This window comes from Xenopus laevis, chromosome 1S, assembly GCF_017654675.1.
Source record: "Xenopus laevis strain J_2021 chromosome 1S, Xenopus_laevis_v10.1, whole genome shotgun sequence".
NCBI classification, from domain to species: domain Eukaryota; kingdom Metazoa; phylum Chordata; class Amphibia; order Anura; family Pipidae; genus Xenopus; species Xenopus laevis.
In genome coordinates this window covers 141,379,902-141,524,080 of record NC_054372.1, presented here as the reverse complement: position 1 = coordinate 141,524,080, position 144,179 = coordinate 141,379,902, and the positions used below count along the sequence as shown (strand labels likewise).

General features: G+C 40.2%; 2 protein-coding genes across 3 annotated transcripts in view; both read right to left on the bottom strand.

Moving 5' to 3' along the window:
- Positions 1–33,472: 33,472 nt before the first annotated feature.
- Positions 33,473–107,527, bottom strand: gnaz.S (guanine nucleotide binding protein (G protein), alpha z polypeptide S homeolog). 2 transcript variants are annotated; one of them, XM_018244086.2, is made up of 3 exons: positions 106,784–107,489; positions 79,498–80,839; positions 33,473–36,893 (listed from the first exon to the last, which is right to left on the bottom strand). In XM_018244086.2, exons 2-3 carry the CDS (start codon positions 80,218–80,220, stop codon positions 36,549–36,551), a joined length of 1,068 nt encoding a protein of 355 aa, XP_018099575.1. In that variant the 5' UTR covers positions 80,221–80,839; positions 106,784–107,489; the 3' UTR covers positions 33,473–36,548. The 2 variants fall into 2 exon arrangements, with proteins under 2 accessions (XP_018099575.1, XP_041436222.1); XM_041580288.1 differs by lacking the exon at positions 33,473–36,893 and adding an exon at positions 47,606–49,544 and having other exon boundaries at positions 106,784–107,527.
- A 24,896-nt stretch (positions 107,528–132,423) lies between these two features.
- The window catches only part of slc5a1.2.S (solute carrier family 5 (sodium/glucose cotransporter), member 1, gene 2 S homeolog), a 17,254-nt gene continuing 5,498 nt past the window's right edge, over positions 132,424–144,179 (bottom strand). Inside the window, exons 2-13 of the mRNA XM_018244085.2 lie at positions 140,493–140,552; positions 139,490–139,594; positions 139,196–139,301; positions 136,697–136,777; positions 136,265–136,485; positions 136,024–136,159; positions 135,814–135,921; positions 135,445–135,595; positions 135,142–135,310; positions 134,131–134,346; positions 133,534–133,642; positions 132,424–133,220 (exon numbers count right to left, since the gene is read on the bottom strand). Coding sequence (XP_018099574.2) covers positions 133,012–133,220; positions 133,534–133,642; positions 134,131–134,346; positions 135,142–135,310; positions 135,445–135,595; positions 135,814–135,921; positions 136,024–136,159; positions 136,265–136,485; positions 136,697–136,777; positions 139,196–139,301; positions 139,490–139,594; positions 140,493–140,552 — 1,671 coding nt within the window. The 3' untranslated portion in view covers positions 132,424–133,011. The remainder of the gene's footprint in view (positions 133,221–133,533; positions 133,643–134,130; positions 134,347–135,141; positions 135,311–135,444; positions 135,596–135,813; positions 135,922–136,023; positions 136,160–136,264; positions 136,486–136,696; positions 136,778–139,195; positions 139,302–139,489; positions 139,595–140,492; positions 140,553–144,179) is intronic.

Genomic DNA, 144,179 nt, shown 5'->3' with positions numbered 1-144,179 from the left:
GACCTCATCAGAAATATCAAAAGGGACTTAGCTCAGCTCCGTTTCATTTTTCCAGACAGTTGTATTATTTGGTCGGAAGTGATTCCTAGATTAATTTGGCTACAAGATGCCAATGTACGCCCATTGGAGCGTTGCAGGAAGAAATTAAATTTTTGTTTAGCCAAATTTGCTAAAAGCGTGAACATTTTGGTTCATCGCCATTTTGAATTGGAGTCAGGTGGAGAAGGCCTTTATTGGCATGATAGGGTACATTTATCAAATATTGGCAATGACATCTTTAATATGGGCATTCAAGATGCCATTGAAAAAGCAATCAAGTTGTGGGGTTGGCCAAGTCCAAGCTAAGGTTTTAGCTGGTCTTGGCATGGCGGGACTAAAGTCTATACAAAGCGAGGCAGCCGGCTGGTGTTTGAGCAGTGGTTGGCTGGGGATAACACATTTTGAACTGCTCTAAGAGTTATTAAAAGGAATGTTTTAATGAAAATTAAATAAAGTTTACAGCTGCGGCCTTTCTCCACCTACAATTTCTGTGTGGTTTCTAATTTTTTTAAAGTTTATATCATGCGTGTTACTCATCCCATGCAATATGGGGGCTTTAATTAGCCCTCAGGTTCATGGGATAGTGCACGCTGTAATAGGAAAATAGTCATTGTTAATGGCCTCTGCTGAGGCAGCCCCTGTTAAGCTGGCAGGGCCTATACCGCAAGGGATTGTGGGATTGAGTTACAGAAGTTTCTAGTACATGGGCATAGCATTGATTGGTTCTACAAGTTAACATGTGTCTGCCAGTGATTGGTGGGCAGAGGTTTTTACCCAGCAACAACGTGTTGGCACCAGCTGTTGGGCCTATAAAAGGGGGAGCATCAGGGCACGGGTACCAGTCAAGTCACAGACCTGTAAGACGACATGTCTCCCACCCACCCACCCAATGTATGTTATTATGTATGTTAATAAATAATAATAAAAAAAAAAAAAAAATTGAGTAAATATTGATATTGTCGCAGCTGTTTTGAAGTATAATTTCAGTTATTGTTGGCGGGACTAAAGTCTATACAAAGCGAGGCAGCCGGCTGGTGTTTGAGCAGTGGTTGGCTGGGGATAACACATTTTGAACTGCTCTAAGAGTTATTAAAAGGAATGTTTTAATGAAAATTAAATAAAGTTTACAGCTGCGGCCTTTCTCCACCTACAATTTCTGTGTGGTTTCTAATTTTTTTAAAGTTTATATCATGCGTGTTACTCATCCCATGTGGTATTTAGAAGCAGAATCTTAGTTAGGGAAATGAAACGAGCACACTTGCAGCTAGTGTGAAAAAAAAACAATACTTCAAGTGGTTGCAGTGTACTAAAATGCAAGCTGTAACTCACTGACAAAAAATTGCCAAATTATCTATTTGAAATGTATTGTTACACATATAGTACATACAGCCATCGCTGCACCAGCATGTGCAATGTAAATACAGTGGATGGTGATTTACACTCTCTCTGCGGACCCTGACTGATCAAGTGTTCTGCTGCCCCTATAGCCTCTGCATCCACCCTCTCTAAACAACATTTCTCCAAAATAATTAGCACATAATAATTAAGGCCTACACATTTTTGATTAAGCCATTAATTTTCAGACTGTGAGTCGTGCTTGCATATGTGGGGGGAGTGACTTGCACCAAGAACTAACTGAAGTCAATAGAAACAGTCAATACATTACATTGCTGTGGTTCTGGTTATCATTAAGTTGGTGAGACTGACGATGATAATAATAATGTAAAGTCTTCATTAAAAGTGTTGAGAACAGCTGTTTTAGCTGTACAATTACTTACCAATGTGTCTTTTTTGGTCCCAACCAGGAAGATAGAACAAGTGTCTGGCTCGTTCTCTTTAAGAGCATCTTGCACCCATGGCTTGTGATGATCAGAGTATGAATGTTGAAATTTTCTCAGGCAGCTTCCATCTCTCTGGGTCACATTCCATTCATTTCATTCATACTCCTGAATGCACTCTCAGCACTCACCTGGTGTTTTCCAGGGTGTTGATGTCACCGAGATCAAATGCAGTCATAATCACTACAAAAGATGCTGAACAGAGTCATTACACATTCACAATGATGACACAGAGTTGTCAAACATATCACAAAGCAAACTGTGTGATCTAAACTCCCAACAAAATGTATGTGAACTTGTGTGACACATCATTATCCCACCAGGACCACAGCAATTTAAGTATGCCCTCTAGGATATTTTTTATGACAGAACAACACAAAGCTTTCATACTTTTCAATCTATTTACGGGAATGTATTTACTGGAAAATAACTTTACTGGAAAATAACACCTTCAATATAAACTAAGCAGGTTGGGCTTTTAAATGAGATATCAGTGCTTTTTATTTATTAAGCACAAATTCACAGCAGTATACAGAGTAAGGACTGCATACAATGTGTGGTGTTTATACAAATGGCCTGTAGATGTCACTGTGCTCAGACTTATACTGTGCATACTCCCTGACAGCTTAAAAGTGAAAGTAAAAGTTCCTGTTGTGTAATGGCTGCATGAGTCTGCTAATAAAGCACTGTTATACTCTACTCATCCTCGGCTACCCAAAACATAACACAATGCATTATAACAACTACAACTCATCAGTGCAAATAATAAAAATAATTACAAATTCAGACAAGGCCCAGCACTCTTTGCCAGCAAATCTGCAAGCTCCAGCAAACCCCATACATCCACTGCATATCAACCAGACATGGTCAAGCAGTTTGTATCTAATGTTGTGAGCTCTGATTAAGAGCAAGCTAAATCAGCGACAGAGATTATTATTATTATCCTATATTTATGTTGTCAGCTAACTCCATGTTATTAGTGATAAGGATGCAGTCCTGAATTTAAAACCTTATTCCTCTTTAATCTAAATGTCTGGAGCACATCATTGTTATTTTAATAACATAGGGATAGCGATAATTTAATTTTGCTTGGTTCAAGCAGCTATAGAGACAGACCAAATGTATATATATTCCAGAAGAAGTATATATAGGGAGATCAGCGCCTGTGGCAACAGAGACAGCTATAGAGACAGGCTCGGGGTGGAAGGTTTCAGCACATTGTCGATTGCTATGATTATTTATTTAGCACTTATTGGTTAACATAAGAATATGCGCCTGTATAATAACCCACTGTAGGTAATCACATTTTTAATGGAACTTTTACTGTATTGGAGATAAGTGTTAGTAAATGGATCTGCATGTTAATATGGTTGAATGGAAGAATATCAACTTTTTGACTAGCAATGTATCTCCTCCTAGACCCACTCCAAAAGGTAAGCACGGGGATGGAATCGGGAAGGCTGCCTCAGGGTAGCCAGGGGCACAGAATCGCTCCTGCTTAGGTATCATCTTTATAGGTGACATATTATTCTTTAACCCACTTATTCATAGTTTTCTTTTTCATAAGGAGTGCTTATACATTACTTATCAGAGCTGTCCACCAGGAGGCCCAAGAAATAGACAGCATACACTTTTGTGTAGAACAACATCCTTTTTAATACACTCCAGGCCACACACATGCATTATTTAATAAACTAGCTCATTTAATAGTAAGTGTTACCTTAACTGATGCATGTCCTGCCTTTATAGCCCAAGTTTTCTAGGGCTTAGTTTACCTCATGAAAAGGTTACAAATATATTAACAATTATATGAACACAATTATCCTGCTATAAACGTTTGCCCAAAATTTCACCCTCACTGGCAATCAAATTGAACATGCAGGAAATGATCAGTTCAAAAAACTAAGCATGCTTTGGTATGGACTCTAGTATCAACTGCTCTCAGCATCTGGGTGTCCAGCCAACCTTTGGCAAATTTAAATGGGAAGTAAAGTCTAAAATAGAATAATGCTAGAAATACTAAACATAAACACAAACTTACTGCACACAAGCCTAAACAAACAAATGATTTATGCCACAGGGTGGTCACCATCTTGTAACTTTGTTAAACATCTTTGCAAGACCAAGACTGTGCACATGCTCATTGTGGTCTGGGCTGCTTAGGGATCATCATAAATGATCAAAACAGCACAAGTCAAATAAGATCTGCCAGAAGCTGATACAGCAAGACTGATTAATAATCTGAATATACAGACTGCACTGGGTCCTGAGCATAGGCGGAGGGTGATTTTTATTTTTGGGAAGGCTAAAGTTGGCCATACATGGGAAGCCTTCAAATAGTTGTTCACCTTTAAATTAGTATCATGCAGATATTAATATTCCAAGATCATTTGCAATTAGTCTTCATTTTTTATTTTGTGTGTTTTTTTAGTTATTTAGAGTTTTGCTCAACATCTCCCCAATTTGGTATTTCAGCAACAATCGTGTTGTTAAAGTCTTATTTGCAGCCACTAGTATAAGAGGGACTAAAAAGAAAGATATGTAATAAAAGTAACAATCGCACTAGGGCCATCCCCTGGGCCCCCCCAGCCACAAAACACCCTCTGCGCCCCCATCCCAGCCGCAAACCGGGGTAAGCCCCAGCTCTTTTGGGCCCCGACGACCCAGACCCGCTCCCTGCACTGCCGCTTACCTCCATGCACGCGTACCTTTTTCTACATATCGTTACCCAGGTCATGGAGGTAAGCGGCAGTACAGGGAGCGGGTCTGGGCTGATGGGACCCAAAAGAGCTGGGGCTTACAGGGTTTTTTCCAGGTGTCCCACCAGCCCATTCCGACCCTAAATCTGAACCTCACAGAACAATAATTTTTAGATGCTGGGGTCATTGACCCCCATTCAAAAACTGGAAAGAGCAGGAAGAGGAAGGCATATCATTGAAAAAAACTAAATTATTAATGAAGAACAAATGCAAAGTTGCTATGAAAGGGACATTCTATAACATACTAAAAGTTAACTTTAAGGTGAACCAACCCCTTTAAATTTAATATCGGATGTAGCTGAAAAAATTAACACCCCCACCTCCTGTTTCTCTTTCTGATTTCACAATGCAGAAGTGCAGGTACAACAGCTGTTCCACATCAAAATATTAAGGGTGTAAAAACACTCAAAACTGTGCATTGTTCAACATGAAAAGACATGATATTTATGTTTACAATGGCCCAAAAAAAGACAGGGTAAAATTAAAACACAAAATATAGCAGAATAAATTGAATGCTAATTTTACATACAGTAGAGTCACCTCACACACCAGTTTCATGTACCTGACACATAAATGGTCACTAATCTACAACTTAGGTATTTTTTCCAACAACAATGTTCACATATATTCCTCTTTCCTTTTTTGTTGTATTTTGACCCTACTCCCTTCACTTCCCTTTCCTTATAAGCCTCTTTGATTTAGAATTCTGTTATTCCTCCAATTCTGTCACTCTCCACTCTCATCTCATTCACTTCTTTCATGTTGTTCCCTTATAGCCTGCTTTTTCCTCTCACTCCACTTGTTTCTGCACTGTTTTTCCCCTTCAGCCCCATGTTAACACTTTTAGCTATATATGTTTCCCAGCCATAGTGTCATAAATGCTTCCCCTGAACACGTTCAGATTCAGGGAGATTAGTCGCCCAGCGCCCAGTGACAAATCTCCTCTTCTTCGGGGCAACTAATCTCCCCGAACTGCCTCCCCTGCCTTCCCGACGGCTAGAATGTACATCGCCGGTGAGATGGCACTCCGAGCATTTCATCTTCCGCAGTCGCCCAAAGTTTCCTCGTGAGGCAACTTCGGGCGACTTCGGAAAACGATGGCAGGGGAAGGCAGTTTGTGGAGATTATTTGCCCCGCAGAAGAGGAGATTTGTCGCTGGGCAACTAATCTCCCCAAATCTGAGCGTGTGTCTCTGCCCTAAAGACAGTCCACAGCAGACATAGGATCAGGACAGCAGTCATATATTTAGTCAAAATTGCAAATATTGATAAAGACAAAAACAGCTAATGAAACACAGGAAGCCTGTCATTGAGATGTAGCACTGTATTACACAATGGGATAGAGTAACACCACTATCTTAGTACAGACTCACAATGCTCTTATACAAGAACCTTCCAACTTATATCAAATAGCAATACACACTTTCACACTGACTAAAGGTGCTAACTGTAAGGCCCAAAGGCCTCAGAGGTAGTGAGGACCAAGGGAGGAGATAACAATGTCCAAGTTCGCGGTACAGATAAGGATGAGACGAAAGAATGGTCAAACAGGCAACAAGATCAGTCCAGGCAGAAGAGGTTCAAGGTCGAGGAATTCAGGCAAAGGTCGGTACATGGATAACAAGGATTTCACAAGATCACACCCAGGAGTAGCAAGCTAAAACCTATAATTGGGCACAGGTGAATTCCCAGAGCTCCTTAATATAGTCCCAGATTTGGCGCCAATTTGGACGCATCGGCGTCATAACGTGTGCGCGGACGCGCTGGCGTCAGCGACCGACGCGCTGATGTGTGCGACTGACGCCGGCGCCAATTATTGACGCCGACGTCCATTCCGTCGCCGGCGACCAATCAGAGTGCGGGAAGAGGTCGTCATCATCCGGCTGCGTCCGTGAGGAACCAGGGAGCCGCCATCTTGGACGCCATCTTGGCCACCATTTTGTAAACCGATTTCGGACTCCATTACAGTACCCCCCTCCCTAGGGGGGGCCTCAGGACCACCTGGGTTAGAAGGAAACTGCCGATGAAATTTTCGGACCAGGAGAGGAGCATGGACATCCGAACTTCTTACCCAGGAGCACTCCTCAGGGCCGAACCCCTTCCACTCAATGAGGTATTGTAGGGTACCCCTCGAAACCCGGGAGTCAAGGATTCTTTTCACCTCAAATTTCTGATGACCGTCCACCAAGACAGGAGCTGAGGAGGAAGAAGAAGAAGAAGTACCTGCAGGTTTGAGCAAGGAGACATGGAAGGCGTTCGGAATCCGCATTTCCGGGGGAAGTTGTAAACGGACTGCCACCGGATTGATGATCTCAGAGATGGAGAAGGGACTAGTGATGGGCGAATTTGCGCCGTTTCGCTTCGCCGAAAAATTCGCGAAATTCGCGAAACGGCGAAAAATTCGCGAAACGCCGCCGGCGTCTCGTTTTTGACGCCGGCGCCCGTTTTTTCGACGCCGGCGCCCGTTTTTGACGCCGGCGCCCGTTTTTCGGGAAAAAAATTTTGACGCCGGCGAATTTTTTCGGCGAATTTTCGCGGGCGTTTCGCGAATTTATTCGCTGGACGCGAATCGCGCAAATTCGCCGCGAATTCGCGCCTGGCGAATAAATTCGCCCATCACTAGAAGGGACCAATAAACTTGGGACCAAGTTTAGGAGAGGGGACTTTGAGACGAATGTTCCGTGTAGACAGCCAAACCTTGTCACCGGGTGCATACGGAGGGGAAGGAATTCTTCTCTGATCGGCGAATTTCTTCTGGACCAAGGAACTTTTCTCCAGATTGACGACAGTGGCGTGCCAGATGGCCGACATGTGGGCAGCTTGGTCATTGGCGGCAGGGACATTGGTGAGTAATAAGTCCTGAGGAAAAGCCAAAGGATTAAGACCATACATACAGAAAAACAGAGATTTTCCAGAAGAAACATGTAAGGCATTATTATGTGCGAATTCAGCCCACGGAAGCAGATCAGCCCAATCGTCCTGGCACAAGGATACATGGCATCGGAGGAATTGTTCAAGGGCCTGATTAACCCTCTCTGCCGCTCCATTAGACTGTGGGTGATAAGAAGAGGAAAACTGAAGAGAAACACCAAGGGCTTTACACAGGGACCTCCAAAACTTGGAAAAGAATTGCGATCCACGGTCAGAGACAATTTCGGCAGGGAAACCGTGGAGGCGAAAAATGTGTTTAATAAACAGTGAGGAAAGTTCAGGAGCAGAGGGGAGTTTCCGAAGAGGAGTAAAATGTGCCACTTTGCTGAATCTATCAATCACCACCCAAATAACTGTGTAACCAGAGGAATTAGGGAGATCCACAATGAAGTCCATAGATAGATGAGTCCATGGGCGGGAAGGAATAGGTAGTGGTAGGAGTAACCCCTTAGGAGGGGAATGTCCAGACTTGGATACAGCACACACAGAGCAAGAAAAAACAAAGTCTTTGACATCTTTTCTTAGAGAAGGCCACCATACAAGACGAGACAGGAGTTCAGTGGTATTTCTGATTCCCGGATGACCGGCCTGCTTGGAGCTGTGGGACTGAACCAAAATGGAATGACGAAGTTCAGGAGGGACAAAGGCAACACCAACAGGAGTTCCAACAGGAGCAGAAGATTGAACAGACAATAATTGAGAGGCCAAAGAGGGAAATAGAGCAGCGATGATCTTTGTAGGAGGCACAACGGATTCCGGTTCTGCAGAATTGAGATCTTCGAGAAGAAAGCTTCTGGAAAGAGCGTCCGCCTTCTTGTTCCTAGCACCAGGCCGAAAGGTTAAAATGAAATTAAAGCGAGAGAAGAATAGTGCCCATCTAGCTTGACGAGGATTGAGGCGTTTGAGTGTCTGAATATACTCTAGATTTTTATGGTCTGTATAGATGGTCACAGGAACAGAAGAACCTTCCAGCAAATGTCTCCATTCTTCTAAAGCAAGCTTGACGGCCAGTAACTCACGATTTCCCACATCATAATTTTGTTCAGAAGAGGTGAATTTTTTCGAAAAGAAGGCACAGGGATGTAGTTTTCCATCAGAAGACGCTCTTTGAGACAAAATTGCTCCAGCACCGACATCTGAAGCATCCACTTCAATGAAGAATGGTTGGAGAGGTTCTGGGTGTCTGAGAATGGGAGCGGAAGAAAAAGAAGTTTTAAGAGTCTTGAATGCCTCCAAAGCTAAAGGTGGCCAATGCTGAGGCTTACCCCCTTTTCGGATGAGGGAAAGAATGGGAGCAACCTTGGATGAAAACCCCTTAATGAATTGTCTATAATAGTTGGCGAAGCCAATGAATCTTTGGATAGCTTTAACACTGGTGGGGAGAGGCCAGTCCTGGATAGCGGAAATTTTAGCAGGATCCATTCTGAAGCCCTGTTGAGAAATGATGTAACCAAGGAAGGAGATGGACGAAACCTCAAAGGAACACTTCTCCAACTTGGCGAATAAATTATTTCTCCGTAGACGGGAAAGGACTTCTTGGACTTTAAAGGACAAGGAAAGGCAAAAAAGTAAAATCCAATTTTTACTTTCTTTAATGAAAAAGAAACCTATCTCCAATATACTTTAAATTAAAAATGTGTACCGTTTTTTAAAAAAACCTGACTGTATGCAGTGACATTCTCCCTTAATTTACTGCTGCAGGGAAACAATCAAACTTATGAACAGCAGGGGGAGCCCCCGCCTTACTTTCCAGCCATGCAGAACACAAGCAGCTTTGTTTATGACGATCCCTAAGCAGCCCAGACCACACTGAGCATGTGCATTGCCTTTGTCAGACAAAGATGTATAACAAAGTTACAAGATGGTGACCCCCTGTGGCCAACTTTGAAAGCATAAATCATTTGTTTGATTAGGCTTGTGGTGCAGTAAGTTCATGTTTATGTTTAGTATACAAAATACAGCATTTCTAGCCTTATTCTATTTTACACTTTCCTTCTCCTTTAAGACGGTGCTCAGCAAGGTTCTTGGAAAAAATAAGAATATCGTCCAAGTACACCACCACGTATTGGCCCAACAAATCTCTGAAAATGTCATTTACAAATTCTTGAAAGACCGCGGGGGCGTTACAGAGGCCGAATGGCATCACAAGATACTCGTAATGCCCGTCACGAGTGTTAAATGCGGTCTTCCACTCGTCTACTTCTCTGACCCGGATTAAATTGTAAGCCCCACGAAGATCTAACTTGGTGAAAAGACAAGCCCCCTTGAGTTGGTCAAACAGTTCAGAGATGAGGGGAAGGGGATAACGGTTTTTAATTGTAATTTTGTTTAAACCCCTATAGTCAATGCAGGGCCGCAAACCTCCATCTTTTTTTTCTACAAAGAAGAAGCCGGCTCCAGCCGGGGAAGAAGAAGGACGAATAAAACCTCTTTGCAGATTCTCTTGGATGTATTCCTTCATGGCACGGGTTTCAGAAGGGGAAAGCGGATAGGTGCGGCCCCTGGGAGGCATGGTCCCAGGAAGAAGTTCGACGGGGCAATCATAGGGGCGATGGGGAGGCAGAACTTCGGCCGACTTTTTATTGAAGACATCAGAAAAGGCTTGATAAAAAGAGGGCAGAGAAGAATTTGGAGACACAGATGAAACTTTAATGATGGATTTGGTGGGTAAACAATTTTGTTGGCAGAAAGGACTCCAACGGGAGATTTGAGACGAAGCCCAGTCTATTACTGGGTTGTGGGTATTCAACCAGGGCAAACCAAGCACAATGGGAGTGGAAGGACAGTCAATTAAAAAAAAAGACAATCTTTCAAGATGCATGGTTCCCACAATAACAGAAAGTTCAACGGTGGAGTGAGAAATAATAGCAGAAGTCAACGGTCGATCATCAATCGCCAATGCACGAAGGGGAACAGCCAGAGATTGCAGGGGAATGGAGTGACTTTCAGCGAAGACTTTATCCATGAAATTCCCAGCTGCGCCGGAATCAAGGAAGGCTTCGGAAGAAATCGTCTGGGTTCCAAAACGAATCTGCACAGGAAGGAGGAAGCGTTGAGCAGAAGAATGGGGAGAAGGACCAATTCCACCCAGGTAAGTCTCCCCAGTCTTACCTAGGTGTTGGCGTTTCCCGGCTTCACTGGGCACTCATAGGCGAAGTGGGATTTTCCACCACAGTAGAGGCAAAGTCCAGCAGCCCTTCGAAGCTTTTCCTGTTCGGTAAGACGGGCCCGTCCGATCTGCATAGGTTCTTCCGTAGGCAGGGAAGAAGAAGCAGAAGCCGCAGAAGTTGGAGAAGGCAAAGTGGAAGCCGGATTGGGAAGGAAGGGTCTTTGAAAACGAGGAGCCAGAGTAGGTTGGAACCTGTGGAATCTCTTGGTCGGGGAGCGCTCTCTGTCGAGCTCAGCTTCAAAACTCCCTCTGCCGAGTATCGACCTTTATGGCCAAGGCGACTAGATCTTCCCAGCGGATGGAATTTCCCTGGACACCAGATCATTCTTTATACGTATCGCCAGACCGTTGTAAAAGGCAGCGTGATACCCGTCATTATTCCATGAAGTTTCTGCAACCAGGGTGCGAAATTCAATGGCGTACTCCGAGACAGGGCGAGTTCCCTGTTGAAGATGGAACAGGCGTGCGGAAGCAGCTGTGGCACGACCCGGAGCATCAAACACAACACGAAGTTCGCGAACAAAGGACCTGGCATTGTCAATAATAGGATCTTCCTTCTCCCATAGCGGTGAAGCCCACTCCAATGCCTTCCCTTGCAGGCGGGAGAATATGAAGCCCACCTTGGCACGTTCGGAGACGAATTGGCTGGGTGAGAGTGCAAAGTGGACCTCGCACTGGTTGATAAACCCGCGGCAAGCTTCGGGGTCACCACTGTAGAGTGGGGGAGCCGGAATGCGGGGCTCGGAGACCTGGAGTGGAGCCACGGGTACAGGTACAGGAACAGGATCAGCAGGTGTTAGGGCCGACAACTTTGCCAGTACTGTTTCCAGGGCCTGACAAAAATGAGACTGCTGTACCTCATAGGACTGCATCCGAGAAGCCAGACCACGAAGCGCTCCACCGACATCAGGTGGCGCTGGGTGTTCCTCCGAAGGGTCCATGGCCCAATTATAATGTAAGGCCCAAAGGCCTCAGAGGTAGTGAGGACCAAGGGAGGAGATAACAATGTCCAAGTTCGCGGTACAGATAAGGATGAGACGAAAGAATGGTCAAACAGGCAACAAGATCAGTCCAGGCAGAAGAGGTTCAAGGTCGAGGAATTCAGGCAAAGGTCGGTACACGGATAACAAGGATTTCACAAGATCACACCCAGGAGTAGCAAGCTAAAACCTATAATTGGGCACAGGTGAATTCCCAGAGCTCCTTAATATAGTCCCAGATTTGGCGCCAATTTGGACGCATCGGCGTCATAACGTGTGCGCGGACGCGCTGGCGTCAGCGACCGACGCGCTGACGTGTGCGAATTATTGACGCCGACGTCCATTCCGTCGCCGGCGACCAATCAGAGTGCGGGAAGAGGTCGTCATCATCCGGCTGCGTCCGTGAGGAACCAGGGAGCCGCCATCTTGGACGCCATCTTGGCCACCATTTTGTAAACCGATTTCGGACTCCATTACACTAACTACATTCTTAGCTTGAATTAATTCCATAAGGATAGCACTCTACATGTCCAATTCTACATTTGTTATGATAAATGCAATGTTACAGTGGTTTTCAATTACAGGTTTCTAAGGTTGAAGAACTATAGAAAGAAAATTAACATATAGGCCTCTGTATATCACTTCCTTCACTTTGATATAGTAATCAGCACCTTTATCTTTGGGTATTACATCAGAGGAGAAACATTTTATCAGAGATGTGGGAACATAGACTCTCAAACTAGAACTCTTGGCAATAAGTATAATGAGGGTTGCAAGGGACAATGTGCTTATATTAGACCCTGTTTCAACAGAAGTCATCATGGCTTAAAATTACTTGTATTTGCTCCATTAAACACCATGAAAGCCAGTTCAGGCTTAAGAAAGATTCACCAGTAGCAACAAAAAACATTTCCTTACTTGCTAAACATCCTCATGTTGAGTAGTCTTTATCACTGCATCTGCCTTCTCTTCTACCGTTCCTTCAGTTCCTAATGTGTACACAGGCCCGCCCTCTTCTTTGTGCTGATTGGTCTATTTTGCAGTCTGTTCTGAGAGGTGTGCTCTGATTGGAGAAGTTTCAAGGGGAAAGCTCCAATCGGAGTGTAACTGATTTTCTACAGCAGGCACGCAGGGCAGGAGTTTTCCCCGTGTTTAAACAGTGGCATTCAGTAAGGGAGATTATTTTTTCCCTTTTCTTTGAGGTGTCAGCCAGGTTTGGGGAGGCTTAGCCTCCCCAAGCCTTAATGAAAATCCGCCCATGGTCCTGAGTTGACATGTAATCTATAGTTTTTGTATTGTTTAATACAAGCTTTCTACAACTCTGCAGAACCAGTGGCTGCAGAAAATAATCCTCCAAATAGAATCCCAGTTTATCTGTTTAAATCTGATGATCTTTGTCCTTGCGGCTGGAGTAAAGTCAAAAAAAGTAAAGGCAAAAATAAAATCCATTACAAATCAGTCGCCGACTGCTTTACAGGGAAACAAACAAAGCTGCTTGAGTTCTGCATGGCTGGGAAGTAAGGTGGGGGCTCCCCCTGCTGTTCATAAGTATGATTGTTTCCCTGCAGAACAGTTAGGGACCATCTGACATATCCTATCTACAGCAGTAAATGAAGGGAGAATTTCACTGCATACAGTCTGGTTTCTTATAAAAACAATACACATTTTTTAATTAAAGTATATTGGAGATAGGTTTCTTTTTCATTAAAGAAAGTAAAAATGGGATTTTATTTTTTTGCCTTTACATGCCCTTTAATAGTGTAAAATTACAGGGGAAAAAACTATATTCTCAAGTGCTTTGCCTGTGGCAATACCCATGGTTTGCAATGAAACCATTCTTTTGTGCCGTGTGTCTCGTGGGGAGGACAATTTCCTGCAAATGACACAGTTTTGCATATGTCATTACCTTAAAGGGTAGGTGAACCTTAAAAAAACATGAATGTAAGATTGCTAAGGATGCTTCTCTAAGCACGTTTGTAATTTAAATAATTTATTTTTTCCTTTGTTCCAAAGCTATTACTCTGTTAATACATCCCCATGTTTTATTATTTATTTCCTGTTAATTATATAGTGCTGATACATTTCTGCATTACATTATTGCTCCAGTGGAGCTTGCAATCTAAGGTCTCTGTCACATTCAGACATTCACATCCAAATGTACCATCACCCATGTGCAAAAAGGTGCAAAACATACAAGTCCAACAAGGATTCAATCATTTAGCATTAAAAAATCCAAAAATGTAAGAGGCTATAGACAATCTATATCCCTGCTTAATATCACTCAGAGACAGAATGATTCAATTTAAAATGATTCACCAAATTTATATCACCCCACTGAGGCTCAAAGCCATGGGTAGACTAGACGGAGCCAACTGTGTAAAATGTGGCAGGGATGAAGCTGGTTTCCTTCATTTGATATGGGACTGCCCTCAGGTATCAGCATACTGGGCAGAAGTCCTACAATATATCAATGTATTTCTCTCCTTTCCAAGAATCAAGTCCCCGGAGTTTTGCCTATTAGGTATCATAGATGAAGTAGTGCCGTTACAGAAATTCAGAACACTTCTAAGGTCAATCCTTTTCTATGCAAAAAAACTAGTAATTATGTAATGGATGAGCCCTATTCCTCCCTCACTACAGCAATGGATTGACTTAATCAATGGTACATTACCATTAATCAAACTGACATACAATGCTAGGGGAACACCTGGGAAATTTGGGAAAATCTGGGACCCTTGGATAGACGTCAACCCCCATGCATCCCCTTCAGATGATTGATTTATAAGAAGCACTCTGAAATAATTGAGGTTATTTGCTAATTGTTTCGTCAAACCGTCGCTATACATAAAATACTTGTAAACGTGGCTGAATAAGTGTAAAGCATATATGTGCTGTTTATTGTTTTTGTTTAAAATGCAAAATAAAAACCTTTAAAAAAAAAAATCCAAAAATGTCTGGGATCACCTGGCCAAATGGCACAAAATGGTCCTGAAGTCTTCAATATCGCTTTTGCTTGAAGGCTAGCGTGAGCCCCTTTATCCCAGACATCCTCCCGCAAAAGAGCTGCAGCAATCAAAGGTCTTCTGTCCCCCTTTGCTGCAAGGCTAGGGGGGCCCGTTGTTTTTCCTCCTCCAGCCTGAAGGAATATTAGGGGTCAGGGTAACAAATGGCCCTGAAGAGGAATCAACTTGTGCCCCTAGATCCGTGCTTTAACCCAGAGGTTTATTGCACCAAATTCTAAAGTGTTTAAAAGCAAAAGAGCCGAGGTGTATGACTGGAGTAAGATGAATAAATAGTTACAAATTCTAGAAGTGTGGTTGTGCTTAGCCCCAGTCTATCAGATTTTTTTTAAAAAAATTTGCTAATTGGCAATGCCCAACAGACTGGGGTATAAGTGTAAACATTGCAAATGAAAAGTGTGCTAAAGTGCCAGTGCCTATAATGTCCTTCTCACCATTGTTTATCTGGCAGCCCAGGTTTGTTAAGGCCTGGGGTGCAATTTCAGGCTCCATCAAGTGATATCAGCAATTAGATTTCAACAGCAAAGATTTAATTGCTTGTTATGAGCAACATCAATGGTACAACATTACATTTAAATCCCCCCCAGTGATGTCCTATTCAAAGGCAGAAACAATAGGAGCTAAACTAGTAAGGCAGATCTGGGTCCATCCTCAAAGTATGTAAAAATCCATCTAAAAACTCCAAAAAATGGGACTTTCCCATGTTGTGGATGCAGTCATTGTAGTAATGTATTGAAAGGAAAATTGGTATATCATCCCTTAAAAGGTACCGGTATTCCCATCAGTGGCTTTTTTACTTGTGCATCCACATATGTGGTGTACAGTATTAAATGCCCATGTGGGAAAACATATGTGGGGAAAACTATTCGGTGCATGAGGGATAGACTTACTGAACACAAGTCAGCAATTAGGAATACATTGAACCAGCCTGTTGCTAAACATTTTAATGAAAGTGGTCACACTATTAGTCAGTTACGCTTTCAAGTACTAGAAGGAGACGTGGGGGAAATCGGTAGTCGATAAGGAACTAGGAACTATTGTGCAGAGAGGCACAATGGATCAGGAGGTTAGGTACTTTCTCCCCACACGGACTGAATCTTGAGTATGATCTGAACCCATTTTTATTAAAATAGTTTTTTTAATATTAGGTTGATCTTATTTGTTTATAGGTTATTACATGGACATTTGTATTCCTCTCCAGGGAGCGGGCAGTAACTACAATAATCTCGAGTGACTTTGTGATATGATACTTGATGGATACATTTAAAGATAAGTATCTCAGGAAGTTATATGGATACATATGAAAATTTGAGGATTCTTAATTCTATTGTTTGTAGACATGTAGTGACACCAGGGGGCACTGTGCCACATGTTATTTAAGGTCAGGTGGTGATGTGTTTTTCATGCTTGACAAAGAGTGGAGTGCCACTCGAAACGTTGTTTTATGCTGCTGTCTCACATACAATAAAGACAGTTTTATCAAAGCAGGAGTGCTGTCTACTGGGTGAGAATTGTATGCAACAGTGGAGCCCCTGTGAACAGGCCACATGACGTGCACCCGACGATAGATTGGCCAAATCAGTAAGTGCGGTCTAATTGGAATTGTGTGCAACATCAATGGTAATGCTTCACTCCACTTTTTACACAGCATGACCCCCCTTGATCTTAGTCAAAAGGCAGAGAAGTGTTTTACTATGGTCCCTTTAGCCAATTGGCCTGCCTGCATGTTTTTGAAGTATGGGAGGTAACCCTTACTTGACTATCAAGGATGCATACACTTCCTGGCTGATTCAGAAACCAAATAGTATCCAGGGACTTTGTATGGAAGGAGCACACCTATGGCGAATGCCTTTTCAATCCATTCATTGCAGCAGAAAAAAACAGCACTTTTTAAATTTTTTTTTTTTTTTGCCTTTTCAATCCATTTATTGCAGCAGAAAAAAATAGCACTTTTTAAATTATTTCTTTTGCTTTTTCAATCCATTTATTGCAGTAGAAAAAACAGCACAATCTTTCCAAGGATACCCCTCCACACTCAATGAAACCATATATTTAAATACATTCCTTAATATGTGACACTATTATGTGATCCATTAACCCCTTAGTATTTTAAATAGCATAACACAATGATATTTAACACATAGTCCATAGTTCAGTCCATATCCAAACTTCATGGTATATCCAGTAGATTATACATTTTAGTTCATTGCCTAGAAAAATACAAAAATAATAAGTGATCTAAAACACTGCTTAATTAATTTTACATAAGAAGTCCATTCCCCTAAAATTCCTAAAAAACATTGCAACATTGCTTCTCTCTTTAATAGTTGTTTTTGGATATTGCCTCCTCTAGGCAAATTCATCTTTTCTAATACCATCCATTTGACTTGGGCCACTGAATGTTTATTGTGATAAAAATGTTTTGCAACTGATAATTCCGTTTCAAAATTTTCTTCTGATGTTTTACTTTTTTCCCTTCCACTTCTGGTGTATATCTGCGTATATTGCTTTTATATTCATTTAAACGTACCTGTACTGCTCAAAATGTTTGTCTCACATGCACATATCCACATATACTGTCCCCAGTAATGATGCCATTGCAGTGTGAGCAATCACCACAGCCAAAAGTACCCAATTTCAATGGTAACATTAAACCAGTTTTCTTTTCCTTTTGCAACAACTTTTTTTGATGCCATTTGTCCTATTGATTTCCCCTGTCTATAGGAAAACAAAGGAATCTCTTTAAATACTTTTCCAAACTCATGATCCCTTTGGAGTACTTTCCAATGTTTTAATATTACACGTTTCACAGTAGGAGTTAGATTACCAAAAGTTGTTACACAAGGAATTCTCTGTGTTTTATGTTCTTTGTTCTTTCTTGTTCTCTTAAGCATTTCCTTCCGTTCTACCATTTTCAATTCTTCTTGGACCTGATCTAATTCATCTTTATTATAGCCCCTTTGTGTACATTTTTTTTAATCATTGCATCAGCTTCCTGTTCATATAGGTTATTCTTTGACGAAATACGTCTTACTCTACTCTATATGGCAGGCTCTACGGTGGGTAGCAACTATTTGGTGATGGTATGGTATTACAGTCTGTTGGTTTATAATGTATTGAGGTCTGCAAAGTCCTCTCCACAATTTTTACATTTACATTTAAAAATGCTAATTCATATTTCAAGTATGGACCTGATTTAGTTGTTGTACCATTCGTTCAAACTCGGCAGCAGTACTATCCCACAGGAGGAAGATATCATCCATATAGCGTCAATAATATAATATATGTTCTTTCCAATCACTGTTATTTAAAATGTATCTACATTCAAAATCGTGCATAAATATATTTGCATATATAGGAGCCATATTAGCTTCCATGTTTTTTCTGCTGCGAGAAATGGATTGAAAAGACATTGGCCATAGGTGTGCTCCTTCCATACAAAGTCCTATTAAACTCAAGACCCCAGCACTGCAAGGCAGAAGTACTATCCACTAATAAAACACAGGGCCACAGAATGTATCAATCCCCCTTTTTATGTAAGTCTGAAACTTTAGATATCCAGATACTTAATAGATTAACCTTAAATCATATTTTGGGTTACAAAAATGTGTTACAAATAAAGTAGAAGCTCTGAGCTCTACCATTATTACATTTCACAATGTAATTTATGTTTTTTACCACTAGAGGGTAGTAATAACATAGACATTCAGACAATGTTGGCATCCCTAGCCTTTCCCATCCTCCTGCATACTACATCCCTGACGTTCCTTATGTCTTCCCTGTCCTCACAGAGAAAAGGTGACTGGTTACCAAGGTAACTAAAAAAAAAAGGCAGAAACACAGAACAGTGCAACGTCAGTATGTGCAAATGACTTGCAATGTGCACACTATTTAAAAGTAACTACTAGCAAAGCTGCATTTTAAAGGCCACATCGCAAAATATCTCAATTGAACCACCCATTTTGTGAATGGCTTTATAACAGAAGCTTAATAGCTTTTTCATTACTTGCACCATTTTAGCAGATTTCGCGTTTAATAGACCAGCCTCATATATATGTAAGTGTTTCCAATAACAACCTTGTCTCTATGTGGGTAGCATGCAGCTAAGTCAATTTGCTGTTTAATCTTTTTTTCAGTTGGATATAACACATTTAGCACAACAACTTCCGTGTGTAAAACTCAGGTAGACTGACTCATTTACAATATTACGTTCTGTTCATGTTTAGCATACCTACACATAAAAAGACTTGTCCTTTTGTCTCTCTGCTACAGTAGTAGCTACAGTTTTGCACCTTCCTATAGCTTATGCATATTGGCATTGTATTTTACAGTGTGCCATCCATTTCCCATGTTGATGTCACTCCTCTGTCCTGATTGCTGTGGCCAGGGACATTATAACAAGAAACTCTCAGATATAGTCGTGAGGGAAAGCTTTTTGTATCTGGGATTCACATTGGCTTAGCTAATTCACGTTCAGCTGATCCATACAAGTCTGACTGTCACGGTTGTAATGAATCTTTGTGCCACTCTTCCTTATCAGATAAGTTCTGAAGAATCCCATTGTATACTACAGCTCTTATTATGTTATCTGCTATGTGTCCTGTGCCTTTTCACCTTTTTCAGCTTTGAATGGCTGCCCCCATGGTTACAGAGCAGCTTGTTTATATAAACCATTGAAGCGTTTCAGAAGCAAACCCACCACAAGTGCTACATTATATTTTTCTTACTTTAAAGCAGTTACATATTTTGGTGTTACTGTTCCTTTCAGTATTGCTACTGTCCACTACATGAGCATGTAAACCATATACATTGAATGGGGATTAATTGCTGAAATCAACTGGATGCTTATATCCAGGACCGCCATCAGAAATCACAGGGCCCCATACGACAAAATTTCCTGGGCCCCCTGAGCTGCGCCCACCGCAAGCCCCACCTACAGGTCTGCCCTCCCCACCCCACAGGTCCGCCCCCCACCACACAGTAAAAAAAAAAAAAATATTGGTGGTTAAGGTTTCCACATGTTAAAAAAAAATTAAGATAGCGGTGGTCAGGGCCCCCCATAAAAAAACATTTGTGGCCAGGGCCCCCCCCCATTAAAAAATATTGGTGGCTAGGACCCTACATGAGAAAAAAACAATTGGTGGCCAAAATTGGTGGCCAGGCCCCCCCCCCACATTATAAGAAAATTGGTAGCCAGGGCCCCTTAAACGTCCATGCCTTCCCGAAGTCAGCAGCTTTCAGAAAGATGGGGGGCCCGGCTAATCAAGTAAGTGTGGCCGGCCCCCCCTTACCCTCGGGCCCCCTACAACTCTCCCCCCTGTCCCCCCCCCGATGGCTGCCCTGCTTACATCTGACTACTGTTTCTTTAGTTACTCTTAGGGGTCCGTTTACTAAAGTGCGTTAAAAATATTCGCACAATATATAGACAGAATTTTCGCCAAATATGTTATCGCCAGTTTACTAACCTGCGGTAAATATAAATTTGCGAATTTTCTTGCGCAAGAATAATTGTTCGCCAGTTATCGCATTTTGCTGAAAATAACGCTACGTACACATTAACGCATGGTTTACTAAACAGCGAAATGTGCTAAAGACAAAATTAACGCCAGAATATTCGCAAACTTTTACCGCCACATATGAAGTGGCGTAAAAGTATTTTTCTGCCAGAAAATTCTCAAGGGGCAGGAAATATCCCATAATAATGTTTTTTTTTTACCCATCATTCTTTGCTGACAGGAGAGAGATCTGTAGCTATTGCTGACAGGATGTTTTGGCTTCTGCTTCTATCTGGTGCAACAGCAGCAGTTTCAGCTCAGAGTCGTATTATTGGCAGTGGCATCACAGTCCAAGGATTCGTCAGCCTCTACACTTTTTGGTTTCATTGGGATTGGCTACATTAAACTGTGCATTTCTATGAAGCAAAGAGATTGACTGGTATCATTTCCTATGATTCTATTGGCAGAAGAGTTTATATGATGCAGACATGTTTGATTGGTATTACTCTGGTGATGTTGTTGGATGGTATAATCATCAGTCAATAAAGTTTATAAGTTTTGAAGATGCATTTCTGGCCATAAATGTCACAGTAAAAATTGCCATAATAACCGCAAAAACGTAATTTTTCGCCAGAAAATTCGCAACTCGCTAAAATTACCGCTAACGTAAGCTGGTTCCTTAACGTAGTTACCGCAAGTGATCGCAATGACTTCTGAGCGCATCGCTGTTTAGTAAACTTAGTCGCTGCGAATATTCTGGCGTAAAAATATTCTCAGCGATAACATGCGGAAACTTAAAGTCAGATTTACCGCACTTTAGTAAACGGACCCCTTAATGCTTGAATCTATGTATATATGGGAGTAGTGTTTGCTACCTGTGGTTCAAGTACAATACATATACCAAATGTATTACCTGAAACTGGATAAAATGTGAGCATGACAGAGCAAATGTTACTTAGTACTATATTTGGCAAAAAGTGATTTTTTTTTTTAGTTCGAAAAACTTGACATTTGAAGGCAAATCTTAATTTGGGTGTAAATTATTGCTACTTCACCTCGTACAGTGATTTATCATGCTCACAAGAAGCTGCCACAATAAATATTAAGTTACTATATTCCCTTACACCTTAGGCAGTGACAACATTAAAAGCTGTATGGCTCGCTGTATTCCCTTAGTATATAATACTTTTTTAATCTTTATGTTTAAAGACATAAATTATTATGAGATGACCAAAATGGATAATAGCAAAACACTCATCCCTAAAAAAGAGGTGCCACAATAGGAGTTGAATTTGTGCATTGATGAAAATATTAAGGATAATTTGGTGATGCAGGGCACTTTGGGAAAGAAATGTTCTGTTATCTCAGGCAGGATCAGATGCTCAGTCTCCCTTGCTCTAGGCAATAGTTCACAATAGAGGAATTGTTCAGCTAATAAACAAACATCTCATCTATAAGGTCTGGCGATCACACTTTATTCTGTCTTTAATTACCAGAGCAGAATCATTTTCATGGCATATAAATCCATTTAGTCTGTGTGTTAGTCACATTGTATAATTGCTTTAACCCCTGGTTGACATGTTGTGCTTGGCATAATTAACATTGCTAGTCCTTTCAGTACTGTAAATACACTAAGCAATGTTTAAGATTGTAGTTTCCAAGTAGGCTAACATAATGTAGTGACTGGCCTGCTTGAGAAAACTTGCTCAAATTTTCAAGAGACCAAACTGTTAGTTGGACATTGACACTGTCCAAATAACATAGAAAATTTAACACAATAATAAGTCAATGTTTTCCTGCTATGGGATAAGAAGTTGTAATATCACCTTAGGAAGCTAAACTCACTTGGGTTTGTTTACTAATAAGGCCCCACCTGTAACAACCAATCAGATATTCACTTTAATTCATATAGTGCAGTAAGATTTGTGTTTAAATGTTAATAATTGCTTATGTGTAACATTATCTTGGCCAGTCTACACTTATATACAGATTTGTTGAGCATGAGCACAATAAATAGGACTAGTACTGAAAATGTATTCTTCCTATAAAATCAACATTTTCTAAAACTATTCTATTATTTATTATATGATAAATCTCTAATGAATCATTGGTTTAGTTTTCACCTTATAACCTTGCTCATTGTCTCCATTACTCTGGAGAGTTGGTTTAAAAAGAGATCACAAGCTCTGTAACAAACATGTTTTCCTCCAGCTGTGGCCTGTGTGGTTACAGATAAGGGATACATTGTCCTCCAGCAAGTGCTTCAAAGAATCCTAGAGCTGCAAAATGAAAGTGCTGTTATTAGTACTGTTTTTTTTTTCCTGTTACGTTTTGCATTATAGTTGGTAGGAAGAAAACAAGGGACACTTTATCACCTGCATTAGCCAAGATTGATTGCAGGAGAGATTTTCTCACCTTCAGGAAATCTGCACTACATTCAGTGATCTAATGCCCTTTCCACAGTTTTCAGTGAATACACCAGAATGCTGCAAGATATTCTCCCTCTATGCCAAAGTCCGAAAGGTAATAGCACATAGTACATTTTGTTGTCTGCGCTGGAGAGATTAAACGCTGGTGACAAAAGCTAGTGTAATGCGTTTGGTGTAGTTATATGTGTTCCACTGCATGGCAACACAAATATTAATTGATTGCATTCTGCCAGGCTGGTCTGTAACCACAGGAGTGGACAGACAGATCAATATTTTGTTTGATTTTAGCACTGGTGTCCACTCCTGTGGGTACAGATTCATAGTGCAGAATGAAATCAATTAATGCTGTGCGGTGGAAATGTACAGTAAGCAGGGCCGGACTGGGAATCAAAATAGTCCCTGGATTTCCAAGTACAAAGAGGCCCAAGCAGCCCCCCACCAGCCCAATAAATAGTGATTGTCTATGGAAATTTACAGCAGCCCCTCTAGCATTTGCCAGAACCCACAGATTGCCAGTCCGGGCCTGCCAGTAAGATTGCATTGCAATTGACACCTAAATGTAATAAAGTCACCAATGTTTGCCCAGGGGCAGTAAAGGTGGCTATAGATGTTATAATTATGATCTTTCCTGCAACACTGGTCGCAGGAAAGATCGTTAGATGTGTAGAGCTGAATTGCCAGATATACAAATAGGAACAATAGAATTCTACCTTTATCTAAGGATTCAGCAGTTATGGACGAGCCGACTCATATCCTTGCTGATTTCGGTCGGCTCTACTCCTACCATACGTGCACTGAATACTGTTCATACAAGATTATCTGTGTGTCTATGGCCACCTTAACCTGCAGCAACCAGTAAAATGTTTGCCTTTAAACAGGTGTGGGAAGATTTGCTATTACACACGGCCGTTTTTGCCTGTGCTCCCCTGCGTTGCGTTTTCTTCTGTTCAGCCGCAGGGGAGCGAAGGAATAGACACAGTCAATTATTTTGAGGGGGGCTGTACTCACACAGATGTATGTAATTGCAAAACGCAGGTTGGGACGCAGCATGTTGCATTTCACCTGTGTTCAGCACATACATGCGTCTGTGTGAGTACAGCCCCCTTTAAAATAATTGACTGCGTCCACTCCTGCGCTCCCCTGCGGCTGAATGGAAGAAAGTGCAATGCAGGGGAGCCCAGCCAAAAGCGGCCGTATGTAAGAGCCCTTAGTGTATTTGAAACACAGGTTTGAGCACACCTAAATGCATCAGCTAATTGATTCCATTATATTCTGCCTGGTTGTATCTATGAGTTTTCAGAGATGCATTGCATTGCTTTCGATTTGATTTTTAAAAATGAAATACGATGAATTTTCTTGTGCTTATCGGGTATTCAAAAGACAATAAAATGAAAGGTTGCATTTAAAACTCACAGAAATACACCTAGGGGCACATTTACTAATGGTCGAATATCGAGGGTTAAAGGAGAAGGAAACCTAGTCGGCGCAAAAACCCTCCCCCCCTCCCCTGTGTTGCTTCCTCTCCCTCCTCCCCCCTGGCCTACCTGTCTCGCTGAACAAATGCCCCTAACTTGTTACTTACCCTTCTGCGCAGGTCCAGTCTACGGAGTTCACCGACGCCAAGCAATCTTCTTCCTGCTTTGACCGACGCATGCGCAGTAGGAGCATTTCGCCGGTATGATCTACTGCGCATGGGCGAAAAGTCAGGAAGTGAAATCGGAAAACTTTGTGACTTTTGGCGCATGTGCAGTAGATCCGTACCGGCGAAATGCTCCTACTGCGCATGTGCCAAAACGCCGGTCAAAGCAGGAAGAAGATCGCGTGGAAGAAGATGGCGCCTGTGAACTCCCTGGACTGGACCTGCGCAGAAGGGTAAGTAACAAGTTAGGGGCATTTGCCCAGCGGGACAGGTAGGCCAGGGGGGAGGGTGGGCAACACACGGGAGGGGGGAGGGTTTTTGCGTCGACTGGGTTTCCTTTAATTAACCCTCGATATTCGACCGTCAAAGTAAAATCCTTTGACTTTCGAATATCGAAGTCAAAGGATTTACCGCAAATACTTTGATCGATCGAAGGATTTTAATCCATCGATCGAACGATTTTCCTTCGATCAGAAAATTGTTAGAAAGCCTATGGGGACCTTCCCCATAGGCTAACATTGATGTTCGGTAGGTTTTAGTTGGCGAAGTAGGGGGTCAAGTTTTTTTAAAGAGACAGTACTTCGACTATCGAATGGTCGAATAGTCAAACGATTTTTAGTTCGAATCGTTCGATTCGAAGTCGAAGTCGTGGTCGAAGTAGCCAATTCGATGGTTGAAGTAGCCAAAAAAAACGTTCGAAATTCAACGTTTTTTTTCTTCTATTCCTTTACTCGAGCTAAGTAAATGTGCCCCCTAGTTGTATTTCTTTGTGCTGAGCATATGTTTGAAAGCCCTTAAAACCCCTTAAAACTGCTAATGGTAGGCAAGCAGATTTATTGTGCAGAGAAGACACAGTTACAGGTAGAAAGCTGTAAAATGTAACATTGCCCTTATTACATTACCCTTTACATTACGTTTGGACAGGGTGCTGTTGCTTTACAAAGCAACACAAAAAAATATATATAACAGTAACACAAATTATATTGTAGTCTTCCTGACAATTCCAAGATGGTTCCCAGACCCTTTTACCATTTCCAAAATAAGCACACAGCTCTTAAATCAGATACCTGTAACTATAAAGGTGGCTCAGTACTAATTTATACTTGTAGATACTGTGTGTAAGATTATGGGAAAATTGTCAGAGCTCCGTCCTTCTAAGCATACAAAAAGTTTCCCTATAGTATTCAGTAATATTGTGTATGATTTCTATAGAAACTATAAATAACACTGGATTGCACTTTCTGTGGGAACTCTATAGGGCTCATTTAAAACACACAAGTGCGGTGTGGAAAGTGCAATTACAGATCCAGTTTGGCCATGTGTTTTATCCATAATGCAGCGTTTCTTCCTACAATGTTACCACCTAAGTCCAAGTTTGGGTTTGTGTTTGGCATAGGCCCGGACTGGCAATCTGTGGGTTCTGGCAAATGCCAGAGGGGCTGCTATAAAATGCCATATAAAGTCAGTATTTAGTGGGCTGGTAGGAGCTGTTTGGGCCTCTGTGTACCTGAAATGTCAGGGCCTATTTTAATTCTCAGTCCGGACCTGGTTTGGCACTATTGCATCTAATGCATTAAGTTTGCATGTTATTGTGTTTATGAATGGTTCTTTAGATGTAAGTCTGCTGAGACAATTGATGGAGCCCTGGAATTACATGAACGTTCAAGAGCATGTTTCTCTGCAAATACCTTTAATGAATGGTGTCAGTGCATGCAATGGGGCAGATTTACTAAAGGGCGCAGTGGTAAACCCGCATGGACATCGCCGATTTACTAATGGGCACAGGTGCCAATTCGCTAGAAAAAGAGACAGGCGCTAGCGGTCATTCATACTCTAATGCCAGGCGACAATTGACTCTGGCAAATGGACTTTACCCCGCAAATTCACTAAAGACCTTTAGCGAATTTGCGCTAGGCAGAAATGAACGCTAGCACATCTTGGCTTTAAATTGCTCGCATTGCCAAAGTAACGCCAGTGAAAAGTTGCCAGCATTGGGCACCAACGTCAAAACTCTGCATTTCAGTGAATTAGCGTTGTCTGAGCAAATTTTCACCTAGCAAAGTGTAGCGATGTGTTCGAAATGGTCGCTGGCGACTTTTTGCCGGTTAGTGAATCTGCCCCATAGGTTGTGGTCATTTTTTTGCAACCTTAATTGCAGCTCTGTAATGTAAATTTGCTCTTTGATTATTCTTCTTCAGTTTCCTTGTTGTGAAACTTTATTGGATATGGATTTGATAACTAGGGATGTCGCGGACTGTTCTGCGGCGAACTTGTCCGCCGCAAGTTCGCGAACGTCGCGCGACGTTCGCCAATAGGCGTTCGCGTCAAAATCGTTCGACCATTCGACCATTCGGTCGCTAAAATCGAACGATTTTCGTTCGATTCGAACGAAAATCGTTCGATCGAACGATTAAAATCCTTCGATCGTTCGAATCGAACGATTTTCGGATGTTCGAAGTTCGCGAACTGTTCGCGAACTGTTCGCATTTTTTGCCGGTGTTTGCGAACGGCGTTCGCGAACACATTATCGGCGGTTCGCTACATCCCTATTGATAACGTCTTATTTTATTTGATATCTGTGCTAGCTATGCTCGTATATATATTGTCTATTACATTTATTCCTGCATTTAGCAGGGTGTTAATGGAAGTTTGGAAAGCAGGTGTTAATGTGACTCAAGAATATTTCCTGTGGTCTGAAATAATGGAAAGCACAGCCTATGCAACCTGGTCTTTATAGCATACTGTTAATACATAATAATATCTGCTCGCTTGGTAACATTGCCAAATGAGTGTATCTTTGCCTGATTGGCCTACATTCTGGGCCAATGTTTGGCCCCTGGGCACAATAATTGGATCATAATAAGACCCTATGCACAGTGGCAGAACTACCAGAGGTGCAAGAGATGCAACTGCACCAGGGACCACACCCCCTTGGGGCCCACTTACGGGTTGCATGGGGGGTAGTTATGTTACTGCCTATGCAGGCTGTTGGAAGGGGACCACCATATATGTATATCTATATATAAGAGATATATATCTCTTTAAAGGCAAGCTATACCCTCAAACATTGTAGGCCTAAAAATACATTGCATAAAACAACTGCAGTGGGGGGTAGTTATGTTACTGCCTATGCAGGCTGTTGGGAGGGGACCACCATATATCTATGGGATAGGCCAAAGGGGAAGCCCCATACAAGGGCAGAAACATCTGCAGGGGATTATTTAGCATCTTAAAGTTGCCCATGTATGGCCAGCTTTAATGTGTTACTGGCAAGAATACAACCAACACTGTACTTTACTGGGGGAAAGAAAGCTATCCTCTGGCAAAGAGTGTTCAGATTTAAAAAAATCTTTACGATGTTTTGCCTTTGATACATTAACATGGGAAATTTCCCATTGAAGAAGGATTATGGTGGCTTGTTATCAGTTCCAACTGATCGTTTTTGCTTCTTTGTGGTCTTTTGTGCAATTTAAAAAGTCATCTTTTAATTCTAAGGAATGTCTTTTATTCATAGGTTTCTTGGAAAGTCTGAAATCTTTGCTGCATGACCAAGACAGCACTGTCCGAGAGCAACAGAGGTGTTTTACACTATGGGAGCTCACAGTGTAGGGAGGTGAGTATAATCTGGCGCAAAAAAATTAATCAGAATTATTTTGGTGCTACTAGAGTTCTGCCTTGGATTAGTATCCATGGGATACCTGCAAAGCAGACAGGGTTTGAAAAGCAATGATATCCTGACCATCTGGCCTCTTAGTGATGTTATATCCGGTTCCCAGTGTCTGTCCTGCCCCACTACTAGTACAGTATATTCGGTTTTAGAGAATTCTAGCTGGGAGCATGTCAGCTATAAGAGAACTGGGTGGATTTGGGGAGGATTTCAGGATAATGCAAGTACACAGATCCAGGTTGGTTTCAGGTCTCCTAAAACACACCTGCAACACTAGAATTGCACTATGGTTGCCTCTGTCATATTACCTCTCTCAAACCATCTTGGATTTTGTTAGGAGTATCTGCGACACGCACATGCTCAGTATGAATTGAGAAGCACAACTCGTTACGCAGAGAATGTGGTTCACCTGTCATATACGTAAAAGGGCTGATTATTAAATCCTGATGCTAATTGTGCTGGTTTCTGAGCTACCATGTACCAATATTCTGAATTATTTACTGATCAGTCTTATCTTGTGAAATGTATATGATATATATTCAGTATATTGTGAGTGGGTCCCTAAGCTCAGTAAGTGACAGCAGCACAGAGCATGTGCAGTGAATCAGCAAAAAACAAGATGAGGAGCTACAGGGGCATCTTTCGAGGCACTGATCGTTACAGCTACTGCTTAAGTTTAGTTTTAGTTTTTCTTTAAAGAAGAAAAAAAGTTTTTGAGAGGAAATGGTTTGAGGTTTTTTTTGGCATTACTGATGGTAGTATCTTTTACAAGGGTGTTCAGCCCACTTTATGAGGACATTGAATAACTCTTTAAAGGCAAGCTATACCCTCAAACAATGTAGGCCTAAAAATACATTGCATAAAACAACTGCAGTGCAGTGAATCAGCAGAAAGGAAGACGGGGAGCTGCTAGGGGCATCTTCAGAGGCACATAATCTTTCTTTCTGTTGGTCTGTGGTTGCCTTGGGCTAATACAGAACCCAAAAACATAGTGTGCAGCACTTCTTTATTTAACTTTAGTTCCCCATTTATTTCCACTGCTTTGACAAGCTATCTGACTCTTGGCAACAGTGTTACGAGTTTTAGATGGATTTAATTTACCGAGTTAAATCCTTTTATTTTCCATGGTAGGCCCTTGCATAGCAGTGTATCACTCAATACAATATCTTTGGACAAAATACAATTGCACCCGTGGGATTGTGCTGAAATTAGAATAATTTGTTTGCTTTTATAGCCTGCTCAGTTGCTGCAGCTTTGAACACTCATTGAAGAGGAAAACAGGTATTAAACAAAGCCATACAAATAGAAAAGGATAAATGGTAGTTCCCAGTTAATTGCGTCATTGCAAGCTATTTTTCCAGACAAAAGGTTAAAATGAGTGTTTTAACCCACAACACATACATTAATTTATAGTTGAATGCATTTTAATACAGAGAGATCACATCTTAGTCTTTTCTGTACAATGCGACGAGCATGCATATAGACACAAGAAACATTTTTCTCAAAATAATCAATGGTAACAATAATACTTGCAAAGTAAGAGTTTAAAGGAAGTGAAACAGAAGGAGGAGTAGGCAGAGGTAGGGGGAACAAAATGAGTGAAGCAGAAGGAAAAAAGTATTGATGGCAACTGAGCAGATCTAATTGTTTGCAATGGGTGCTGAAAGAAATAAGATTGCAATTGGCCAGGGAAAGGGAGGACTAGAAAAGGAATGTGTGGGGAAAGGCAGAATTACTGTTAATAATAATATTATTATTTATATTTTTATTATATTCCTTAGAATTTGGAATCATAAACCAGAATAAGGTGCCTGGCCCTGTAACCCGTAACAACGTTTCAGCACATAATGTAGCCATTATAGCAAACCATGCAGTTAGAATAATTACAGCAAACATCTTATTGGCTGCTGTAGAATTTCTTTACTTCCATAGGATTATTTGGACATAGAGCTGTGATTTTCATTTGCAGTGACAGTGTGCTTTAGGGATTTTGTGTCTTAGGGGGTGGTGGTGCTGTATCCCCTGCCGTCAGAGAGCTGCAGACTTCGGAAGGGAGGACAGAGCTCACGTGTAGCATCATCTTTACTGTAACAACTTCCCGAATTTTCAATGGTGACTGAAGTTTAAGTCCCGGGAAAGCTGCATGGGGATTGGATAGGCTGGAGAGGAAGTTCATACTTGACCTATCTAATCCCTATGTAGCTGTACTTAGGGGCATTTTTACTAACATTGGAGATAAATATCTGGAGAGATTTCTGGAGATGTTGCCCATGGCATCCAATCAGCAATTAGATTTAAACAGCCACCTATAAGTTAGAAAACAAAAGCAAAGATCTGATTGGTTGCTATGGGCAACATCTCCAGAAATCTCTCCAGATATTTATCTCCAATGTTTTTTGTTTTTTTTTACTCCTGGGGGGGGCTGCCACCAATAGTGTTTTAAAAAACTTTTGTGTGGGGGGGAGGGGCTGGCCATTAATGTTTTTTTTTTAACTTGCCGGGGGGGGAGGCTGGCCACCAATGGGTCTGGCCTGGAATGGATGGAGCCAATGAGGCCCAGAAAATTTTGACGTATGGGGCCCAGCGATTTCTGGTGGTGGCCCTGCTTGAAACCAGCGGGATCCACAGCTCAAGTGGATTTGGGCCAGCATTCACACTGGATTTGTGGATCACAGGTACATTCCAGCTGAGCTCTCCCTTCTGCCTTCCCTGCTTGTGGACTTACTTTGCCAGCCTATATTTATAAGAGCGTGCCTGTCTGCTCCTCCCCCTTTTTTGACTATAGCAAACAAGGGAAAGTTCTGCTCACCACTGGTTTTAAAAAATAGTGGTGAGCACAACTTTCCCTTGTTTGTTATAGTTTATACAGGAGCAGTGACCAGCTCCATGTTGTAGCTCCCGCCCTTCCCAGCTATAGTCAGGTGATCCCACTGGTGTCTAATAAAAGGGCAGCCAAGTTTGGGAGTTTTACTTTGCAAGCAGCTAGTAAGTTGCAGGTAAAACTTAGTCCCTTTGTAAAATGTATAATGAAGCAATAGAATTCTTAATGAATCAGATGAAAATTAAGCGTAGGACTGGCCAGATATGGGATGACTGACATAGTTGGCCAGCTTAAATATATTGCAATATATGGACAAACAATCCCTGTTTTGTTTAAAGGGTAAGGAATTTTTCAGTAGCAGTATGCACAAAATGTCTCTGTCTTAAATATATTGATAATGGGTTGAGTGCAGAGGACTCTTGTATTTGTCTATATGTATATTGTGGTCACAGCCTCATTGCACCCCCCGCCTAATGGTTTTAAAAAATAGTGGTGAGCACAACTTTCCCTTGTTTGTTATTGTGTAAAATAAAACACATTTATTTCTGGAAATTCAGATTAAGGGGCCTATTCATTAAGTTCGAGTGAAGGAATAGAAGAAAAAATACTTTGAATTTCGAAGTGTTTTTTTGGCTACTTCGACCATCGGGTGGACTACTTCGACCTTCGACTTCGAATCGAATGATTCGAACTAAAAATCGTTCGACTATTCGACCATTCGATAGTCGAAGTACTGTCTCTTTAAGAAAAAACTTCGACCCCCTAGTTCGCCACCTAAAAGCTACCGAAGTCAATGTTAGCCTATGGGGAAGGTCCCCATAGGCTTGGCTATCTTTTTTTGGTCGAAGGATAATCCTTCGATTGATGGATTAAAATCCTTCGAATCGTTCGATTCGAAGGATTTAATCGTTCGATCGAACGATTATTCCTTTGATCGTTCGATCAAATGAATTGCGCAAAATCCTTCGACTTCGATATCGAAGTCGAAGAATTTTAATTTGCCAGTCGAATATTGAGGATTAATTAACCCTCGATATTCGACCCTTAATACATCTGCCCCTTAGTGTATGCACCTTTTCTACAGAAACTATGGTAGTTCCCTCCCTGGCCAATTTTTCCCCTTTAACTTGGCCCTTTGCCACAAACAGGCAGGCAGACGAGTGGTTGATTAAAATACAAATTTGGGTGCATCACAAAGATTTTAGATGAGAACATCTGGTCAACGTACTTTGGTTAATGGAATATCACACCTTCTTTTAGATTTTGAGGTTGGTAAGAAAACCAGCAACTTGTGTGTAACTGATGTCTTTTCTGGTGCACTGCATCTCATTGTGTTCATTGTATTGAATGCACTTCCTTGCCCTGTATATCTCTGTGACAGGCTATTTTTTGGCATATTACAGCTGGCTGGATTTAATGCTAGCATCCTAGTTGTCCTGTGTTTCATTTCATTGTCCTGTGAGACATTTTACCAGGTGAAATATTTGCTTAACATCTCACCTTGTTCTTATTAAATTCTCATGGGAAAATAGCTGTTTGGTGCGATTTTTCTTGTTTAAGAAAAATGTTGCTAATGTTTTATTGTATTTATTATTATTAATAATAATAATAATAATAATAATAATAATTAATAATAAAAACTGGGTAAATAGGCTTTGAAAAATAAAAAATGTTTCTAATATAGTTAGTTAGCCAAAATGTAATGTATAAAGGCTGGAGTGACTGGATAATAGCCAGAACACTACTTCCTGCTTTTCAGCTCTCTAACTCTGAGTTAGTCAGTGACTTGAAGGGGATTCATGACCCATGTGCCCCCCCCTCAAGTGACTGATCAGTGGAAAATCAGTGGAAACCAAGAGAACTGCAAAGCAGTAAGTAGTGTTCTGTCCTGTTATTCATCCAGTCACTCTAGTCTTTATACATTACATTTTTGGCTACTAACTAAATTGAAATTTTTTTTATATTTACCCAGTTTTTATTTTTATACTGAACAATTCCTTTAAAGGAAAATTCGACCCTTAATTAACAAAAATCCCTACCCCCAACCCTACATAGACTCCCCTCCCTGCTCCCCCAGCCTAGTTGCTACCCCTGGGTAAATGCCCCTAACTCTTTACCTACCCCTCGGTGCAGATTAAGGGCATCAGAGTTCACGGACGCCATCTTCTTCTCTTCGGTAATCTTCAGAATGAGATCGGTGTATCAGCACATGCGCAGTTGGAGCATGCGCCGAAAGTCACGGAAATTGCCGAAATGAAAGAAGAAGACCTGAAGTGCCGGAAGATGGCGTCTGCACAGAGGGGTAAGTAAAGAGTTAGGGGCATTTACCAGGGGTAGCAGCTAGGCTGGGGGCGAGCAGGGAGGCGGTCAATGTAGGGTAGGGAGTAGGGGTTTTTTTCATTAAGGGTTTAGTTCTCCTTTAAGGTCCAGACTTGTAATTTTTAGTACATTTGCTTGTGGTTCTCTGCGTCATTTATTATTGCCTAAGGCTTATCTTCAGGAAAAGAAGCAGGGGGGAGAAATTAAATTGCCACAGAAATGAAATGGTTTTGTTATTAGATGTTGGATACCATACAGTTATACGTAGGTTTCCCAGCAAATAATGGAGCATTGAAATAGTAACACATTGCAAGCGTGAGGCCCACATTGCCTTTAGGCACCAGTAAGATGAAAAAAAACCACCAAGTCAGATCATTCAGAACCTTTATTTCCCTTTCGCCAGTGGAGTTTTCATTACAAAATGATTTGTAGTGTCATCAAGCTTCAGGGCTGAAGGAGCCTGCAAGGCACTGTGAGTAGAACCATAAAACGGGAACACAGTGCTGCAGACCCCTGAGCCCGAAGGTTTAAGCCCTTGGCAGAGGAATCTTACACTTATTTTCAGGTGGTTGTGTTTGAAGGAGGGAACTGTGTGGCTAGAGTTACACATGAAGCTGGAAAGGGGTACATAATACATACCAAGTGGATGTGCTTTACACTGACTCAGTTAATTTACACACAGACTTCACTCAGGCATCCAGAACTTGCTGCTCTTCTTCCAGGAAAGAATATAAATAAAAGATCCCCCACCCCCCCCCGCTTCCTTACAGAATAGGCAAATGAAAGGCTCACGGCTTAGCTGATGTTACCCTTTACTCAGAACCTTAATTTTATCATTTATAAAGCAAAATGGGAGGTTGTTCATATTGCTCCCTGTTTAGTACACTGCTTCAGTCTAAAGAATAAAAAAATCTCATAGGCCTCACCATAAAGTCAGTAAGTCTCAGTTTAAATATTTAAGAGGCTGAAAGTTCCTCCTGTTTTTCTTTTTTTTTTTTGCAAAATAAATAGCCAGTGTTATATTTTTCCAGTGTTAACAAACCAAAATACTTGATCACATTTGTAAAATGTTTTGAAAAGGTCCTGCTTTTTCTTTGTATGGAAAACATCAGAGGAATTGGCAACTGAAGTTTGTCAGCACCTCTCCTATTTCATTACTATTACAGAGAAACCCATTGCATTCGAATCGTTGTTACAGAAGAGGCCAGAAGGGGGCATGTCCCCTCGGGTAAACCATGAATTCTTTTTGGAACTGCTTATAAATGTTGCGTGCAGAATCAGAGAATGCAAACGAATGAGATTATTGTTCAGTTTTAGTTAAAACTTGCTGCACAACACAAGTCTGCTGAGTTCTTGGTAATTATTTGGTCCTAAGCTGATCAACATGCCATTTTGTCACCACAGGGTTCCTTTTTTTTTCAGGAAAAAAAACTATTAAAGATTGATTCCCACTGAGAACTGTGTCCTAAACATACGTCAGTCTTATTTTTTAAGCAGTAGTTGTGCCTTAAAGGGTAAGTAACCCTTTAAAATAAGTGAATGTAACATTGATGAGGTGGCTATTCTAATCACTTTTGCAATGTACCTTCATTATTTATTCTAGTACATTCCAGTACTGTTAATATGAATGAAATTTGTTACAACAGCGCCACCTGCTGGTCATTTTCAGACCAGTCTGACAACCAATTAGTCAAGGAAGTTTTCAGGAGAAAGAAAGAGGCTGCTCTGATGTTCTTCTGCTAAGGAAACAATTAGAAACCTTTCTTAAATCTTTCCTAAGAACATCAGAGCAGCCTCTTTCTTTCTCCTGAAAACTTCCATGACTATTTGGTGATCAGACTGGTCAAAAACTGACCGGCATGTGGCACTGTTGGAATAAAAATCATTCATATTAACAGTACTGTACTGTAGTGATGTGTGAGTCAGATTTTCCTGCACCCACCCGCCCTCCCTCAGCTCAAACCCGACTTCTGCGTTCCTTTTATAGACCCACGCCTACCCGCCGATGATGTCACAAAAGGGGCGGGGTGTGCGCCTATAAAAGTTCAACCCGGAAGTCGGCATTTGTAAGGTTGGAGAGGGGGGTGCGAGGTCGGCCTGAACCCAACCGACCTGCGGGTATTGGGCCAGACGGCACATCACTAATAGACTGGAATAAAAAAAAATTATGAATGTACATTGCAAAAGTGCTTAGAATAGTACCCTCATCAATTTTACATTCACTTATTTTAAAGGGTTACTTATCCTTAAATTTACATCCATCCCTTAATTATTGTTGCACTTTTTTTTCTCTTTTGGATAAAATTCATGTTGACAAACCCCCACATATGACATACTCCTAAACTGGTTGTGATACCTTTCTTTGCAAACATGGACAGGAAAAAATATATAGATTCTGTCTAAATATAGACATAAATTAGTGTGTTGGTACCCTGCAGCTTGGTAGCACCTTTATTAGCGGGGGGGGGGGCATTTTGGCATAAAAGGCGGATTCTGCATTATATCCAGGTTTTACCACTATCTGGGTACCACAGGGGAAAGTTTTAATTAGTGTATATATATATATAAGCAAGAGCAGTCATATATTTGCAGTCACAATACATATGTTATCAGGGCTGCTGCAGAATTTTAGAACTCCAGATATTGGAAAAATAGGTCTCTGGCAGACAAACTATCAAACACTGCTTTAATTCGAGACGTGGCATTTCCATGATGTTGCACAATTGTGTAAAGCGTGCATAACAGTTAATGACAGCACTGCTTTGCATATGATAGGAGACTGGTAAAACATTGGCACTCTTGGCAAGTAGACACTGGCTTCAAACGCTTTTCGTTTGCCCTGCAAGACCATATTTGTTCCTATTTTCAACCACAGTTGCAAATGCATAACATAGTCAATGCAAAATTTAAAGCACACGAACCCTGTATAATTTATACTTATGGCACGTACAGAAATGCCAAAAGTGAATGGAACAATCCTTTTTCTTGTTTGTTCATGTTGGCTTAAAAGTATTTGCCATCCCCGGTCAACAAAAATGAGCTAGCTAACAGCCAGTTTCTTTCCTGGTTTAGTTCAATCACCCTGAATATAAAATAAAATAAAAACACACAGGGAATCATAGATTAACACTCCAGACACCAATCAGTCACAAATAGACGCATACATAAACACACACATACAAGACGCAGGGAGAAGAGAAATGGCATCTTTCTGGTAAGAGACCAGAATTTTATATCGTCCAAACAGACTAACAACGCCTTCCCCTGTTTATTATTGGAAAGTTTGTGCAGGTGAAGAGGTGAGGGATTTATACTGGATTCTCAGTGCAGTATGTGGGGAAGTCCTGAGTGCAGCCCTCTGCCTCTGTATTTGCTCTATCCCATGACAAATGGCCAGGGCTATAAGCATACCACTTTCCCTGTGCGGGCCACAAGAGGAACACTTAGCACAGGCCAATGTATTTTAGATTGTTCTGGATAATGACATCTGTCACTGCATCAAATACAAACTGAATGTTGCTTGTGTCCGTAGCACAGGTGAAGTGGGAGTAAATCTCCTTGGTCTCCTTGTTGCGGTTTAAGTCCTCAAACTGACGTTGGATATAGACAGCTCCTTCCTCATATGTGTTCTGACCCTTGTAATCAGGGAAGCAGATCGTTAGCGGGATGCGTTGTATCTTCTCAGCTAGGAGGTCCTTCTTGTTGAGGAAAAGAATGAGAGAGGTGTTTATGAACCAGTTGTTGTTGCAAATGGAATCAAATAGGCGAAGACTCTCTGCCATACGGCTCTATAGAAACAGAGAGAAGTTGTTAGGGGAAAAAAAAGAAACATGGTATCCAAAATTAATGAAGAATATTTAAGTGTGCCTCATGAGGAAACTTCAGGTGACTTCTAAAATCCAAAGCGATTCATATTCGTATTCATGCCGGCGTGAATGCATTTCAGGGAGATTAGACGCCCACAGTGAAAAAGATTTCTTGCTGGACGATTAATCTTCCCATCTGCCACCACCCTAAGGGCAGAGACACACACTGCTATTTTGGGAGATTAGTCGCCCTGCAACAAATCTCTTCTTCTTCGGGTGACTAGTCTCCCAGAACTGCCTTCCTGCCAGCTAGAATGTAAATTGCTCGGCTTTCCAAAGTCGCCCGAAGTTTTACCTTACAAACACTTTTTTCACTTTTATACTGTTTCCCAAAATTCAAGTTTAAAAGTTCAATGTTCCTGTCTCTAGTGTCTCAGTCTGGCAGCTCAGTGATCCATGAACATAATAAATCCTATGTGGTGCTTGTTTTACTTTTGGCTGTAAATTAATATTGACTTCAAAAATTGCTCCTTTATTGGAGCTCCCCATAGAAATGAGGGGTAGGCGTGTCCTAACGGTTCCTGCTAGAAGCACAGAAGGAGGGGATAGCCAATCACAGCTCTGTAGTCACACAAGGAAGACAGACTTCAGTTCCCTCTCAGTTCAGCCTAGCTGCTGATTGGTTCCTGTTTTACTTACAAAATGTCTCCTTTATTTCTGATAATTACTTCGTCAGCTCAGAACCCAGTGCAATTAGCATCCACATTTAATAACTAACATTGTAGCATCAGCTTATATCACAGGCAAACCCAATTTTTTGCTTAGCTTCTCAACAGCTGCTCGGATCCCACTGAGTATGTGAGTGTCACAGACACTTTCCAAGATGGTGACTCCCAGTGACAAGTTTGAAGTCCTGGATCATTGCTGCTATTGAGAACCTAAAACTTTAGGCGGGTGCAATACATTCATTATATAAAATATGGCATTTTTTTTATCATATTCAGTTTTAGGGTTTAGTTCTCATTTAAAGGAGATGTCTATTCAAAACAGTTTTTGCCAAATGAAAGAAATTTTAAATCCAAGCAGCTTTTCAATATACATATTATTTATTATTATTATTATTATTACAATAATTAAACAATTGCTTTAAGTTTTAAAGATATTTGTAAATATATTTGCAAAATTGCAATCAAATTAATACTTGTTTTATCCCTTTATGTTGGCTGGTTCTGAATCTTTATCCATTGTAGATGGTCAGTGCCCACGTGTTTTTTTTTCTGCTACATTGTTTCAGGTATGCAGAGAATATAAAAAAGCTTTTTTTCAAAAGCAATTACATTTACAAATGATAAAACCATTGACAATTCTGAACTAATGCATGTTTTAAAGTTGCTTGGAATTGCACTATGCAAAATGTTTTTTGGGTGGAGTTTCTACTTTAAGAGCTCAACTAGACAAGCTGTTATAATGAGCTCATTAAAGGGAAATAAGCTTCGCACTAATTCTAGTAATCTTATTCTTACTTGCACATAGATTAAATGGATGGATCTATCCTCTGATCAGCTTTGTATGAAGCAGTGACAAACCTGTTTTAGAACTCGGCATAATTTACTCTATCCTTTAAAGGGGTTGCTCAACTTCAAACGCTCTTTTCAATTCAATTAGTTTTAGATCGTTCAACAGAAATAAAGAATTATTTCCAATTACTTTCTTTCTATTTCTATTTGTGACTGTTTTTCTAATATTGAAGTGTAAAGTTTCATTTTTTCTAAAGCAGCTCTGGGGGGGTGGGGGGTCTCTGACTGTTAATCTGTTTTAAATTGATACATTTCTTATCTTTGGCCCTGCTGAGCAGAATCTCTTGAGTTTCATTAAAGGGGAACTCCGGCTTCCAAACCAAAATTTGATAAAGAGGCCCACAATGCATTGCACTGTGATGTTCTATTCCTTATTGAAATCACGTGTGCAGGGAATTGTGGGGTTTGGAGGATGCAGGCTGAGGACAGATTGCTGTTGATACAAAGTAACAGTAGTCAGTTAGCTCAGAAGAGCAGGGGGCTAGGCTTAGGGAACTGTCAGAAACCAATAACAATCATGAAAACACTGCATATTTTTTTAATTGATGTATATTGCAAAGCTGCTTGAAATTATGTTTACTTTTCAAAAAGCTTAAGTTATGTTTTTGTGTAGTTCCCCTTTCAAGGCAGCTGTTAGAATTGATACTATAGTTGCCAATATGCCAAAGATATGGCTGAGAAATGTATCAACTAATGTAGCAAATTATAACAGAATCTGCTCCCGGATCACTGAGATGCCAGACTGCAACCCCACAGACAGGACCATTATACTTTAAACTTCAATTTTGGAAAAAACTATAAAAAATAAATGATGGAAAGCAATTGAAAAAAGTCTTTATTTCTGGAGAATATTCTGAAAACAGCTGAACGGAACAAAGTTATTGGATGGCGAACTAATTGATTGTCATAGTCTATTCCTTATAAGTGCAGTAATGTAGCTCTCCTTGGCCAGGCCAGGTGCACAGATACACATTCTCTTGTTGTACAAGAAATTCCCTTCAGTTCTGCTACTTCAGCAGGCCCAGAAGAGGTAAGGATCCAAATGCAATCGCCCAACACGCCTGGTAGTTATGACACTGGCACCGGGGATTTGATTACTGTGGAATCCAGAAGCTCACAAATCATTAAATATTGAACACAAACTACTCAACACGTGAAGTTACGGCCTTATACTTTGTCTCCCACTACAAACAAGCAAGCATATAGTCATATGGGAAGGCAAAGGCGAGTTTCTGGTTCAGTCAAATTATGCCACTGACAGAATACTGGCAAAGATCACAATTAATTATGCCATAGGAGAAAGGAGAAACAAATAGAAGCAGTAACCTTACTACAGAGGAACAGTGTCGGACTGGGCCGCCGGGACACCAGGAAAAAATCTGTTGGGCCCCGGCCCTCATGGGCCCCCGCCAGCCCAGCCATACTCCTCTAATTGGGCTTCCCCTTATGAAAACGTACGACTCCACACAGTGCAACGGCGTTCGCGCAGGCACACGCTGCACCAGCGTTCGTTCATGTGCACACCACACCAGCATTCGCGCCCGAACTGGCATTCACCGAATCGCGCAAAGGGACTGCCTGGAGGGGCCTTCATGTGGCAGTCCCGGTGGGCCCCCATTACTCCAGTCCCCTGCAGAGGAAGCAGGCCTGCACCCACTGTGAACCAGTGTCTTCTTCCTCTGTAGGATTTTTTTCACATCATGGATGACCTGTGAATTCACCCGGGTCCCAGGAAAAAAAAATATTTCAGGGGACCTGGCCCCCAAACTTATACCACTGAGCGGCAGAGTGTATTATGACTAAAGAAAGTATCAAAAAACTATTTCATATGACGATAACAAAAATTAAACCTTTTTCCAACAAATTCCAAGCAGAATCAGTTGTATTGCTGACTCATGCCTGGTATCAGCTGGAACCTCACTTTTGTTTGAATCAGGGTTTTACTCAAGTGATGTTTTTATATAGTACTGAAGTGATGAAGCAGGGCAGTTGTAAAATATTCTATGATTTTGTTGGCAGACTATGGTATAGCTGATATAAGATATAAATCTAAGCATAGAAACATCCACTTGTGCTCCTGCCTCAGGCCCTCAGCTCAGGGGAGCGGACAATCCATATAAAATATAGAGAAGGTTTAGGGCACTCTGGAAAGCCACATATAGATCAGTCCAAAAAAACGGTTTAAAAAGTAGAAAAAATCTTTATTCGAACAATCATCTCCAGCCTTACTTGTTTCGTGTCCATAAGAAACTTAGTCATAGGGTATATGGTATTGCTGACCCACAGATTGACTCATTATTATGACAATGGCACATGGGTGGGTTTGAGCATTATGTTCCCACAGCTTTATTAGTAGCTTTATTAACAGTGGCCAGCATTTACTTTTATGGCTTTTTCCTGCAAGTGTGGGTGCACTATGTAAGACAATCGTCGTTTAAAAACGTCAACAACACATTTTTGAGCTACGGTCCCCTGAAGAATAAGTACATCCATGCTTGCTCACTGGTCTTGAACATACAGAATAAAAAAATCTCTGTTGGATCTCAGCACCAAAACATGCAAGCGGAAAAGAGGGGCATTTTGTCTGCTGCAGGAGGGCAACATTTTATGTGTCATAGTCCCAAGAATTTGGGTTGAATCCAAAAGTTCTGAGGAACAAATACTTTGTGTCATGAGCCTATTGATAGTCATACATGGGTCAACTAGGTACTCTTTCCACCCAGTTAGCCCATGAGTCGTGCAGACTGAAGGCATATGAGGGGGTAATACATGGTATGGCTGGCTCTGCCCTATTGTTCAGGTGAAGGACCTTCCTAATCTGCCGATGTACCACAAACTGGCCAACATGGTGGATGGACAGATGAAAAATTTTAATCTGCCCAATATGCAAACCTGTTACCATAGTACAAGGGGATCAATAGGCCTCAACACACTGATAATTGTACAAAATGTTATTTTATATTATATTATAGGTATGTGTATGGCATTAATGCGCCACTGGCTTTGTTTAGACAACAGATAAAATTTGGATGAACACAGGAAATTGATAGCAAATACAAATGTTTCATATACAGGACAGAAACGAGTGACTTGTCAAGTAATATTAATGGTTAACACTTTTTATGATCCTATTTCTCCTTTCTCATATTCAGAAACCATTCTTTCAAGACCCTTATCATGCAGATTGAAGCTGGTTTGCTTGGTCAGATCAGCATCAACATTCTTATTAAAGCTCTATTTTACCACCCCTGTCCCTAAGGATCCACATTTCCGTTCTTTTCTTGGTTGCCCTCATAAAACTCCATCCAGCACCACCACAATGAACTCATCTTCTTCAGAGGGAAAAATCATTCTAGCCATATTGGGATTGAATCCTACATTTTATTAATGCTAAAAGCATATATGTTTCTTCCGTCCAGGTTTAATTTGTGCCTGTTACCTTATTTATTAGTTTATTTAATGAGAGCAGCAAAGTGTAGCAGAAAGGCTCATCTCAGTCGACTCTTTGGAAGGAGAAGTATGAGGAGCCAAAGAAGAGAACAGCAGAGGTGCTTAATTCTTACAGTAGCTACTTGCATTATTCTATATTCATCAGTCCCCTCTTATATTATATGTGTAAAAAGCCCTATTTGGAGCAGTGACAGGCAATCCTCTGTGCAAAAATGCAGAGGTCCACCAGTCACCGCTGCTTCAGACAGGGCACTTTGTATTGATTATTATTATAAGTGCTGACAGATGGACAGGCCTTTTTAATAGCTGCTTTTTGCTGGCATAAACTGGCAAAACCCCCCTCATGCCATTAGCTACCAGAAGCCACATTTTTCTGTGCCTAGTAAAGTACTCAGTTAATCAGTGACTCGTCTGATTTTGTAGTCACCTTTTGTGAGGGCAAAGGAGTGGTATTTAAGATTTTGTATTTTCCTACTCTCCATTTGAATGTGTTGCCTTATTTTAAGCTAAAGTCATCTAACATGGTGTAAATGCTTGCTTATTTCTATATACTTCAGATGTACAAACTCCTAGCCCTTTCATTTTTGAGTATCTGAAAATATATTTTTAATTTGCAGTGGAAAATCTGGTCTGATGTCCAGCTGCTCCCCCTCCCTTCCCATCTTGTGCTGATCTTTGAAGCTCAAGGCTGTGTACTCAGTCTACAAGAAGTAGAGAAGGGTCCTTTTCCATCTGCCCTCTCCATTCTCTTGGAATCCATCTGACTGAGCTTTCCCGGTTGTCATGGAAATAGCAGTATTCTCAGTGTTAAAATATTCACAGAGAAAGCAAGAGCTCCGATCACACGGCAGATGCTGCACTGCCAAAGCAGATAGAGCTCCATACGCAAGCACTGCTCCTACGCATGGCATTATCAGACTGGAAATATGCCCCATGCACGACACCTACACAATCACATATGCACTAGTAGTATTTGCTCATGTATCCTCCATGCTTACATGAAGGGCATGTATAACCCTTTGTCAACATATAAGAGGAACCGTTGTAGGGAAGCAATGTACATAAATAATAGAAAAATCACCTGATCACACTGCATAAATCTCAGAATCTGGTAAAATACCGGCCAGGTGGCAACCGTATTTGGCCCTAGAGCAAAAAAAATGAGGTTCACTCCATGGTGCTTGCTGAAAACTAGGGATGAACCGAATCCACTATTTTGGATTCGTCCGAACCCCCGAACCAAATCCTAATTTGCATCTGCATATCCAAACCTAATTTGCATATGCAAATTATGGGTGGGAAGGGGAAAAAATTTTTTACTTCCTTGTTTTGTTACAAAAAGTCACGTGATTTCCTGCCCCTGCCCCTAATTTGCATGCAAATTAGGATTCGGTTCTGCTGCTGAAAAAGGCCGAATCCCGAACCGAATACTGGGTTCGGCGCATTCCGGTGCCATTTTCTGCTAACAGAAGCACTTGGCAGGTAAGTGATTATAATCACAACCCCCTGTGATTTTCCTTCTCCTTTAATATCCCAGAATCCATCAATTCATAATAGTACCAGGTGAGATAGGGGTTGCATTACACTGTTAATCTAAGGGATGTTGGGAAATGGTTCAGAGTATTATAGTTTCCTTTAAATCTGTGGAGACTTTTTCTACATTAGCGGAACTGAATAAGCTCATGTCACAAATGTTTCCAAATATCACAATTCTTATAAACCGCATAGTACAAACATGTTTTGTAAATACATAGTGACTTTAACATAACTGTCCAATGCAGAAAGAATGAACACATGACTGTGGTTAATGTTTTTTCCCTTCGTCCCTTTCCCACAAAGCAATTTAAAAACAAAGAGCAAATTAAACACAGCTTACTAAAGGCATATGTGGAACAACTTTCACATTAAAAGAAGTATAAAAAGAAACACTTGGATAGCATTTGTAACTAATTTACTATTTGGGGATGGTATTAAAATGAATAGAACTGTTAGTACCTCAGAATTGTGTCAATAAATATTATTTTAAGAACTGTCACCAGGGAGAATATCTGAATCTAAAATCACACAACTAGTTTGTCAACAGATATCTTTTAATCATCACAAACTGAACTAATTGTTCTGAACTGTTTAGAGTTCTACTGTCTGTTTTCTAATGTAACCCTTTCTGTATAATATAAGAAAATAGAAGTCACTTAAATTTCATGACCATAAAAGGGTACAGTGTCTCAGGCTAAGTCGTTTTATAACCACATTCCAAGGTGGTGTTTAATATAAAAAGTAAGTAAAACTCAACATAGAAGAAATGTTACAACATATGTTTAGGGCTTCTCTACCAATCGCTGCTGCCGGTTACTTGAGCTTAGGGATATATTCCAAATATGCAAGATATACTGTATACAATACAAAATTCATGATACAAGGCTTTACATGGAAACACTGACCCAGTACATTCTGTATTAGAAGTGACTAGTAATCAGCTCTGTAGTATCGGCTTTAATGAAATATTTAAACTGACCATCCATGGAAAGATGTGCTCATCTGGTGAAATCGTCCAACGAGTGGATCTTGCTGCAACATGTCCACCTTGAGGTGAGTGATATGACGCGACTGAATCATAAAAACGCTACAGGCCGTCGGGGCGAGGACAACATTAAAAGGTTCACCATCCAAACACTTTTTTTCAGTTCAGTCATTTTCAGATTGTTTGCCATTAACAACGACTTTTTTTCAATTGCTTTTTTCACAAAATTTAAGTTTTAAAGTTTCAGTCTGGCAGCTCAGTGATCCAGGAGCATTCTAAGCTGTTACAATTGCCTACATTTAGGCTAGGGGCACACGGCGCGATTTCGCCGCGATTCTGCGCTGGGCGAGTTGTCGCTGCGTTTTTTAAGCCGAAATAGCTTTGCTAACTTTGGCGCTGGCGTCAATGCAAATCGCGGCGAAATCGCTGCGCTAATTCACACGCGGCGATTCTTTTTCTACTGTCGCCCGGAAACGCCCAGCGAGGCAACTTCGGACGACAATAGAAAACGAATCGCCGCGTGTGAATTAGCGCAGCGATTTCGCCGCGATTTGCATTGACTCCAGCGCCAAAGTTAGCAAAGCTATTTCGGCTTAAAAAACGCAGCGACAACTCGCTTAGCGCAGAATCGCGGCGAAATCGCGCCGTGTGCCCCTACCCTTAGTTGATACAATTAGTTGATACATTTCTCAGCAGTATCTGTGGAATATTAGCAACTATTTTATCAATTGTAACAGCTTTTCTCAATTTAGAAAAGTTAAAGAGTCAGCGACCCCCCCACCGCTTCTTAGATTCAGGGAGATTAGTCGCCCGGCAACAAATCTCCTCTTCTTCGGGCGACTAATCTCTCCGAACTGCCTTCCCCTGCCGGCTAGAATGTAAATCGGGATGGCACTCGGAGCGGTTCCATTTCCGAAGTCCCCAGAAGTTGCCTCACGAGGAAACTTCGGGCGACTTCAGAAAAGGAAGCTCTCTGAGTGCCATCCTGCCGGTTATTTTAATTCTTGCCAATGGGAAGGCAGTTCAGGGAGATTAGTCGCCCTGAAAAAGAGGAGATTTGTCTAATCTGACCATGTGTCTCTGCCCATAGAAAATGAAAAGTGAAACTTTTCACTTCAAGATTAATAAAAATGTCATAAATAGAAAGTAATTGGAAAAAAGTCTTTATTTCTTGTGAACAATGCGAAACCAACTGAACTGAAAAAAAAGTGTTTGAAGGTGAACAACCCCTTTAACAAGCCACTGCACACCAATTGGATTTTTAAACTTGCCCAGTTGACATTGGGACAATTTTTGGCCAGATATTGGCCAAGCAGGCCTGTCGGAGGGCCCCATACATGGGTAGATAAGAAGCCAACTTAGGCTGAATGAGCAGAATCAGCAGCCTGTATATGACCACCTTTAGACTGACTTTCTGCTAATGTTTAATGAACTTCTAAAAAGATCAAAAGATGGGAAGTTGCTGTGGGTATTGATGCAAACTCCTCAATGCTGGAGGGCATTGGGCTCAAACTACACATATCCCATACTACACATACCCATCTTGGCAAATAGTATTCAATTGTATGCACAGGTTCACAGCACTATCCAATAAGCAGGTCTACTGGGTATCCACCCTGATGAAGCCAACTATTTTCTGGAAATGTATATAGCTCACATTCCCATGGGATTGCACTTGATCCACTTGGTTATAATGAGTAACTGGGAAAGATGGCACAAAGAGAAAATAATCAGTGAAGTTTCTGTGACAGCACAGTACTAAATTACAGTCATTCTGTAGGCCTAAAAAAGTAGTTATTATGAAATGCATTCTTGGGAAATAGGGAAGAATATAATAGGGGTGAATACAATAGTCTAACCTACATGAAAACATGAGTATGAGACTACTCTGGGGAAGATATTGCACCAAGTTGGTTTTATTTTGAGAATCATAAGCTAATACTGAAAGATTTTTTTACCTTTTCTCTGTAATAATAAAACAGCACCTCGTACTTCATGGAAACTAAGCTGCATGAATCAATAATGCTGGCAAAACAATTACATTGGTTTCTTTAACTTTTAAATGATTTTTTGCAGACTTAAGGTATGGTGATCCAGATTATAGAACGACCAATTATCCAGAATACCCTAAATCCCAAGCATTCTGGACAATAGATCCTATATCTGTACTACTTTGTATGCACTTCAGATGGTTTTAATAAATACAAGCGTGGAATCTATTATCTATAAACTCTGTACCTAACTTACCCTGAACTAAGCTGTATATTTCTATGTCAGTCTACAGGAATTATTGACAGCACCAATCAGTTGTTTCTTTTCTTAAAATGCCTTTATTGGGACATGGGCTCTGACCCCAAACAGTTCAGAGCCCATGTCCCAATAAAGGCATTTTAAGAAAAGAAAAAACTGATTGGTGCTGTCAATAATTGATTTGGAAATTCCTTTACAATTCCCTGTTCCCTTGGCTTCATAGAAATTGTATGAGTATATCAGTGTGATAGGGTATAATTGCTGTAATGCACATGCCATCCCTCATAAACACACAATACCACTTCTCACTACCCTGTTGATTCTGAATGCTAAGTTTGATTTTTCTGCTCCATGCCCGGACCCTTATATGCTATTATTGACCACAAGATTGTTTTCCCCTATGGACTTGATGCCTGGACATTTTCCTCTTGATAGTTACTACTGTTGCTTCCTAGTTATACTAGGATAGGATCAAGGTTCTAAATATATAGATATTAGAGAACACTACAGAGTTCCAAATAAAACCACTGGGCTTGTGTCTTTGTTCCCCCTATATGGTCACAAAACTCTTCAGTGACTTTTAATATGATTACATTTTGTAATAGGGGTAGACATTTGCTATGTGTATTTATACACAAAAAGGCACATTTATCAAAGGTTGAATTTCGAATTCATGTGAGTTTTTTTTAACTCGAAATTCGAATATACTCGAAATTCGATTTTGGGGTTATTTAAGAAAAAAATCGAATATCTAAACCTCGCACAAATTTTACCGACTCGAAAACTCTTATGGAATTTGAATTGAATTACAAGTTTTTTCTCCGAAAAAAACTCAAATGCTAGTAAAATATCTAAATTGGTCCCTGGACCTCTCCCATTGACTTATACATGAACTTGGCAGGTTTTAGGTGGCAAATAGTCGAATTTGAACTTTTAAATGGCCACAGTTTGTTAAATCTCACAATTTGAATTTAAATTTGAATCGAGTTTGGATAATTCTCAATTCAAATTTTCAATTCAACCCTTAATAAATCTGCCCCAAAGTGACAATCATCCCAAATATTCAGTGTCATTTGCTTTTCTTTTTTTTTTCATTGTTTTGTCAAACACTAGGGTGTTTGTGCAGATCACACAATGTTATATAGATTACTCAGATAGCCCACAATGCAGAAAGTAATGCCAATTCATTGTAAAGGGATTTTGTTGTCAAAATAAAAGAAGCATGGAACAGAAACAAACTTTTATTATTTAAACAAATTACTTTTTTTTTTGCTATGACATGTATTAGTGTATTTCAGAATTTCATGTGACTATTTACTTCTTGTCAAAAACACAGACATCAATTCTACATAGATATGGATCAGCTATAGGCAAATGCAAAATCACAGATCAGTTAAAAGGACCTTTGCAGTTAAAAAAATGGAGGTGTATTGTTTTCCTCTGCTGATGCGATCTTCATAGAACTATCTAGTATATGCTGTTTATTGAGGCCTGGACTATAAATCTGGATATTATGGAAAATACATTTGGCATCTGTGGAGCAGTATGGCCTTTGTGCACTTGAAATGCCATGGCTTATTTCATGGCTGTGTTTCTGAGCTCTAGGATGGAAATAAATTAGTATGGAATCATTTTCCAGTGTATAGCAACCTACAGGAAATAAAGGGGCTGAAGACTTCAAATAGAATAGCATACAGAAGTTTGCCTGGGTGATCAGGGAACAATGATATACATGGGTTTCTGTGCCGCAATCTTATGTACTGTGACAATCAAAGGAAAACATTGCTGTGCTTCCATAGCCTTTTAAAAACAAACTGGTTGAGTCATCATTACGTAGGCTCCTGGCAAGTGCAAGGCATTTGAGTTCTTATTAATAGGCCTTAGCATCCAGAATAGAAAATTACATGTTTGGATTAACTAGCATCTAAATTTCAGATTGGAAAAAGTCTTTAATGATGTTTATGCATGTGTACCAATAAGATATAATGGTACATCACTATGGGGCTGATTTATGAAGAAACAGTATATTTTTTAAAGCTATAATAAAAAAATTGCCAGATCAGTTCTGACAAACCTGCACTAAAATGAAAAGGCTTTGATAAATGTGCCAGTTCCTTAAAACATGTTTCAGTATGGTAATAATTTAAAATGCTAATAGCACTGTCTGTGTATGTTCTCTGTATCAATGTATTTTTTAAAACTCCATAGGGCTCAATATAACAAGGGAGAGGGATCTGTTCTCAAAGTGCGACGCTAGGGGACATTTGTTTTTTTGCCTGAAACTCACATGCCCATCTGTCCCATACAGGCATAGCTCTTTGCCCTCAAAGAATGTCTGCTGACAAGTTCTACTCTAAAAAATAAAAAATGGCTCTCTCACAATTAGGGTAGCCACTTTTTTCTGGTAATACCGGCCTTGGGGTTGGGTACGCATGGTGATGATGTCACTGGGTATGGAAATAGGTGGATGGCGCTAGGAAATGGGGCGTGCTGTTTGGGGAAATGCATAAGGTAGAGGCAGGTGTCCTCTTTTTATAAGGGGTGAGGGCAGGGGCGGATTAATGCCTAGCTTAAGCTAGGCTATAGCCTTGGGGCCCACAGTGCTGAGGGGCCCATGGGGCTTTTCAATTTGTTTATATCTAGTTTAAAAAATTTTGCAAGCAAATTCGGGGGAATTGACAAGCGCCAGGGCTGAGGCAGACAAAACATGACATGCACCTTACCTAATCTTCTCCCAGACAGCCAGAAAGCAGGTACTGGGAGTTTTTGGGGGGCAGCACTGCACCCGACCAGGTCCAGCGGGGGTCGGGGATGTCGCGGGGTGGGGGTAGGCCCCTGTGGAAAGTGGTATTAAAGGAGAAGGAAAGGTTAAACTTAAGTAGATTTCTATAATAAGACTGGTGCATTCATAACTTACAAAGCTTAATTAATGCTTTCTCCGTGGTGTCTAGAAGAAGGAACAGCGCTTTGCAGAGAATCTAGCAGTGGACTCGGGTGACGTCACTAATTTTCAATGCAGCTTCCTCCCTGCTGCCCGAGGCAGCCTTGAGGCACGTTGGGATCAATTATAGTTTAATGCGCATGTCAGAGGCGCAGCCTTTCTCCCCAGATGGCGCGCTCGTGCCGCTATTGCTAATGAACGCTGCTACGTCATGTGACGCGCTCAGGGGAAGTTTTTTCGCGCATGCGCATTGCTGTCTCAAATCATTTAGCAAGATGGCCGCTGCGTTCTACAGTTCTACAGCAGAGCAGAAGATCGACCATCATTTTCTGCTTTTGTATGCGCATTGGTGAGGAGAAAATATAGCGATTAAGGACAACAATGTGCGTACTATAGAGGGAGGTAGTGTATGAAATTTACCTTTCCTTCTCCTTTAATCCGCCACTGGGTGAGGGGTAGGCCAGGGGGGCATTTATCGGGTTTTACAAATTTACCATCAGGTTCCTTGCGGGTAAACTTGTAATAGTGTCCTTAACTGGCGATTTGATGGCTAAGCAAGTCAAATACCAGCTGGGTGAGAACCCTATTCACAATGACAGAATACTGGGAACTAAGAAGCAGAAGTCCCATTCTATGACCAGAGCTCACCTAGCTCCAGCTGTGGCCTGGGGGGGGGCTCATGTTCCCCCTTCTAGTCCTAGAACCAACGTTGGGGATTCATTTGCCCCCCAAAGGTACACCTGATGATGATGTTCTTACTCCTCTGAATTGCCCTTATTTTTAAAAACACTTCAATTCAACATAGGTGAAATAATATATAAAATATGCAATTGCCTGCCACTCTTGGCCTCTACAAGGGGATGACTTCCTTGACAATCCCGGTTGCCTTGAGCACATTCTGATATTTACTGAAAATAAAGCTGTGTGTAAACATTAACAAATGCCATGTTTCTGTTTACACTGTCAGTTAATAAGTGAAAGAAGAGATTGTTGTTACCTCACATTGTGGATTCTGTTTGAACAACAAAACGATAACCAGTGTCCCAAAGAGCCTCAGGTTGTGATTAGTGCTCACATTAAAGGTGTAGTTCCTTTTTAAGTTACCATTTAATATAATGTACACTGTGATGTTTGTAGTTTGCAATACAATTGTAGCTTCACAGAGCAATAGGATTTTTGGCTGCCAGCATCAGTGACTACCATTAGAACAATGCTGTCCAGCTGGTGGCCCTGGGTCTATCTTGTGTGGCCTCTGTATAAGGCTAAGGCCACATGACACTGATTTGGGCCTGTGGAGAAACACAGGCCAATAATCTGCTGCTCCTTTTCTGCTGTGCTGCCTGCACTTGTTATAATTACCCCTGCAGATCCTCTTCTTCTGTATTGCCTGTGCAGTGCAGTAGAAGAGGAGCAGTGGTTAACAGATTCTTGGTCAGCAGAGAATCCGTGTTGTGTGACCATAGACTTAAAATCTGGCTGCTGTGATTGCTTTCTTTGTATAAGCTTTAAAAAGTTTCAGAACTTAGGTTAAAAGGGAATTATCGAAAATGAAAATATAATATAAGCTTCATCTTACTGAAATAAAACTTTCTATATACAATCAATTAAATATTCTGCTTAGTTTATGAAATAATCAAACGTATCTTCATTATCCCTCTCTCAGCATCTGTTTCTCTTCATTCTGTCTTCATGCAGGAGTTGGGTGTCAGATAGTCATTGACAGTTAGATCCAATATATCTTGTAGGGTGGCTCCCTTTCCTAGCAGATGAATTAGAGCTCACTCAAATAACTGATTCCAGCAAACAAAATAACTGCCTTTTGCACAAATCCTGCATGTAGAGAGACACGGTTTGTGGTTTCTGGTGATTTTAGTGAACTCTAATGCATCTTCTAGGCAAAAGGAGCTCCCCTATAAGATATATTGGGTCTAACTGTCAATGAATATCTTTGTCAATGAATATATTTTTAAAAGTTACATTATGGGGGGGGTATTTATCAAAATCCAAATAGTTCTCATTATTTTCTGAAAACTATTCCGACCAAATCCACAAGGATTTTTCCCCTACTTATCAATAAATGTTAACATTTTTTTTTTGTGCGGGAAAAGTCACAATAAAAAAAGCTACGACTTTTTTGTAAAATGGCCCAAAAGCTAAGATTTTTTCGGAAAACCCAGCCCAACTCAGAAAATCTTCCAATTGGCATCTGCCATTGACTTTTACATGTTCTCTGCAAGTCTGAGTTTTAACACCATTGGACTTCCCGATATCCCGAAAAGAGCCAGTGTTTTTCCTCAGAAAAAGCTGTATTTTCCCCTTTAAAAGTTTGACTAGAAAAATTCAGAAGCTAAATAAATAACCCCCTAAATGTGCACTAGCACTTTAACATACTCAATAAAGTTAGTTTAGATTTATGGCAATATCCCAAGGCAAAATGTGACAATTATACAAGTTACAAGTAGTGATGGCCGAATCTGTCCTGTTTTGCCGAAAATTCACAAATGCACACAATTTGCAAAATGCATTGAAGTCTGTGGGTTTTTAAAACTGTACATTAGGGTATATAGCAGTTTGCCCATCACTAGCTACAAGTATTTTGAAACACTAATAAAGTGACTTTTTCTGTAATTGCACATTTTACTTTATAAGGCACCATAAGACGATTTGCCGATGGCAAACAACCATTTTAACCACCACTGCCATCCAGTGGAAAGCAGCAGTGGAAAAACACTCCACCTCTCACTTTTTTTTTAAAGCAAAGGTCTGACTGTCATTCCATGTACATCAGACACTTTATTTTAAAGTGCTCCATTGCCATTGGCATAAGAAACTGCATTCTTCTTCTGGCCTTTGCTGTTGCGAAGTTACCATAAAATACAGCAGTATGTTCAGTTACCAGTGCAAAATAAAAATGTTAAGCTCAGCAAAAACAGCCCATATAAAGGATATCTTTTATATTAACCTAAAACTGCTTTTGCACAATTTATCAGTAGTTTAGTACTCTCTAAGCAATAATACTAATAAGGCTTCAAAACATGGATTCTGCTGTTTTACTGTATTTGGAAAGGATTTTGTATTATAAGCAAGAAACAATAAGACCACTTTCTAAAAAATCTTCAGGCAGCAGCTATTATTCTTTTTGTATATCATAGGCCTAATTCACATTTTATCATATACACTGATCATGTTTGTATTCAATATACTGTATATGTGTATATATATATATATATATATATATATATATATATATATATATATATATATATATATACACCATAGGAATAAATGAAGCAGCACTCGATTAATGCAAAAAGTGTATTAAAATTCAGTACATCACAAAGCGACGTTTCAGACAAACTATGTGCCTACGTGAAGTTCATTTGGCTTGAGAAAGGGCACATAGTTTGTCCGAAACGTCGCTTTGTGATGTACTGAATTTTAATACACTTTTTGCATTAATCGAGTGCTGCTTCATTCATTCCTATGGTGTATAATACGAGGGGATGAGACGGCATCCCCTAGGGAGCGAGCACCGAGATTTCCACTGACACGCTGAAGAGAGTGCTGGGGCATACCCTACTATTGTATGTGTATATATATATATATATATATATATATATATATATATATATATATATATATATATATATATATATATATATATATATATATTGAATACAAACATAAAAGAATAAGTGTATATGATAAAATGTCAATCAACATCTTTTTGTCCCAATTCTCAAATGTCTTATCTGATGTCCCTTGCATTTACAGAAGCTAGTGTGAGTGCATTTTAAATGACAAGTAAGAGGTGACCGAGGCATTTCTTCACACCCTTTGAAGCATGCCATTCTTCATCAAGTGTAACACTTCATACTTTGATGCAAACATCTGGCACTATTTGGGGAAAATGGTGTATTGTGAGTAAAAACATAGTACTTTGTACACTTTGACCCAGATTTGTAAATGGGAGTAGTAGGTTATTCAGTCATGTAAAAGCGTAAATATATACAACCCAATTTTTACTTTTGTAACAGGATTGGAACTAGGGATAGGCAGAAGAGGCACATGCCCAGGGTACAACGGTTGCCGATGTCAGAGGCTGATAGACAGTTATAAGAAACACCTGTTTTAGGCAATACCAGGTATAAGAACCAAGTGTGAATTTACTTTTGCCAAGGAAGGTAGGGAACTATCTGTCAATTATGTGTTGATTAAATGATTGCAAACTCAATTGTTCTTTCTTTTTTCTTGTTCAGTTACTTCACTTTATATATAACCTGAATGAAGATCAAATATCCAGCTCAGTGGCTCAGAAACTTTGCATCATTTTTACTGGCCAGGTTGGTAAAATACAAGCCAGATGGCAACATTATGCCTGCAATGGGTGTATTTTTACACTGAACATTCAAAGACACAAAGATACCCTGTAGCTTGCACCTGTTTTAATCAGGTGTAAATATAGGGCTCTCCCAGATGCAAATTTAAATCTGGCAAATCCCTAGGCATATCTTTATTGCCTCCCCCCATTTTTCTTCCCAATTGCTCTTGTGCCAATTGTACAGGAGAGTGGTAGTTCTCCTTAGGTTTGCTGCTGGATGTAGGGGGAAGTGTTCAACAGCAGGGTATTTAAAAAATAATTCTATAAAATTCTATACCTTGAACTACTTAAATAAACCCGTTTAAAGACATACAGGCAGATTTAGTCCCTGTAACCATGAAGGTGTACTTACTTTTTTACATGACCATAGCCAACTCTTTTCATCACCTATTGTCTGCAGCTATATGTGTTTTAAATACTATTATATATATATATATATATATATATATATATTATATATATATATATATATATATATACATATATACATGTGTGTGTGTGTTTGTGTAGCACCAATGTTAACCACTGGAACGTGATGTTTTAGTTTTATGTTTTAGCAAGGTCTTTGAATAATGTCTATGCATTGGCAATGATGGTAGCTCACACTCATATGTTTAAGGGCACCTAGCCAAAATCAAACACATATTAACAATCTGACAGTACAACCTAAACACGTTTAATCAAACTACATATGCAGTTTTTTTTTTTAAAAAAAAAACAGCAGTTTTTAAAAAATCCCTTACTTTGTCAAATGGGTTCTTTCGCTGAGGGAGTCCACACTGTGACACCAACATGCAAATGAGTTTGTGAGCATGCTCAGATTATAGAACTGCCCTGAGTATTCTACCCAGAATATGAATTTGTACCAAAAAGAAAGGAACTGCAAAGAAGAGCTAACGAGGTCACACAGCCTTATTAATAATATAATTAGATTGTGTGTGTAACTTGGAAACCATGAAAGGATTAATTAATGCCTTAAAGAATGTTTTTGATGAGTGCAAATAAATTCATCCAAAATAAATGTATTGTGTCCACACTTTGATGTGTTGTCATTATTATTTCTTGTGATAAACAATAAAGAGTTAATAAAGTACAATAGTGTAAGGTGTGCTAATTACGTAAGTAACAGTGTGCATTCCACTAGTCCGTAGAAGAAGGAATCACTCAATAAAACATAACATTTAATAGTTCATTTAAAATCAAAAGAGGGATTTAATGAAATATAAAAACACTTAAAAATATGATGTATCCCAATCTGGTATCACAGTTGTAAGGATTGCAGTATATCTGAGTAATGAAAATACTGGTCCCACCTAGATCATTACATCAGCCTATATGCCCTCTGAGTTGAGGAGCAGGAGGGTGTCTATAGTAAAAGAAATTAGGTAGCTCCTATTGTGGGAAAAACAACGGACAAACCAACACCTTGTATGCTGGACCCTGAAGTATCGCACAAGTGTTAATTCCAAAATGGTGTGCAAGGAGACTAAACTGACGCTTTGTCCTCTCAGAGGCACCTAAGTAGGTATGGCCTATTCCCTATGTCTTGTGTTAAAGCAACACCAAAAGTTTGGACATGAACACAATAGGTTAAATAACCAAAGGTAGTGCATACAAACGGAGGACAGACCCAATGTACTGTACCTTGCAGTATTGCTTTAACACAAGACATAGGGAATAGTATTTTCATGAGTGCAATCCAAGATACCTGCCTCAGCTAGAACTGCAGTGGAGATAGGGGATATTTTGCAGAAGGTATAGTGAGCTGATGATTTACATTATCCAAACAATTCTAAATGTAGGGACCCATAGGGTTAATGTGCCCCTATGGCTTTAAATCCATACATTTCCTGATCTCCCTAGTTGCTGGGCAGATGCCCACGTAGCTAGTTGTAATTTACATATCCCAGTTATTGGCAGGAGGCGCTGTGACCACATCCAGTCACACTTTGGTATAGTGAGTGAGAAGGGGTGGATCTTTCTCTTTGGATTCTGGTTGCTGACCCAGCTGGATGTTTCCAGAGAACTTGTTTCCTGGGTACAACAAGGCCCAGTAAAGCCTGTTTGCCCTTGAGGGACCTGAACCTCTAGTGTGGATGTCAGGGAGCAGGGACCCTGTGAATGAGGCTAGTGAGTGGCAGGAATATAATGTTATAGTAATCCCTAGGAGAGTAAGACAGTGAGGGAAGATAGGATGAGCAGCTTTGTGCTCCATCAAGGAGGTGTAGCAGGGAGCAGCTTCCCAGGCTGTAAGATTTGCCTACAGTGAAGGGACACAGTGGATAGGCTGCCAGGCTGTAGGTTCTCTTCCCTGACCACTTCACTGGGTGAGATCCAGACCACGTGTGAGGTATTTCTGCCTGGAGGGAAGTTGTACTGCATTGACTAAATCCTTGGGAATGCACCTGCATCTACCTCTGATATACTGTTTGAGCTGTGTGCCTATATATTCTGAAAATGCCTCTTTACTGATGTAAGTAACCTGTGGATCATTTGTCTCTGTCAAATAAAAGTTTGTTCTGTTTGACTGCAAGAACCTCCTGGCGCCCATTTCTTTATTAGTTAAAGGAGAAGTAAAGTCCTTATTAAAAAAAACCCTACCCCCTTACCCTACATAGACCCCCCTCCCTCCTATCCCCCCACGGCCTAGCTGCTACCCCGGGCAAATGCCCCTAACTTTTTACTTACCCCTTGGTGCAGATTCACGGCATTGTAGTTCAAGGGGGTGCCATATTCTTTTTCAGTCTTTTAATAAGGGGTTTACTTCTCCTTTAAAGCACAGTAGCATGTGGGAGTTGTAGTTGCGCTACACCGCACCTTCATTTTTTCCACTTTGTGAAGGCCCTGCCTTAAGTGTTAGAGTCCATCCAGTGTAACCCATGCTCTAGTATTCTAGCTGGTGATTAACCCCGTTGGTGTACATAGCCCAAAAACGTGTTACATTATGTTTTAAAAATTGGATTTCTTGAACTTTCACATAGTGTATTTACTTAGTGAATGATTTAATTATGATTGGTGCCCTTTACATGGAAATATACAGAACGGGTTTGGTTTGTGACTCAAGTTATGCTTTTCATAGCCTGCTTTTTTTACACACCACTTGCTTAGGCAAGATAAAGCTCTTTGGGACCACCACCGCTGTTTTCCACCTGAGCCCAGCTGCAATCAGAACACCTTATGTGCCACAGACCTAAATATGAAGCTACAAAGAACAACCAGGAAAGGCATAGATCTTTAATGTCAGAGTACTCCTGTAGATCCAGGCTGATACAGTTGCCCTATGCATCACACATGGAAGGGGCTTGCATTAGGCGTCAAATCTAATAAACAGTAGAAACAGTTAGCTATTCAAGTGTAGCAGCCAGTGCTATCCAAACAAAAATGGAACAAGCAATCAAATAAAAGTGCTTTCAAGGACATTCTCCAGTCCCATGGGTAGTCAAATAAAGTCTGCTTGACTGAGCTGTGGGCATGGCTTAACCTATGCACATCCTAGACAACAGAAAATATAAACTGTAATCTGTTCCTGTTATCAGATTATAGAGCATAGCAGCCACAGCTGTACAAGAAAGATGAAATTCAGTAAATAGAGATTCAAAATCAATAATTATGTATTTTATTTATAACATGGTATTTATATACCATTAACAAATTTACACAGCTCTTTACAGAGATTATATATCAGTCCCTGCTCCAGTAAAGCTTGAAATCGAAGGTGATATTCACATTAACACATTAACACACACGAAAGCCAATTTTTTCAGGGAACCGTAAACCTATCTGTATGTTTTTGGAGTGGTTTTGGACCATAATAGATATACATATTGATCAATACTTATCAAATTGATTGGATAAAAACTGTGCCAGTGGGACATATCACAGTTATCTATGGTAAAGATATTTTGGAGGGTTGATTATAGAATAACTAAAAAATCTATACAAGTGAATATATACAGTCATATGAAAAAGTTTGGGAACCCCTCTCAGCTTGCATAATAATTTACTCCACTTTCAACAAAAAAAATAACAGTGGTTTGTCTTTCATTTCCCAGGAACATCTGAGTACTGGGCTGTTTTCTGAACAAAGATTTTTAGTAAAGCAGTATTCAGTTGTGTGAAAAACTAGCTGTGCAAAAAAAATGGGTACCCTTGTAACTTTGCTAATTTGAAAGCATGTAACTACACAATACTAATTACTGGCAACACCAAATTGGTTGGATTAGATCATTAAGCTTTGAACTTCATAGGCAGGTGTGTCCAATCATGAGAAAAGGTATTTAAAGGGATACTGTCATGGGAAAAAAAAAATTCAAAATGAATCAGTGCTGCTCCAGCAGAATTCTGCACTGAAATACATTTCTCAAAAGAGCAAACAGATTTTTTTATATTCAATTTAGAAATCTGACATGGGGCTAGACATATTGTCAATTTCCCAGCTGCCCCAAGCCATGTGACTTGTGGTCTGATAAACTTCAATCACTCTTTACTGCTGTACTGCAAGTTGGAGTGATTATCACCCCCTCCCTTTCCCCCCCCCCCAGCAGCCAAACAAAAGAACAATGGGAAGGTAACCAGATAGCAGCTCCCTAACACAAGATAACAGCTGCCTGGCAGATCTAAGAACAACACTCAATAGTAAAAACCCATGTCTCACTGAGACACATTCAGTTACATTGAGAAGGAAAAACAGCAGCCTGCCAGAAAGCATTTCTCTCCTAAAGTGCAGACACAAGTCACATGACCAGGGGCAGCTGGGAAATTGACAAAATGTCTAGCCCCATGTCAGATTTCAAAATTGAATATAAAAAAAACTGTTTGTTCTTTTGAGAAATGGATTTCAGAGCAGAATTCTGCTGGAGTAGCACTATTAACTGATGTGTTTTGAAAAAAACATGTTTTCCGATGACAGGATCCCTTTAAGGTGGCCAATTGCAAATTGTGCTTCTGTTTGACTCTCCTCTGAAGAGTGACGTGATCCTCAAAGCAACTCTCAAAAGATCTGAAAACAAATATTGTTCAGTATCATGGTTTAGGGGAAGGCTACAAAAAGCTATCTCAGAGGTTTAAACTGTCAGTTTCAACTGTAAGGAATGTAATCAGGACAGTGTCGGACTGGCCCACCGGGATACCAGGAAAATTCCCGGTGGGCCAAGGTGTCAGTGGGCCCTCATGCTGCTAAACTTTTGGCCAATTTCATGGCCATTCCCTATTTCTATGAGAACAAAGAGGCTAAATAGATGGAATAATTGATTATAGTCAGGCCCAGACTGACAATCTGTGGATTCGGGCAATTGCCCGACGGGCCGCTTTAAATTTCATTCAAGTGGGCCGCCCGCTCTCTCACTCCTAATCCTAATAAGAAACTGTGCTGCAGCGTCTCTGGCTGTTTCCGGAGCCATGCGACACGCCCCTTCTGCCTGCCTTTCAGCAGCAACATCAATATTCCCAGCTGCCGAGGAAATGAACAGGGAGCCATAGTAACGGCTGGAAAGCGGTGTTGGTAGCGACATCTAGAGGATGTGCAGGAGCATGGGTGGGCCGTGCCGGCTCAGACCCACTGCACAGAACAGACGCTCCTCCCCTCCCCTGCATGATCGCATGAAGAAGATTGTGCGAAGTAAGTACAGTATGTGCGAGCAGCAGGGGTGGGGGAGGATTACAGAGGGGGCCCTGCGACTGAGGAGAGGTGGGGGAGGATTACAGAGGAGGCCCTGCAATGGAGGGGGGGATTACAGAGGGGGCCCTTGGGGGCCTAATGTGGCAGCCCTGGTGGGCCCTAAACCCCCCCAGTGCAGCCAGTGTTGGAGCTGGCTGCACTGAAGCCTGTCAGACTGTTTTTACTGACCATGCAAAGTATTTAGCTGATGAGGAGATCCTCTAACCTCCTCCATTTACTTTTCAGTCTGTTTCATGTCAATGTAAATAATAGGGAAAATGCATAAAAATATATGAAGGCCAGTACACTCATGTATTATAAGGGATAATGTCCCCCTACTTTAATAAATGATAAGGATATTAGGAGTCACTGAGGGGTTGTTCTGTGACCATATAAAGGCACAAGGCTGCAGGCTGCAGGCTGAGTTATACAGGGAACTCTGGGTATCACTCATGTATTATAAGGGATAATGTACCCCCTACTGTAATTGATAAGGATATTAGAAGTCACTGAGGGGTTGTTCTGTGACCATATAAAGGCACAAGGCTGCAGGCTGAGTTATACAGGGAACTCTTGAGTATCACTCATGTATTATAAGGGATAATGTACCCCCTACTGTAATTGATAAGGATATTAGAAGTCACTGAGGGGTTGTTCTGTGACCATATAAAGGCACAAGGCTGCAGGCTGAGTTATACAGGGAACTCTGAGTATCACTCATGTATTATAAGGGTTAATGTACCCCTACTGTAAATTATAAGGATATTCGAAGTCACTGAGGGGTTCCGTGGCCATATAAAGGCACAAGGCCTGCAGAATCTTTAAACTTATTTTACATTACATAACCTTGTTTAATATCCATCATAACATTATCTTTGAATGCTATTTATAATTTGGCATAAAAGTACTACTATGCCAAATTAGTATTACTTTTCTTGCCCCCATGTTCCTCTATGAGGGGGCTGCTATATTTGTGCAGCAGGAGTCTGTTAGCATTAGAGACTCTAACTGACAGGCTGAGATGGGACAGTCAGATTGGCAAAACAGTCAGGTTTAGGAACTTCAAGTAATAATTAATTACAAAAGAAGAACTATCAGCAAAAAACGATCAACTTGACCTATATGTAATTTTTATTGTAGATTAATATTTTGAAATGAAAATTTTTAATGTCAGTATCACTTTAAATGAGAAAGGCAGCTCTTTATGCACATACTTTTTTGCAGTTTTACCCTAATATATAAGTGGATGAGTACAAGACCATTGAGTGTTTACAAGTGGGCTGCTTTGATTTTTTTTGCCCGGGCTGCTTTTTGCTCCCAGTCCGGCCCTGATTATAGTATGTAAAGAAAACAGACTAGGAGAATAGAGGTTGATTGAGGAGATGAAGAATAATAGTACTGAGAGTGGCCCCTGGTCTAAGGTTTTTGGGTGGGCCCCTGGTGTCCCAGTCCGACACTGAATCAGGAAATGGAAGGCCACAGGCACAGTTGCTGTAAAAAACAGATCTGGCAGGCCAAGAAATATACAGGAGCGGCATATGCAGAGGATTGTGAGAATTGTTACAGACAACCCAAAGATAGCCCCAAAGACCTGCAAGTCCCCTGACTTGAATATCATCAAAATCTATGATTTGAAGCTAACTGTTTATGCTTGGCAGCTATTTAACTGAACTGGAGAGATGTTGTATGGACAAATAGTCAAAAATACCGCCATCCAAAATCCAGACACTCATCAAAGGCTATAGGAGGCGTCTAGAGGCTGTTACTTTTGCAAAAGAAGGCTCAACTAAGTATTGATGTAATATCTATGTTGGGGTGCCCAAATTTATGCACCTGTCTAATTTTGTTATGATGCATATTGCATATTTTCTGTTAATCTAATACACTTTATGTTACTGCTGAAATACTACTGTTTCCATAAGGCATGTTATATATTAAAAGGAAGTTGCTACTTTGAAAGCTCAGCCAATGATAAACAAAACTCCAAACTTTTTCATATGACTGTAGCTGTAAAATTTCCCATCGAGAAAGTGTGGCAAGCTACATTTTCACCCTTGGCAGATATACCCACTATACAGTATATACATGATTCTAAAGCACTTTAATTGATGTAAATGGCCATTTAATAATTTTCTTTTCAAAATATGTGTAAGTCTAACTTAGTAAGTTAGGTTGAAAAAAGACACACGTCCATCAAGTTCAACCTTCTCACTCTATTTTAACCTGCCTAACTGCTAGTTAGTTCTTTAAAAATGTATTGTGCCTATTCCATACTTCTTGGCAACATTGTACTGTATTTGTGGCTAATCAATGGTGAAAGCATCAGGGGAGATCTCCAGGATTATAACAAAATCCATACAAACATCTGCAAGTCAAACACGTTCCCGCTGATAAAAGTGCAGAAGCCTAACCCAACACAAACATGATATGTACACCAGGGCTTAGACACCTGTGAGGAAGGCCAATACATCAAATTTCAGGCATTGTTACAGTAAGCCTAGAAAGAATTTCTGGCCCATTGTAGTCCCTGTGGGGCTTGAGGCAACATCCTGTATGGAGACTGACCCAGACATACCTTATTGACTCTTGCAGGGATAATTGTTCCCTGCCCAGAACATTCTGTCCATTTTTATTATGATTGCAAGTAGTCTGTTTTATGGGCCACTGCATATCTTGTTTTAATGTGCAAGCAAATTATCCCATTACAAAGGCAGTGCTGCATATCTTGCTTTCTAAGTAAATTCTAAGGAACAATTATAACTATAGAAGCATTCTTAAAGGTAACCATGCAATATTATGAAAATAAGCTGTGTGATCAGTTCCCCATTTTACTAGCTCCAATAAGTGCCATCTCTACCACTGCCACCACTACAGCTGGCCACTGAGAATTAAAATAGGCACTGGCATTTCAGGTACACAGAGGCCCAATCAGCCCACATAGAGACCCAAACAGACCCAACCAGCCACTAAATACTGACTTTCTAAGGGACCTTATAGCAGCCCCTCTGGCATTTGCCAGAACCCACAGATTGCCAGTCCGGGCCTGAAGCTGGCCATAGATGTACAGATTTCACCCTTGTATCGGACGGATGATCGGACGTCCCAATCTTCCGACCTGCCAATACTAATAAAGTAGTAAAAGAACTAATCAGACATTGTTCTGGCTGTGACCGCAATCATACAAAAGTTATGTCAGACAAATAGTAGTTACAGCAGGCCCGGGCTGGCAATCTGTCGATACGGGCAAATGCCCGAGGGGCCGCTTCATATTTAGTTCAAGTGGGCCGCTCACACAGGGTCGCACTGGGCCGGTGGACCCAGGCTCTTTTGCGCCCCAACAGCCCAGAACGCTCCTGTACTCCCTCTTGTAACCAAAAAACTTGCAAGCGTTGATGCGCGTGGATGCGCGCGCATGCACACCCAGGAGATGCTCAATAGTTTGCCACTGGGGGGGCCGGATCCGCTCCTGCAGAAAAAAATCACAAGCGTGTATGCGCGCGTATGCGCGCACATGCAGAGGGAGTACAGGAGATATCGGCGGCACCTAGCGCTGGGCCCTCAGTTGTGCGTATTTTCCATCTGTCCGTGTCCCAAGCACGTCCCTGGACTGAAGGTAACCATGTCTGCAACCAAGTCAGCATGGTTTTCATAATTTGCACCCTGCCACTGTGTGAGTATCCACAGACACGTCCTTTGGGCAAAACCAGCTTTTTGTAGAAAACCTTCAGTATGTTACTGTCCCACTTAATATAGCAATTTAACCTTTGTGAAATCTTAACTCTGTTCCTCCTTTTGAATTATTTCCAAAGATCGATTTTCTGAAGCTATACTATACAACCCCAATTTGTGTTGATTCCCTTAATCATGGACAGTGTAAATCCTAGCCAATGAGAATTTCAGAGCAGGTCCCTCACATAGAATATGAAACAGCACTGATCTGCAATTGCACATTATCAAAAACATTTTTTACCACAAAGTCTACCCATCTGTTGTCCCATTGTATTTGTCACATAGAAGTATCAAGAAGTTTTTATGAATGCATTATTGACTCATCCTGCAGTGTTGGGCTTGTCTAAGCTTCCATTGTCACAACCTGGCTGGCCTCAGCCTTCACAATTTAACATACTTTTTTTACCTACTATGTCATAATTTCTCTGTCAAAACAAGTGATGGGACCAAGTTCCCAGAAGGTGATGATATGATGCCATTGATGCAAAGCCAGTCACCAGTTAAGCATAGGTTCTTACAGTCATAGGATTATGTTTCTTAAAGTGGACCTGTCACCCAGACACAGAATCTGTATAATAAAAGTCCTTTACAAAATTAAACATGAAATCCAATTTCTATTTTTTATTAAAGCATTCATAGCTGTTGTAAACTCATTTAAAAATCTCAGCTGTCAATCAAATATTGTCTGCCCCTCCTCTATGCCTTAGGCATAGAGGCGGGACTGACAATTACTTTCACTTTCCATTCAGCACTTCCTAGATGCCCACCCATTCCCCCATTCTCTTCACCATTCAATTGTGTAGCCAGGACATGGGGATGGACATCAGGTCCCCCATTCTGGTGCACATACAAGATTCTTAGATGATACAAGGCTTTCCTTAATAACAGTGTCCACAGCTCCTGCCTGCTTGTTATAATTATGAATTCCCAGACTGAAGGAAACAAGATTCAAATAATGTATATAGTGTAATTAAATTTCATTTTACTTGACTAATGTGATAAAATAGGATTCTGAATAATTTTTTTGGGTGACCGGTCCCCTTTAATAGCTTGTACAGTGGCATACCATAGTTATTTTCCAGATCTCAGAATAATTATTTTGGCTAATGTATACTGGACATCTGTCCGTGTCCCAAGCACGTCCCTGCACTGAAGGTAACCATGTCTCATAGATTTATGGATCCCAATCCTGCCCAAACATGGCTCACGCTGCAACCTTCTATTACCGGAATAGTGAAAACTGCAGCTGGAACGAGTGAGTAAGCTCATTACTGTGCCAGCTAACGGCCAGAGGCCAACCTGCCACACGTAAACAACAATACAGAAACAATTAATGTAAAAATGCCTTGCCACTGTATAAATAAAAGTATGTCAAATAAGGAGTATAGTGCTTTCGAACTTAGAATACCCCAATCTTAAATTATAGTGTAAAGTAAGCAAGAGGCTAAGCATGAGGAACATAAAGTCACAAATGACCCTCACCCCATTTAAGTGTATATGCTCATCATTCATGTCATACAAATAATGTGAGTCTCTCAAAAAGTCATAAGCAATAGTTATAACAGAATCATTTTATTTTAGCCTTATGTCCAAATAAAATATTTCAGATATGGGATCCTTTATCCAGAAAGCTCAGAATTATGGCATGGTCGTCTCCTATAAACTCCATTTTATCCAAATAATCCAAATTTTTAAAAATGATTTCCTTTTTCTCTGTAATAATAAAACAGTAGCTTGTACTTGATCCAACCAAATATAAAATGAATCCTTATTGGAAACAAAACCAGCCTTTTGGGTTTATTTAATGTTAACATGATTTTAAAGTAGATTTAAGGTATGAAGATCCAGATTATGGAAAGTTCCATTATCCAGAATACCCCAGGTCCCGAGCATTCCGAATAACAGGTCCCATACCTGTAATGCTTTTGACCAGGCCCAGGTGTCCGTACAGGCAAATGCCCAAGGGGCCCCTTTATATTTAGTTCAAGTGGGCCGCTCCCAAGATAATTAAGAAGGTGAACACGCTCAAGTACCTAGGCTTATTGGTGGCTAAACCTTAGTGCCATTGAACGTCCCGAAAAGAAGTCACTGAGGGGTTCTGTGACCATATAAAGACACAAGGCTGCAGGCTGAGTTATACAGGGAACTCTGAGTATCACTCATGTATTATAAGGGATAATGTACCCCCTACTGTAAATGATAAGGATATTAGAAGTCACTGAGGGGTTGTTCTGTGACCATATAAAGGCACAAGGCTGCAGGCTGAGTTATACAGGGAACTCTGAGTATCACTCATGTATTATAAGGGATAATGTACCCCCTACTGTAAATGATAAGGATATTAGAAGTCACTGAGGGGTTGTTCTGTGACCATATAAAGGCACAAGGCTGCAGGCTGAGTTATACAGGGAACTCTGAGTATCACTCATGTATTATAAGGGATAATGTACCCCCTACTGTAAATGATAAGGATATTAGAAGTCACTGAGGGGTTGTTCTGTGACCATATAAAGGCACAAGGCTGCAGGCTGAGTTATACAGGGAACTCTGAGTATCACTCATGTATTATAAGGGATAATGTACCCCCTACTGTAAATGATAAGGATATTAGAAGTCACCGAGGGTTGTTCTGTGACCATATAAAGGCACAAGGCTGCAGGCTGAGTTATACAGGGAACTCTGAGTATCACTCATGTATTATAAGGGATAATGTACCCCCTACTGTAAATGATAAGGATATTAGAAGTCACTGAGGGGTTGTTCTGTGACCATATAAAGACACAAGGCTGCAGGCTGAGTTATACAGGGAACTCTGAGTATCACTCATGTATTATAAGGGATAATGTACCCCCTACTGTAAATGATAAGGATATTAGAAGTCACCGAGGGGTTCTTTGACCACATAAAGGCTCAGGCAGCAGAACCTTTAACATATTTTACATTTATTACACTAAAGTGAGAAATGCAGCTTTTTTGCAGTTGTACCCCAATATATGAGTGGATGAGTACGAGACCATCACATGTTTACATGTGGGCTGCTTTGATTTTTTTGCCCGGGCTGCTTTTTATTCCCAGTCCGGCCCTGAGTTACAGTCACCCATTGATATTGTCTGCAATACATTCAGAGAAATTATCATTAGTCGACAGAAATCTTCTAACCTGTCCCATCGACTAAACGACCGATCACCATGGTACGAAAAATGTTGGGATGATCCATACACGTTCTAAAAATCGTATGAAACTTTGATTCGTACCACTATATCTTTCCGTCTATGGCGAGCTTAATGGATGTGGAAAGACATGAGTACAACATGGCAGCTTTTGTGACACTAACACTGGCCTTCTGAGGTCATTAAAATAGTGTTTTGGGTTTTCCAAGCATCGTGTTTTAGGTTGGGAGGATTTAGGTTGGGGGGATTTGATGAGACATTGTGTTGGCTTTTGTCTTTATATGCCACAAGGCCATACTTACATATTGGCTTGTAGCTAGTCGGTGCTTGACAAAGGGGCGTGACCCCGAAACGTTGCACTACTGCATAATAAAATTGCAAGGGCTTGCCCTGCTACTACAATTCCTGTGTGCCGGTGAAATTCTTCTTACCCTTGTAGCTAGTCGGGCAAATTTCAAGGGGATGGCCCTCAGGAACTTTCTCACCACCCCCCCCAAAAAAAAGTCCCCCAGCCCATAGCTGGACACTGTTAATCATAGTGACAAAGGCAAGACGCAAGCAATAGAATAGCACCTCTTCTGTGATATTGATTTAACCCAAAAAGTCTGTATGCTAAATTTAGAATTTGTATAAAGTGTTAAAGGGAAAGCCAAATTTTAAAAATAAGTAATTAAATCAAATGAATAATAAAAGTACAAGTATGCTTTATCCAGATTGCTCAGGACCTAGGGGTCATTCCATAATTTGGATCTCCACACTTTGTCTACTAAAAATAATGTAAACATTAAATAAACCCAATATAATTGTTTTGCCTCTAATAAGGATTAATTCTATATTAGCTGGGATTATGTGCAAGGTATTTTTTAATCATTTCAAAGAAAAAGGAAACATATTTTAAAATTATGAGCTATTTGATTAAAATTAAGACAATGGGAGAGATAATTCTGAGCTTTGTGGATAATGGGTTTCCAAGTAACAGATCTCATACCTATACAAGGTAATTCTATAGTGCCTAACATTTGGCACCCCCAAGTGCAAACAGACTTTCCTTCTCCTATAATAACAAGGGTTAAGCTTTGCAGTGTTAAGATTACACTATGGGAGGCATGTGCAAGGTCTCTCTATCAGTCACATACACAATGTAAAGCAATAAGTGATTGGTGCAGGACTGTATAAGGGACAGACTAATTTCAATTGACCATTTATAGGGAGAACCATGGCAAAATATACATCGAGTTAGTATTTTAAAACTCTTTATTTCACAAATAATGACATTCATAGAGGGAAAAAAGCAGTCTTTGGATACAAATCCGGGAAAACATTACTTAAAATCAGGGAAATGTGTGTATGTATATATAAATATATATATATATATATATATATATATATATATATATATATATATATATATATAAACCAAAATAGTCGGTGCACTCAGAATACCTGATTAAAGCCTAGGTGGAACATGAAGTCATGAATACGAATAAACAAAAAGAGTCCGGACTCATAGGTCTTGTGAAGAAAAAAGTGAATTTAATCAACGTTTCGGCTCTTAAACGTTGATGAAGACGGCTCACGTTTAAGAGCCGAAACGTTGATTAAATTCACTTTTTTCTTCACAAGACCTATGAGTGCGGACTCTTTTTGTTTTTATATATATATATATATATATATATATATATATATATATATATATATATATATATATATATATATACACACACACACACACACACACACACACACAGAGCTTAACTGGCATGTGATAAGAGAGAGGTAAGGAGATCCCTGCCCATAGAGCTTACAGTCTAAGCGACTGGAAGTTGTAGCTTAGCATCCAACTGGAAGCTGCATAATGTCAATCGCTATACTAAGGAATTCTGCAATGATTTTGTGCAACGTATATCCTTGTCTGAGTGTTGTGGTACTGTATTTACCAAGAGTCGTTGTGTCTGGAAAGTGATGGACTAAACCCAGTGATTCATGGGCTGCATTACTGAGCAGCTTTTAATGTAATCTGTATTTAAGAAGCCAGCAAGTAGCAGGGATGTGGCTGGGAGCTTTGAAGCCTTTATCCCTGACTCATGAAACACAAAGAGATTGAAGGGGAGGGGGCTGCAATACAGGAATCATCTAGCAGTCACTCCCTGAAGGCAGTAATGGAAGATACTGCTGTAATGCTCGTAAGTAAATCTGGGGCAGGAGGATATTAAGGAACATCGACAATGCACACTGTCAAAGTGATTACTGTATTGCTCAGTTTATCATATCAAAACAGCTCCTCATACTCCCTGCACACATGGCTGGTCACTCACCATATCCATTCTACATATCCACACCCACACACCAATCAGGGGTACTACACACTCCCACTTAAGGGGTATTCTGCTAGTAAATCACTTATATAGCCATGAAATAGCATGCTTTTTGAACCACTGTTTTCGTGCTTCCATTAGAAGGGACATACAGTACTATGGTTATGTGCTGATGAGGCCACTGAACAAGCAGTTTGCCTCAGGCACAAAACTTGGGAGTAGAATTCACAAGAGCAAAAAATTAGGGATGCACCGAATCCACTATTTTGGATTCGTCAGAACCCCCGAATCCAAGCCGAATCTGAATCCTGGCCAAATCCTGCCCGAATCCCGAACTGAATCCTGGATTCGGTGCATCCCTACAAAAAAATGCAAAATGATTGGTGGTGGAAATAATCTTTTGCCAATGAAAATAAATAGGTGTTTTAGTATTTATTTACAGTAAAACCTAAATTTTACATATTACAAAAAGTTTTCCCTCAGTTTTATTTTCTTGTGACCTCACAAATATATAATGCATAATGCACCCTTATTTTACATTTTCCCAGCTTTGCACAATTTTTCAAACTAAAATGGGGGTTCTACTGTAATTAAAATAAGAGACAGTTCACCTTGTTAATATTTATTAGTGAATTTTGGACTGACACTTCTATATTTGTGGGGGTTAATGCAAAAAACTCTGAATTTTTAGTGGGAAAAAATTAATTGTTTGAGATTTTTTTAAACCCAGAGCATGCAAAAAGTCTGAATCCGAATATACTCCATCTTCAACCTAGCGAGGTCCTGTAGAAGTCAATGGCAGAGGTCCTATTTGCAATTTGAAGATCTTATGGTCTATGCTGGTTTTCGTATGATAATCAGAACATTTCAGGCTTTTCTGACAATTTCACTAAACATTCTATTTTTCGCGCGACAATCAGAAAAGTTGTGGTTTTTCCCTATGCAATTTTTATGAGGTTTTTTTTATTGATAAATAAGGGTAAATCGTGGATTCTATTTTGGACAAACTTATTTCAAATATCAGAAAATTTCGGATTTTGATAAATAACCCCCTGCATGTTAAAGAGGATGTCCAACTAAAAAATACTTTGTGCTTCAGTCTTCCAAAATCACTTGAAGTTGCCTCAAAAGGAAACTTCAAGTGATCTTTGAAAACTGAAGGGACACAGGTAATATTTTATTCAGAAGATATTCACAGCCTGTGACAAAAGATAAAGCTGGGGAAGACCAACTAATTTGTTAGAGTATAACTTGTTCAAATTGGCTTTCATTTGCATGCCCTACTTATAATCCATACTTGGTATCAGGTTTGCTTCAGTAGCCACAACTGAATTCTACCAAGTGAATCAGACGCCAATACCGTTATTAATGCTATGCACTGGAAGTGATGCTATTCGACCACAAATACATGGGTAAAATGTGTGCTACTACTTGCATGTGACTTACCAAAACATAAGCTAATTGGCATACATGTTGGTTCATTATTTATTTATTTTTGAATAAAAAAAGAATTTTGGGTTTATGTTGAATTTTAAAATGACTTTTAGAGGCACATTTATCAAAGGTCAAATTTCGAATTCATGTGAGTTTTTAGAAACTCCCCTAAACTCCCATAAATTTGAAATTCGATATGTATTAATAAAGACTCGGATGAGGAAGGCTGCAAACAGTTCCAAATTGACATCCTCTGGACATCTCCCATTGAAATTGATAGAATTTAAATAACTTTCTGGGTGACAGGTCCCCTTTAAATACAGGACATTGCAGAGCTATAGTTTAATCTTGTCTCAAATATAAGGCTGTTGGTGCATTGGGTACTCTTACTGCCAACATCATCAGACATAAAGCAGAAGAGATTAGAACTTCCCCTGAACCTGTCACAACTTTCCAAAGCAGTAAACATGCTGCCTGAAGCACGGTGAGCACTCCCACATTAATGGAAAGGCCACAAAGATCTGGAACTCTGTAAAGCTCCCCATAGACGCAAAGATTTTTCTTGCCGAACGACTGATCTCAGCGAAGTCCGACCAATCCTTCGAAATTATCGTGAAGTCAGTGGGATTCGAACGATCGTACATCTTACAAGTTTTCGTCGGACATCTGGCAGAAAATTGATCGGCCAGGTTAAAAAATCTTTATCGGTCCCAGTGCAATCTATCTATGTTTGCAGGGACAAGCAAGCAGCTAGCCTTTGTTTTCCTGGCAAATGGTCTTTTTTTTTTTTAAAAGGTTTTTATTTTCCGTTTTGAAACAAACAACACACTTAACAACAGACAATGTAGGCATTGGTGATAAAAAGTGCAGTTGGTCACGCAGGACCACAACATATCAGTTTAAGGCATCAAGGTACACAATCGGAGCAAAAAGTCTGCCACATGTTAGGTTAAAGTGAGTATTACATGTTACTTCCAAATCTCACAGGATTGGAGCACGCTTATATAAGACTCAATTCGCTGAAAAAGAAACAGTTATATTACATATATGTTCTCCCATATACACGCATTTATTGAGACTCTGGGTCTACTTCGGGACAGAGCTCCAACCAGGGTTCCCAGATTTTCCCAAATTTTTCTGGGCACTGTCTGGCTATGTATGTTAGTTTTATCATCGGGAGCCTGGTATTGATCAGTTTTACCCATTGCTTTATTGTAGGGGGTCGTGGGCTCATCCATGTCATGGCAATTTGCTTTTTGGCGTAAAATAGAAGGGTCTTTAGTAAATACCGCGTTTTATTTAGAGGTGCCAATTCGTCCACCAGTCCCAGTAGGCACACCTCTGGTGTTAGTGCTCCAGGGAGCAGAATTTCATTAGTCAAGTAGGCTATTACCTTGGCCCAGAATCTCTGCACCAGGGGACATGACCAAAGCAAATGAAAGAAATCAGCGTCCAGGTGCTGGCATTTGGGACAGTTCCCATTGGGACTTTTCCCCATGGCTTTGAGCCTGATTGGAGTAATATATGTACAATGTATGATACGGAATTGCACCATCCTATCTTTTGTAGAGATTAGAAAGCTGTATAGTTCCCCTATTGCATCTTCCCACATATCATCATCTAGAGCAGGGATAAGGCCATTCCACTTGTTTTTTGCTTTGTTAAGTGGATTATGGATGGTGGATATTAGTAGCTTATATAGCCCAGAGACCAGCTTTTGTGGATTCGGGTCCCAAAGTCTGTCTTCATGTGGTTGGGTGTTTGTACAGATTACCAGGCTACCAAATTGGGCCGCAAATGCATGTCTGAGTTGGAAGTATCGGTGCCAAGCTATGTTTGGGTGGTTCAGTTTAGTCGCTAGTTGGGTAAGGGTCGGGAAGGTGCTGTTAACTAAGAGATCCGATAGGTGTCTGATCCCTAATTTTGGCCAGTACGCAAAGTCCGGTAGATGAACTAGGTGCTGTAGATTGGAGTTTCTCCATAGTGGGGTATAGGGGGATTGAAGGCTTGCAGCTTTTGCAAGAACTTTAGTGGCAAGCATCCAGGCCCTTTGTGGGCATCTTAGCGTTGGTGGCAGTTCAGGGGTGTCTTTGGCATTCCTGTAGGGTGCATTTCTAATTGCTTCGAGGGAGCCCGCCAGCGTGGCGTGTAAAGCTGTGAGTGTGTTTTCGGGGTCGGGGTTAAACCAGTTATGTATGAATGCTAATTGACTAGCATAGTAGTACATTTGCAGATGCGGAAGGGCTAATCCCCCCTTTTCCAATGGGGCCTGGAGCGTTAGCCGGTTGACTCTAGGGGGTTTGTTTGCCCAAATAAAGGGGAAGAGAACAGCGTCAATGCGTTTAAAGACCTGCGGGGGTATCCATATTGGGGCATTCTGCAAGAAGTACAGGAATTTGGGTAGGTATACCATTTTGAATAGGTTGACCCTACCCCAGACCGTTAGAGGTAAGCCGGCCCATTGGTTGACAGTGGTTTTGAAACCATGTATCACTGGTTCAATGTTGTCTGTAACATAGTCTTGCGTGTTTGGCGAGATAGTCACCCCAAGGTATTTAAAGCTGGATACCCACCGCAGTCCCTGAATCGCATTTGTCCTCTGCGCAGCTTCTAGATTAAATAAGATTGACTTCCCTTTATTTATAACCAGACCGCTGTATGTGCCAAACTTGTCAGCTAGGCAGAGCGCCAGCGTGAGTGAGTCATGTGGATCAGCTAGGAGCAGTAAAAGATCATCTGCATATAGTGCAATTTTTTCCTCCAATTTCCCACATTTGAGTCCCCTAATTTCAGGGGTTTGACGGACCATAATGGCATAAGGCTCTATCGCTAAGGCGAAAAGGAGGGGAGAGAGGGGGCAGCCCTGCCTGGTGCCTGGGGTAAGAGGGAAGACTCTGGAGAGAGTGTTGTTGACTCTGACCTGTGCAACTGGGTTTAGGTAGAGGAGTTTAAGCCAAGCTATGAAGGTAGGGCCTACGCCAAACTTCTCCAGGGTTTTCCATAGGTAAGGCCATTCAACTGAGTCGAATGCTTTAGTGGCGTCTAATGCCGCTATGGGTCTGGTACCACTGTTCGTATGGGTGGCCTGCATATGAGTATATAATCTGCGTAAGTTTATAGCCGTACTTTTATTGGGCATGAAGCCTGTTTGGTCTGGGTGGACAATCGAGGTTATAACTTTGTTAAGGCGCTTGGAGAGAATTTTGGCCAGAATTTTGACATCCGTGTTTATAAGTGAAATGGGACGGTAGGAGTCGCAGAGGTCCGGGTCCTTCCCCTCCTTTGGTATAAGCACTATCAGTGCGGAGTAGAAGGACTGAGGGAGGGAGCCTGTATTGTGAGCCTCTAAAAGAGTGGTATGAAGTTGCGGGGCAAGTGTTTCACTAAGGAGTCTGTACCAGGCTACCGGGAGCCCATCAAGGCCTGGGGTCTTCCCTGATGGGAGACTGCCAATGGCGTCTACTACCTCTCCTAGTGTAATTGGGCTGTCTAGATAGGATGATTCTGCTCTGGAAAGGTTAGGAAAGGGGATTCCCTGTAGGAACTGCTCTAGTTCGGTGTCAGAGTATTTGACTCGTGAGGTGTATAAGTTGGCAAAGTGGCATGCGAACATTTCTGCCATATCTGTTGGGTCAGAGGTATATGTGCCTGCGTTCGTTTTGATCCTGGGAATCAGTGTGGATGGTTGGACCGCCTTAGCTAGGTATGCTAAAGTCTTCCCATTTTTATCTCCCTGGTCAAAGGATCTCTGGGCTGCATACAGTAATTTTTTCCTGGTAATAGCCGTTTGTGCTAGCTCTAAGTTTCTTTGGGCAAGTACTAGTGCCTGATGGGTAGCATCCTCCACACTATCACCATATGCACGTTCTGCTTCCCAGACCCTCTCCTCTGCCTCAGCAACAGCCTGTTTAGCCAATTTGCGTACCCCAGCAATTGCCGAGATGAGCGTGCCCCTAGCGGCTGCTTTGGACGCTTCCCAGACCATATTAGAGCTACTGGTTCCTGCATTAACACCCCAATATGCAGTGTAGTCAGATATACATGCCTCCGTCACCTCTGTGCTGTTGAGCCACAGGGGGGATAGTCTCCAAAGAGAGTGTCCCTGCCTTGGTGTAGTGCAGATCAGCAGATGCAGAGGGGCGTGGTCTGACAAGGCTCTCGGGAGGTAACTGGTGTCTTTCACCCACTGTGTAAAATCTGGAGATGCAATGGCCATATCTAACCGTGACAAGGTATGCTTCCCCACCGTATGACAGGAAAATTGTCGTCCCATGGGGTTTTTAAGCCTCCAGATGTCTAATAGCCCTAGAGCTTCAGTCCATTGTTTTAGTGGGCCAGGTTGGTGTGTTGCAGTGGGGGGCAAATGGTCTTTTTAGTTGATGGACAATTCGTATGATCGTTTCAAGATAATCGTGGTCTCACGATGACGATCAGATCTTTTAAAAATCTTTACATCTATGGCCAGCTTTAGAAAGTTTTTAGGATACACAGGGTCAGACTGGGCCGTGGGGGACACCGGGAAAAACCCTGGTTTTCTTCCTGGCTAGACCAAAAAATCAGTGTGAGTGTACGTGCTGATGCATGCTAACGTGCGCTGATGTGCATGTGCAAGTGCGTGCTGACATGCGTGCACACATGCGAGATGGTGGGGTTGCCGGACCGGAGGCCCTGAAGCAGCAGCCCCAGGGGGGGTCCTGAGGCAGAAGCCCTGGTGGGCCCTGGGCCCCCCAGTCCAACCCTGAGGATACAGCTAGCATACTGCTAATAATAGAAAGGACTGAGCAGGCTGGGGAGCAGGGACATGTGTGTGGTTGTGTGTGGTTGTGTGTGTGTGTGGTTGCCCAGGCCCTGGTTTTGACATCAAAAGCGATTTAAAAGCACTTGGAGAGGCTTTTATTAATACCATGCCACTTCACTGAGTATCCCCGCTGCTTCCTTGATTCAAACTCTCACACAAAGTTGGTGAGTGCTAAAAGATATCTAAAGGAAGTGCACATAAGGAAGGGCAATATAGTTTTGTGTTGTCTGGTGAGAGCAATCCAGCCACAATAGGGATAAAAGGTAAAAAAGTTAATTGGATCAACCCGAGGTGCACACAAAAATCATGCTCCGCTTTGGCTATGTATTAACAAACAATATACAAAAAAGTGGGGTTGTGGGAGCACTCAAAGGCTAAGTTAAAATAAGTTTAAATATGGAAGTGCTACTGATTTGGCCAATTGATCATTGCACATTCCCTGGTCCCCTGTCTCATAAATAATTCAGTAGATATGCAAATGTATGTGTTTACAAAAACAGGGGTTTTTAGTTACAAAGTTATGATCATAAAGTTGATAATCCACCATACCACGTCAAAAACCCCATACGGTGGTCCCTAATTTGTTTACCTCTGGTCATAGTATAAAAAGGCTTGTACCTCTGCATAGTAGCATTACTTGCAATAAATGTCTCCCGAACCTGACCAGGGAATGTACATTGATTAATTGGCCAAATCAGTAGCACTTCCATTGTACTTCAACATATTTTAATTTAGGATTTGAGTGCCCCCAACACCCCCATTTTTTTGTATATTTTATTAACAAACAGTCAATGTTCAGCATGCATGTCATTTTTGTTTTGTGCTCCACGGTTCATTCTTTACTCAATACATGAAGATTTAGTTTGGACATGTGGACCTCTCCTGCCAGCATTAGCTGTACTTTAGCCAATGTGTTTCCTGTACATTACTACTGATGTGACCGCTGTACTGCACTCCAACTAAGGGCAGAGGCAAAAAAACATCATATTGTATTAGCCGAATAGCCGAATAGTGGACACCCATAGGCTTTTAATAACTGCAACAAGGTGCCTTGGGTGGGGGACCAAATCATATTTTGTTATATAGTAAAAAAGTACCCCATATTGTAAAATATAAGGATATTCCATAGCTATCCTCTAGCATTTATATAGGTCATAAAACTGTATGGTGGCTTCTAATATCCTTATATTTTTCAACAGGGGGTGCGTAATTTATTAGAATACACAACTTTCTGTGAGTCATGTAACTGAAATTACATCACTGAGCTCCAATTATAACTGATTCCCAAGTACCATTTATAAGGATATCATTTACAGGATATTCATGACTATTCTGTATTATAAAACAATAATCTTGCACCACTCAAGTGTATAGCAAAGGTGCCAAACCCCTGTATTTATTTAGGTTACCTGTCATTTGAATGGTTAAGTGCTGTAAATTGCAGACTGCCTGAACGATGACAGTAACATTATGTTTGCTGTGCATCTATTGTCAATAAGCGCAGTAAGGTAAAATTCAAAGGTACACTGAGATTGCTGCAGCTGCATTCCATTTATCCTGTGTATAGTTCATGTCATTGTACACAGATTCAGACTGACCTAAATGACACTGCAAAGACATGGGGAGGCACTTTTATCAAGGGTCAAATTTCATATTCATGTGAGTTTTTTTTAAATTCGAATGAATTCGAAATTTGACAAATTTAAACGACCTCAAATTCGATCAAACTCGATTCAATTTTTTTCTCCGAAAAAAACTCGAATGTCAGGAAGGCTACAAACAACTCCAAATTGTCCCCTGGACCTCTTCCATTGACTTAAACAGCAATTCGGCAGATTTTAGGTGGCGCATAGTCAAATTTGAATTCTTACAGCGCCATGATATGATAAATCTTACTTGTGAGGCTGTGCCTGTTATAAAGCAGCTGTATATGTGAAGCTGCCACTACCAAGCATAAAAGATTACTATGGTAAAATTATACATGTACTGTATCAGCAAATGCTTTAACAAGCAACAAAGAACAGACACAGAGGCTGCGTCAGTAGTAACATTTACTTTCTGCCCCAGGGTTCTGTCCTTGGTACAGACCTTCACAGAGGTCATTGATTTCCTGACATTCTGCTGAAACAGAATAATCCCAACCTTTGCCACACTAACATGCTGTGCACATTGTTGCTCACTAATGACTTTATATTAATGGGTTTGCTAACTTACTTCTACATCAAAGTAAGATCAATTTGTATTTTTTTTTTGTAGAAAATATGAAAGAGTAAAGAAAACGTGATATCTATGAGTGGGTAAAGTTTGCAGCAAGTATTTACTAAGGTAGATTAGTAGGCAGATTTCTGTAATGTTTGATCATGGATCCAGGGTTGTGTTTAATATAATCGGTCTGGTCATCTGGTGTAGAGAGAAAATAATAAAGTCCCTTTAACTTAATATTGTCTGACAATCTCCCCAATAGACATCCAACATGCAGTAATGTTTGGGCAGTTCAGCCAAATATTACTTAACTGCCTGAACATATTTCTGTATGAAAGGCCGTAGTTGCCAAGAAAAAAATAGGCGAAGAAACTTTGTTTCCTCATCAGAAAACACACAATACACAATTTTCAACAAATTGGCTAATATATATTTTCTTCTTAGTTTATGAAAAAAGTGTTGTCAAAATGGCTCTAAGAACTACAAGAGCAAAGTCTGTTCAATAAGATAAACAGAAAAAGTGTTTTTACTTGAATTAATAGGCACCAGATGGATTAAATGTCTAATAAACCATTCATTGCTTTATAAGAACTAAAGTTTTTTCCATCTACATAACATTCTCACAAGCTTATAATAAAACTGTATTCATGGGGAAACTAATATAAATATTGGCCCCACAGTCAAAGCAAAATTGATATCTGACATCTTACCCAAAGACATACACATTTATTTCATGTGTTTTTTCCACCAAAGGTAATGTTAACAAATGTCCAAATCTGTGCCATTAAAACCATTTTTTGAATTGCTAATGTTTTTTAAAAGTTAAGAGCTTTCAAGGTATCTACCACTGCTTCTCAGGGGTCCCCAACCTTTTTTAACCATGAGCCACATTCAAATGTAAAAAGAGTTGGGGAGCAACACAAGCATTAAGAAGTCTCTTGGTGTGCCAGATAAGGGCTGTGATTGGCTATTGGGTAGCCCCTGTGTGGCTACAGGATGCTCTACTTGGCACTATACTTAGTTTTTATGCAATTAAAACTTGATTCCAAGCTTGGAATTCAAAAATAAGCACCTGCTTTGAGGACACTTCGAGCAACATCCAAGGGGTTGGACAGCAACATGTTGCTCACGAGCTACTGGTTGGGGATCAATGCTCTAGCTTATCTGAGCCTGCCCCCTGCTGAGTCACCACAAAAACTGAAGCACTCCCTCATATGTCCTTCCATACCTTTTAATTTGCATGTTGTTGATACAATTGGTTGGCACAATTCAGCAAATCGGATCAATGACATGCAGATCATCACTAATGGAAGGGCTTCTGTAGAAGTGTCCTTTCTTAAGGGGCACACAGAGTATCACTGCATAGCTGAACTAACTTCCTCATTATCCTGTGGGCAAGGTCTGCTGAAGCATATCCAATCCTTCTCTCTGCTTGCATATTTTAATCAGATCGAATCCGATTAATCAGATCGAATCCGATTGGGCTTTTTAGTAACTGCACTAAAAAGTACAGCTTCTGCCTGCATGCTGCTATACGAACAGAGTGGAAATTGGTCAGGAAATGTCTGCATTTGCGTTTTACAGGCTGATCTCCACTTCTTGTGCCCTTGCCCTTTAAGTCGAACTATAACATTTGAAACTAAAAGCAGAGGTTCAGCACAGTATTACTCTATTGAACTTTTATTAGATGGCTTACAACTTTGATTCAGGAGTCAGAACCAAAAGTGCAGAAAATACTACATTTCATTTTCCACTGTGCAAAAATAGTTTTTGGGTGGAAGAACCCTCTGTACTGAACTGAAGTTTGCACACTTTTTTATTGTTTTACACCTTTAATTTAAAGAAAATTGGATTCCACTGTTTGCCAAAGCTTTTATGGAGGATTTGGCATTTAGCCAAATCCAAAGATGTTTGATCCAGTGACCCTCTGTTATCTTTAGAGTTAATGCATTAAAAGTAACAGCCTTATGGCACAATACTGTGATTTTGCCTTTAAATTTGTATCAGACATACAAGACAACGAATCTGTTAAATAAGAATACACAACACACAAATGTATGAAGGATGCCCAACAAGCAAAGAAAGGAAGCAAATTGCGATTCTTATGAATATAAAGCTTATATCCATATTAACCATTCCATAGACTCTCTGCCCATACTCACAGTTTGGTTGTCCTCATACAGTTTCAAGTCGTATCCGCTAAGTTCCACACAGAAAATTATCGCGGTGACACCTTCAAAACAGTGGATCCATTTCTTGCGCTCGGATCGTTGGCCACCAACATCCACCATCTTGAAAGTGAGCTCTTTGAATGTGAACTTATTCTCTACAATACCAGTGGTCATGTCTCGTGAGCGTAGAATATCCTCCACAGTAGGGATGTACTCAATGGCCGCTATTCTTTCCAGGTCATTGAGGTAGTAGGCAGCATTGTCCTCCAGGTGATATTCATTGGATCGAGAGAAGCACTCCTGCACTCCAGGATCAGCCCACAGCCGCTTCATGACACCTAAGAGTTCCGATGTGATTTCTCCCTTGCTCTCAGCTGGGCCAGTCAATGCAAAGAGTTGCACTGCATCATAAGCTCTGTCAGGGTTATGAAACTCAATCTTGAGAGTAGCAAGGGCCCTGATGATACGAGTGAGTGAGTCAATGGCATTGTAAATGATGAGGGGCTTGTACTCCTTGCAGGCCTCCAAGTTAAACCCCCCACTGTGGATAATTTTCATTTGCTTCACAATTGTACTTTTGCCTGAATTGCTGGTGCCCAGAAGGAGGAGCTTAATCTCCCGACGTTGTCGTTGGCTTTCAGACCGCAGATGGCGGTCAATCCTACGAGAGCGCCGGGCTGCCTCTTTCTCCTCTGCACTTTGACGACATCCCATGGTATAGCAGGCTGTTGCTAGAGAGGAACAAATTTATACTTTTCCCCCTTTATGTAACCTCTCTTTACTTGTCACTTTCTGAGAGAGACACTTGTTTTCCCTAGCCTTATGTTCAGAAAAAAGGATACCATCCAATATGTGATGGGCCACAAGGAAAGTACAAATATGGCGTTTCCATCAGGGGTGTGAAGAAATGGAGAAACGTAGCTGCAAAAAGATTGTCTTCTCAGCATATGTCATGGCACTCCGGATTCATGGAGGTAGCACAGGCACATTCCTTCCTTTTTCTTTTCTTTCTTTTCTTTTTTATTAATGATGGGGCTTTTTCATTCTCCAGTGTGTGACCTTATCCATCACAAAACTAACGAGTCTTCTCTGCATAATTATTTCACTTCTTCCTGTCCAGAGAGGTAAGGAGCGACCTACTCATCTGCTTCTGCCTCACTTGCCTTTTTAATTGTATTTTTTGGTTGCCATGGTGATTCAGGCTGGATATCCAGGTCTAGAGAGAAAGAGACCGTTATATGGCAGCTCTATTCCGCTTTCATATATATGTATTTTAAATTCTTTTAGCTTTTCTCCTGGCAATGACTAGTATCCAAATCTGATCTGCACCTGTCTGAGGAAAAAAAAGAATCACACGTCAGTACAATGTACTTGCTATCAGTGGGCCCCCCAAAATGTCTGGAGGTTGAGCAGTTTTATTAATATTTATTAGAATTGTATATAAATTAGGGCCTTGTGGGGCCCCTATTCCTCCTGGGCCCCCCTGCAGCCGCAGGGTCTGCTTCCTCTGTAGTTAAGCAATTGCTTGCTATCCATCAGTTAGTTACAACCACCAGCTTATGTGTTTTTTTGTTTAGATCAAAGTTAAGTTTGTGCAGATTTCTAAACCTTAGCAGAAAGGACACAAAATATATTTATCTGGTCGCTATTGTTATTAACCACACAACACTATTTTGTTGTCCTATCCTGTCCAGCTCTACTGTAGAGTGCCCTCTGTGCAGCCATATTTATAATGCTCTGTTTGCTGGGTGTGTATCTTAGTATATCCATTCCACCGGAACAACAGATATTTCATTTTGCAGTGACTATCGATCATCGGAAGAACATTACGTAAGAAGGAAGAAATATTGATTTTGGTAAGAGACAATAGAATCTCTGGAAGCCGTCCCCAAGGGTCGTATTATGCCATGCCTTGTGGCCAAGGAGATCAATTAAGGCACTGTGATCAGAGGGAAATAGAGCATACTGGACTTCTACACAGATGTACATATGCATGTGCTGTGTCTAATATACAATCTTTCTCACACCCTTCCCAGTCACATATTTTCTTTCTAAGCAAAATAATTTTTTTGTCAGAAAGTGTATGACAAACACATTTTCAACCTAAAAGACAAACAGGGCTTTTCAGCGCTTTGCATTTCAGCAAACAAATGATGTATTGTTAACCAATATTTGCTTTCATTATGTCTCTTTGTTTTTTTTATTAATCTTTGTTACAGCCTTTGTTTCATATCTTATACAGTGCAGTCCAGTAAGACCCTCAGAAATATAAATATATTATTCTGCAAACTAGGCTGCTAAAAGGGTATGGTTTTACATTTTCTTTATTTCGAGCATTTTTTTTAAAATTAACCCTTTAGTTACATTTCTCCCTCATTTGTGTGCCTATATGATACACTGGGAAGGCACAGGCCACAAAGGAGCCCCTGTACTCACATCTGGGTCAATACATTAGGGCCCCCCCTCACTCTGCCCACCCCTGCTCAGAAACAACTTTCACCCCATTGCTTGGCCATTCTCTACCTCCATCTTGGCACTCTGCTCAGCAACTTGGCCAAGCTTGCATCTCCTTGACAATTGCTGCAGCTTCTGATCAGATGTACAGGGTTGCAGAGTTAAGGTGACCATACACAGAGAGATACGCTTGTTTGGTGATCTCTCCCCAATATGCCCACCTGTGTATGGGGACCTTTAGAGTAGACTGAATATGTATGTGCCCAGGGTCCTGCCGATTCCATTGCACACCACCCCTGGCAATCCTTGCTTCTTTTGCTACCTCTAGTTCTGGCCCTGCCTGTACTTACTTTCTAAAGAAGATTAGAACATGGTTGCCTTGTCCTGCCAGCACTGCACTCTGGACACCGTACCCCTGTGAGAAGTCCAGTGATTCTGAAGTCATAGAAGCAGCCCTGGATCTGTAGATTCTGGCAAATACCAGATGAGCTGTTGTAAGATGCAATAAACAGTCACTATTAATTGGACTGGTGGGGGCTGCTTTGGTCTTTGTGTGCTTATAATGCAAGAACCTATTTTGAATCCCAATGTGGACGTGCTTAGCTGAGTTAGAAAGTTAGACAGCAAGACTGTTCAAGGAATGTCTATGTACATTATGAACAGTAGACTTTAGAATGAATTTGAAGAGTAAAAAATGTTTATTTTCAATGTTAATATCCTCTGGACTATCTTTTTAAAATAAATTAAAACCTTAACTCAAAAGGCAATTATTTATATTATAAAGATCACTATACCAGTTGGCATTTTCTACCCAACAGAATGGAATCTTTGATAGCAAAAGAAAAACAGTACACATCTTTCATTTGTTGCAGATTGTATCTGAAAGACGCATTTCCACATGTTGCCTAGAAAGAGGTTTGTCTTACAGTTTCCAAAAATACTTCATACACTATTGTCAACAGAGGCCCACTGGACAAAGATCACAATAACATGATGCGCTGAATGGATTTTTAAATCTGAACTATTTTTTTTTTTAACATCATAACCTTTATTAAAAGATAATAGGCATGACATGTAGCGAAGAATGCAACATATGAGGGTTAATTGACAATGTAGTAGATGATATATCACATGACATTCTCATACCAGTCATACAAAGTTATACAATGTGGTAATTAAAAGAAAAGAAAACAGCAAGGGAAATAAAAAGAAAAAAAAAAACAAGAGAAAGTGCATATAGTCAACATTGTCTAGAAAACAACAATATGATGATCTGCCAACAATAGTATATACGGATAAGATTTCCGAATGCGGTAATCCATACTGTCCATTTGCAAGCATATACCTTATACACAATAGATCAATCCAATCGCCGTGCCTAAGGGGCTGGCCACGATCCCCAAACCTTATCAAATTTGTTAGATGATCCCCTTTTAGTGTATAGGTAAGACATACAGTTAATGAAGCTAAGCATTTGTTCCATCCACATCTGGTGGGTTGGGGGATCAACATTCTTCCACTGTTGAGTTAGGCATTTGCGTGCATGGAATAGGCTCTGACGTATAATAACTAACTGATCCTTATTGAATTGGGAGTCATCACAGGCACCCAATATGGCTTATTCAAGGGAAGGGACTAGAGGGGTCCCCAGTACATTTGTTAACGTAGCAAACACTTCCTCCCAGTACTTCTGTAGTTTCCTACAATCCCAAAACATATGTTTGAGCGTTCCCATCTCTGAGGTACATCTAGTACAGGTAGGGGGGTTCTGGGAGTTCATTCTGTGCAATCTCACCGGGGTGAAATAGGCACTATGCAGAATGTTTGCAGGAACTTGGATGAAGCAGCGCACACTCTCCTCACAGTTTGATAGTTTGAGCCCGGTGCACAGTGTAGAGGGCACGGCAACCCCCAGGAATACGTACTAGGCAAACAGAATCACTGGCACACGTGGCAATTCAGGTGCCGGGTTACCCCGTGCTCTTTATTGTGCGGACGTGCAACGTTTCGGGGTGACAACCCCTTTATCAAGCATGCTTGATAAAGGGGTTGTCACCCCGAAACGTTGCACGTCCGCACAATAAAGAGCACGGGGTAACCCGGCACCTGAATTGCCACGTGTGCCAGTGATTCTGTTTGCCTACTATGCAGAATGTACCTCTGTATCATTTTGTGGTTGGTGTTGGGGGACACAAATCCAGGTGCCTCCAGGGCATCTAGCCATTCCTCATCTGTAAGTGAAGGGATGTCTAATTGCCAGGCCCTGAATAAGCTAGCATTGGTTTTATCAAATTTACTGGATCGCAAAACTTTATATAAATTGGAAATAAGATGCTGGTTGTCCTGCAGTTCCAGTATTCTGCAAAAAGGGGGTTTCCCAATTTTAAATGGGTCCTTAGAATATGCATGTTGAGCCTGCCTATAATGTAACCAGTGAGAGGCTGGTATATCAAAGTCCCTTTGGAGATGCTCAAATGGTATAATAGCATTATTATGAAATAGATGGTGCAACAACTTTATGCCTTTACTTTCCCATGCCCGGCCCATCGGTATCAATACAAATTCCTGAAGTTGTGGGTTATGCCAAATAGGAGTATCTGGATGTTTTAATTGATGAGTGCATACAGCTCGTGCTCACTCCCACACTTTACGGGCTAAATGCATAAGGGGGCTACATATGGATTTTTTCCTATCTAGTGAGGGTCTCACAAGCACGTGTAGCAATGGATGCGCTAGATTGTGGACAGCCATCAACAATAGGGAGGAGGGGCACTGCACATCCAAACGAGCCCAAGGTTTGACATGGGCTAATTGGGCAGCTAAATAATATAACTCAAAGTCCGGCAAAGCCGCTCCTCCACTATCGGTCGCTTTTTTAAGAGAGTCAAGTTTTAGCCGAGTCCTACCAGACCCCCATATGAAAGGGCACATCAGCCTGTCCAGTTTTCGGAAAAAGGCCTTGGTGAGTACTATTGGTGCCTGCGTAAGTACATATAAGGTTTTAGGGAGGATTGTCATTTTGATTAAACTAATACGTCCCTGTGGACTAAGAGGCAGCCCGGACCATTGCCTAAACTTAGCTTCCACCATGTCTAGTAGAGGTAGTACATTTAAAGACCAGAAAGCAGATATTGGCCTAGATACTTTAATTCCTAAGTATTTAAACTCTGAGGCTAACTCCAGTGAGTTTCGGTTGGGGACCGCGTTCACCTCCTGGCCGTCTATCAGGCAAAGGGTTGATTTAGACATATTGACCTGCAAACCCGAATGGTCTCCAAATTCTTGAAGATGAATTACCAGTTTATCCAATGAGTTTTTACAATCTGACAAGTATATTAAGGAGTCATCAGCGTATAACTGAATTCTCTCCTGGAGCATTCCTACGTTCCAACCAATTATTTCAGGGTCTGCTGTAATAATAGCTGCCAGTGGTTCAATAGCAATCGCAAATAAGAATGGGGATAGGGGAAATCTGAACTATTTTTACCTAAATATCAGTCAGACAATCCTGGAAGGCCAATAAGCAATCAACTCTGGATATGGCCACCATTATTTAGCTGTAAGTGTGGAATGGAGCTGTGAATGAGGCAGTTCCAACATTGATGAATATACGATTGCAAGTTTCAGCAAGTGTGTGCAGACCATGGGGGTTATTTACTAAAACTCAAAGTTTTCTAGTCGTGTTTTAAAGGGGGAAAAACTCAAATTTTTAGAGGGGAAACTCAAATGTTTTCAAAATGTATTAAACCTTGCAGCTTTCATATCTGAAAATACTCCAGCTAAAACCTGTTGGAATCATGTAAAAGTCAATGGCAGATGATCCCTTTTACCTGGAACATGTTTTATGCATTCATGGTTCTCAAAAGTTTTGGGCTGGTTGCACTGGTTTTTGTTCGATAATCCAAAATATTCAAGTTTTTCAGTAGACATCTTTTGGAATTTTTGCACAATGTTTTTTTGCCCTGATTTTTTGAGAAAAAATATTGATAAGCAAAGGGGATTCGGGGTTTGGGAGTTTGGTCAGATTTTTTTTTTCTTCAATAATGTGAGAAAAATTTGAGTTTTAGTAAATAACCCCCTTTGTGTTTACATGGCAAAAAATTGTCTTTTTCTGTGCTTAGGGTCTAGCCTAGGGTCAAGAAAGGTTTATCTTATTATTAGTGCCCTATAACAGGGGTCCCCAACCACCAGGATGTGGACCAGTGGTGGGCCGCAGGCTGTGATGAACTGGGCTGCCTCTGGTCCCAGCTGCATTTTTTTAATTGCTGCAAAAACAACGAAAAATCCCTAATTACCTGCAATCCCAGCTCCCTGATGAGCCATTGCCATGACAACAGCTATTCGAAGCCAAAGAAGCTTTCTACTGATCGTGATAAGGGCCAAAATACTGTTTGGACAGTTCTTTTGGTAAGCCTAAAATGCACCGACGCATCTATATCCCAACCCCCTCGTCCTCCTAAAAATTGTCTTGTTTGAAACAGGATCTGTGGTGCAAAAAAGGTTGGGGACCGCTGCCCTATAACACAAATTGCAACATGTCTTCTAAAACTCTGTTATTCTCAACAATTTATACAAAATATTGCACAATACCATAAAGTCTAATATGACGTTTATAAAAAAATGTTACAGAAATGCTCAAAAAATATTCGCAATGGTCAGCAGAAAAGCACTAATACTTGCTCTGATGACCATTATCCTTGTCATTGTGATCCAACTGTTTGGCCCTTGGGATCAACCTGATATCAGTCTCATGTCCCTCCCCAACTTAAATTTTCCAGAGAGTTTGTTGTTAATATATAACATTTGAACTCAAGTAAAATTCTATCGTTATTATAATGAAGTCATCCCCATTTGGTACAGAAAAGTAACAACAGGTTTCCTTAATAGTTTGTAAACATTTGAATACAGTGATTTTGCATTCACCTGCACAGGTAGCCTCTTGAGCACCACATTGTACAAAAAAACTATGAAACTATACATTTCATGCAGAGAAAAAGCAATAAAAAAAATTTTTTGACTAAAATTTTCCAAATGCCAAAAAGGCATTTTACTGATTTTGATGATTGTTGAGTTTTTTTTCCTGTACTCTAAGGTTGACACAATAAACAATTCACTACATTTTTTAAAATAGCTTTTAGTGTGCTTCCTTCAGCTAGCATTTTTCCTACAAATTGTCCAACCCTGGGGCAGATTTACTAAAGGACAAAGTGGCTGTCGCTATCGAAATTTGCCAGAAATCCCACCTGCAGGGACATCACCAATTCACTAACAGGAATAGAGGACAATTCACTAAAAAAGTTTTGGGCCCTCAGGCGAATGATCGTTACTCCGCATATTCACTAAAGTGCACATTTTACAGAACGTTACCTCTTTCCTTCTCTAGACCTGGAGATATGATAAAATGAAGCTACATCCTCCTCAATCTTATGTCAGTGACAGCATATCCTGTATGCCAAAATGTCATAAAAATTATAAAAACCGACTGGCGTTTTTTCATATTTTAAAGCGGGATTGTTTTTAAAAGTTGTAAGTATTACAAATTGTCTAGGGCATTAGATGATCTCTTTTTTCTTTAATTTGCTTCCTTTGACATTTTTAATAATAAGTGGCCACTTCAAGCATTTGCACCAACATCTCTAAAAGATGTCTATGTGACCTATATGTACCCACCATATTCAAATTGACCTAAGCACAAGTGTACTAACAAAGTTTTGCTTGGCAGAAACAAACGGTAGCGAAAGTTCGCTATAAAATGCTTGCGCTGATGAAATTAAAAAAAGGTTAGGATGAGGGACTCTTTCTTTAATCCTTAAATATATAATAATACAGAAGAAAAAAATAAAACTGTACACAGAACAGATTCAATAAAAAATTTTCATTCATACGAAGAGATACCAGCGCTGCAAGCTCAGGGGTAGACACCAAAAAAAGCAAAGAAATAAAATATAGTGTAGTATTTTATAATAAAGTTTACACCTCTTTGTGCATTTACTATATAGTGTGGTTTGATTACTTCCACCGAGGGGTTTAGTTACCCTTTAACTGTGATATTTTAACGGTATGAGTGACCACCTCCTGTGTGTAGGTAATGGGTACTTACAATTATACGTTTAATTATACCACTAGTGTAAAGTATAGTTGCTCTTCAAATCCAGGACATCTTTCAGTTTCTAAAAAGGATATGCTAAAATCATGTAAAAACGTCTTTAATAAATAGGAAATAAAATACAAGTTGCACTCACATATGTGTGCTTAAAATAAGCATATATTCAGTCCGTCTGAGGGTTCCCCAATTCTGCGTTCTACTGTGGATGTTAATTGCCTGTTAATTCCACAGTAGAACGCATCTATCAAAGGTCGAATTTTAGAGTGATGTGAGTTTTTTAAACTCGATTTTATTCACAATTCCAATGCTATATAATTTATGAAAAAATTCGAACATCTAAAAATTTGATCGAATAGTCCTGGCCCGAAAACTCAAATCAAGTTTTCCTCTGAAAAAAATCCTTGACTTTTGTGCATCAGATTTCTTTTTGACGCTCAACTTTATTTGACGTGCAACATTTGTTTGATGTGCGACAATATGCGGAAATTTGAAAAATCAAATTTACCATTCGAACCTTAGTAAATCTGCCCCTAAGCAAGATTAGGGAAGTGGATAAGTATATCAATGCCCAGATTTAATATCCAGTAAAATTATGTCCCATCCCTTGTCTCATCAGTTAGATGAGTGCATACAACACTGTCATATATGTGTTTTAATGTTAGCAGTTGGTAGTAATCTCAAAGGTTTAGAATTGTTTTACAGCGACCTAACCACTAGGAAAATGACTTGTATCACACACTTACTGACTGCTAGTTCTTCACAAAGTCAACAAGTCTGTGAAGCATTTGCAAATGATAAAACACACACAAAACATTTAGTGGTGGAAACACTCTTAACTCAAGAAATAGTATAGAGTAGGTGAAAACAACATTTTGAATGAACTGTTTCATCCCTGTCTTGAACCCTGCCCAACTCTTCCATGCTAACATGCGTACAGTCAAACATACAAACCAATGATGTTGACAGACCATCTTTCAGAAGAATGTATACACAGTGACAAGGAGGACGTTCCGTGCTATTTTGTATGGCCGTTCTTGGAAGATGGTTGTAAGATACAATTTCAGTTCCAGGATGAACCAAATCTCACAAGTAAACAAGAAAAAAATACAGAAATACGAAAGCAGTTCTTGTCTGCTCTTTAAATGCTGGCATATTAGATTCCATCTACCCACATGGGAATCTTCCCACAGAGCTGTAAATCTGGGCTCACTTCTCAAGCAAAGCTGGCAGCAGCATTATTATGAACAAATGGAAATTCAGCCCAGAAGGTTATGTGCCTATATGTTTTGAGAAGCCATTATCATTTTAAATAAGCAAAGGGCACAGCACTGGGTTGAAACCCATAACAATAAGTGCAAGTTATTTCTAAACCTGCAAGACTAAATTTAATCTGCATTTGAAATATTAAAATTTCATTCCTTTGTGATACATTTTTTCCTACAAATCCTATCTCATATTTTGTCTTAAATTGGCCATAGACTGAAAGATTCAGTTGTACAAATCTTCGTATGACTTTTGAGTTGTTTGTGGAGTGTCGCAACATTTTTCCGTGCCGTTGAAATCGGTGGTGATTTATATCGGCAACCGATAATATCTCTGCATGTATTGCCTATATCTAACGATATCAATGGGTAACTGTCACTACAATTTGGTGGACATAACCACTGCTGTCTGTCAATGCCCAGATCATAGTCTGATTTGTTTTCTTTACTACTTTATTTAATCTGAATGGTTAGTTGCAGATTGGAAGATTGGAACAGATGAAAGTTCATTCCTACATAGGCTATAATCTGCATATCTATGGCCATCTTTAGACTAACACCCTACAGTAAGGTGTGTTTCAGGCCAGTGGAAAAGTTCATACATTTTAAAGGAACAGTAACGTCAAAAAATGAAAGTGTTTTAAAGTAATGAAAATATAATGCAGTGTTGCCCTGCACTGGTAAAACTGTTGTGTTTGGTTCAGAAACACTTTTATTGTTTATATAAATAAGCTACTGTGTAGCAATGGGGGCAGCTATTCAAAGGAGAAAAGGCTCAGGTTACACAGGAGATAGTAAATAAGCTCTGTCTGTCTAATGGTGTTATTTGTTATCCATTAGTTAACCTGTGCCATATAGGCATTTTTCAATTCCTGCCATTGCTCCACAGCAGCTTGTTTATATTAACTATAGTAGTGTTTCGGAAGCAAACAGATCAGTTTTACCAGTGCAGGGCAACACTACATGATATTTTCATTACTTTAAAACACTTACATTTTTTTGGTGTTACTGTTCCTTTAAGGCCAGAAAAACACTCTTACCTGTTAGGCAGAATAGTGGTTGCATACCTGAACATGCCAACAGAGACCTGCTCCATGTGCCATTAGCCTTATAAAGAAATCAAGACTGCTCCCTTAGCTAATATTTTAAAACTATAGTATACATTTTCATTATTTAAAAGTTAATTTGAATACAGATTTGTTTAGTGTAATAATTTTATGCAAATCCCCTGCAGTGGTTTCCTTAAAGGAAAACTATACCCCTCAAACAATGTAGGTCTCTATAAAAAAAAAAGCATTATAGCATTGAAAACCGTGCTTCATTTAAATAAACCATTTTCATAATAATATACTTTTTTAGTAGTATGTGCCATTCGGTAATCATAAATAGAAAACTTCCATTTTAAAAAATAAGGCCAGCCCCCTGGGATCCAAACAAACGATACTTGTTAGGTCACATGAGCCAATTAACAGACAGAGTTCTGTCTTTTGATTCCACACTTCTTCCTGTTACAGTTAGAGTTGTAGTATTTCTGGTCAGGTGATCTCTGAGGCAGCACACAGACCATCACAAAATGGTGGTTCAAGGCAAGAGATGTAAAAGGGCAAAATTTACAATATTATATATATATACACAAGTTTGATTATTTAATATGCCACTTTATATGATATATACTATCTGTTGCTCAAGTATTCATTTTGGGGGGTATAGTTTTACTTTAATAAAATATAGGATTACTTTATGTCACATTGATCCAGGGATTGGTCTGAATGCAACATCTGACTAGTCAAGGAACATACTTAGGGGTAACTTTATCAAAGAGTGAAGTTCCGCCACTAGAGTAAAATTCCGCAGCTCTATATTCATGTATATGGGATTTTGAAGTGAAAGTGAAATTTCACCCTTTGATAAATACGCCTTTAAAAACCCCATAGAAATGAAAGGGAAGTGGCGGAATTTCACTCTAGTGGCGGAACTTCATGCTTTGATAAATATACCCCTAAAGGAATAGAAACACAAGAAATGAAAGTGTTTTAAAAGACAATATAATGTACTGGTACCATGCAATGATATAGTTATGCTATAGTTTTTTGCTTCAGAAAAACAACTATAGCTTCTATAAACAAGCTGCTGTGTAGCCACGGGGGCAGCAATTCAAGAACAGGACATACAGTAGATAACAGATACATTCTGGACAATCCCATTTGTATGCTAAAGAGTTTATCTGTTATCTGCTGTTTATTCTGTGCCTTTTCTCATTTTTAAGCTTTGAATGGCTGCCCCCATGTCTACACAGCAGCTTGTTTATGTAAACTATAGTTGTGTTTCTGAAGCAAACACCAGATTTAACAGTGCAGCACAAAAGTACTTTATATTTTCATTACTTTAGAACACTTTCATTTTTTTAAATGGTGTAAATTTTCTCTACACATAGGGGCAGATGTATGAAGGGTCGAATATCGAGGGTTAATTAACCCTCGATATTCGACTAGGAACTAAAATCCTTCGACTTCGAATATCGAAGTCGAAGGATTTAGCGCAATTCCTTCGATCGAACGATTAAATCCTTCGAATCGAACGATTCGAAGGATTTTAATCCAACGATCGAAGGAATATCCTTCGATCAAAAAAACTTAGGCAAGCCTATGGGGACATTCCCCATAGGCTAACATTGACTTCGGTAGCTTTTAGCTGCCGAAGTAGGGGGTCGAAGTTTTTTTTAAAGAGGCAGTACTTCGACTATCGAATGGTCGAATAGTCGAACGATTTTTAGTTCGAATCGTTCGATTCGTAGTCGTAGTCGAAGGTCGAAGTAGCCCATTCGATGGTCGAAGTAGCCCAAAAAACACTTCGAAATTCGAAGTTTTTTTAATTCGAATCCTTCACTCGAGCTTCATGAATCGGCCCCATATAGTATAAATATATTTGCAATCATTAACGTTCTATGAAAAAAGCCAGTCTGAACTTAACCCCCAGTCTGTGGTTGTAGGTAATTATCAAAAATTGTTGACAGCCTAACATAATCATGTTCATTCAGGGAACATCTTTTGTCCTTTTAGCCAAATCGGACTACTTTTGGTGAAGTTTTGCTTTCTTCTGGATCAACTAATAGGAATTATGAGATTAATTAAAGAGGTTATTAACCTTCACACTTTTTTTCAGTTCAGTTGGTTTCAGATAGATCACCAGAAATAAAGACCCTTTCCAATTACTTTCTATTTTCTATTTGTGACTGTTTTACCAGTACACTACTGTTATAAATTGATACATTTATTTGATACATTTGTTATCTTTGTCCCTGCTGAGCATCATTAAAGGCAGCTGTTAGAATTGATACAATAGCTGCTAATATTCCACAGCTACTGCTGAGAAGTGTATTAACTAATTGTATCAATTAAATATAGCAAATTGTAACAGTTCAGAATCTGCCCCTGGATCACCAAGCTGCCAGACTGAAACCACATAGACAGGAACATTAAACTTTAAACTTCAATTTTGGGAAAATTTAAGATGGAAAGCAATTGAAAAAAAAGTCTTTGTTTCTGGTGGACACAACTCAACTGAAAAAAGTGTTTGTAAGGAGAACAAGCCCTTTAATGTCTGTCTATTTCTTATTCTCAGTCACTGCTGTGTCTATTTTATTCACAGTCTGCAGGGTGATGAGCCGTAGCTAATGAAAGAACTTGCATGGTACTTACTGTAAATAGTTGACATACAACAAATTCAGTTAAGAAATGTGCTACCTACCTGGATTTAGCAGGAAATGAAATCTGAGCAAACCATGCATGAAAATGGCGAACAATATCATTATTATGTAAGATAGTTAATGTCTTTCTTTAAGTCACAATAAAGGCCTTCTTAAAACTGTAATTCACATGTTCCCTATAAAGTATCATTGCCTCACGCAAGAAGTCATGAGGGATTTGATGGGCCAATAACAACAAAAACGTTTCATTTCATAAAATTAAGACTTTCATCCTATAGGTGTAAGAATGTCACTTGACCTCAATTAAATCATATGCTGCATAGCTTTTCTGTTACAATCTATACATAGGGGCACATTTATCAAGAATTGAATTTGTGAGTTGTGTGAGGGATTTCTTCCTTGGATAAACTCGAATTTTGAATGTTTGGTTGATTATGAAAAAATCCTATTGCCAAAATCTCTAATGAAAAACGACAGGGAAAAAAAAAACAAATACAAAAATTAAATACCAGACATTAGATTTTTCAAAAATATAACTTAAATGTGTAAGTGCGAAAAAAAAATCACATTTGATAAATCTGCCCCATAATGTGCAACCTTACAAGAGCAAGCACAGGCACAGCAGCTGCATTCCATAAACTATATTAGGCCCTTTGATGCAAATTCACAGTTTTGTAGATCAAGCTAAATCTGCAATATAATGAAATGTTTATGTTCATTTTATTTATTTATTTTTACTGGCCCTTTAATGATATATGAAACTACCTACTCTGAACAATATTAGATGGGCTAATATAAAAGATTATCTTCCTTTTTTTCCCCTTGAGTGCAATGACACATGGTGCTATTTTGTCGTGTATACTAAACTTTAGAAAATACCCTGCCATAGATAATACTGAGAATTGTCTCTGCTAAACACTCAAATCATGTAACCGTTCAAAATTGCCTTTGCATCATTGTAATAGTAATTTATTTTTGAGTGCTGTGTATACTGCATGCATATGCGTTATAGATAAGGATTAGAAACTTATTTTTAGCCTCAGATGAACAGGAATAGGACCTCTGACAAGTAATAGTGCATTATGGCAAATTCCATTTTGAAAGAAAGAGGGAATGATCTGCACACACAACAACTGAAGCCCTATAAAAATAGGTTTTAACTGTTTTCTTGTTACCTTTTGCACAATCAAGAAATACTGCAAGTAAGGGCAGTCCAGCAGTTAATTCTGAAATTGTGGGTCAGACAAATATGATCTTTCATAATTCAGGCCAAAAGATTGGATTTCATAGGACTCCATCCATGGCCAGATGAGGCTTTGGCAAATGGGATTTTACACTCTGGCTCACTATTATTTAAAATAGGTAAAATGATCAGTGAACAAATGAACCAATTAATCATGTTGGGCAAGTACACATTACAGTACATGCTGACTCATAAAATAAATTCTGTTCTAACTCTAGACTCTAAACATATAAAAAATTGTCTTTGCCTTTGAATCTACCAGTTTACTATAGGGCACATGCTCTGCTCACAGAACAAAAGTGAACAATGCTTATTAAATGGCTCAGTGCCTTGAACATGTAAGTTTTTTGTGCCATCAGCAGATAGATGCCAAATGCTAGGAAGTCACATCTGCTATCCACCCTGAGGCTACTTCCTTATCCAGCCATCAAGTCCGAAAGCAAAATCGTTTGCTCAGAAAGGAAAGAAGGTGTTCCTTTGCACAATACCTTTGTAAAACATAGTATAAGGTTCCTTGTTTTCACAATGGATATAACCATTTAATATGTGTGCAGAAATGTAGTTTTTACAACGTAGTACATCTCATAAACAAGAGTAGAAATGGAAGGTGTGCCACTGAATGCGAAAATTTAAAATTTACAGCTTGTTTTAAAGACACAGTAAACTATTACATTTATCACAGGTAGCACATAAAGCACCATTATGGAAAGGTGGCCAAATGCTGCCAGATCCAAACATTTGGCAAAGTTGTCTAGCCAGTGGATCTGGACCCGAATTGGAAACCCATACAAAGGGCTCAATTAATCTAATCCAATCATCGGCCTAGGGATTTCCAAACTTGCCTGATATCTGATTAATTTCTAGCCAGATATCACTTGGGTAGGCCTGTCAGAGTGCCCCATAAACAGGCTAATAAGCTGAGAGTGATGTGTATGGCTAGCTTTTAATCAAAATGATGCTCTTTATTTGTATTGAATTTTAACCTGTAGGTATATCTGTTCCACCTTTAAAAAAGCAAAAACATTTCTATGTCTGTTGAACAGTTCACACAGCTTCCCCCACTCCCAGGTGGAGGTGCCTTACAAAACCAGATCAAACCAATACTTGTATTATTATGCATGGTCAGAGACATTATCATGTAGATCCCTGGGGCCCACTGCAAGTATGTTATAGTGCCCCATGTGAATTAACAATCATTATACCTACTAAGATCTTTAGGGCTATTCTAAATCACAGATGTCCTGGCTAAAAGATTATTTTATGATTAACATTTCAGTTCTTATTTGGACTTTAAGTAGAGAAAGGTTACTGCGCCTTGGCTGCCTGCTTAGTGGTTTTTGCTTGTAATCAGCAGTATTGGAAAGAACATACATTCACTTGGGTGAGGAGAACATCTTTAGCTGCTGTCAACTGAAAAAAACACCAAAGCTTGCCTTTGCAGCATCACAAACACGCATGACCTGGAATCAGTTGCTGATTTGAACCAGGAATTCACGTGGCACTGCAGAGCTCAAGATAACTGCAAGCATAGTATTTAAAGAACAACACTGCATTTCTAGAAGATCGCTCAGCCTCCTGTCTGGATCCAACATGGTGTGACATCAGTCGCGTTACAGAGAAATAAGAGCTAAAGAGGTCAATATGCAGCAATAGTTTATTATGAGAACCACACACATCACTCGAGTATTTAAATTCATCAGGTTTCACAGTCTTTAAAATATCTTCCTGGTAAAAATATTTTTATTAGTAAGGGTGGTTATGTAATGCCTAAACCTCAGTCTCCACTTTTTCCTTGTCCTAAATTCATTTTCTGTTATACCATAAAGTGTTTTTTTTCCCTAAAAGCTGCTGCCCTTAAATGAATGTGAACAACAAAATGATATATTACCGTATATATTTATTATTTGGGTTTAGAAAGCAACCAGTTATCAGTTCCAGGTGATTGGTTGTTATGGGTAACTGCTTAGGATTTGCATGCAGCACATGCATATATTTAATATGCATTTTATTCTGTTCAACTCAACTGAGTCTCTCTTTAAAGGAAAACACTTAATTGCAGAGCTAATTGTCAAAAATAAATGTTATGTGTTAGTCCATGGAGAATGCATCTGTGAAGGTAAACAGTAACAGAATTTACTGCATGCACACAGCACTCCTCATATTGTTTGGAACATAGGCCAAATATTTCATTTAAAAATCAATTATCTGAACTTAAATGTATGTATGACACATGTTCTAATTGTCTAAGAGACAACTAGCATACACAATTAGGATGCAGATTAGTGAAATGATGCCATGTAATGATGGGAGTTAATTTATTTAACATTGTTACATTAAATTGAATTTAAAAAAATCTGGCATAAAATATGACATTACATCTAGTAGACAGGGGCGTAACTACAGGGGAAGCAGACCCTGCAGCTGCACGGGGACCAGGAAGTAAAGGGGGCCCGTGAGGCCCTAATTAATGAGCATTTTCAATATACAGTGGAACCTCAATTTTACATCCCCTGATTTCAAGTTTTCCCTCATTTTACATTGTCGTTTTGTGATTCCACCTATATATTATGCATTATACATTTCCCTGATTTGACATTTTCCTGGATTTTACACCATTTTTTTCTGGTCCCCTGAAAAACTTAAAATTGGGGTTCTACTGTATATTGATAAAACAGGACAACCTCTGGATATGTTGGGGGCCCTAAAATTAATTTGCTGTGGGGCCCAGTAACATCTAGTTACGCCACTGTATGTAGGTATTTGATTTTAAGTCTATGTTGCCAAATATAATCTGGCTATCCAGTGTTGAACTGTTACTCCATGGGTACTCCTTAAAACCTTAGCCCACAGGCCTACTTATAAAGTACTTTTCACACCATATTTTCTCCTAATCTCTTCTATGTATATGCTATATCACCTATACTCTCAGTTTACTCAGTATACAGGCATGACTATGTTATAGCCTTAAGAAGCCAAATGTTTGGTTCAACCCACTTACACCTGGTATCCAGGTGAGCCAGTCCTAAACTGTGGCATGTAAGCTGCATGTAAGGGAGGAGTAAAGCTTCTAGTGTTCTGGTGTTCTATGCTAAGAAGATCTACCAAAAAACTGAGCAGCTTACAGAAATTTGAATCAAGGGCACTGCCTTCAACTGGTATTTTTCACGTGTTCCTGTTTAAAGGGAGTGGTGCTGTAAAACTTACTATATTAGAGGAAAATACTGTGTAGTTAACTTTGTACTTGTTTCTCCTATAAAATCAGTACATGGCTTTTGGCATGAATAGTTCAGTTTGCAATTGGGTTCATCTTAAGTGTCACAATTATGCACATTTTGAAAGGTTTTTTTTTATGTTGGCTTCATATATAGTCACATAGTTAATTTAGGCTGAAAAAAGACAAAGGTCCATCAAGTCAAACTCTTCCAAATCAATTCACACACTTACACTTACTATACTGTACTAATTGTTAATCTTAAAATCACAACAGCCTTTAATATTATTCCAGAATGCAACTGACCTGGGGTTTTTCGGATAACAGATTTCCGTAATTTGGATCTTCATACCTGAAGTGTACTAGAAAATCATTTAAACATTAAATAAACCCAATAGGCTGACTTTGCTTCCAAAAAGGATTAATTATATCTTAGTTGGGATCAAGTAAAAGGTACTGTTTTATTATTACAGAGAAAAGGGAAATCATTTTTAAAAATTTGGATTATTTGGATAGAATGGAGTCTATGGGAGATGGTCATTACGTAATTCAGAGCTTTCTGGATAATGGGTTTCTGGATAATGGATCCCATACCTGTACAAGAAATCATCCATTAATCCATTTAAAGGCATTAAAAGAATCTGCCATTACAACCTCGCTGCTCTCACCATGAAGAACGCCTGCTTCAAATGAAAGGTTGGTTCCTCGAGTCTTAAAGGATGGCCTCTAGTTCTTTGATATATATGTGAAAAATATTCCCTACTATCTGTCTATAATGCGTTCTTATGTACTTGTAAAGATTTATCATGTCTCCACACAAGCACCTTTTCTCCAGAGAAAATAATCCTCACAGTTTAAATCTTCCATTTCTTTTACCAGTTTAGTCGCACGTCATTGCACTCTCTCCAGCTCATTTATATATCTCTTAAGGACTAAAGCCGAAAACTGCACTGCATACTCAAGATGAGGCCTTACCTGGGACCTATAAAGTAAGTGTTTTTATCGCTTGAGTTCGTGCCATTTTCTATACTAATCAGTACTTTTATTAGCTGTAGTAGCCAAAGATATGGTAGTATGGCAGGTACCAATACAGGTGAGAGGGTTCATCTTTCAGATGAAAGTATGAAATCCAAAGAAGGTTTTTTGTGCCTGTAAAGGTAATCTGGGATGCTAATTCAATAAGCAACATGAAAGTTATACTCAGAAACAAGTTGCAATACTCCACTGGGAGACAATGAATTATTACAACTTAATCAAAATGTCTAAAAAATAAAGGGATGTGCACTTATGGTGCAAAATTGCTGCCATTAACTCACAAATCACATAAAGTTGATGCAGACGCAGTATCAGACTGTCCCACTGAATACCAGAAAGGTGTCCAGTGGGGCCTCTTGCTTCTAACCATTGGAGTACTTCGTTGTCATTCTCTATCTAAGAAAAGATAAAGGCTACAAGAATAAAGTGTGGAAAGGAGTAAAAATCGTTTCAAAATCAGGCCCATGGTCTTAATATTTTCTAGTGGGCCTCTGGCATCTTAGCCTGGTACTGTGCAGACAAGTGGTGATTACAGGACTCTCACTCATTAAGCATTATTCCTTCTAGCACCTAATGCAAGGCTTCCTAGTACAGAGCGTGTGTGCTTGTATATGCCTAACGGCTGCCTATGCTTGTCCACCATTCACTGTTAAGGCTCACATCTTTATGCCTCTAATGGGGCACAAAAATGTGGTGCTGACAAATATGAGGCAGCAAGGTACATAACAGACATAGTGCTTTATGCCTGTATTTTCACACCTTAAACCTTGCCATTTAGTAAATGTGTTATGACATTTCTATAAAAAAGCAACAACTGAGTCTGCTCCATTACATTGATTTTATCAGTATTGCTAACTGAAAGAGAGAATGCGTATTTACTTAAAGGGACACTACACTCCAAAACGTTTTTCATTATTTGCTACTGGAATATGGAAATACAGAATGTTGATATTGTATTTTTTGTAAAGGCTTTCAGCAAACTTTCAGGGCTGTTCCTGCCACAGCTTTGCTTTTTTCATGTTCAACCACCTTTGGATTTCCTCATGCCCTTGGCCATTAGGCCACATCTTCTACTGGTTACACTATAGAAAACAGGTTTGGTTGGGGGTAATAGTAGGTTTTTTTTTTTAATTGCCCCCCCACCTGTGCTAGGACAATTGCACCGCGAGAGAGCTCCCGGTGCGAGCAGCCATGATAGATAGAGCGAATGCACATAACACACTTCTGACATCACGCACATGTGCATAATGAGCAAGTTGCAGCATTCATTCATTATGTGAACTTGTACACATGGCTGCTCAAACTGAGAGCTCCCTCCTGGTGCGGGTGGCCTATCGATGGCGGGTGGCTTTTTTTTTTTTAAATATACTATTACCCCCAAGTGTGGGCTCTATTAACCTGCACCCTTGATTGATAAAATATGGCATGTGTAATGTTTCTCCTCCAGTGTATTTCAGCTGGCAGAGAGATAGCAGACATTCCCCTGTGCCTCCTGTGATTTATGATTTTTGAATGAATTTTTGAATGAAAACTGCTAGTGACCAGTGGACCAGTGGTTTGGGTTCAAAATCACACTCTGAGGTGAAAAACTGGCTGTAACTGACATGACAAGCGGTTTCAATTCATCAGAATGACAGGTGACACATAGAAGTATAGAGCTTTTGTTCACCAAATAAAATACACTGGAGGTGAAGTGTGCCATAGGCTTAGAGCTATTTACATATGCATAGACAGATATGTCCAGTCAGTTTAGTAATTTCACAACCAAACATGCCAAACATTACTCTGCTATTTTTTAAAAACATTTTTAATGCTTATGACTGAAAGAAATGTCACACTTTTATGTAATTAGAGATTCATTTACTGCCTCCTAATGGAAACAGAGACACTACAGAGCATGTCCCAGAAAGGAAGGTAGGTAAAGGCAGTTCAGGGAGATTGTCGCCTTGAAGAAGAGGCGATTTGACGCCGGGGTACTAATCTCCCCGAATCTGCCCGTGTGATGGCACTTGCGACGCTTCGTTTTCCGAAGTTGCCTCATGAGAGTGTTCATTCCTATTCCAGTCATTAATCCAGTGTTGGGATATATAATGGCAAGAGGATAATGAGGCTGCATATCAAGTCATCTAAGCCAGACACACCTTTAAAAAGGCATTAGTGGCCTTCCCCCACAATTACAAACTTGTTTACACTACAGATTTTTTTATCAGATGTCAGTCCCTAGAATTGGATTCACCTGCTTAAATAAAAGAGCAGACTTGGACAGCTGAAGCAATGTTGATATGGCATCTTTGGTTGTGTGTGTACCTAAATCTGGCCATATGTTGCCCAGGGACCCATTTGGTTATTTTATTAACAAAAAAACAATGGTTCCACTTATATACAATCGATATCAAATAAAAGTCTATAGCATGCTTAAAGGGAAAATGATCTTCTAACTTTTAGCCACAACAATACTTTTCTTCTACAATGTAATCAACGTAATACCTCTGCTTGCTGTACGATTAAAATGTCTTCGAAACCCACCTATTTTCCAAGATAAAATTAAACACATGCAGCATGTGTTGTTACACTGCTTTGTTTTATCCAATAAACCTTAGCAGCACTGTATTCTGACAATGTGTTGCAGTATCCAACAAAACTGACCTATTACTCTGTATCCAGGAAGCCATGGTCACATTAAATGAAGCACGCTACCAGCTCATTGTATCCTGCAAGCCATTTGCCTGCTACACTGTATCATCCAAGGCAAGTGTGTGTGTGTGTGTGTGTGTGTGTACACAAAGCAAATCACTGCCTATCACTCTTCCACCTGCAACTGCTCAAGTTATTTATTTGGGGGTTTGGCTGCAGTGCTAGTCTATTTACAATAAACCAACATTTAAGGAAAATAAAATAATCAAAATTAAAAAGGTCTTATTTCCACCTTAGGTTAAATCTGTGTAAGAAGATGACCTCAGACAAGGCTTGTAAAAACATCCACATTTATTGTAGAAAGTATAACATCTGCTCAATTTGTGCTCAGCCTAACACTAAGCAGGCCATAGATGCAAAGCTAAAGTTGTATGAATCAAAGCTTTGTACGATTTTCAGACTGTGTGTGGATCGTCCCAACATTTTTTGTACAATGGCGATTAGTTGTTTAGAAGATTGGACAGTTTAGAAGATTTCTGTCAACTAACGATCTCCGCATGTATTGCCTATCTGACGATATTAATGGGTGACTGTCCCTTTTATTTGTTGGACATAACTTTCGCACGATTGCTGTCACATCCAGAACATCGTCTGATTTGTTCTTTTACTACTTTATTTAATCTGAAAGGTTAGTTGCAGGTCCCAGAGCCGGGCCAACCCGGCCAGGCGCCCCAGGCAACCTGGCCGAGCACGTCGCCGGCTTAGTGTGCGCGCAATCGCGCATGCGCAAAACTACGCGCAAGCAGGCATGCGAAATTACGCACCTGCGCGCAATCTCATTTGCCGGCACCAGTCAGGGAGACACAGGAACGGACACGGGGTAGGCGACAGAGCAGGTAGGCGACAGAGCAGGTACGTGCCTGGCGCCCCCTCAGCTTTACGCCCTAGGCACGTGCCTACTCTGCCTACCCCTAGTTCCGGCCCTGGCAGGTCCGTAGAGTGCGACATACGATCGCTCGTCAGATACTAGGCTAAAATCTGCAGGTCTATGGCCAGCTTTACACCTAGGCAAATACTTTCTACAATAAAGATGATTCACATGCCTGGTCAGTGGGTCATCTTCTTGAAGTGCCTGTCGTACACAAATCCAGTTTATCTGCACCTTTTGTTGAAGGCAGGGCCAGGCCACGCCGGCCAGGCGCCCCAGGCAACCCAGCCAGCCGTTGCGCCCCTTCCACCGTGCTTGCTGGAAGTACGTGCGCATGTGTGCTGACTGACCGGCACCCCCTTCCGGTAAGCTCTCCTCCTGTACGCGCACGCATGCGCACACGCAGGCGCACAAACAGTACGCAGGACTGAAGAGGAGCGCATTCAGCCGGACTAAGGGTAGGAAGCGGAGAAAGGTACGTGCCTGGCGCCCTCCAAGCTTTCACCCTAGGCACGTGCCTACTCTGCCTACCCTTAGTTCTGGCCCTGGTTGAAGGCTCAGGTGGTGTACAGTACCTGACCCCCCACTATACTTGATTAGTCTAATTCAGAGGTTCCCTACCTTTTTTTACCCGTGAGCAACATTCAAATGTAGAAATAAGTTGGAGAGCAACACAAACATGCAAAAAGTTCATGGGAATGCCAAATATGGGCTATGATTGGCTATTGGTAGCCCCTATGAGGAACTGAAGCCCACAGGAGGCTCTGTTTGGCAGTACACTTGGTTTTTATTGAACTAAAACTTGCCTCCAAGCCAGGAATTCAAAAAATAAGCCCTTGCTTTGAAGCCACTGGGAGAAACATCAAAGGGGTCGAAGAGCAACATGTTGCTCAGGAGCTACTGGTTGGGGATCACTGGTCTAATTCTTAAAGAAAGTATACCATTACACACTAAGCAACTATTTGCACCTTAGGTTGCCAAATCATTGCTTTAAACCTAAAATAGCTATAAAATGACACATGCTGCATGACTGATATCTGTTCAGATTTACAAACGAATTACTAATCAGCCCTGCACCATGTGACTTTTTATGTGCCCATTTTTAATTGAAAAATTTTCTTTTTTCAATGGTGTGTTAATAAAGTGGTTGCGAGAAAAGGTGGGATTTACTTTTTTGTTAAAAAAAACGACAGAACTAAATGACTATAGTTTTGATTTTTTATGTGCCCACTTTTAATTAAAAATGTTTCTTTTTTTCAATGGCGCGTTAATAAAGTGGTTGCGAGAAAAGGTGGGATTTACTTTTTCGTTAAAAAAAATTACAGAAATAAATGACTATAGTTAACATTTATGAATGTCAGCCACCAGGTCTGGACTGGATTCAAAATCTGCCTTGGGATTTTAAGTACACAGGGGCCCAAACAGACCCCCACAAGCCCAATAAATAGTTACTGTCTATGGCAGTGGTCCCCAACCAGTAGCCCGTGAGCAACATGTTGCTCACCAACCCCTTGGATGTTGCTCCCAGTGGCCTCAAAGCAGGTGCTTATTTTTGAATTCCTGGCTTGGAGGCAATTTTTGGTTGCATAAAACCAAGGGGTACTGCCAAAGTCTCCCGTCATTTCACACAGCCCTCATTTGGCACCCTAGACGTTTTCACAATTGTGTTGCTCCCCAACTCTTTCTATATCTGAATGTTGCTCATGGGTAAAAAAGGTGGGGGATCCCAGGTCTATGGCATCTCCCTGACAGACTCTCTGGCATTTGCCAGAATAAAAAAATCTCTGCATGTCCCCACTTTTTTGAGCTCACCACATCTATAACAGAGGCACAAATATTAACCCCTTGGACCCCCTCATACCTGTGCAGGTTATTCAGAAGTAGCTCCTTTACTTGAGGCATAAGCTGTGCAAAAATGAAGAGTGTAGGAAACATCCAGTGGAACAGGGTGTAGGAAATATATGTATTGCATTGTAATCAATATGCATGGTGCTTGAGTCCAGGGATAGTTTAATTGCCCTTATATCTTCATATTTCCTGTTTAAAATGGGGGTGAGTGTCTGATCTACAAATCAATAAATCTGTGAGTTCTTGCAAATGCCAGAAGGGCTGCTGTAAGATGCGATAGAAAGTCACTATTTTGTGGGCTGATGGGCAGGACAGGAACTAAGGGTAGGAAGAGGCACCTGCCTAGGGCGCAACTAGGGTTGCCACCCAGCCGGTATTTAACTGGCCTAGCCGGAAAAACAACTCTCAATGCCGGTGCCGGTATTAAAAAGTTACCGTCCATTACACTGCCGGTAAAATTCTGGGAGGGGAGGAACTGCCATTTTCTAGCAGCTTTGCTGCTCACTACTACCTCACAGCTCGTCATTCCCAGCTAGGTTTGGACATGTTATGGCGCTTATGTGACGTCACAGTCTCGCGTGATTTGCTGCGTGACTGGCGCCCTTAAAGACGGGAGTGCAGGAGTCTGGTGTGTGGAGTGGAAGCGGATGGTGGCGCCAGGGGTGTGACTACAGAGGAAGCAGACCCTGGGGCTGCAGGGGGGCCCAGGAGGTACAGGGGCCCCATGAGGCTCTCATTGATGAGCAATTTGAACATATATTGGTAAAACAGGACAAACACTGGATATGTTGGGGGCCCTAAAATTAATTTGCTGTGGGGCCCAGCAACATCTAGTTACGCCACTGGGTGGCGGTTAGGTTACCAAATCTGTTGCCGAATGGAAGGTGTAGACTCGTTGCAGATCGCTGTTAGTGCACACATTCCGCTCATTTACTAGCATAAAGGGTAAATATACAGAGCTGCAGTAACCCATACCAAATAAAACAGTGGGTGCTAAAATTGCTCGGTTGCTAGGGGTCACTGCATCAGGACAAACGTGCCCATCGTTAATATTGAAGCCCTAGTCGCTCACAAGGTTACATCTTTGAACAAGAATGGAACACATGCAAATAAAAAGATAGAAAGCTTTTGGTACATACACAAAACAAAAACATATTTTGCTAGGCAAAACTTTGGGGGTGTGGCTTTGGGCAGAACATGGTGTGGGACTTTGGGTGGGGCTTAGGCTGGTATTTTTTTCTACAAAAGGTGGCAACCCTATGCACAACTATGGGGGGTGCCGGGCAGGTACCCTAGTTCTATTAAAGGGACTTCTACCTACCCCTGTATAAAAGATGATATGGGCTGTATAAAAAGGATAATAGCATAAAAAAGTCTGCGGTGAACCTGTACAGTCTGAATGGCATGAAAATGCCTTGGAGGGCCCCAACCTAGGTGAAGCCCTCCAGAAGGTCAACTTTTTTTAATGAGACGGGCTTAATGTTGTTTACGGCACCACTGCCTGGAGCACTTTGTAGCATTGTAAAGTAAGAATGGTTTGTGAGAATAAAAAAGTCATAAAAAAAATTTACTGAGGAAAAAACAAATCCACAGTATTTTTAAATACATCATTATATGAAAATAAGAATTCCTGTTGGTAAAAACAAATGCACATCTCTGTTTAATGTCCTGCAAACTTTCTTCAGTAAAGGGTAGATCAGAAAATAATGTCTTGATACTTGATCATGCATTTTTTTTAACATACAATTCTGAAAAAGTCTTTTACAATGTCATTAGGACATTTGTTGGCACTTGCCAGTGACTGTTGCATTTACAGTACTCTAGCATGAAGGGATCTATTTTTTCTTTGCACAGCTACTACTGAGGCGGCCGTGCCACACCACACCTGGTTGTCCGGCCTACAGCTCTTTAGTAATTGTTTGTGGAAGGGAAACAGAAATATTAGTATTCAGATTAGTATAGCCTTGCCTATGGGTGTAACTACAGAGGAAGCAGACCTTGTGGCTGCAGGGGGTAAAGGGGCCCCACAAGGCCCTAATTCATATACAAATTCAATAGATACTGGTAATACAGTTCAACCTCTAGACATTCTGGGGGCTTGAAAAATAATGGGCTGAGGGGCCCAGTGATATCTAGTTATGCCACTGGCCTTGCCCTAAGGTGCCCAACATAGTCCAAATTTTCTCATCCTGTACCCATATCAAGTCTATCAAATGGCAGTTTTCCCAGAGCAGCCCCTATATGCCATAGTGGGCAAGAGAAAAGCAGATCTGCTACTTTGACAGGGAAATAATTAGCACAGTTTCCCCCACCCCCGTGCTGAGTATTCTTAAGGAAAGCACTGTGTATCCAATGCAGTAACATTGCAATATCTGCTGGCAAGGGAACTGATTTGCTCCACTTAGCCAATAAATGGGCAGCTTTCACTCAGTGTCCACTAAAGCAAATCAGCACTAAGGCAAAGAAGGCTTGAAGGAAATGGAGAGGCTGCAGCAGCAGCAGATGCCAGTGTAGCATCTCTAGGGAAGGTCATAGATGTGCCTGACTCACAGCTGCACGGCTACCGTACATGTCCCTTTCTCCACACACAAGCGCCTTCCCATATCCATGCATGCACATTGCACTCCCTCTCCCTACATATATATATATATATATATATATATATATATATATATATATATATATATATATATATATATATATACTGTATATACCAGCGCCAGCCGCACCCTCTGCCAACCTATACCCATCTCTCGCCCTCTGCCAGTATGGGGCAGCTGTTCAGTATGGGGCAGCTCTTCAGTATGGGACAGCTCTTCAGTATGGCCCAGTGCAGAATCCATGGCTTACCTAGATGAGCGACAGCCACCTCTGGGATGTAGAAATCGCCTCCTGCATCAGTGCTTGCCCATTGGGCGACAATCTAAAACATACTCGCAGGCTGCCTTTGCTTTGTCGCTCTCCGCTCTTCCAGATCAGCCGTTCATGGTGTAGAGAGCCGGGTACAGCCGTCCTGTTACACAGCAGCCAAAGGGGGTGCTGACTGAGTCCTGTGATACAGCAGTGGGGGAGAGGCTGTCCTGTGACACAGGGGGAGGGGGAAGCAGACAGAGACACACACAAGGCAGGGCACCCATAGGAAGATGGGAGGAGAGGAAAGGCTCAGTCACCCAGGGGTGGGTGCAGCGAGGAGCAGTGCTTGGCAATGCTGTGGAGGAGAGGGAGGGGCTGTCTGTCATTCACAGTTAAAGGAGGAGGAGACTTTAGGGTAATGAGAACGGGTAGAGTTTGCTGTGGGCGAGGCTGAGTTACAGTTCAGTCTCCTGCCATTAACATGAACACTGAGCATCTCTGAAGTAACTATCCCAAAAGCCGCTCACTAGCCGAAACCCTTAGTTACTGCCGGGCCTTTATTATGGGCTGCCCAGGAGCTGTCACAGACCCGCAACGTGCACACGCGGAGCAGCATCTGAACCAATCGCAGATCCCTCCGCCTCCGCACTATTGCAGTGCACGTCCGAGAAAGGCGCTCAATTTTCCCCCAACAATGACCATTATTAGTTATTTTATTGCCTGAAACTGAAACCCTACCCCAAAATGCCCAGCCAGCCCTCTAATAACTCAGAGCGGCCGCAGCTTCAGCCCACCCAGAGGTGTGAGGCGAAATGTGACGTGGCTCTCTGTCTCTGGTACAGAATGAGCAGTTACCCTGGCAACCACTACAGCACATCACATGGTAATGATAGCGCGTGTAGTTTATGGGACAGAGCAGAGAAGAACGCAAACGTGCATTGAAATGCCTACTGAAATAGCCCAGTTGGTGCCAGACTCGTGTGAAGGATTTGTAATTCCGCCAAACAAGAAAGATACTGCTTAGTCCTGTTAAAACTAGTCAAGGGATTTTGGAAAGAACATTATGTTTGTGTACCTTCCTCCTGGTTTACATTCAGTCCCTGGGAATATTTCAGGGGGGAGCACAGGCACAACAATAATAGGGAAAGCAGGCCCTGCAGTTGCTGGGGACAACAGTATAGAGCTGATATCCAATATTTAAGAATCCTCTGCACAATAACAACATGAAACAGGAACAATACACAGGCATGCTCAGTGAAGTTGAATTTATTTTATCTTGAATGCAGTATTTATCACTTTCTGTGCTTTGGGTCTTCATTTTTGAAAAAATATGGGCATTTCTGGAATGTAGATACAGCCATTGATAGCAATCACACCTGTAGCCACGCTGAGAATAAATTGAGTAGTTGCTTTTAATGACTTCTTTCTGAGCAGCAGGTCAAAAGATGTTGCTATGGGTGATACATCATCTCTCACTGCCTGGTAATGATGTTGGGCTTTTTTGCCACTTACACTGATATTGAATGTGATGCTGCAGCCGTTTTGGCAGGGCTGAAAGTAGGTAGGAGTGGGCTGCAGAGACACGTGAGGGGAGCGGGCAATAGGACCCAGGCAGTTGGCAGTTGTTCCTGCACCAGCCCACCCCATAGGCTCTTGTAAGCAGGGCCCTACCCCTATTGTATCCTAACAATATCCAATGTCCAACTGTCAATTTTGTGATTTTGAAATGTTTGGCCTTGTATTTCTATCCCTTTAATCTGTAAAGCACTGTTAGGAATGATGGTACTATATAAATAATAATAATAGATCCTCTAACCCATACCAACTTGGCTGTGTCCAATGGACTTTCTTTGCTGCCTGATCTGAACTTCTGACCCTGTTTTATGGACAGGAATCATTACTCTAATTCCCTGAGGTGTACCCTGATGGTGTATTCTATTCTCTGCTGTCTGTCTTGAGCCCCACCTCTGTTTTTCTGTTGCCTATTCTGAACTTCCTCACCCTGAACCTAACACCTCTGGTCCATCCACCATATTATTTTCCTCTTCTTACTTAGCTTTCTTAAGATGGCCACAGACGCAACAATCTCATCGTACGAATCGAGGATTTGTATGATTTTCGGACCGTGTGTGGAGATTCCCGACATTTTTCGTCCGGCAGAGATCGGTCGTTTGGTCGATCGGACAGGTTAGAAAATTTCTGTCGCCTGCCGATAATATCTCTGCATGTATTGCCGATCGTATGATTTTCAGAGGGAGACTGTCACTAGCTTTGTCAGACATAACTATCGTACGATTGCTGTCAGGGGCAGAACATCGGCTACTTTATTTGATCGGAATGGTAAGACTTTGATCTGAATGGTTAGTGACGGGTCGTGAGATGGGAAAGTCCGATCGTACGTTGATTCGTACGATCGGATCTTTGCGTCTATGGCCAGCTTCATTCTCATACTCTCTTCTTTTTGCATGTTATTCTCTATGCTTCTCCAATACTTCTCTTTATTCTCATAGAGGAATGGATAATTACTAAAATATGCTAGTCTAGCATAGAGTATAAGGGGACAACTATGAGACCCAGTAGAGTGGGATATGAGTTGGAGGTCCTGACTGAAAGTTTTTTTGAGTTTTTGAAATAAATAATCTTTCACAATATTTGGGTGATGGGAACCATCGAAATTCTATGACAGGGGCCTTGTAATTTATATCAGCTACTCTGATGCAAATCCCAACTTTATACTGTTCCTTAACTCTAATTGATATCTACATCTTCCCTGATTTGTTCCAGCATTTGGGCACATATGGCTGTTCCTTATTATGAGACTTATGCTTATCTGCATGCCACAAAACTTGGCGTAGCCATTCTTGGTACTATTCTCCATAGTCGGTCCTGATTTTTCCATCGACTTGTAGTCCTGTGCTGCTTGCCCCTAGCTTGGCTCTCTTCTGTCACTCCCTGTTCCTCTTTCATGGATGATTTTCCTTTATTGTATGATGTTTTCTGGTCTCAGACGGTAGGTATACCTCATCTGCTTTACTGTAAACTCCATAGGCTTGTTAATCTTTGTTTGGCCTACAGTCACTATCACTATGTTATTCTTAGCAACCTGCCCTGAACCCATTCCATGCAAGTTTGATTTGCTGTTTTGCCATGAATTCAGATCATTAGCTTGTTAAACAACCTTGTGATTTTCTGGTACCTGCCCTCTACTGAGTTTGTTCCAGTGACCACTTATCCTTTGGCGCCAAGTTCTGGAGGGCACAACAGAATTATAATTGGGTCATATTGTAGGTTAAATAAATGCAAATAATAAAAGGCTAATTCAATGAAATGTTTCATTGTAATTTCCATAAACTAGATTCCTCTTTGACTGCCTACTTTAATTTAATAATGTGTTAAGAAGCTGCCATATTGCTCCCTGTACCAATGTAAAAAGAAATTTCATCTGTATAATGCAAAGAACCTGGGGCCCCCTGGTGGTAATGCCAAAATCATAGCCCTCGATATACTTTACATTGAGAAACTTTCACTGTATACCTGTGTATATTTACACTGTATACCTGTGTAAAGACAGTTTTGAAGCACAATGAAAATAGAGAATTTAAAAACACAATTAATATTTGCTTGGTTCCATGTACAAAGTTGTGCACAGTGTTTTTACAAATTTGGAGGAAATGGAGATACAAGATATGCATTTTCACCTATGTATCTTTCACTCAAGACATAACTCTTATTATATGCAATAATTAAAACCATGAAAATAATCATGTATTTTGAGAATACAATGGGTAGAGGTTCTAGGCAATGGGTGGTCAAAACCTTGCAGAAATAAACTATGGGAGGCTGATGTTTCTGCTAATCTACATTGAACTATAGTGGTGGTAGCATTATGCCAAGTGGCTGCTTTTTCATCACTGTTGAAAATAAAATGTTCAAATAAAAGGAAGAACAAATGGTGCAAAAGGGAAATACTTAAGGAGAACCTGTTTCACTTTGTTTAAATATTGACGTTTGGGCAAAAGTTCATCTGTCAGAAGGGCAATGAACCCAAACACAAGGCCAAAATAACAGTGGAGTTGCTTTATCATGGTTTCAAAACTGCAGGGCCCAAGCATTATCTAACTAACCCGAACAACCTGGAACAAATCTGCCAAAATCAGAAAATAACATTTTTGGCTACTTTTTCAATATACATTCATTAAAGATTTGTATGGTCATAGAGTAAATATAATTGCAATGGAAAACAGTGTTTATACCTTTCCGTTTGCATGAAAGAAGTCAGGAGCCATTTAGGGCACAAACATGCATAGTTCTGCATCCACCCTGTCTGATGCCCTGCCTGTCATTACACAAAGATTTGGGGGCAGAAGGAAGCAAATCAGCATTACATGATTTTGTGTAACCATGGCCCTTTTAATCAGTTTTAAATCAGCTGACTTGCAACTTTCTTTCAGGAGTGCAGAAGATAGAACAGACAGATACTGCTTTCAATAGCAATTGCAGTGAAACCCCTGATTTTAAGGGTTTCCCTCATTTGTTTGTGGTTCCTCGATTTTACAATATCCACATACCATTTACCATTTTTTTCTGATCCCCTGAAAAGCATAAAATGGGGTTCTACCGTACATTTACAAATAACATTGGAAATGTGTCATTTATGTATGTTGGAAAGTTGTTTAGAATTACATTTTCTTTCACTACACCAAAAGCGATTTTTGAATGAAGACCAATTCGAATATCAAGATTTTGGCTATACAAAATATTTTGTTGTGATTAAACAGCATATTGCAGTTTTATCTTAATAAACAATTAAATACAGGTATGGGACCTGTTATCCAGAATGCTCGGGACCTGTTATCCAGAATGCTCGGGACCTGGGGTTTTCCGGATAACGGATCTTTCCGTAATTTGGGTCTTCATGCCTTAAGTCTACTAGAAATTCATTTAAACATTAAATAAACCCAATAGTCTGGTTTTGCTTCCAATAAGGATTAATTATATCTTAGTTGGGATCAAGTACAAGCTACTGTTTTATTATTACAGAGAAAAAGGAAATAATATTTAAAAATTTGGATAAAATGGAGTCTATGGGAGACAGCCATTCCGTAATTCCGCTTTCTGAATATCGGGTTTCCGGATAAGGGATCCTATACCTGTACTACCATTAAAAAGGTAGCATTTGATTGTGACTAGATATGACTCATGGTATGTCGTGGTTGTGTTTTCTGTTTTGGGTCTCCCTCCTCCCTGCCTACACTTTTTTCTCTTCTTAATTTTCTCTCTCTCTTCTTGCTTCCCGTCTTTTTATTGTTTCCCCGGGGTGTTAATGCAAAATCACTGGCGCAATGTGTCCTTTACTTCTGTTTTTTTTTTTTTACTCTGCATCAAGTGTATCATTCTGTGTATTGGATCTTGTGCTAGTAACAAATAAAACTTTAAAAAAAAAAAAAAAAAAAAGGTAGCATTGAATTTGATAGCATGAAAGGAGGAACAGTAGTTTTCTTGCAAGCAGCTATTCTGGGGCACATGCATGTAGTCGGATCCTAGGTCATGCAATCAATGAACAATACAGAGCACTCATAATTTCACTTGTGCGCCAAAATAGCCACTTTTAAGAATATCTGCTTGTTAACCCCATTATTACAATCAAGCTTAATATTACCTTTTTTTTTTTAAACTTGTTTTTACTAAAGGATCTTCACATAATAATTACAAAGTCAAGATCAAAGGAAAGAAAAAAAAAAAAAAATATTACCTTTTTTGATGCATGGGTGCCTGCACCAGAAGCTCACACAGCTTAGCACAACCAAATGAATAATGTACCTAGGGGTTTTCAGCTGTGCTAAGCTTTATTCTGCCATCTATTTACTCCAAAACCGCTTACCTCCCAACTGACCAATTCGATTGCAGAATTCCATATACTGAAGAAGGGAATTGTGCAAAGGACAAAACATGTACCTAGGTGCTAAGTGTCAATGCCAGTGTTGAATAAAAGCAGCATTAGAGAATTTTGCAGTGCTAAAAACACTGAGTAAAACCTATAGGTCGTCAGGGCCCCCTCTACAAGTTAAAAAAGAACATTGGTTGTCAGGGTCCCCTCTACAAGTTAAAAGAAAAACATTGGTTGTCAGGGCCCCCTCTATAAGTTAAAAAAGAACATTGGTGCATAATTGCACACCTATGTATGTTTATTGTTATGGATGTTAAAATAATTGCTGTACTACTATACTTCAAACGTTTATTTTGAAAAATGCAAAATGAAGAGAAAATAAAAAAAAGAACATTGGTTGTCAGGTCCCCCTCTACAAGTTAAAACAGAAAATGTTTTTCCTTTTTAGCAGGTCCCTCTCCCAGTCTCACATAAAAGTGTGTCCCTTTCATTGCTCTTTATGTGTGTGGATAGGGTATGACCAAATGAAAAAAACTCAGGACCATCCTCTCAACTAGTAAGAGGTCAGTGAATACTTTTGGCTGGAAAAACGTCAGGTTCCTGAGTACAGTGGCTCTCTTGGTCCCTGTCTTGTTACCCACACCATTCATTTGGACACAGAATGCAACAAAACATTTAGGCATTTTAAGTACATAGAGGCTCAAACAGCCCCTCACCCACAGACCCATTACATAATTTCTTCCTATGGCATCTTCCATGACTTCCTATGGCATCTTAGAGCAGCCCCTCCTCATGTATCAGATTCCAGTCAAGGCCTACACTCAATAGAGTATGACCAAATTAAATAAAAAATATTCCCAGTGTGCTGAGCTTCAATTTGCCACCCAATTACCCCCAAATTACCCCACTGCCTATTTGATTATTAATATTGCCCATTCTATAGTGGCAAACAACCCAGCAGTGCCTTGTTTTTTATCTAACATTCCAGGGCCCTAACACAAAGTTCTTCTATTTAATACGGGAAAGCCTCCTTATCCAAAACTGTTGGTCAAAAGTTGTGGTGTACCCACCTCCTTTCTAAGCGTACTCACTCTCATTATCTACCTCTTGGGCTTTGTATATGATTAAAGGTGGCCATACATGGGTAGATCCACTCGTTTGGTGACCTTCCCAAAAGAGCAGATCTTGCACCATGAGTGGGCGATATTGGACTAATCCAATCATGGGCCCTGGATCACAAGGCCAGGAAAACAGGCATCAACAAACCAATGCGGTCCCTTATCCGATGGGAATTTTAAGTCTGTCTGATGTCATCTGCCCGATATTTTACTTTAAGTCCCAAAAAACAAAACTAGAACATTACTGAGAACTGTCTTATTTTTTGCCAAAAAAAACTTATGCCCATTAAATGGAAGACTCCCTTGGCACCACCAACACAACAATGGGTAGGCTTAGTCAACAATGTGCTCCCACTGATTACTAACTAACTAACATACCTGGCAAAGGGAATTCCTGTAAAATTTGAAAGTGTGGGGTCCTTGGTTGGATGGAGTCTATCACCGATTTCCCCCCTGTAAGGTCTATCTAATGTATCATATGCCCTGTTTTTCCTATATGAGACTGTAATGCACTATATGTTGGCTTTCTCCTGATGCTCAGAACCCTACTAACTGTAATGTGCACCCACATTAATGGTCAACTTGTACCAGTATAATGTATTTAGCTTAGCTTCTCAACAACAGCCCAGAACATCTTGAGCATGTGCAGTTCTACATTAAAAATCCAAGACCGCAAGCTCTTGTGCACAGCTTTGAAGGCACGGATTACTGTTATAGGGGTGTTGATGCTGTTTTTAGGGTTCAGTTCTCATTTAACCCTTTGCACTTAATTAAAGTCCCCTGTTGTAGTTAGGTTTGTATGTTTTCCTCAAAACTCTGGTTTTGTTTTCCTTTTACCATGCCCAGGTTGACAAGATATATTTTGGAAAATGCCAGGGGGCTGCTGTAGACAAAACTCTTTCACAAAACCCATTACTTTATGCACAGAGAAGAATTTTGCAAAAGTTCTGCTGGGGGAAATTGTTAAAACTTTCCTACATGTTCAAAAGTACCTTTCAAATACTTTTTTTCAGTTCAGTTATTTTGTTTCAGTTGCACTGATTTTTTTCTGCTGGAATTAAAGTTGAAACTTAAATGTTCCTCTTTGTTTAAGAATCTCAGTATTAAAATTTGCTACATTAGTTGATACATTTATTTGCGGCATCTGTGGAATGTTAGCAACTATTGTGTCCGTTACAACAGCTGCCATTAATGAAACTCGGGATTTAACAGGGATTAAGGAAAGAAATGTATCAACTAATGTATCGAATTCGAAGAGTACACAGTCGGCGACCCCTTCCCCCATTTAAAAGCCGCTCAAGAGAGACATAAGAAGGTAAAAAAATAAAACTTTTAAACATAAATATTATAAATATGGTAAAAAAAAATGTTGGAAGCTGAACTACCCCTTCATTAACTGTTTAGATATAGTTTATTGCAAATGTTCATAGAGTCAAAACAGCAATCCATGGCTGGTTCGCTTTTCAAGGAGATCAGTAGTTTTAAAATTCTTTTAGCCTTTATATAAACAGTAACGTATACGTATGCTGTTTCTGCCAACTGTATGTATGTATTCATGCTTTTATAACCTCTTTCCTCTGCACGAGCTGCCGCCCTGGTGAATGCAAATCTTTTTTCACAGTTGGTTTTAGAATTAGAATGTGAGCTGGAAGATTGTAATCCAGGAAACCCTGCACTTCATCCTTCAAACTGATGCTTTGCAGGCACTGTGGGCCTCCTATAAGGGAAGTTAAGCCACCCTTCAGCAGGTATCGGATGGATGGCAGCCAGTGCACTTTAATGCAGTTACACACTGAGACCACAAGGGGTCACCAAAACCACACACATCACATACTTAGAGTGTGGCATATTTACTTGTGTGAATTTTCTCCAAGTCTAATTCAAACAAAGTTCACCTCAGTTCATCAGGTGTCTTTTCCAACATGTCTCATATTTACTAAATTTTGTAAATATGCTGTTGTGAGAAAAATATAGTGAATTTTCTCTTGGTGGAAATTATTTGTGAAAATTCACCAGTGGTTTTTTTTCTTTTCCCTATGCAGTTGTAGTGGGGAGAATTCTCTAGAGAAGATACAAAAGTGACTGCTCTATCTTTACAATAGTAGTTTGCCAGCCTTGATTAATTGCAGTGTATTTACGGGAGAAATGTTGTGAATAGAATTTTCACCAATGTGAAGTTAATTTATTAAAAATAAGGGAAGGTTGTGCTCAGCCAGGACAGAGACCATCACAAAATGGTAGTTCAAGGCAAGAGCAAAATTTACTTAAAGGGATTCTGACATGATTTTTATGATGTAAGTTTGATTTCTAAATGACACTGTTTACACTGCAAATAATTGTTAGGGAGCTGTTATCTGGTTATCTGTTATCAGTTGTTAGGATGCTGGGGGGGACTGGTGATGTCACTCCAACTTGCAGTACAGCAGTAAAACGTGACTGAAGTTTATCAGAGTACAAGTCACACGACTAGGGGCAGCTGTGAAACTGACAATTTTTTCAAACTGTAACTTTTACTAAAGAATGACTCGAGAGCTGTCTTATTTATTAATTATACAACTGCATCATATACAGATGGCACATTTAAAGGGATACTGTCATGGGGAAAAACATTTTTTTCAAAATGAATCAGTTTATAGTGCTGCTACAGCAGAATTCTGCACTGAAATCCATTTCTCAAAAGACCAAACAGATTTTTTTATATTCAATTTTGAAATCTGACATGGGGCTAGACATATTGTCAATTTCCCAGCTGCCCCAAGTCATGTGACTTGTGCTCTGATAAACTTCAATCACTCTTTACTGCTGTACTGCAAGTTGGAGTGATATCACCCCTCCCTTTTTCCCCCAGCAGCCAAACAAAAGAACAATGGGAAGGTAACCAGATAGCAGCTCCCTAACACGATAACAAGATAACAGCTGCCTGGTAGATCTAAGAACAGCACTCAATAGTAAAAACCCATGTCCCACTGAGACACATCCATATACATTGAGAAGGAAAAACAAGAGCCTGCCAGAAAGCATTTATCTTCTAAAGTGCAGGCACAAGTCACATGACTGAGGGCAGCTGGGAAATTGACAAAATGTCTAGCCCCATGTCAGATTTCAAAATTGAATATAAAAAAATCTGTTTGCTCTTTTGAGAAATGGATTTCAGTGCAGAATTCTGCTGGAGTAGCACTATTAACTGATGCGTTTTGAAAAATGACAGGATGACAGGATCCCTTTAAGAATCAACAGCAACATGTGTTTGCCATGTCATGTATATACAGGGTCAAACTGGGGCCACCCCAGTGGCAAAGACACCTTAGGTCCTCAGGCTCTGTGCCATCATTGCACGTTTCCATTTGTTAAAAAATGCTGTATTTAAAAACAAATATAACAAGCACACTTGACAAACATTTAATGAGCAGATATTCCCCCAATGGGAACGACAATAAATGCAAGCCATGAGGGTGAGCACCACATCAATGAGCTGGATAATTTTTGGCCAGATACAAGTCAGTTAGGCCCATCAGAAGGCCCCATACACAGGCCAATTAGTTGCTTGCTAGATCCGGAAGGCCCAAATTGGCACCTTTTATTGGTCCATTTATGTCCAGCTTAACAATTTCTGTGACAGTTTATCCATAAGAGGCAGGGGTGTAACACCAATTTGGACCACCAGCAAAATATTTCCAAAGAATTTTTTATGGCCCTCACCCAGAAGGGCTCTACAGAAACATGGGAAGCACTGTTAATGAAGTGAAAAAAGTCCCTGATGGTGCCAAATATGGGCTGTGGTTGCCTATTTGATAGCCTTTATGTGGACTGGCAGCCTACTGGAGGCTCTGTTTGGAAATACATCTGATTTTTATGCAGCCAGAACTTGCCTCCAAACCAGAAATTCAAAAATAAGCACCTGCTTTGCGGCTACTGGGAGCAACATCCCAGGGGGTTGGTGAGCAACATGTTGTTCATGATCCACTGGTTGAGCATTACTGGTGTAAGGGCTGGGATGAGAAGGTCTTAGAGGTTTATATTCATTGTAAGCTTTTGCAAGTATATGTATTATTGACCAAATTGGCTCAGTCATTCCGATGACAGATGATTCAATTAAAGGAGAGCTCTCTACAAAGCAATACACTGGTGATCAGAAATTCTCTCATGATCTAATCTGTATACCAAACAAAAGCCAACAATCAAAATACAACTGTCTGACTACAGTTATTTGCACAGGTGGCAGGTATCTGTTGGCCAACTGTTTAGAGGGTTTTCACTGATAAGTGACCCAATTAGGCTCTTTATCAAGACATCGAGAATACATCTATGGCGTTAGGGTCTCCAAGAAGTATAAAGGTTACTCACCACACAGGGGAAGTGGCCCAGGTGCACCGCCCTGAGACCTCAGCACGGGGGGCGGACAAACTGACAAAACCAATATGGAGCAGGCACTCAATAAGGCAAACTTCCACCAGGCAAATGTTCAAAAGTGAAAAAGGTTTATTGTGTCCACAGCCTGACGCATTTCGTGTCACAAACACTTAATCATAGGCTTTATAAAGATATCAGCCAATCTTTGCTTCTATATCTTTACTGACCTATGATAAGAACAGAGTTTTTGTAACTGATTAGCAAAAAATTAAAAGAGCATCACTTATTATTTTTACAGTTCTCTTGTAAAATAGTTTTGATTGGTCAGCCATAATAGAATGTAAATTTAAACAGTAAATACATCAGCTTGCATGATACATTATCAGTGTAACAGAGCACTAGAATGATCTGGACATCATAAAAGTTATAGTTTAACTTGGATCTTTCCTTGCAGAGACCATTTAATTTACCTGATTAGTTCTCTTTATTTGATTAACTAATAATGGCTTTATAATTACTTGGCAACTAAAACAGTTGCTCAGAGGACTTTGAATCTATGATGTCCACAACCTATTACATAATGATCAGAGCACATTGCAGAGCTTTGTTCTGTAGGAACTACAAAGTCATGCGTTTTCTATGAATAAGCAAGTAGGCTAGAAATAATGCCATTTTGGTTGTGCATTTAAGACTGAGAATCTTGTATTGTGTTAAATCTTTGTACATTTTCTTTTTGCCCATTTGGTACACTGGAACTTTTTTCCAGTTTTCTTTCATAAAGCTATTGCCCACTGAAGGGACAACACCAATACCAATACCATCTGATTCTATCTACGTCGCATGCTTTTGATGTGAGTGGCACCTCACTGTCACTGCTCACAGACAAATGTGCCTGAAAATAAACTCCAGTAGCATAATTAAACTCTGCTGCCCTCCTTAGAAAGAAAGAACCCAACCCTCTGCATGTGCTGAGCCCTCTTCCAACCCACCCCTTACCTGCACACTCGTAATTTGTATTCTAGAAATGTAATAAAGAGAATTTGAGGGGGGACATTGACTTCCTATATTGGCTACTTCAAACAGCACATTATGATAATATCGCTATTATCTTAACCAAAGAATAGACATGTGGTATATGGGCGTAGGTAGAATAGTTTGAGCAAGTGGAGAGCCCCCAACCAGATATTCTGCAAAAACCTCCCATCATATTCTGTTCTTGCTTTCCTTTTACCTTGTATAGTGCCACCATCATACTGTTTAGTGTTGTACTTGTCGGTAGCTCTTTGCTTAAAATTGAAAATACAGTAAATATTTATACAAGTTCAATTGTCATTTAAGAACCACATGAAACTGTTTCATTTATTAAGGAAATGCTTAAAATCTTACACAAAAATATGACACCCTAAACTATGTCTTAGAATTTATGCCACAACATGTGGGCATGTTTTACTGGTGTTGTTGATGCTGCGTTGCCATTAAATAAGGGGGTTATTTAATATAAGGTGCAAAAGTTTTCTACAACCAATCAGCAGATGGCATTTACTGGCCACAATTATCTTACCAGCTGCTATGGGTTACTGCACCTGGGCAAACTTTGTGTGTTTTATTACATATGGGGGGATGGATTTGTCTTCTGTGAAGACCTTAACTCTACATTGCTTGTTAACTGGATTAGCCTGTGACTTTTATAACTGCCCCATCATACCTCTTGAGTTGCTTTTACCACAATACACTAAACATTTAAGCATTCCTACAATTTAGGATCCCATCAGCTCTGTTAATATACAAGGACTAAATAAATATAATAATCGTTTTCCTGATGTTGTTGCCATTGCTTATACATTTTTGCTACTCCAAAATTAAGCTTCTACCAGCACTAGGAATTCATAGAGCACATTAGCTATTTGCATTCAGGAGTCTCAGTGGAACACATTTTGTAATACCTACATGGCCTTGATGGACATCATCATCTTTGTTTCAACTAAATTAAAGGAATTCAGGGAAACATTTTTTTTTTCAAAATGCATCAGTTAATAGTGTTGCTCCAGCAGAATCCTGCACTGACATTTTTTCAAAAGAACAGATGTTTTCTATTTAATTTTGAAATCTGACATGAGGCTAGGCATGTGGATCATTTCCCATGTGCCCTTAGCCATGTTACGCATAAGTTAATAACACTCCTCCAGCAATTTTTACATTGGGCTAGATATGTTCTTAGTTTGCAAGGTATCCTCAGTGATGTGACTTGTGCTGTTATATACTTCATTCATTTCTGAAATGCAAGTTACAGTGATCCACCCTCTCCCTTTCCCCCATCAGCCTATCAGCAGAACAATGGGAAGGTATTCAGATAACCTGACTCCTCCATTGCTAAAAATGCTCCAGCCAAGTGGTACATAAGAGTATAGCATTCAATAATAAAACACCCAAGCCCCTCCACGACTCCTCCAGTTACATTGAGTAGAAAAAAACCTATAGCTTATCTGTATGCAGTTCCATTGTGAAGTGCTGACACTTTCTGAAAGCACAGGATCAGGCACAATGACCTGAGATGACTGCCTACAAACTAATATTACAACTAAATACATTTGTTAATTCATGAATAAAAATGTAATTTGGTGAGTGAGGCAGTGAGAAGAACAGCTGCTATTGCAGTACAAGTCATTCCGTGGAAACCCTGATGGCATGAAAATGCAGATGTTTGGCTAACACTAAGGCAAATCTGCTGTCGGTATGAAAACTACAAGTCAGGCATTGTGCTCCACTAAAGGAAGTTTCACCTGCTACAATAATAAAAATATAATTTTCTACATTTTTCTGTTACTATTTTCACGTTTACATTTCATAGACCAGCTTTCTTTTACAGTACTCAGATGAGCAATGCAGGTGGGAAATGTGAGGTTAAAGGAAAAATGGTCATGTGTAGCAAAATTTCTAGTATGGAAATGATCTTTTGGTGAGTTGCAAGGTTAGTAATTTCGGTTTGCAATGTAGTGTTCAGGGTACTGCCTTAAACCATGGAAAACAGCCCAGATTGTGATTCTTCCTCCACCAAATCTATGGCCAGTGTTACCCTTTTAGGATGGTAGTCATTGGCATCTGCCAGACTCAAACTCTGTCAGACTTCTATATGGGGAAGTGCAATTTATCTATCCAGAAAATGCATTTTTGCTGCTCCAGAATTTAATGGTGGTAACCTTTACACCAATCCAGCTAATGCTTGGCTTTGCTTATAGGCTTCTCACTCATAAAAACCCATGCTCTCAATGAATAGCTCTGGTTCTGATGTTTTTAATTATGTATTATGGATTTGCCTTTGCCAGAGAATAAGGTGGTTGAGAGTATTTGGAAATGAAACACAAAGCAGTACCAATACTTCCATTGATTTATTAGGGGAAGGGAGGCTGAAAGTTCCACCGAAGGGATCTTTGTATTAGGGTCATAAGTAAGTCAATCAGTTTTAGCTTAGGACATTTTCTTAAACTGTTATGGCAACATATAGGAGTCCAGGGTCTCTAGGCAGACACTCATACCCATACACTTGGAGTTTTGTACATGTAATGTTAACCTTGTTAGAACACAGCAGACTTTTTTGGCCTGAATCTGTATATCTGTTATTCAGTATGTGTCAGAAGCATGCTATGCTGCTTTTGCTATATTCATGCATGGGAGGAAATAAAAGCAATTCTATGGTTCCCTATATAGAGATATATATATTTATATATATCATTGTTTTCTCATAATAGAAATTACATTGTGCTTATTTGTTTCTTTGGCTGGAATACACAGTCGGATGACAAATCACCTGTTATTATGCAGAGAAAGTCCAGAGACCCATATTAAGTCCTATCTGATTTTCCATGATCTTTAGTTAAGGTGATTTAGAGTCAGACTTGATGCCATTAAGATAAAGGGATTACCTCAAAGACAAATGCCTGAAAGTCAAAATCTGTTTCTCTCCTGTCTCCTTCTACTGTTTATCTATTTGCCATTAATATTGGTTTTTGTTAAGCAGCTGCCCTATGACCTCTGCCTGTCAAGCAAAAGGTATAAATGTACTGGACAATAAAGGTAAGCTAAGGAATAAAGATATGCATAAAACAATATAACAACATGAATTATACTGCATACAATTTGTTTACTGTAAGACCTGTAAGTAACATTGAACCGTAAGTGCTTTATTCATGTTCTCAATTACCAAGATGATACCAAATTGACTGTAAAAATCTGATGCACGTTAATGATAATAACAACTGTGGGTGGCATCCCCTTTCCACAATAGCCTATATACAGTACTGATTACATGCTTCAATGCACAACCCTGAGAAGCCAATTGTATGCTGGTGAGAGTGGGCAGGTAACAAATGACACTGCAGACATACAGTAATGACTGCTGTTGGCCCAGGATTTTGGGGGATCTCAAAGGATGTGCAAAACTGACAAATGTTATCTAATGCAGAGCTAAAAACAATTATCACAGTTAATATAATAAAATGGAATGCACAAGAGCTCTTTTGTTTATTAGATAGATACCTTTCCATTTGCCTTTTCTGTGGCTTTAATAGTTGATCACCCATAACAAGCTCCACGTAGGAAAGAGAGTGACATTACCCAAGTTTTCCAAGTTTAGCAAGTGACATCTAGCCTTTCTTTATCTATACCCATCAAGCCTTTGTAATTATGAATGACAGGCAAACAGCTCTTTCTGCTACAAAAGCTGAAAATTATCATTATTGCCAACTGTTCATCTAACAGTTTAACCTGTTTTAAACTTTTAGTATGTTTTAGTAACTTTTCAGCTGATCCTAATTTTCTGTTTTTTAAAGTTTTTAGATCATTTGGCATCACCCTCTACATCTTTTCATCTTTTATATGGAGTCACTGGCCCTGGCAGTCAAAAGCCTATTACTCAGTGTGGCTACAATTGTTTTGCCAGTATTACTTATCTTTCTATAAGGCCATCTCCTATTAATCTTCCAGTATCTCTTTCAAAACCCTGCCTGGTTGCTAGGGTTAATTTAACCAATCAACCAAATATGCTGCTAAAATTCTGGAAGAGCTGCTGAAAAAAATCAAAATAATAAAAAAAAGAAGACCAACTGCACATTCTAAGAATATCACTGTCTACATAATAACACAAGTTAACGGAAGGGTCCTTTAAGGTGTAACTCACTTTTTTCCCACTTTTTGTTCTCTTTTCCCTATGAGTATATATAAAATGTCATTGCTCCCTAATGTAATCTTCAAGTGTTCTGCCAGTCAGTATCATTGTTGCACCTTGCATGTGCTTTATTCACTTTAAATACATACAAATTTGCCAGTTTGAGAATACAAATTCGTGACGATTCTCAGGCCCGGACTGGCAATCTGTGGGTTCTGGCAAATGCCAGAGGGGCTGCTGTAAGGTCCCATAGAAAGTCACAATTTATTGGGCCGGTGGGAGCTGTTTGGGGCTCTATGTGGGCTGATTGGGCCTCTGTGTACCTGAAATGCCAGGGCGCTGTTGAAACAAAATTCATTTAAATTAACAGTACCTACCGGTATATCCCTTAATATCTTGGAATAAATATTAAATAAATAACTAATGTAAATTACAAAAGTGCTTAGAATAGCACCATCATCAATTTTACATTCACTTATTTTAAAGGTTTACTTATCCTTTAAGCTTCTACACTAAATCTCTAGAAATCCTCCCTATGATCCACCTGTCAAGGTCATTGCACCACCTCTTTACATCACGCCACCCACCCACCTACATCATTAACCTACCTCTCCTACATCAATGTCAAACAGTAGTCTTTCTTACAAAAGTTGGCAACCCTACTTGAGAATGAATACTTAACCAAAAGAATAATGATATCATAAATAAGTGACCTATTAATGTATGGAGCACATGCTGGCAGGCAAAGGTTCTAACTGCCAAGTGTGTATCTGAGTTAGAGTTTCTCCCTCTGCGTTGGCAGCTTTTGCTGCTTCTGCAGAGGGTTAAGTGTTAACAGCCCCCTAGGAAACCAGCCAAGGGGGTTGTGATGTTTGTTCTGCAACATGATTGGCACAGGACCACCCCCAAAAGGGCAGATATTAATAACCATATGTCTGTGTTTGGACCTCTACTGTCCCCTGCCAGCGCCTCCTATGCATTTACTGCTGCAATAACCTTTGCAGGATGGATGCCAGCCAGATGCACATCTTTTGATGTGAAAAAAATAATAAAAAAAGCCAGTAGGTGTCAGGAGCGCCCGATGGAGCTCCCATCTCCTGTAGCGCCACACTCAAGGTCACGGGTTCAATGCCCATTGATAGGAATTGCTACCTTGATTCCTGGGTGTCCTAAATTGTTACTGATTGCCTTTCTGGACTTTGACTCTTGCCTGCCTCTGAACTATTGCCTGGAATTTGACTTCGATTACTTTTGATCCCTTTTGATTACCGCGAACTTGGACTTTATCCAAAAGCTTCCTCCTTGGTCCGGACCTCTCCGTTAGGAGCCGATAGGCCCCTGACAGTAGGAAAGAATGACATACATCACATTCATACATTAATATTTTGAAATGCTTTGTAAAATAACTGTATATGTGGAAAATTTTCTGACCGTGACACATACCTCCCAACTGTCCCATTTTCTGCGGGACAGTCCTGATTTTGACAGTTTAACCCACAATCCTGGATTTTTATTAAAAAGTCCCGAATTTCTCCAGCACTCCCGATCTCCAGCACTGACACCACAAAAAGATACAAAGTTTCTGAAACATTATTAAAATAAGAGGCTTTTTTGAAGAGAGCCCAGGACACTCAGCAGTTACATTTGTAACAATGTAATATAAGCAGAGATTCAATTGTAACTATTTAAGATAAACAAGTCTCTTGGGAGAACTGAGATTAAAGGGTAAATGCAAACAAATAAAATACCATTTTAACTTTAATGAAAAAGAAACCTATCTCCAATATACTTTAATTAAAAAATGTGTACTGTTTTAATAAGAAACCTGCCTGTATGCAGTGACATTCTCCTTACATTTACTTGCTCTGACTGCTGTGGATAGGAATTGTCAGATGGTCCCTTATTGCTCTGCAGGGAAACAATCATACTTATGAACAGCAGTGCGAGCCCCCGCCTTCCCTCCCAGCCATGCAGAACTCAAACAGCTTTGTTTGTTTCCCTGTAGAGCAGTCCGTGACTGTTTATAGATTTGTATTGAATTTTATATTTTCCTTTACATCCCCTTTACTGTTTCCAACTCCAGCTGCAGGGACAAAGATCATGGAGCCAGATTTAAACAGATAAATTGGGATTGTATTTGGAGGATTATTTTGCTGCAGCCAATGGTTCTGCAGAGTTGGAGAAAGTTTGTATTAAACAATACAAAAACTATAAAATCCACATTAGATTACATGACAACACAGGACCCAGTGCAGTCTGCATATTCTGATTATTAATCAGTCTTGCTGTATTGGCTTCTGGCAGATATTATTTGACTTGTGCTGTTTTGATCATTTATGATGATTCCTCAGCAGCCCAGACCACACTGAGCATGTGCACAGTCTTAGTCTTGCAAAGATGTTTAACAAAGTTACAAGATGGTGAACCCCTGTGGCCAACTTTGAAAGCATAAATCATTTGTTTGATTAGGCTTGTGGTGCAGTAAGTTTATGTTTAAGTTTAAGATAATTTAACCTTCATTAGCAAAACTATTACAACACATAAAACATGGCCCTAAAACTACCAGAAATGGCTTCAAACTTTCATAACCTGCCAAATTTTATAAACTGGATGTGGTAATTATGGGGTAAAATGGGAGTGATCAAAAATGTCACCGTGTTACATGCGGCAGATATTTTTGTTCCTCTATCTGTTTTTCAAATGTTGCGAAGTATGGTGACAGAATGTGAATATAAAGTCATATTTCGCCTCAAACTTGATAAATGTCTGGCTGAAGGAGCTGATAAAAGGACCATGTGAATAACTGGGTTTCTGGACTGACATTCATTCATCACAATTGCAGGGTCAGTGCTTTTGTTACATTCAATCTGCTGCTGTATATTTTCTCTCAAGAGCTCTTCTAATACCTTCCCTGGTGTCAAGCCCTTCGGTTTCTTGACTAATGACTTCTGGCTTTACCCTGTGTGCACATCTTTTCAAGTATCTGAGTGTGACTGGAAACACTTCCACTGTACATGAGAAATCATTTGCTTGTTACATGGTCTTTGCATGTACCAAATGTGCAGTAATTGAGGTAGGAAAGTCCAGTATCTATAATGTATTTTCAACATATAGACCAGGGGTCCCCAACCTTTTTTTACCTGTGAGCCACATTCAAATGTAAAAAAAGTTGGGGAGCAACACAAGCACAATAAGTCTCTGGGTGCCAAACAAGGGCTGTGATTGGCTGTTTGGTAGCCCCTATGTGGACTTGCAGCCTACAGGAGGCTCTGTTTGGCAATACACCTGGATTTTATGCAACCAAAAGTTGTCTCCAAGCCATACATTAAAAAATAATCACCTGCTTTGAGGCCACTGGGAGCAACATCTAAGGGGTTGGAGAGCAACATGTTGCTCACAAGCCACTGGTTGGGAATCACTGATCTAGACCAATGTCAGATGGGGACTGAAATCAGCCTGAAATACACAAGCCAAAAATCACAGCACGGCATGGTGCAGAGTGCAAAAATATGGATACTATAATAACTGAGCCCTCTAGTGTTTCAATTCCCTGATCATTTTAAATCCACACATTTATCTGTGTGCCATTTACTAATTGGAGTTACTTTAGTTTAACCAGCAGGTAATGCCCTATTGATCTTTTATATGTATTGTGTCATGTATGTTATTTTATGGTCATCTGAATATCTGCCTGTTTCAGAATTTATTCCTGCTTATCAGACTGAGAAGATAAAGCCGTGTTATTCCGTAATTCCACAATGGCAAATACCCGTTATATAAGCACTGAATTTTGGAGAATGTAAAATCAGTTAAATGTTTTATGTGTTATATATACATGGGACCACAAAAAAGATGGAAAATGCAGTGAAAATTAAAATCAGGGTATGTTAAACTAAGGTTTCACTGTATTTTATTGCCATTCTTGTGTATTTCCTGACAATCCTACTTGTCCTCAGATGGCTAATAATGTTGCAGGAAAACTACAAAGCCCATGACCAGGCACTGTTGAGTCAAGCACTATTGGCCCAGTTCACTCGCTCAATCCCAGCCTCACTGTCAGTCTAGAGGCAAATCCATGCTGCTGCTGCTCAGTCTGTACAGCCACCAATCTTGCCTATGCTGTTCCCTGTTCTCTCGCTCCTCTGATATCCACAGATATCGCCAACGCCAATGTTCAAGTTAAAAAAATGTCATGCTTTATTTAGTACATTTGAACAAGTGTCTGAGGTCTGACGCGTTTCATGTCTACGTACTTCCTCAGAGACCTCATCCTGCATCATTCTACACGGGATTTAAACCCCAGAAACCCTCCCATAAAATTAACATACCAATTGTTTTACACACGAACGAATCTATTTCAAATCAATCGGTTAATACATATCATGTATCAAAATAACAGTTCATATTTAAATTGTTAATATGCTCAATCTATTTATAAAACTTTAGATCTGTGTTTCACAACAATTAGAATTACCTTTACTTCCTGCCTTGTTACCAAAGGGGCATGTTCATATATATTCATATACTGTATGTTCATACTTGGGTGTAGTCATTCAAAAGTATTTTTGTCAGGGCCAATGGCCATCTTTTATTCACAATAAATTCAATATTCGGTTGAGAATTAGAATAAATTGTAGCACTTTTTGTAAAGGGAAAACGGAAAAGTTACAAGTTACAATGTGCCATTGTGATTGGATTAGTGGAAGAGTAAAAATGCCAGGGACTTCCCACACCAGTCAGTTGAACTGAAGAAGCTGCTCGGATGAGTAGTGAAACTTCTTCAATGATTACTCAGCAAGTTCAGTTGCTCTAGAACAGGGGTGTCCAAACTGCGGCCCGAGGGCCACATGCGGCCCAAGATGCATATGAATGCGGCCCAGCTTGAAACTCTTGGTTCCGAGGAAACGTCATGTCGCAAAGGATATAGGAGGAGGGGGGACTCTGCCCATTGCCCAGTTAGTAATAATAATATAATAAATCAATTTAATATCCAGGTATCCCATATTCCAGTGTATAACTCCATCTGGTTATCCAAATGGCATTGTAGTTCTTTTCTGTGTATTTCCTTTACTTTTACAAATCAAACGTGTTTGTGTATTTCATGTGTGGCCCCAGATAATTTTTCTTTTTCCAATGTGGCCCGGTGAGCCAAAAGTTTGGACACCCCTGCTCTAGAATTACTTATACTAGATACACTTTTTGTAAACTTTACACACAAATTCTGAACAATTTTACTTAAACTTGTGCAAATGAGGGTTTTCAGGTTTCCAATCTAAATCCAACGATTTATTACATGGCCAAAAATAATGAATTCAGTGCATCCCTAGATTTTTGCACACCTTTATATTTGCAGTAGGAGCCCAAGCTGAAAAATGCAGCATCTATTATATTGTGCGCAAATAACTCTTTAATACAACAACTTGTCCTGAGCTGTGCATTATAGTCAGCTTTGTATTCGCCACTTGAGATGTGGAAGATTAATAGTCACTTACTGCTGTTAGAAGCCATGACAGGTTAATACCATGTAAATATAAGATATATGTATCTTCTGTGTGTGTTTATTAGCACAGGTAGTGCTGAAAATGCTAAGTGCTTTATAATGCAGCTCCTGACACTTCCTTCCCTGCAGTGTGCCGATGTCTTACACACATGGCACAGTATGGCCACCGACAGGCATTTCAATGGAAGAAAAAAAACCTATGCATGTCATTAGCTTTTAAAGGGATCTAAAACCTAAAACATTGCCTATTTAATGAAAATGTCATTCTAAGCATCTTTCCAATATACATTAATGGCACATTTTCAGTTCTTTGTAAATGTAATTGCTATTGTACCCAGTATTTGTCTGCCTCTTTGTGTTCTGCAGTTCAGACTTTTAAAAGGAACAGTAACATCAAAAATGAAAATGTTTTATATTAATGGAAGTATATTGTAGTGTTGCACTGCATCACTAAAACTGGTGTGTTTGCTTCAGAAACACTACTATAGTTTATATAACAAGCTGCTGTGTAGCCATGGGGCAACCATTCAAAACTGAAAAAGGAGAAAAGGATACACAGCGAATTAGCTCTGTAGTATACAATGGGATTCTTCAGAATTATCTGTTATCTACTGTGTATTCTGTGCTTGAATGTCTGTCTCCATGGCTACACAACAGATGGTTTGTGTAAACTACAGTGCAGGGCAACAGTACATTATATTGTTATTAATTTAAAACACACTTTTTTATGTTACTGTTCCCTTAAGCCAGTGCTGTCCAACTTCTGCGGTACCGAGGGCCGGACATGGTGGAGGTCTGATAATGGAAGTCAGTGTTGACTACTACCTGTTTTTAAACCATACCTACTTTAAACCACACCCATGTTACCACAAGACCATGTCCACATTAATTGTGGTAGCACACACCAAAAAAACAAATGGTTGGTGCTCACTGCAGGGATATCACTTATCACTAATATGTGAAAAAATGTAAGTCATATTAAGACATACCCTTAAATTCATATGACTCATCCTACCCTGTGGATAACAGAGCTCCCCCCCACACACACACACATTTAAACACCTTAGGGGCCCCAAATAATAATTTTCAAATGCTATCAACCCCCCAAAACAAATACCAGGCTTATGGTCCACAGGCAGAGCAGGGCACACACAGGCAAAGTAGGACATGCAGAGTATGGCACACACAGAGAGCATAGGACAGGCAGAGTACGGGACACACAGGGAGCATAGGGCAATCAGAGTATTGCACACACAGGCACAGTAGGACATGCAGAGTATGGCACACACAGGGAGCATAGGGCAGGCAGAGTACTGGACACATAGGGAGCATAGGGCAGGCAAAGTATGGCACACACAGGGAGCATAGTGCAGGCAGAGTATGGCACACACAGGGAGCATAGGACAGACAGAGTATGGCACACACAGGGAGCATAGGGAAGGCAGAGTATGGCACACACAGGGAGCATAGGGAAGGCAGATTATGGCACACACACAGGGAGCATATGACAGGCAGAGTATGGCACACACAGGGAGCATAGGGAAGGCAGAGTATGGCACACACAGGGAGCATAGGGAAGACAGAGAATGGCACACACAGGGAGCATAGGGAAGGCAGAGTATGGCACACACGGGGAGCATAGGGAAGGCAGAGTATGGCACACACAGGGAGCATAGGACAGGCAGAGTATGGCACACACAGGGAGCATGGGGCAGACAAAGTATGACACACACATACAGGGAGCATAGGGCAAGCAGAGTATGGCACACCTAAGGAGAACAGAACAGGCAGAGTATGGCACACACAGGAAGCATAGGGCAGGCAGAGTATTCCACACACAAGGTGCATGGGGAAGGCAGAGTATGGCACACACAGGGAGCATAGGGAAAGCAGAACAGAGCAGGAGTCAGGGAAACCTATGAGGACCACTCTAAGATGTACTACATACAGTGAAACAGTGCTGGTGCCCCATCAGCAGTTTGTATGAGTGTGAACAGGTGAACAATGTGGGCAGTTTCAGTCTGGGTCTCAGGTGTAAACAATGCAGAGGCCAGTTAATCTCTGTAGTGATACCTTTTAAATCTTAGACATGGTAAGCAAACACAGCAGACAGACTTTGATGTGGGGGCCACACAAGGGGGGTCGGGGGCCAGATGCGGGCCACCAGTTGGACAGCCCTGCTTTAAGAAATAACAAAAGTCAGCTCTCCTTCAGTCAATACAGATTTGATAATCAGCTGGCTACACTGTTGTAAACATCTGAGCCACCAGGGCAGAGAATAGAAGTAACCAACTGCTTTTAATAGCAAATGTAAAACCATTGAATGTTAAATATTTGTAATGAATGTGAGTATTGGAAAGTTGCTTAGAATTATATTCTTTCATTAGGTGGACACCCCTTTAAGGTTTCCAGAAATATTTTTCAGTTCATTAGCATGAACTGTCCCAGTGCTCTAGTTATGGTTCCCAGAGGCTATAAATGTGCAGCTTTTTCTGGGTTAATTGCTATTCCTTTTAAATGCAGGGGTGTGTCACTATAATTAGCATGTTTTTTATTCAGGTGGAAGACTTGGGTGAGTATGGGTTCAAAAGAAAATCTTCCAAACCTGAAAGACGTGGAAGGAAATGGAAAACTAACATGCGAATGGATAGAAGAATAGCCAAAATGGCAAAGACTTAGGGGCAGATGTATTAAGGGTCGAATATCAAGGGTTAATTAACCCTCGATATTTGACTGACGAATTAAAATCCTTCGACTTCGAATATTGAATATCAAATTTGTTCGAACGATTCGAAGGATTTTAATCCATCGATCGAAGGATTATCCTTCGATCAGAAAAAACTTGGAAAGCCTATGGGAACCTTCCCCATAGGCTAACATGGACTTCGGTAGCTTTTAGGTGGCGAACTAGGGGGTCGAAGTTTTTTCTTAAAGAGACAGTACTTCGACTATCGAATGGTCGAATAGTCGAACGATTTTTAGTTCGAATCGTTCGATTCGAAGTCGTAGTCGAAGGTCGAAGTAGCCCATTCGATGGTCGAAGTAGCCAAAAAAACACTTCGAAATTCGAAGTTTTTTTTCTTCTATTCCTTCACTCGAACTTAGTGAATGGGCCCCTTAGCCAATGATCAGCTCCAGGAAGATTAAAGAAGGTCTAAAGTTACCTGTGAGTACTGTCTACTGATCACCAGCTACAGGTCTACTGGTAGATCCCCATCTACCTTTTGGACACCCCTGGTCTAGGGGCTGCAGACACCCCCAAACACTGAATTTAAGCCACTGAACATTGTGAAGACAGTGAAAAGAACTACTTCCGATTTGATGCAGGTACACGGAGCAGAGGTCAGTCAGAGAATGTGAAATTTTCAGGCTAATCTTTGCTTTGCTTCACACATCTGCACCAAAGCAGAAGCTGTATCTTTCAGTGCAGCTGGGGAAGGGAGTGAATCCGCTTTTTTCTCAGCAGCTGAGCCAACACTAGTGCCCTCAGCCTTAGCAGGGAAAGAAAGCCATAGATTATACCATTCAGTAATAAGTGGGCAGAATAGTTATTTAGGCTTTATAAATCTGTTGTAACTGCCCTTTCAGTAACACTTTGCTTTAGTAAAACTCACCACAAAATAGTTTCCATTTCTTTATTAAAAATATCAGGATTATTACCTGTTATAAACCAATATAAACCGATAAGGGATTTATCAAATTACAGGATACTACTGTTTCATAAAAAATGTGCAACCAGGGATGACCCATCTGCACCCCACCTCCCCTGCTGTTACGGAACTATAGCTCTTAGTATATCGGTACTGTAATGTAGCGTTCAGCATCTGGGCTGGAGTTCATTGAACCCATTTTTGAGTAGCTTGAACCAGGATGAATCCACTGGTTGTAGCCTTGTTAGTCCTGTTCTCTGTGTTTCATTGCCCTCTGGAACCTGAAGTCTTCTTTACCATAGCGTGTACATACCACGTGTCCTTTGCATTGCTGTGTGTGTCAAGGTCATTCACATCAGAGCAATGTAAAAAGAGTTTTACCAATATAATAAGATGTTCTGACGAATATTACTTTGGCATTGTTTTCTGGAAAGAAACAGTCTCCATTTACATGCGTGGCCTATTTAGTATTTCTTCCTCTCGCCAATCTCTGGTCTGATTTAGAAGTCAGGACAAAACTGCACACACCCAAATATTATTTTCAAGTTCAAAATAGCATCTATGCAAAAAATGCATGGCAGAACACAGCCACAGCCAGCAGAATGATGCCGTTGATGTTGACCACGTTCTTCCACAGGGGCATCTCTGAAGTGTCTGTCATCTTTTGTTCCAAAGCCTTCTTCTCTTCCTCACTCAGTTTGGGGGGCTTCTTATCATCAAATCCACAGAACCAATTGTAAGATTTCCTCCAGCAACTTGGTTTTTTCTCTGCATGACAAAGATGAAGAATGTGTTGAAGCCACTAGGAGTTCCTTTGTTTATGGACTCATTTATTAGCAATAATAATAACAACAATAATAATAATGATGATTATTATCGTTATTATTATCTCTTGTGATTCATGTACAGATGTGCTGCCATGCAGTAGCTGCCTTGGTACTAAGTATGCTCAGCAACATGAGATTTCTTTAAAATTGCTTTTGTGGCCAGAACTAACTAACATAACATTTTTTTTTTTTTTTTAAAAACTACAGTCTTGCTTTTGGCAAACATAGAGGTCCAACTGGTTTGTATAACTCACCTTCCTCCTCCTCCTTATCATCCTCTGGCTCCTCAGCAGCCCAGTCATTTGCATCTAGATCCTCTCGATCCTCAGTGCTGTTTCTCAGGGACCAGCACAAGCGATAGAGCTGTTAGAAGAATGAAATGAGCAATTCAGTGGTTCTAAAAAGTCACATCAACATACAATTTACTTGGTCCCTTTTCTTCAAAAATGATGCTATCTATTTATAATAATAATATTTTGGCTAATCCAAGGCGGGCTGGGGGAGGAGGGAGGGGGTCTATGTAGGGTAGGGGGGTAGGGTTTTTTTTAACTTTAAGATTGAATTCTCCTTTAAGGTATGAAGTTCTTATTTATGAAAAGAACCCTTATCCGTAAAACCCCACGTCCCGAGCATTGTGGATAGGTTCCATACATATATATATATATACATATATATACATATATATATATACACATAAATATATAACATTATTACTGTATTATTAAAGTCTATGGGGGAGGAACCTTTTATTTATATATATATATATATATATATATATATATATATATATATATATATACACACACATATATATATAATAAATGGAAAATAGAATATAAATTTGAGCTCACATGCTTATCAGGTATGGGCTTGGTCATGAATGATATTGCCAAAACAATGATGGAGGTTGCAACAAACAGGATGATGGCAAAGTACAGATAATGAACTCCGCAGATGATTGAGGGGCAGTTGCTGGGTTTCACACAGCTTCCAGTTCCATAGGCAAATTCTGCAATCATCCTCGAAAGGCCAATGAAGAGTCCAATTATTAACCCCCAGAATGCTCCCTGTAGTAGGAATGATACAGAACAGTTATAGTATTGGCTGACATAGGAAACTTGTTGTAACAGTACAAACCTGAGGACAAGTTGTTGGCATTTTACTAATGGGTAGAATTTGCTAATGGGCAAACAAAACACATTCTTTCCAATAGTCATCAATTTACAATGGTAAATTGCTTTTTCAATAACAAGCAACAACTCTCAAGAAACTTACAGAAAGTTAAGGGGTAATGGAAGAGACAGTGGGCTAATCATTTACCAGAATGGGATCCTTTCAGCAGTTGGACTGGCCTACAAGGATACTTGGAAAAGTCCTGGTGGGCCCAGGTGTCAAGTTTTCTGGTGGGCCCCTGGCAACCCGTTCTGACACTGCCTGTTGGATTTCTCTATGATATCCCATATATATCATGTACCAGTTATAAGACTGCATTTCAAAAACATGGAGGATGGTTTTCTGTGTTTCTGAGACAGTGTCATCAGGTAAAGTAATAGTTCTAACATTTACTTGCCTGTCTGACCTTAAATGTTTTACAGTCTTATAGAAAATTACACTTACAATACCTCTGACCTATGAACTTGGGGGGGGGGGGGCTGGAATATGGCTGGTGTCAGCAAAAGCTATAAGTAGTAAAATATTCCCAAAATTATCAGTCAGTCTGATTCTTTCTTTTCAGCAACCAGCTTTGGTATGATCACATCAGACTGACTGGCTAATAAAAAAGTGCACATCCCACAAGTAGGAAGTTGCCTAGTGCTCTGGCCAAATCAATAACTACTAGAGATTCCTTATGGGAAACATACCTGCTCATTTACTCTCTTGACAAAGATAGCGAGGAAGAAGACGGAAGCAATGGGTGGACCCAGGTAACTTGTGATGGACTGCATGTAATCAAAAAGCTGGCCGCTCTGGGCAGATTGCAGTATTGGAACCCATGCAATGCTCACGCCAATTAGGAAAATGATAAAAACCCTAATCCGCAACGAGAGAAGAAGCAGCATAAAATGTATCCTTTCATTGACACAAAGGGAAAATCACACTACAGTATATAAATCAATACTTTTTTGACCTTTTCAGGTCATATGCTGTCACAAAGGAGATCCTACCTTCCAGCTATCATTAGCTCCTTCTCGCTTGCCTTCCTCCGGAACTTTGTGTAAATGTCCATGGTGAAGAGGGTGCTAGCACTATTGAAGATGGAAGTGAGGGAGCTCATGAGAGACGCTAACATCACTGACAGCATCAGACCTCTGAGACCTATGAAATAAAATGGGATACACAGCCCAAATATATTTTCAGCTAAACCACAGCAAGGGGCAAGCTCTCCCCTGTTCAATGCAGAAAAGGCAACAAGCCCAGTGTGTGTGTGTGTGTGTGTATGTGTGTGTGTGTGTGTGTGTGTGTGTGTGTGTATATATATATATATATACCCTTTTAATTGCTAAATGATTTACAGAATTATAAAAGTATCTTACCATCTGGCATCAGATTTATCACCATTTTTGGGTAGGCGATATTGGTGCACCCAACCTCTGTGTCACAGAACTTCTTACACTGAGAAGGTACCACACAAGCTACTTCATCTGGTAGTCAGAGAGAAGGTTAGTTATGTTCAGGCCTTACAAGCTGTGCAGCTACATTATTTAGCAGGTTATAAATTCTTAGTTATTGGCTACTCCCTTTACCTGTATATAGAATACGGCTGAGCATTCCTGGAAACACCATGAGGAACATGGGTAGCAGTTTAAGATAGCCGCATAAAATACAGCCAGCTTTTACATGAGACATATTCTTGGCTGACAGACATCGCTGAACGATCACCTGGCAGATATGAACACACAAGAGTAATATATGAATAAAAAGCACAAGAACTATAGTGGTGACATCAATCAGTATATTACAAGGAAACATTTACAAGAGGCTCACCTGATCTGTGCACCAGTACCACAAGGCAAGAATAGTTAGACCAAAGATGAGCCCTGGCCATGGCATGTCCCCAGTGAGTGGGTCACGGAAAATGTGAAATGCATCCTCTCGTGGGGTATAACATTGCTCAGGAATCGTTATGTTATCATAAGAGATCACAGAAGGGGTAGCATTCATGTATTTCTCCATAAACTGGTCATATCCTCCAACTTTATTAAATGCTGAGAAAACAGACAGAGGGTTAAAGCAACAGAAGGCATTGCAAGACGTGCAACATCTCAATCAGTATCAATTGTGGAAACTGTACAACTACTAAGAAAGTAAGGGGATGGAGCTTTAGGTGTAGGGATGAACGTAAAAGAAAAATTATGGATGTGGTCAACAGGTGGGGTGCAGAGTATCAAAACTTCATATTTAGTCAATTCAACTCACCAAATCCCATAAGGATGAAGGATCCCACTAACATGATGATTGTCTGTAAGGTGTCTGTGTAAATAACAGCTGCAAGCCCCCCTACAGGATAAAAAAAGAACAAAAGAAATGTTTCAATAAAGCAAAGTAAGAGATAAAACTAGGAGATGGACATCTGGGATCACCAGCTGAGGTGGAATATAAATTATGACTGAACTGCTCCTGAGTTACCAACAAACAACCATAAAGCTCCCTACGTCCCCAGAGCTGTTTTGCTGGGGAGCTGAGGAGAAGCCATTTTTGCCTATACTGTTACCTTTTTGACTGACTTAATGTAACTTGTAGCAGGAAAGAATAATTCATAAATATTATGCAGCACTATAACATTATAGTAATATTTTTATAATTGTGTCAGCAGAACTAAAGCCTTTTTTTTTAGGTTTTTTCACCTACTGTAACCCTCTTCTCTAATGTTAAAAGCATCTCTATATGAAACAAAGAAACTTCATTTATCCAGCTTGTTGTTTTACACAGAGCATTCAGGCTATAATATGGGGAGAATGGAAGATGTAATTATTGCTCTGGGAAATATGCCTGGCATGGCCCAGCCACCTGTTGCATTAGATGTTTTTGCTGTTTATGATACTGGGCTGATTTGCAGAGTGGTGTGACTCTAGGATACCGTATTTTCAGAAAGAGATCAGCGGAAGTCAGCTTGCAAAAAAATTGAACGAGTGACCTTTGTGCATGTCTCACGATCTATTATTATATGATAGCTTAATGTGCTTGTGATACTTGCTGTTTGTGTTAATTCGCTAGAAATAGAATTTATTTTTCTTGGTAAAATTTTGTGTTATTACCACGTAGGCAAGACGCATGCCACATTGGATTTTCATTACCAGAGAACAATAATATACTGTATAGAATGACAACAGCAAAATGCTACTATAAACCTAGTATACAATGTACTTAGCGTCTACAGTGCCTTCAGTGTCGGACTGGGACACCAGGGGCCCACCCAAACACCTTTAGACCAGGGGCCCACTCTAAGTATTATTTTCTTCCTTTCCTTAGTCAACCTCTATTCTCCTATTCTCTTTTCTTTCCATACTATAACATATTATTCCATCTATTTAGCCTCTTTATTCTCATAGAAAAAGGGAATGGCCATGAAATAAGCCAAATATTTAGAAGCAGGAGGGCCCACTGACACCTTGGCCCACTGGCAGTTTTCCTGGTATTCTCGTGGGCCAGTCCGACACTGAGTGCCTTGCAAAAGTATTAACACCCCGATCAATTATTTTCTTCTTATTGACTAACAAATCTTACACTGATACACTGTTGTATTCTGTGCTATAATTATTTCAAAGTACTGAAACCAAAGTTTAAAAATGTTATTCTTGAAACATTACATGTATTCTTTTTGTAATATTGGTGTGTAGGCAGCCATCTCAGGTAATTGTGCCTGATCCTGTGCTTTTAGAAAGCGCCAGCACTTCACAATAAAACTGCTTTCAGATAAGCAATTGTTTCTCCTACTCAGTGTAACTGGAGGAGTCGTCACTTGGATTAGCCAGACTTGGATTTTAATATTAAATGCTATTCTCATCTATCACTAGGTGGTTCATCTGATCATTTTAGCAATGCAGGTGTCAGAGAACTGTCATCTGTTTACCTTCCCATTGTTCTGCTCATAGGCTGTTGGTGTGTGTGCAGGGGGGGGGCGGGGTTCACTCCAACAAGCAATGTAGCAATAAAGAGTGACTGAAGTTTATCAGAGCACAAGTTTATCAGGCACCTGGGAAACTAACATACATATGTAGCCCTTATGTCAGATTTCAAAATTAAGTACTTTAAAAAAAAAATGTTTTTCTCTTTTGAAAATGGATTTCAATTCAGGATTCTGTTGGAGGAGTGCTATTAACTGCATCAGTGCCGGGCCTACTCGGTCAGGCGCCCTAGGCAACCCGGCCAAGTACTTCGCCCCCGCCGCTCGCGCATGTGCAGAAGTGTGCGAGCGGCAATGAAGCGCGAGTGCGCATGCGCAGAATCCGCGCGAGTGCGCAGAAAATGCTAGCGTGCGCATGCGCAGAAGACCATATATTACGCAGAACTTCAGCCACAGCTTCTGAACACAGCGGTCAGAGCTAGGGGAAGGCGTCAGAAGAGGTACGTGTCTGGCGCCCCTGTGCCTTTGCGCCCTAGGCAAGTGCCTCTTCTGCCTACCCCTAGTTCTAGCCCTGAACTGCATGTTTGTAAAAAAAAAAAAAAAAAAGAAGAAGAATGAAGAGTTTACCCAATTTAACTAAAGACTCCTTCCTAATAATATCATGATTGCTCACTGGGGCCTGTGCAGTTTGCTGAAGCTTAGTAATGCATATTCTGATAATAAGGAGTGGTCCAACGGTGACCTAAAGTAATACTGATTCATCCATTCATAAGTCATCTCTATAGCTGAGGATACAATTACTGAGCAAAACAGGAATACAAAGTTTACTTATAGGATAGACTGGCTCCTACCTGTGACAGTGTACAGGGCAGTGATAGCAAGCAGCATGACAATGGCTATGTATATATTGATCCTCATGGCCTGCTGGATAAAGATTGCCCCTGAAAACATGTCTGCCTGAAAAAAAAAAACATTGAACAAGATATCAGGTCCTTGGCACATAGTGGTTACCAAGACAATCTCACTGGTCTGAAAGGATAAAAATGAAAGGATGAAATGGTTCTTTGAGTTGATACAGTACAGAATATATAGTTGAATAGTTGAGAGCAAAGAAAGTTAGAAGGCAAAGAATGAGTTGAACTTACAGAGATCTTGGTAAAGACATAAAGAAGAAGAGAGAGCACAGACAGATAAATCCGAATTCGGTCTCCACCAAAACGTTTCCTTAGATATTCTGGCATTGTCACCACCTGAAGAACATATGGGAATGCATTAATACATGATACTGTACATAATCATACCAAATACTAATAGCATAATACTAATAATACTAAATCAGATGTGCATTCCTCAGCTTGGGGTGCAGAGTACTTGATGTGACTTTTCATCAGAAACCCGTACCCAAAGGATTGGCACCCTTACATGTACTGTAATTCACTAGTGCAATGAATAGGGCTTGTGCCATACATACTTTTCACCTAGTGTTTTAACTAAGATATATCTACAGTTTTTGTTGTTTCTTTCATAAAACAAGTTAAAGCCTGAAATGGTAGGTAAAAAGCAGAATCAAAAATCAGAAATCCTCTGAATTAACAAACAGCTCCTTTCCTCTAGCTGCAGCCTGTTAGACTTTAAGATAAGGGAAACCTCATTTTATATAGGGTTTAACAGTGGACTGAAATGGTTTTCATTCTGCTTGTCAGAGCAGGAAGTAGAACGTGACTGCAATTTTCAGAGCTGACTTCAAGAGAGTGGAAAAAAGCTGCTATGGGCACCAGGCATGGTGTGGACCTGCAAACAATAAATCAATATTAGAAGGATTGTGGAATAGCAAGTATAGAAGGGTAAGATGGCAAAGATGGGTGGTTCAATTCCACCCAGGACATATCTGTAAGGAGTTATCCCTTGTGTTTGGGTAGGTTCACTTTGGGTACTTCAGCTTCCTCCCACACTCCAGGAACATACAGACAGACTAATTGGCCACTCACTAAATTTATCATAGTGTTTGTAGAGACTGATAAGAATGATGATAAGAATGAATGATGTTTAATATCTGCTTAAAATAATATTATAAAATGTTTTTTATAAATATAAAAAAGGATAATAATTTGGCTTTTGGCATTTGATTATATTACATGACATACTCACTCCAGCTTTCACATAGATTGGCACAAAGATCCAGCCAAGGATCACAACCATAACCAGAGCCTGAAACAAAGGACGCATTAGAGACTAGAAGTGACATTAACAGAACATTTATATCAGGAGACAGTTTTCCACAAATACCCATGAAATACCCCAAAAAAGCATGAAAAACGGTTTTCGTCAAATTCTTTTGGTGACTCTTGTGCTAAAGTTTCTCTCTCCCCCTTTATATTTATACCTAATAGATTTAAATCTATTTATTGAACTGAGAAACAAAACATTCAGCATTTGTCATTTACACATTTCTTTCGGTTAAACTTGCTGTGGGATCAAAGGAAAATGTCATTTTTCAGTCTCTGGTATTTTGGGTTACCTCCCAGCAGCAATAAGTCAATACATTTGATGTGTTGGCATATTGATAAGGGCAGCAGGAAAAAAAGGCCAACATTTCAATATGGCTTTCATTCTACATATTCAATATATGACTTCGTTATGATAAACAAGTGATGTTAATTTAAGTCTGTAGAAAGATCATATTATGAGCAGGACATTATGCAGGACTGGCAGGGCACAGGGGGAGTGTCCATAGCATCACATAGACCATTTAGCTAGACAATATTACTAATATTGATGTAAAAAACATATTGAACCAGGATACAATTAAATAAGAAGAATGTATTGCCTAATTCAGTCCTAGATTATCTTGTAGACTTCTGTGACACCTTGAGGGAAGTTTTCACATTCAATTGAATCTGGCCTATGTGTTGTATGCTTTAATAACCAGATTCTGAGTTTGCAGCAGCAACTTATTTATTCAAATACAGTGCACCAAGGAAGCATGTATCTCTGTGCAACTCACTCTCATCTCCTGTGGGCTGACCCCGCCCGCTGCTTCCTTGTTCTGACAAACTTTATTAACATCAACAATTATCAACACATCCTTCCCTTTTAAACATTTCAACAAAAATGGTGGTAATAAAAACAACCTATCGAAATAGTTGGAACTTAGTACAGGTGGTTTGCTACACTTATAATGCTGTGGCAACTGACCAAGTCACTTTAACACTGTTCAACTAGTCTTGATGGTTTCTTGATAATCCGGCCATAACGTGTTTGTACTCCATGAGTAAGTGTTTGTGCCTGGTTATTGCCAGTTGTATTATGTGTATTAATTGTGGACTGATCTGAGTTTCTTGTTCCTTGAATGGGTGAAGTATCTCTCAGAAAGGATTGTGATATGTCCATCTGGTTGTTCCTCTCGGTGTAATCTACTGGCACCTGTTTATTTCCTTCGGCATCTCTTCGCTGTATGTCCTCTGGCCAGTAAGCATCCACTGGTAGATGCTGCTCCATGTGAATCCAATCCTGATCCTGTGCTTCCTCTGACTGATTACAATGCTGACCATCTGAATGAGTCACGCTTGGTATTTTTGGGATTTTATACAAATGCCTTCTATTTTGCCTTAAAATTTTTCCATCACTTGTTTTAACCTCATAAGAACGAGGTGCGACTAGGCGTAGCACTTGAGCTTTTTCACACCAGGTAGATCCATTCCAAATTCTGACCTCATCTCCAATGTGTAAATTTTCAAGTGGTTTTGTAGTTTTATCATAATTTTTCTTTTGTCTCTCTCTCATATTTTGTTTCTGTTGTCTGTACCGTTTATGAAGGGTCTTATCATTGTGGTAACACTTAAGCTCCAATGCAGGTAATTTTGTCTGTATTTGTCTTGCAAAGAACAACTCTGCTGGAGATTTGCTCTGTTGCTCTGTAGTTTAAAAGTGCCACTTCTGGGTCCTGCCCTGAATGAACAGCTTTTTTCATCAACTGTTTTATAATCTTTACACCACACTCTGCAAGTCCATTACTCTGTGGGAATCTAGGGCTTGAAGTGACATGGTTGAATCCAAATTCTTCTGTGAACCTTACAAAGTCTTTTCCTATAAATTGAGGACCATTGTCTGTTCTTACTTCTCTTGGTATTCCATATCTGCAGAACTGTGTCTTAAGTATTTGCATACTTCAAATGATGTGCTGTTTTTTCAATTTTCGAACTTCTGGATAATTAGAGTATGCGTCCAATATTGCCAAGTGCTCCTTTCCATTCATCATGAATATATCAACTCCAATTGTATCCCAGGGACCAAATGGTATTTCTCTCTGTATTAGAGGCTCCCTTGGAAGTGCTGGGGCAAAGGTTTGGCAAGTTGTGCAGCTTGTTATCATTTGAGCAATATCCTCATTTATAGAGGGCCAAAATAAAGATTCTTTTGCTCGTCTTTTGCATTTTTGAATTCCAAGATGCCCTTCATGAATTATTCTTAACATGTGCTTTCGCAGCGATGAAGGCACAACAAGTTGAGATCCTTTGAGCAATACTCCATCCCATGTAGAAAGTTCATCACAACATTGCCGATATGACTTTGGAAGATATTTTTTTGGATTGTTTGAATGTAATGCAGTTATCACTTCTTGTAGATGATCATCAGAGGCAGTGCTTGTTTTAAATTTCTTCCACATGTCTTCTGATACTGCTTTCCTTGACATGACACTATTAATATGTATTTCCACACTTGATTCCTTTTCACTGTCTGATGCAACAGTGTCCTCGTTCCATGTCCTTGATAAAGCATCTGCAACCAGAAGGAATCGGCCTGGTGTATATTCTACTTTGTAGTCATATTTCTGCAATTTCAACAACAAACGTTGAATGCGTGGAGGAGCTTTCCATAGTTCTTTCTGTGTGATGGTAAGTAGTGGCTTGTGATCTGTTTCAACAATAAATTTTGTCCCATACACAAAGTTGTGGAATGCTTCACATCCAAAAGCAATACCAAAAGTCTCTTTTTCTATTTGTGCATATTTGTGCTCTGTGTGTGTGAATGGGCGTGATGCATATGCAACTGGCTTCCATTCCATTCCATACTGTTGTAGTAGAACTGCACCTATTCCATCTTTTGATGCATCTGTTGATATTTTTGAAAGCCGGCATATGTCAAAATATTGCAGCGTCTGTGCACAACAAAGAATGTCTTTGAGTGATTTGAACTCCTGTTCCTGCTTCTCTGTCCATTTCCACTCAGCGTGCTTTAGTAACATACTCCTCATATGGGAAGTCTTGTCTGCCAGATTGGGAATATACTTGCTAAGGTAGTTTAACATACCCATGAACCGCTGCAGTTCTTTTTTATTACTGGGGCTGGCCATTCGTTTAATTGCTAGAACTTTTGCAGGATCTGGTTTCACTCCAGTGTGAGAAATGATTTCACCAAGATACAAAATTTCTGTTTTCTTAAACTGACATTTAGTGTGGTTCAGTTTAAGTCCATTTTCTTGTGCTATCTGTAAGACTTGCTTTAGTCTTTTGTCATGCTCTGCTTCTGTGGTGCCCCAAATTAAAATATCATCTATATAGACTTTAACTACTTCAACCCCTTCCAAGGAATGCACCCAAGAGGAAGGTTCACTGATAGGTTCAATTACATCTAACTCTGTCAGGCGCTGCAATTCATGTTTAATTCTTTCTCTCAGTGCCACTGGCACATGCCTTTTGGCTTGTACAACTGGTTTTGCATCAGCTTTTAATGAAATATCATATATAACTGGTAGTTTTCCAAGACCTGCAAACACATCCTTATATTCACTTAGCAGTATGTCTATGTTGCTTTGTGGTGATTCTTCCACAACAA

Coding starts and splice junctions, on each gene's coding strand:
- gnaz.S (XM_018244086.2), bottom strand. CDS start 80,220: ATGGGATGTCGTCAAAGTGCAGAGGAGAAAGAGGCAGCCCGGCGCTCT. Junction 36,894..79,497: donor TGTATGAGGACAACCAAACT/GTGAGTATGGGC, acceptor CTGTTTCTATAG/AGCCGTATGGCAGAGAGTCT.